This window comes from Amborella trichopoda, chromosome 2, assembly GCF_054954075.1.
Source record: "Amborella trichopoda isolate Santa Cruz 75 chromosome 2, AtrichopodaSantaCruz75HAP2 v2.0, whole genome shotgun sequence".
Taxonomy (NCBI): domain Eukaryota; kingdom Viridiplantae; phylum Streptophyta; class Magnoliopsida; order Amborellales; family Amborellaceae; genus Amborella; species Amborella trichopoda.
This window is the reverse complement of record NC_142337.1, coordinates 2826707-2961518: the sequence shown is the minus strand read 5'-3', so window position 1 is coordinate 2961518 and position 134812 is coordinate 2826707. Positions and strand designations below refer to the sequence as shown.

General features: G+C 33.9%; 11 protein-coding genes and 1 non-coding gene across 19 annotated transcripts; 10 read left to right on the top strand and 2 right to left on the bottom strand.

Moving 5' to 3' along the window:
* Positions 1 to 9858: 9858 nt before the first annotated feature.
* Positions 9859 to 11680, top strand: LOC148783040 (UDP-glycosyltransferase 91C1-like). The gene has a single exon (XM_088857415.1). It carries the CDS (start codon positions 10084 to 10086, stop codon positions 11551 to 11553), a length of 1470 nt encoding a protein of 489 aa, XP_088713541.1. The 5' UTR covers positions 9859 to 10083; the 3' UTR covers positions 11554 to 11680.
* An 11825-nt stretch (positions 11681 to 23505) lies between these two features.
* LOC18427338 (UDP-glycosyltransferase 91C1) lies at positions 23506 to 25506 on the top strand. The gene has a single exon (XM_006836229.4). The coding sequence runs from the start codon at positions 23682 to 23684 to the stop codon at positions 25134 to 25136; it is 1455 nt and encodes a 484-aa protein (XP_006836292.2). The 5' UTR covers positions 23506 to 23681; the 3' UTR covers positions 25137 to 25506.
* Positions 25507 to 33719: 8213 nt separating this feature from the next.
* Positions 33720 to 36068, top strand: LOC18427190 (putative UDP-rhamnose:rhamnosyltransferase 1). The gene has a single exon (XM_006836230.4). The coding sequence runs from the start codon at positions 34272 to 34274 to the stop codon at positions 35676 to 35678; it is 1407 nt and encodes a 468-aa protein (XP_006836293.4). The 5' UTR covers positions 33720 to 34271; the 3' UTR covers positions 35679 to 36068.
* Positions 36069 to 44380: 8312 nt separating this feature from the next.
* LOC18427191 (putative UDP-rhamnose:rhamnosyltransferase 1) lies at positions 44381 to 46130 on the top strand. The gene has a single exon (XM_006836231.4). The coding sequence runs from the start codon at positions 44549 to 44551 to the stop codon at positions 46049 to 46051; it is 1503 nt and encodes a 500-aa protein (XP_006836294.1). The 5' UTR covers positions 44381 to 44548; the 3' UTR covers positions 46052 to 46130.
* A 343-nt stretch (positions 46131 to 46473) lies between these two features.
* On the bottom strand, positions 46474 to 48670 carry LOC18427192 (uncharacterized). 2 transcript variants are annotated; one of them, XM_088857414.1, is made up of 3 exons: positions 48525 to 48669; positions 47880 to 48046; positions 46474 to 47670 (listed from the first exon to the last, which is right to left on the bottom strand). In XM_088857414.1, the coding sequence occupies exon 3, from the start codon at positions 47628 to 47630 to the stop codon at positions 46509 to 46511; it is 1122 nt and encodes a 373-aa protein (XP_088713540.1). In that variant the 5' UTR covers positions 47631 to 47670; positions 47880 to 48046; positions 48525 to 48669; the 3' UTR covers positions 46474 to 46508. The 2 variants fall into 2 exon arrangements, with proteins under 2 accessions (XP_088713540.1, XP_006836295.1); XM_006836232.4 differs by having other exon boundaries at positions 46474 to 48046; positions 48525 to 48670.
* A 3805-nt stretch (positions 48671 to 52475) lies between these two features.
* Positions 52476 to 54993, top strand: CYP703A2 (cytochrome P450, family 703, subfamily A, polypeptide 2). The gene is made up of 2 exons (XM_088857413.1): positions 52476 to 53916; positions 54072 to 54993. The coding sequence occupies exons 1-2, from the start codon at positions 53002 to 53004 to the stop codon at positions 54705 to 54707; spliced, it is 1551 nt and encodes a 516-aa protein (XP_088713539.1). The 5' UTR covers positions 52476 to 53001; the 3' UTR covers positions 54708 to 54993.
* A 3223-nt stretch (positions 54994 to 58216) lies between these two features.
* Positions 58217 to 60691, top strand: LOC18427182 (non-specific lipid-transfer protein A). The gene is made up of 2 exons (XM_006836234.3): positions 58217 to 58685; positions 60438 to 60691. Exons 1-2 carry the CDS (start codon positions 58345 to 58347, stop codon positions 60445 to 60447), a joined length of 351 nt encoding a protein of 116 aa, XP_006836297.3. The 5' UTR covers positions 58217 to 58344; the 3' UTR covers positions 60448 to 60691.
* Positions 60692 to 66032: 5341 nt separating this feature from the next.
* LOC148783038 (non-specific lipid-transfer protein A-like) lies at positions 66033 to 70145 on the top strand. The gene is made up of 2 exons (XM_088857412.1): positions 66033 to 66443; positions 69929 to 70145. Exons 1-2 carry the CDS (start codon positions 66103 to 66105, stop codon positions 69936 to 69938), a joined length of 351 nt encoding a protein of 116 aa, XP_088713538.1. The 5' UTR covers positions 66033 to 66102; the 3' UTR covers positions 69939 to 70145.
* On the bottom strand, positions 69300 to 69510 carry LOC148783039 (small nucleolar RNA U3). The gene has a single exon (XR_016050772.1). It is a non-coding gene; the product is annotated as a small nucleolar RNA U3 (small nucleolar RNA).
* A 5215-nt stretch (positions 70146 to 75360) lies between the features above and the next one.
* Positions 75361 to 77662, top strand: LOC110006671 (non-specific lipid-transfer protein A). Its single transcript, XM_020663034.2, has 2 exons — positions 75361 to 75734; positions 77405 to 77662. The coding sequence occupies exons 1-2, from the start codon at positions 75394 to 75396 to the stop codon at positions 77412 to 77414; spliced, it is 351 nt and encodes a 116-aa protein (XP_020518693.2). The 5' UTR covers positions 75361 to 75393; the 3' UTR covers positions 77415 to 77662.
* Positions 77663 to 85648: 7986 nt separating this feature from the next.
* On the top strand, positions 85649 to 85993 carry LOC110006670 (non-specific lipid-transfer protein A). The gene has a single exon (XM_020663029.2). It carries the CDS (start codon positions 85649 to 85651, stop codon positions 85991 to 85993), a length of 345 nt encoding a protein of 114 aa, XP_020518688.2.
* A 14888-nt stretch (positions 85994 to 100881) lies between these two features.
* On the top strand, positions 100882 to 112605 carry LOC18427178 (F-box protein SKIP19). 7 transcript variants are annotated; one of them, XM_088857409.1, is made up of 5 exons: positions 100955 to 101118; positions 102565 to 102654; positions 106193 to 106798; positions 111199 to 111837; positions 111968 to 112605. In XM_088857409.1, exons 3-4 carry the CDS (start codon positions 106410 to 106412, stop codon positions 111791 to 111793), a joined length of 984 nt encoding a protein of 327 aa, XP_088713535.1. In that variant the 5' UTR covers positions 100955 to 101118; positions 102565 to 102654; positions 106193 to 106409; the 3' UTR covers positions 111794 to 111837; positions 111968 to 112605. The 7 variants fall into 7 exon arrangements, with proteins under 7 accessions (XP_088713536.1, XP_088713537.1, XP_088713535.1 ...); XM_088857407.1 differs by having other exon boundaries at positions 100998 to 101118; positions 106136 to 106798; XM_088857406.1 differs by lacking the exon at positions 102565 to 102654 and having other exon boundaries at positions 106343 to 106798.
* The last annotated feature ends 22207 nt before the right edge of the window (positions 112606 to 134812 follow it).

The window sequence follows — 134812 nt, the reverse complement described above, 5'->3', positions numbered from 1 at the left end:
TTGAAATCCTAACTTTTTTCACAACCGTAATGTTCAAGCTAAGATGATTGATGTAAAGGTCTTGAATTGCAATTTTCGATGTGTTATAAGGTGAGGTGTCATTTCTTTTAACAGAGCCGCAACCCTATCAAACCATTTTCCCATACATGGTTTGTTTTATGGTGTATGTTGTATAATAGACAGTTTTTCAATTCAACCAATGATAGCATATACGTGTACTACCATTATTCAGGGGTAGATATTCATATAATTGACATTATCACTTGAAAGAGGAAGGTAGCTGTCTTTTTCTTCTTCTTTTTTTTTTTGACAATAAAGGTTGGATTTTTATTTTTTGCTATGGAAGCCAACAGTTAGGAAGATAGGCCCCTACTTGTTTTTAAATTAGTTAGTATTTTTTGAAACTATCAATGAAAATGGAAGCCACAACGTGGAACTGAAATATGAGATGTGCTACTACCACAACCTCGGCCCTTTCCCAACCAACAATTAATATTAAAGAGTCATCTCTTACTCCCCCACACATAGGAAGGAGTCGGGCTGACAGGAGTGACAAAACCTACGTAGGATGTTTTTGTGAATATCAACAAATTTAGGGTCTTTTATGCTATGTTCATTTCTTTTTTTTTTGGGGTCATTCAGTAAGGAAGACCAGCCCTTACCTATTTTTTAAATAGTTTAGGAGTTAGTTTTTTAAAATGTTAGTGCGGTGGAGTCCATGAATGGAAACCAAATCGTGATTACTAGGGTTGTGTTGTTAAATTTATCATTTGTGTGGTGTCAAATGTTGGGAAACACATAAATATTTGGATGTGAAAAAGTTAATTGGGTGCTAATTTGGGAGCATCTCACGTTTAGTGGTTACCTATCTTTGTTTTAAATACGATTAGTATGGGCTAATTTGGTTTCCATTTTTTAGTTGTCAATAGTTTAGATCAATGTTGTCATATTCGCTTCGGAGTCTTTTTCGATTTGGTGAGAAAAATGAAGCAACGGTGACGATTCGAGAGAAGATTTTGGTCTATATTTTTTAATTATACATAAATTTGATATTTGTATATAAGATATATACAAATAATAGAAAAAATTAAAAATAAAAAAGAATATAAAATATAAAAAAAATATTTTTATATAGCTATTTCATTACCTACCAAAGCTGACCCAAAGCATACCATAAACATACCCGAAGCAAACCCGAAACTTCCGAATCATCTCGAAGCACTCCATATTGGTTGGTTAAGCAAAGTGTTTCATGGCTAATCTTATGATTAATTTAGTGGCTATGTCATAAAGGGTTTTTTTTTTTTTTTTAGGTAATTTAGTAGGAAAGACGGATTCTTATTCATTATTTTAAATAGCTCAAAAGTTGGTATTTTTAAAGGGATTAATGGAGTGTTGTCGATAAGAATGATGGGGTGACTAAGCTGATGGGGTGCTACCACCTCAACCTCAGCTCCTTTCCATATAGGGTTTTTCTTCTTTGACTAAATGAATGAAGTAACTTTCGTCAAAATAATAATAATAATACTAACTTAAAATTAACAAAAGCAACATGCAAAAACTTGTCTATCCGTGTCTTGAGAAAAGTAGGGGCTCTTGGTGCTTGTATTCCTGGTCCGGACAAAGTGTCTCTCGCAATGGATTCAATCAATGAGGTGTCCTCCGTCTATATCATTCCTTAACTTGGGTGTGACAATTAGGACAGGTGTCGCCTTAGTGGATGTGATGGGTTAAGTTATAAACATATGGTGACACTTAGGACAGGTGTTGCCTCGGTCGATTTGATGGGTTAAGTTTTATATATATATATATATCTATACAAATATATATATATATATAGAAAAATATTGTTCAACGTTTATTGACGAAAATGAAAAAAATAATTTTACTTATTTTCATTACTGTCTAAAGTTCATCACGCAGTCACGATTATCCAGTATTATTTCATTTTTTATTTTTTTTTACAAATCGGAATAACTTGAAATTTAGAGCGTGTATTAATAAAAAATAGATAAATCTTTAAAAATTATATAAAAAATATTTTTACATGAAAAAAATTGACCAAAATACCCCCGAAAGGTGTTAGGGGTATTTTAGTCAATTTATTTTTTACGGATACTTGTTTTTATATTTTTATTAGATACATCTCAGTTAGATGCACATATCTTTCAAAGTTCAGGTCATTCCGATTTGTAGAAAAAAATGAAAAATAAAACACTACCAGACAATCGTGACCGCGTGATGAAATTTGGACAGTGATGAGAGTATGCCAAATCACTATTTATTTTCACTTATAGGCATTGGAAAGACTTCTAGTAGTGTCTGAATTTTAATTTTTTTTTTTTATGAATCCAAATCATTTGAAATTTTTGGCGTGTGCTCATAAAAAGATAGGTGAATATTCTAAAAATATTAAAAAAAATATTTTATATGAAAACAATTGACCAAAATACCCCAATAAAGTTTCGGGGGTATTTTGGTCAATTAGATTTTTTACGGTTATTTTTTTTTATATTTTTATAAGGTGGGCTTTGATGAAAATAATATACACCTAAAATTTCACGTGATTTGAATTTTTAGAAAAAATAATTGAAATTAAAAAACTACCGAATTTCAGTGATGGTTAGATTGGCCCATATTCAATCTGGACCGTTGGCGCATTTAGTATATCTAAGTTAGGCAGCAAACTTTAGCTTATATATATATATATATATATATATATATATATATATATATATAAGTCTTACCAACGCTTATAGGCGAAAAAGAACAGTGATTTTGTCTACTCTCATCACCGTCCAAAGTTCATCGCACGATCACGATTATTTGGTAGTGTTTTATTTTTCATTTTTTTTCTATAAATCGGAACGATTGAAATTTGGAACGTATGTACATTTTAGTGAGGCGTACCTAATAAAAATATAACAAATATAATTTGTGAAAATAAAATTTACCAAAATGTCCCTGAAACATTTCGGGAGTATTTTTGTCATTTTTTTATGTAAAATATTTTTTTGATACTTTTCATAAATTTTCCTATTTTTTATGAACACACGTTCCAAATTTTAGGTTATTCTGATTTGTAAAAAAAAATGAAAAATAAAACACTACTTCCAATGTCTTTCTCACTCAAATTTGTTGCGACCTTTTCTTGGGGAAATTTATCATAAAATACCCCCACAAGATCAATATTTAGAAAGGGTGCAGTTTGTGTAAAGCCGAGGCTATAAACAATCAAATTAGAGCCCACCTTCAAATAGGGTCTAGAAATATGGTTTTATTACTGGAAAGTTTTGTGATAGCCTTAAATTATATTTTCATCTTCAGTTATAAAATTTAAAGATTAAAAAATAGTGTAGATTCACCTTGAAAATTGAAGATCTAAAAATTAGTTACAAGATTCACTATTTTCAAAACTTGAAATCCATTTTTTTCTCATGTCCATGCATCTTGATGTTGAGATGATCAATTTGATGATATTTGGGCATCAAAACAACCTCTTCTAGTGAAAGTTTTGAGGTAGGCTCTAATTTGACTGTTTAGAGCCTAAGCTCTACTATATAGAACTTATATACTTCCCCCCATCCAACCATCCATTTTTAACGGGTGGCTAAAATGGTCCAAATATCAATGTCATGCCTCTACATTATTTTATTTATTATTATTTTTCTACAATACATTTTGATACCAAATTTTGGGCATCTACTCCTCTTTTAAGGGCATCTACTCCTCTTTTAAACTTACACTTGTAAAAAATACAAGATAAATATTTATAATAAAATAACCAAAATATTCATGAATATTTTAGCAGTATTTTGATCATTTTATTTAGTTGAAAATATGCATTAACTATTGTCTTTATATGCTCCACATTGAGATGATGGCTGGTAATAAATTTTTTGTTTATAAAAATAGTAGAAAAAATTAAAAATATAATTCTCTGAGAAGTTGGACATAGATTAAACGATCAATGGCTCACTTGATCTAAATTGGATGGCTGGATGAGGAGAAGCAATTGGGGGCATATACATCTACTGTACAATGGGGGAATTATAGAAACTCCACATATTTTACATTTTATATAGAAGTCCCAACTTTTTTTTTTTTATCATTTTATACTGCCTCCAATTAGGACTGGCTAAACCAAAATTTTGTTATGAGTGAAGGTTGGGTTCGAGCTTCAAGATCCAAAGCATAATTTTTTCTATTGAAGCTCGGTTTAAAGCTTGAAGGTTTGGTCCAACTTTTATTCGAAAAAGTGTATGCCACATTCAAAGGGTTTTGACATTAGAAGTCTAAAACCATCACACAACTGAAGGGTGGGTGGGATCTTCATGTTCTGAAGTCTGAACCCATATGTTTCAAGTAAAAGATGGGTTCGAACTCGAGGGTTCAAACCATAGTTACCGGGAGCTTCAGAATCTCGCTCTGGCGTTCCGAAGCAGGGATCTCGCTCAAAAACCGATCCCAATTTTTTGAGATGTCACTCCAATTTTTACTATTCTTGATCCTATTCACAATGGAGCTCTCTCCTTCTATTTCAGGGATCTCGCTCCCATTCACAATGGATCTCGCTCCCATTCACAACGGAGCTCGCTCCTGTTGATACACGGATCTCGATCCCATTCACCACGGAGTTCGCTCCCTCTTCTTCACCGATAATGTACTTTATAATTCTCAAATGAGTTCCCAAATTTGGATTTATATATATATATAGTTACCTTTATTTTTATGACAATAATTTTTTTAAAATTTTTGAATAAATTTAGTTTACCATTTTATAACTTTCTAAAAAACACTTCTTAAATAAAATTAACATGTAAATATAAAAAATTAATATTTTTAGTAAAATTTATATATAGTTATTTCTATCAAAAAATAACAATGATGCATTTCCCCAATTTAAGCCTAACAGTAACCATATATACTTAGGTTATCCAAATGGAACCCAAATACTAAGCAATATATTTCCAACGTAAAGCTCATTTTCATATCATGTATGCGAATTTGAACAATATTAACATTAATCATTCATAGCATTAGAATACTTTATTTCATACTATAATAATGGGATTTAATTAATCTAGGACATATACGATTGGTTGTGCATGGATCTAGCCGCATGTGTCATTGATAGATAAAACATTTGTGCCTAAATTTAACCAAATTGAGATCGCATTCGTATGAGAACAGGTTGCCGTGCTTAGTTGGTGCACAAAGCCATGTATAATGGAATTGGATTCTTCATACAAGTGGAGTTTTACGATGGGTGCACGGACCATTATTATACGAAATGTGATTCTACAATGAACGGAGCTCAATCCTATCCAAATAGGATCGTAGTATTCTTTAGATGGGAGGGAGACTTAGCATTAAATGAGATCTCGTTCTTGTTGTCGACGGGAGGGCGATCCCATTTTATGTATATCCCGTTCCAGTCAAATAAGGATCTTGATCCATATTTCTCAAGATCTCACTCCTTATTCAAACCGGATCTCGCTCCCTATTCAAAAGGGATCTCATTCTGTAAATACATGGAACATGTTCCATTTAAATAGGGATCTCGATCCCAATGTATCGAGATTTCGCTTCATGTTCAAACGGGATCTCGATCCGTGACTTCTACCCTCACCGGATCTCGTTCCCAGAGATCCGGAGCTTCAGGTAGTCATCAATCCCACACTCTCACTCCCGGAACTGGAACTGTTCCCGCTCCTGCTCCCGCTAACTATGGTCCAAACTAGGTGCGACAAATGGTTTGAAACTATTTATGATCCCAAACTTCACTCATAAGTACAATTCGTTCTAACAAAAAACACGAAGTGAGATTTTAACAATAGAAATTCTTTTTCAGAAGGATCAATCTTTCAATGGGAACATTTCCATAAATTTTCATGTTTCTTTTCATTTCTTTTCTTTCTAAATTTTAGGTTTTCTTTTTTCATTATTAGGGGGGTTTTCCGAAGTCTATTTAGATATTATCTAAAAGAAAAAGTTTATATAAGGTTGCAACCTTAACTTGTAGAGTTAAAGATACACTTTAAAAGTCCATCACAAATGTTTTTTGGATGTTGGAAAACCCTCTATTGATCACTTCGACGTCGAAAAATATGAATATGAAAAGAAAAAAAAATTTCGAGTCTGTGAAATTGTGTATCTTTCAACATATTATCTGAACCATCCCTTTTCAAGATTTTCATATATTAATAGATCTGCTTGATTTGAACCACTTTTAGAGTTTAAAATTTTATAATTAGATACAAAAATGTATTCTTAAGCTATCTTAAGAACTTTTGATATCAAAGTTACATTTATCATAAAATTTTGAGGTACGCCTTAATTGGCTTGTTTAAGATTGCAACCTTGTGCAAACCACACCTTTTTCTAAATGAACTTTTTAAAGGGACCTCCAAATTCAATTTTCATCATGAAGAAAAGCTGGAGAGGTGTTTTCAAACCATTATACAATGGCAGAATATCAATCGAATATTTGGCTGTTCGATGCATCTCTTTATTAAAAAGCAAAGCTGCCTCACCAATAGTTTATTATTTTGATATCCCTTCTTCGATTCTTTTAATTCAACATGTTATCTACTCTTACTATTCTATCACTTCAAGCCCCTCCTTCCCCCTTCACAATCTTCTCTACCACTCAACGTATCTCACTTTCCACAATTATTCAAAATGCATATCACAATCTCCTCATTTCCATTTATAATATGTTAATATGATAAGAAACACCCTATTTCTTGACATATATTTGAGGGATAAGAAATTACCCGGTTTGGATCCAAAACCCAAATTTCGAATCCTATACTTTCTGGAACTGAATATATGGGATCCGGACCTGATTCGACCCATTTTTAGCCCTAAGAGTATTTTTAATACCACAATTTTTTGGGAGGTAACCTCTTTAATTATAATAATAATAATAATGATAATGATGATGATGACGAATTAACGTTCCAACATTGAACAAAGAATATCTAAGTTTTGCAAAGAAAAATTAAGAAGTTAAGGTATCATATAAAATATCCTCACAAGTTGCCCAAGGGAGTAAGTGTAAAATATACTCCCATGGGAGCAAACTGCATATGCTATTTCACTTCTTTTTTAACGTAAATATGCTATATTTTACATTATTAGATGGTTTAGTTGGTTTGATGAAAGGGTGCCGTTTAGTGAGCCCGTTCAATTAAATGATAAATCATCATAATCTACACCAACACTATTTTTTGAGCTACAAAATCATATTTCTTGATTGCATGTAGTAGAGTCATGCGTATTTCCTATGTTATAAACTTAGGAAAAATTACTAAAACCTCCATTGACTCAATTTTCTTAACATCCTCCCCCAACAACTTTTTAAAATAGTAAGAAAAACCTTTTTCTTTTGCACTTTTCCCCAACCGAAAGGTCAAAAAAAAATGTATGATTAGAATACCACTCTCGCTCTTCCTTATACCCATGTTTTCATAGTGCCGGTCCAACACAAAACACTGCCGAACTGGCTTCAGCAGCCTATACTAGATAGACCAGCACAATGAAATCAATGTGCCGGACCGGTGCAGCACATTTTTGTGTTGGACCATACTCATTTTTCCATCCAGTTGTCGGACAGATACTATGAAATCAACGTATTGTACATAGATTCAATTTTTGGTCCGATACCAAAAAAAAAAAAAAAAAAACTAAACATGGATCAAATGGGGGTACTTTTTTAAAAAAGGAGAAGACCTTTTTGAATTTGGTTGGTTGTTGCAGCAGAAAACAATACTGAGGTGATTTCAGTGTTTCAAAAAGTTGTTGGGATGGGATGTTAAGAAAGTCAAGGTTTTAGTAATTTTCAAAATTGTTTTTATCATATTTGGGATATTAGCTTACACCATCCAAAGTTCGGACCAAATCAAGGGCTCGGATCCCAACACTATCTATTTTTTTATGAGTCCATTAAAAATATCCAAAATATTTTGCTTTTTTTTTTCTTCCAAATGATAATAAATAATTTGAAATACTTTTTGATGAAATGAGGTGTTGCAATGCGTCTAACCTGTTCCATGATGACAACAGAAGGTGGACCACATTTCTCCTTAGGTTTGTCACTGTCCAGTTATGTTTCGGGAGATCACATTTTGATCATTTGTTGTGGAAGTTGAATGGTTGAAGTCATTGTTTAAAAAAACATCGAGTCGAACCGGACAAGAATCGCCATGAACGGATCGAATCGACGAAAAAAACGGGAATCATCCGGTTCTAGAGAGAACCGGACGATTCTGTACAGTGACTCGCCGATTCACTGTACGGAATCGGCGGGTCCCGTATGGATTTTTTTTTTTTTTTTGTAATCCATGATAGATTTTTTTGTAGTACTTGATCAATTTTTTTGTAATCCATGATCGAATTGTTTTTTTTTTTTGTAATCCATGATCGAATTGTTTTTTTTTTTTTTTTTGTAACCCATGATAGAATTTTTTGTAATCCATGATCGAATTTTTTGTAATCTATGATCGAAATGTTTGTTTTTTTTTCTTGTAATCCATGATCGAATTTTTTGCTTTTTTTTTTTTTTTTTGTAACCCATGATAGAATTTTTTGTAATCCATGATCGAAATGTTTGTTTTTTTTTCTTGTAATCCATGATCGAATTTTTTGTTTTTGTAACCCATGATAGAATTTTTTGTAATCCATGATCGAATGTTTTGTAATACATGATCGAAATGTTTGTTTTTTTTTTTGTAATCCATGATCGAAATGTTTGTCTTTTTTTTTGTAATCCATGATCGAATTTTTTGTTTTTTGCTTTTTTTGTAACCCATGATAGAGTTTTTTATAATCCATGATTGAATTTTTTGTAATCCATGATTGAATTGTTTTTTTCTTTTTTTGTAATCCACGATTGAATTTTTTGTTTTTTTTTGTTTTTTTTTTTTTTGTAATCCATGATCGAATTTTATGTAATCCATGATCGAATTTTATGTAATCCATGATCGAATTTTTTGTAATCCATGATTGAATTTTTTGAAAATTTGTGATTTTTTTTTTTTAATCCGTAATCGAATTTTTTTTGTAATCCATGATTGAATTTTTTGAAAATTTGTGATTTTTTTTTTTAATCCGTGATCGAATTTTTTTTTGTAATCCATGATAGAATTTTTTGAAAATTTGTGATTTTGTTTTTTAATCCATGATCGATTTTTTTGAAAATGTGTTTTTTTTTTTTTAATCCATATTATTCAAAGAGAAAATGAGAGAGATGATGATTCTGAAGCCACCCTATCCCAGCCATATTATTCACATATCGAGTCCCAACAACAACAGTGTATGTAGGGATGAGCACGACAGTGCAGGTGAGCATGAAAGATGGACAATCTTCGGGGATTTTAGATTGAGAACATAACAAAACACTAACACTCAGGGATTTGGGAATAGTCAGACGCCTGCTAATATCGATGATTCGTTTTTAGATCGAATCAATGAATTGTTAAACGAATTCAATCAATGGCACCAGCGTGACCAAGAAGAACAATAACGTCGTCTATCATTTTGTTTTTAGATCATATGTTACTAATTTTATGCTTTATTGTAGTTCATGTATGTTGATATACTTATTCCATGATAATTATATGTTTATCTTTTTGTGTGATGTAAATTAAATGCTGAATGGCGGTTCATGCAGGGAAAGAACATATCAATATTCAAATATTCATTCAGAAACATGAAAATTTTTAATGGAGTACCCTCATTTCTTATTGAATTCCTAAAAAACAATATTTATAATGAATTTTAATAATTTTTTCAGATTTTTTTTTAAACTTTATTCGGACCGATTCACCCGATTTCAAATCCGGATCGGTTTCTTGGAAGCCCAATCCGAATCACTGATCCGTTTTTTAAGCCATTGGTTGAAGTACAACGCAGCACATTGTTCTTGTGCTCTATTCATCACAATATGCGATAATCACTTTAATAAAATTAAATCACTGTAGAGGGTGGGAAAATGCAGCATCACTCCCCTCTCCTGTGAACATATCTCAGCGCTCCTCAACGGTGGTCCAATTCCACTCTCTCTCTCTCTCTCTCTCTATGGAAGCCCCTTCCAAGCTCCACTTCCTCCTGTTACCCTGGCTCGCCTTCGGCCACATCCTCCCTTTCTTAAATCTCTCGAAATGTCTCGCAGACGCCGGAATCTCCATAACCTTCCTTTGCCCCTCCTCTGCCTTTCCTCGCCTCCCTCCCCTCCACCTCCCCCACCACCTCTCTCTTATCTCTTTCCATCCTTTCTCTCTCCCTTCGATTCCCGGCCTCCCCCCATCTTCCGAGACCACCTTCGACCTCCCTCCCCACCTCCAAACCCATCTCAAAACTGCAGTCGACTCCCTCCAGCCCCTCCTCCAAACCCTCCTCGCCAAACTCTCCCCTAACTTAGTTATCCATGACTACTGTTCGTATTGGCTTCCCAAAATGGCTGCAAAACTCGGCATCCCCTCAGTCTATTTTAGCATCTTCAATGCCTCCAGCCTCTCCTATTTTTCTGTTCCATCTCGATGGAGGGCCGATATCACTCCGAAAGATCTGATGTCGCCACCACCGAGATTCCCACCCTCTGCCCTCCGCCTCCATCCCTTCGAAGCCGAGGCTATGGTCGGGGGATACATTTTTCCGGAGCCCGATATTTCGGCCATTGAACGCTTCATCCAAACGATCTCCAACTCCGACATGGTAATCATTCGGTCGTGCAGTGAGGTAGAGGGGAAGTACATCGAGTTCTTGGAGAAAGAGTTTGACATTTGGAAGCAAGGAAATGGTGGTGATGGCGGAAACGGTAGTTGCAGGAAGTTCTTACCTATAGGGTGCCTTTCTCCTAGGTCAGGAGACAAGGCCCCTATCGATAAAAACACGGTTACAAAATCTTGGGTTGATTGGCTGGATCGACAGCCAAACCAGTCGGTAACCTATGTGGCGTTTGGCACTGAATGCGTGTTGACACCAGCCCAGACACATGCAATTGCATCCGGACTCGAGGAGTCGGGCACCCGCTTCCTCTGGATCAGACGGTTTCCCCCTTATGTTAAGTCCGGGGTTACCGAAGGGCTGCCGGATGGATTCCTGGACCGGGTCCAGGGACGAGGACTTGTGTTTGGGGAGTGGGTCCCACAAACACAGGTCCTAGAGCACCCCGCAGTCGGGGTATTCTTCACGCACGGAGGAGCGAGCTCGTTGGTCGAGGGCCTGGCCTCTGGGCGAAGGCTCGTGTTCCTTCCGATACAGATCGACCAGGGGCTCAATGCCCGGCTCGTGGCCGAGGAATGGAAGGCTGCTGTGGAGGTCCAGAGGACGAGCTTGGAAGATGGAAGCTTCACCGGAAAGTCTGTATGCCAAGCGATACAGAGGGCGGTCTCAGAGGCGGAGGACGTCGAGACATGGCGCAATGCCAAGGACCTCCGGGCCCGCGTCTTCACGAACGTGGAGGCAGAGGAGCAACACTTGACCCACTTCTTCAATCGTGTGGTAATGTTGGCACGTGGGAACGGTGATACCCACAAGAGTGATTAATTAGGAAGGAACACTTCTCGCATCTGTGCATTCATTGTGCTACCACTCTTTGTTGGGTCAATAAGTTGGTCAATATGAATTGAAAGGCATAATAAAAAAGGGTCCAAATTGAATCCACTTATCAATAGATGCTTATGGAATTCCAATAATTGCAATATGTTCATGGAATTTGGAGTAAATTCTATGAAATTGAATTAATAGTGGAATAATGACAAAGGTAACTTCTGACCTCGATTTTAGTTGTAGACATGTTCATTTCGTTGAGGGAGGTGAGGACTTCAAATTTTTAAAGTTAGTCCCAAAATGCCATAATAAACAAAATTAAATAATCAAAGCAAGGCACACATCCAAATCGTGCCAAAAGATGTACTTATATTGCTAGAAACCCATGCAATGGCTTAAAAACTTATGTTTCGGTCATTTTATGAAACCTGGAGTGGAGTTTAAAAAATGGTGTAGATTGAGCAAATCTAAACATATGTGATAATTTTTAAAATAGATGGTCCAGATAATGTGTTCTAAGACATACTATTTTATAAGTTTGAGGTTCTTTTTTTTATTGTTAAGAAATCGAGAACAAGATGATCAATTAGATCTCACGTACCTCTCTCCCATAAACTCTCTCTCACTCTTCCTTAGGGGCCATGCCCCTCTCTCCCTACTCTCTTATTTTCTCTCGCTATTCTCTCTCTCTTTTAAAAAGGACCTTAGGGGGCACGTCCCAACATAAAGAGTATCTCTCTCTCATTATCTAATCTAAAGGTTGAGAAAATTAGGGTTTGAGTATATTATTTTCGAGTTAGGGTTTTGTAGAGATTTAAGGGTGGTTATCTAGTTTGGTCGAAATTAGCTTTTTCGGTTCGAGATTGAAGCTGGACCGTTGATCCCCCACCATTGGATGTGATGACTCGGTGTGGGGTGTAAAAAGCCCGGTTGAGGTAATCTTCGTTATCTTTTATTTTAATTGTTTGTTCTTTTATTTTATATTCTCAAGCACAGTATTAGGTTGTATGAATATCATCAAGTAGTTGAGATTTATTTTATTGATGTGTTATTTAAGTTTTAAAATTTGAAGGTGCGCCATACCTCCACTATTACAGATGCATCTGTACCGTGCATTCGTATGCCAACTGCACCCTATATATAAACAAAAAAAAATTCAAATCATAAAAATAGTACATCTTTTAATATATCTAAATTGTCAATTCTTCAAAAATTTTTAGTTTTTATTGATCTTCTTGATGAATACCATCTTCAAAATTTTAAATTTTATAATTAGGTATAAAAGTAGATTTTTAGGCCATGCAAGAAGTTTTGGTATCCATATCTTTATCAAGATTTAGAGGGGTGCCTTACTTTTAATTGTTTAAAGCTCCCACCTCGAACAAACCACATCCATAATGTAAACAATGTTTCTCGATGAATCTATCCTCATAAATGATTTACTATTTAAGCCGCCCATCATTGATTGTTCCATGTGAAACCATGCTCTATTATATTTCAATTGTCTTTTCTTATCATCTTTAATTTTATACGATATTATGAGATTTGTGCCGATTTGATTTGATATAAAAATGTCCAGTAACTTTCCAACTGAAAGTCTTCCGACTCTGGTCAATGATCCCGAGAGTAGAGGACCTATCTAAGAGTATACTTTAAGACTATTGGAATATCGAGGAAATAACCCACGAACCTTTAAAAAAGGGAAGAGCTTATATAGAGCCGAGGCTCTAAACAATCAAATTTGAGTCTATTCCAAAATTTTATTAGAAGAAGTTGCTTTGATGTCAAAAATATCTTCAAATTTATCATCTCAACATCAAGATGCATAGATATGAGAAAAAAATGGATTGCAAGTTTTGGAAATAGTGTATTTTATGACGTATTTTTTGACCGTCAATTTTCAAGATTTTCAAGTTTGTATAGATATGTCAATCTACACTATTTTTTAAGCTTTAAACTTTATAAATAAATATAAAAATATATTTTAAGGCTATCACAAAAATTTTCAATATTAAAACCATATTTCTCGATACTATTTGAAGGTAGGTTCTAATTTGATTGTTTAGAGCCTAGGCTCTATGCAAACCGCACCTTAAAAAAAGGGAAATCATACATGTGTATACAAGATAAGAGTAATTATGCTCCTATGGGAGCATAGTGTACATATACTCCCTTGATTAGAAGGCTCACTTGCAAGAATTTTTTAACTTGAAATTTGGGATGGCCTAAGAATCACTAGATGATTATTTTCAAAATAAGAAAGGTTAAATTTTGATTATTATGATATGAGATCTCACCCTCTAAAACTTCAACATCTACTGTTCAATCTTGAGCCTTTTCTCTCTCTCATTTTTTTTTTTTTTTTTTAATCCGTGAATAGTGAAATTTGAAAAAAAATTCTATTGAGATTAGTCTATGGATTGAAGAGGTTACATCATCAAAATTTAATATCCTAAAGCTAAACCTTGATTGGGATTTACACGAGGGAGTAAACGGACAATATACTCCTACGGAGCATAATATCTTTTGGCTAAAAGACAATGTTATGAAATTAAATGGGAATCGTCTAATTTTGGACATTCAGAACTAAGTAATTAAAAATTGAATTATTTTTTTGAAAATGGTCTTCTCGAAAATCTGAAGTTGTACCTGGAAAATCCCTTTCAACTGAAAGAGTAAATGTATGCTATACATGCTAAAAGGTAAAAGATTATGGAATTGTATACTATGAGCTCCTAGTCATAGTCATTAGATATCAATTTGGATGGGTTGGGGGCATGTTATGGCTTGAGGCATGTCATGACGTTGAAAATTTTATTTTTTAAGTTTTGAGTCTCATCAATGACACAATTACAACTTAATTTAAAATTTAATGGAAAAGAGTAATTGTCACTTCATTGTACTAAACACAAATGATCTCTTTGTATAATTTTCAATAAATTATGCGCTCAAGTGGGTAATGATTATAAAAAATCCTAACTAGGAGGTTTTGTTGTTAAAAAAAAAATCCTATCTAAGAGGTGAAATTGAATACATCTTAGGACCTATTTGGATGAATCATTTATTGACAAATATGAGCGCCACCTGGTTTTTCAGGAGTTCAAAGGGGAACAGTTAGGTTTGTTTGCTACTAATAGGCACACATCTTGCGTATGGCTTCTTAAATATAAGTAGTGATAATTAAGGGGTTTGGGTCGTGGTGGTAGCATCTCATATCCTAGTTGCTGATTTTCATTCGCACCATTAACACCATCCCACTAATACTTAAAAAAAGCTAACTCTTAATTTACTTGAAAAGCTAACTCCTAATTTACTTGAAAAAATGGATAGGGGCTGTCTTCCTTACTGAATTACCAAAAAAAACAAGAACAAAGAAATTAAGCCTTATCCGTTCCTATTGGCACCATCATGTAAATAGCCACTGAAAATGGTGATAGCCAGCTGCAGGTTTACCATTGATAAAATAGTTCTTTTTATCTTTTAATACTAATGCCAGAATCCCTATAAGCATATGTTAATCAAATATAACCCGTAGCATTATTATTGAAAGGAATAGGTTTATATTAGTTGTCAAACCTAGACTGTAGAAAGATGGCGCATCTCAAAGGTCCACTGAAAAAGGTCATTCCTCTGGGAAACCTTCTACTTCTAATTGATCATCTTGATCTCAATTTCTGGACATGAAAAAAACAAAGGTTTCAAACCTAAAAAATGATACATCTTGGAATGAATTATCTGGATAATCCATTTTTAAAACTTCCGGTTTCATAAGATGACCTAAAAAAAAAGATTTTCAAGCCATTGCATGGGTTTATGGTAATATAACTGCGTATTTCAACACGTTTTGGAAGTGTGCCTTATTTTGATTATTTAAGTTTGTTTGGACATTTTGGGACCAACTCTAAAAATTTAAACTCCTGACCTCCCTCCATCAAATGAACATGCCTTCTACTAGGCCGATGCCTAGTGGTCTAAAGTTCCCTTTGGTATAATTCCTCTATTGAAAAGGAATTTATTCCAAATTCCATAAACATTTTGCAATTTTCAAGGAATATTCGATATTCCATAAGCATCGTTTCTTGACAAATGGATTCAATTTCGACATTTTTGTGATGCCGTTCAATTCACGTTGCAATAATGAAGCAACTTATTGACCCCACAAACCCAACTTATTTATGAGTGAGGTTTGGGATCAGAAGATCCCACCCTCGAGTTGGAACCCATCTTTTACTTAAAAAGAAAAGGGTTCAAAATACGAAAATCCCACCCACCCTTTCACTATGAAGAAAGTTGAAGAAAGTTGTGTGATGGTTTTATAGTTCTAATGTCCAAATCCTTTGAATGCGGCATACACTTTTTCGAATAAAAGTTGGATCCAAACCTTCAAGCTTTAAACCCAGCTTCAATAGAAAAAATTGTGTTTGGAACTTGAAGGCTCTTAACCCAACTTCACTCATAACAAAGTTTTGGTTTAGCCATCCAAATAGGGGAGTTTCTACACTTTCCCCATCCAAATGGGGGAGTTTCTACACTTTTCCCATTGTATAGTGTAAATCGACATATATACGAAAATTTGAAAATCTTGAAAATTGACGGTCAAAAAATATGTTACAAAATACATTATTTTCAAAACTTGAAATCTAATTTTTTTCTTACGTCTATGCTTCTTGATGTCGAGATCACCAATTTGACGATATTTAAACATCAAAACAACATTTCCTCGGGAAACTTTTGAGATAAGCTCAAATTTGATTGTGGCTCTGTATAAATTTTTCCCTAAATTATAAACAAGAGAGAGAGGTGATGTTTACTTATGCCATAGATAATGTATCATTAACGACTGTGTTGATGTAGAGATAATTATAGAAATATAAAAAAGAGAGAGGTGACGTACTTGTATATTATAATAACATAGTCATATGAGAGAGACGCAGGTAAAGTTGATGTAGAATATATATATAGAAAAAGTTTATATAAAGATGCAATCTAATAATGTAAAACTGGATGCACTTCAAAATCTTTTTGAAAAACCCTTTGATTGATCATCTCAACATCGAGATATATGAGCATGAAAAATAAAAATATTTAAAGTTTTAAAAATAGTGCATTTTACAACATATTATCTACATATGTGGCCTTTAAAAGATTTATGAGTTTGTAATGAAAGATATTTACTACAGTGGAACATAAACTTCGTGAGAGTGTGGTCCCTCGAAGACCATACTAAACAAATGATAATTACGGAAAACGGACTGTGTTTGACGATTTCGGCCAATCGGTTGGAAAACCCAATATACCTGGGCATAAAAAAATAAACCGAGAAGGTTTTTTGGGTTAGCTCTTGATGAGGTCAGAGCTTATGTCTAGATGAGTGAGTCGAGGGACTGTATGACCCTTGCGTGTGATGGTAGGCCTACAGAGACGGGGGCCAAAATGTTGGGAAACACACAAATATTTGGATGTGCAAAAGTTAATTGGGTACTAATTTGGGAGTATCTCACGTTTAGTGGTTACCTATCTTTGTTTTAAATACGATTAGTATGGGTTAATTTTTTTTCCATTTCTTAGTTGTCAATAGTTTGGATCAATGGTGTTATATTCGCTTCAGAGACTTTTTCGATTTGGTGAGAAAAATGAAGCAATTCGGTAGCGATTCGGGAGAAGATTTCGGACTTTATTTTTTAATTATAAGTAAATTTGATATTTGTATATAAGATATATACAAATAATGGAATAAATTAAATATAAAAAAAATACAAAATATAAAAAAATACTTTTATATAGCTATTTCATTGCCTGCCAAAGCTGACCCGAAGCATACCATAAACATACCCGAAGCAAACCCGAAACTTCGAAATCAACCCGAAGTGCTCTGAATCTGGTGAAAGAAAGTGATTTTATCTTCGTTTCGCTTCGGTTTCGTGTGGAAAACCGATAAGGCGGATTCGGTCGAAGCATAGTGAACTTGATAAAATTGATTTAAATAAGGATTAGTTAAAGATGTTTGAGGAAAATTTCTTATAGTGAGAGAAAGATCACAAGGATAGGAAGTCCTCAATTAATAGTGAGATCTCTCTCAAGATTGAGTTCATTTTACTGTTTTGTTTTATTCTAAGCGCATTGATGAAGAGAATATTCTCTAGTTAAAGAACTCAATTGGTGGCCTTTGGTTCTCCTTGTGCGTGGTCCCTTTAACATGTGGTATGTGCTTTTGTGTATTGATTTAAGGGAAATTTATCGAAATATATAAAATACTCAATAATTTATCCATTTGCAACTATTTCGACTCAAGACCTAACGTTGGTAAAATGCTAAAATGTTCATCTCTTTTGGAAGTGCAAAATCATGTACAATTTCGTGATCATGGATTAGTGTTTAATGCAAGAAGGTTTCTTGGTTTACAAGTGGTATCAGAGCAAGCAGATTCGACTCGAAGGAAGATTTACCTAAGTGATTAGCAAAAGTATAAATCTACTCACATTGCACTGATATTGAAAAAAGTAGAAATGGAGTAGTTGAATGACATATGCCATATAGCTTTTTTACTAGCCTGTACAAGATCATAGCAAAGATTTTGGCTATAAGGTCGAAGAAAGTCCTTTCATATGTGATAAGCAAGATGCAGTCAGCCTTCAGTCAGGATAGATTAATTATGGATGGTATTCTTATAGGCCAAGAAAACTTACACCCCATAAAGATGGACAATAGTACATTCAATGCATATAATATTTGGTGAGGGTGTATGACAAAACAGACTGGAATTTGCTTCAAAAAACAGTGAAGAAAATGGGGCTTGGGGTAAGGTGGCAAAAAATGGTTCAACAGTTGCTTGTCCGGTGCTCATTTTCTATCTTTTCAGTGGCAATACCAAAGGGTTTCTTTAAGGCAAGTAGATATCCTAGATTGGATACCTAGGATAAGGTATGCTTAGGTACATTCTATCCAATGATGGGCATATGCTTAAAATGAATTAATCATAAGATTAGTCATGGTTTATTCAAAGACTATGATGGAAATACAATTTTGAGTTATTCTAGGCCATGTGGACAAATATCTGCATATGAGGCTGAGCTTTGTGCCTTATTGCAAGATGTGAAATTATTATTTGGATTATATTGCGGCTGTGTGCTTATTGTGGAAGGTAAATACTTGAATGTCATTAGGTGTTGCCTAAGGAGCCGCAAATCCCATGGCAGCTCAGGTCTCTTTGACTTCAATTAGTAGATATCCTTGATATTTCTTAATAGAAAAAAAAGACTCTTACTCTTTTTTTTCAAATAACACAAAAGTTGATATTTTTTAAGATATTAATGAAATGTTGTTAATACAAATAAAAATCACAATGTGGTGAGTAAGCTGATGGGGTGCTACCACCTCAACCTCAGCTCCTTTCCGTAGAGGATTTTTCTTGTTTGACTAAATGGATGAAGTAACTTTCTTCAAAATAATAATAATAATACTAACTTAAAACTAACAAAAGCAACATGCAAAAACTCGTCTATCCGTTTTTTGAAGAAAGTAGGGGCTCTTCGTGCTTGTATTCATGGTCCGGACAAAGTGTCTGTGGCAATGGATTCAATCAATGAGGTGTCCTCCGTCTATATCATTCTTTAACTTTGGGGTGACAATTAGGACAGGTGTCGCTTTAGTGGATCTGATGGGCTAGTTATATACATATGGTGACAATTAGGACAGATGTCGCCTTAGTGGATTTGATGGATTAAGTTTTATATATATACATATATAGAAAAACACTGTCGCCTTAGTGGATCTGATGGCCTAGTTATATACATATGGTAACAATGGGCTAGTTATATACATATGGTGACAATTAGGACAGGTGTCGCTTTGGTGGATTTGATGGATTAAGTTATATATATATATATATATATATATATATATATATATATATATATATATAGAAAAACACTACCCAATATCTACCGACAAAAATGAAGAGCGATTTCAATTACCTCCATCATTATCTAAAATTCATCAAGCAGTCACAATTATCTAGTTCATTTTTCTTTTACAAATCGGAATGATATGAAATTTAGAGCGTGTATTCATCAAAAATAAAGAAATCTTTAAAAATTATAAAAAAGATATTTTACATAATACAATTGACCAAAATACTTTCGAAAAGTGTTAGGGGTATTTTAGTCAATTAATTTTTTACGGATAATTGTTTTTATATTTTTATTAGATGCGTCTCAGTAAGATGTACATACCTTCCAAAGTTCAGGTCATTCCGATTTGTATAAAAAAATGAAAAATAAAACACTACCAGACAATTGTGACCGCACGATGAAATTTGGACGATGATGAGAGTAGGTGAAATCACTATTCATTTTCACCTATAGGCGTTGGAAAGACTTTTCATATATATATATATATATATAGACTATTCATCAAACACAAAAGTCACACAGTATCTCGGCTCTCATTTGGGCATACTACGATCTCATCAAAGGCTAACCCACAAAACCCTCATAGGTTATCCCAGGTACTTTGGGTATTTCCAACTCAGTTCACCTAGCACGTCGAGCTTAATCTGAGTATGGGAAAATTGTATTTGCCTAGTATGGTCCACAAGAGGACCACACTCCCACTTAGTTTATGTTTCACTATACATAATGCTCATACAAGTTCTCATAAGGCCTTTAAAGGTCACATAAACCCAACCGTTTTAACCAGGGTTTGAAAGCTCGACGAGTCGAACCGGACTCCCCCGGGCATACTACGATCTCATCAAAGGCTAACCCACTAAACCCTCATAGGTTATCCCAGGTATTTTGGGTATTTCCAACTCAGTTCGCCTAGCACGTCGAACTTAGTCGGACTATAGGAAAATTGTATTTGCCTAGTATGGTCCACAAGAGGACCACACTCCCACTTAGTTTATGTTTCACTATACACAATGCTCATACAAGTTCTCATAAGGCCTTTAAAGGTCACATAAACCCAACCGTTTTAACCAAGGTTTGAAAACTCGGCGAGTCGAACCGGACTCCTCCGGTTCGACTCGAGAATCGGCAGACCCCGTGCCGGTTCCACTACAATACCGGGAATCGCTCGTGTCTAGAGAGAACCAGGTTATTCCCAATAGTGAATCGTCGAGTCACTATCACAACTCGCCCGGTTCACGTCATGACTCGCCCGGTTCTGCGCAAGCGCATGACGTCATGAGTCACATGGGGTATTTTTGTAAATTTTTGAGTTACAATGGCCACCCATTGTCAAAAACACGTGCTCCATCACAAACCACACTGCTACGTGCGTTTCGCGCGCGACTAGCATTGGTAGCAGAAAACTATTTATTCTTACCAAATTTGTTCTATGGGTTCGATGTGGGACAATTGCGCCAAGGTAATAGCTCAGAAAGAAATATGATATAAGTATTGAGTGTCCTCTTTGTATAAAAGTTAACATTTAACGTGGTGGTTAGAGTGTTTTTTTTGTGCGCTGGCCGTCGCGGGATCAATTCCTACCCAGGTGCCATTATTCCTTCACAAACAAATTAATTTTTTCCTTTTTACAAAATAATTTTTTTTTACAAAAAAAATAAAAGTTTTTAATAAAAAATATATTTTTTGTTAAAAAAAAAATAAGGTTCTTGTCAAAAAAAAAAAAGGTAATACCAAAAAAAAAAAATTTCTTGTCAAAAAATACAAATTTATTGTAAAAAAAATATAAGGTTCTTGTAAAAAAAAAAAAAAAAAAAAAAGGTAATACAACAAAATTTATTTTTCTTGTCAAAAAAATAAAAGTTTATTGTAAAAAATATATAAGATTCTTGTAAAAAAAACAAAAAAAACAAAAAGGTTATACAACAAGTATAACTTGTAAACAAAAAAAAAAAGGTTCTAATTAAAATAAAAAAAAAAAAGTAATACGACAAGTATTTCTTGTAACTAAAATAAATAAAAACTTATTGTCATAAGAAATAAAAGGTTTTTGTCAAAAAAAAGGATCAAAGTTAATACAACAAATATTTATCGTAAAAAAATAAGAGGTTGGATTTGTTATTATTTGTATAATAAAATAATTATAAAATGTAAACCAACAAGTTCAAATTTCAGTATATGATGTTTTTCACCAATGCAAGATTTTAGTGGCCATTTTTTATCGATTAAAACCATTCTTTATTATAGTCCATCTATGATTATATTTCACCCATGATAATTATATGATTTTTCTTTTATGTGATGTAAATTTAATAATCAAAATAAGTTCATACAGAGAAAAAACATCTCAATATTCACATATTGATGAAAAAATGAAAATTAATAATGTAGTACTTCGATTTCTTATTGGATTCCTAAAAAACAACATTTATAATAAATTTTAATATTTTTTTTAGATTTTTTTAAAGCCTAATCCAACCGATTCGGCCGATTCCCGATTCGGATTGTCGATTCACCGATCCGGATAGATTTTAGGGGTGTCCGATCCGGGCCACCGACCAGTTTTTAAAACCACTGGTTTTAACTATAGGAAACCGTTCTATATGCCACTAGGTATAGTGGCTTTATATATGTCACCTCTCTCGCAGCCGTCTAATATGAACGGACGTTAAGATGACCCAATCACCATATCACGCCTAGACCCTATTTTATTTTTAATGTTTTTTACAAAAATCGTATTGGCATAAATTTTAGGCGTCCAATCCTCCCACAGGCTCGCACCTATAAAAATGGCCAAAATACCCCTCAAATTATATGGGGCAGTTCGTTCATTTTATTTTCATGATAATATTGCTGTAATATTTTTTTACGCATGCCCCATTCAGATGATCACACAGTAAATTTCTTGTTCATCAAATTCGTAGAAAAAAAATTTAAAATAAAATACTATGAGCTATTTGTTCTAGATCTAAGGGGCTCACTTGTAACATTATGATTGAAGGTATCCCCAATATTCATTCAGATCCAACGGCTGGGAGAGAATGACATATATAAATTCATTGTGCGTAATGGCATATGAAAGATATCTTTAGCATGTTTTTTACTTCCTCCTCCTTATATCTGCCCCGATCTCAATTGATGCTCACATTTACTAAACGTTTTTGCTTCTCTCTCTCAACTCTACTATAGGAGGCCGTTACAATCATCTCTCTTGCTTGCATTTAGAAAGTTTCCTACATGTGAACTTCACTTGTTCTCTCACTCTTTCACACTATATTTTTATTGTAGCATGCAACTAATACCAACTCTCTCTTGTTTATATTTCTATAAAGTGCCTACATCAACGTCATTTATCTCTCTCTCTCTCAAAATACTTTAGCATACAATTAACATCTCCTCTCACTTGTTTATATTTGTATACTATTCTAAACATCACCTCTGTCTCCCATGATACATTATTTATAGCATACAATTAGCATCGTCTCTCTCTTGTTTTACCTATATGAACTGTTCTACGTCAACTTTTTCTCTGTCTCTCTCCTTTGTTTGTATTTGTATAATTTTCTATACATCAACACCTTCTCTCATGATACATTATTTACAACATACCGTTAACGTCATCTCTCTCTTGTTTGTATTCAGGACTTGTTTATATTCAGGTAAATTATTTCATGCGAACCGGATCGCATTTCTACAATATGCGGGTCCAAAGGTATAAAGCATAAATCTTAAAAATAGATGTAAATAGGTGGATAGTTTATATAATGGTTAAAATCAAATAAATATATAAAATATATGAAAATCTTGGAAATGGATGGTCTAAATAACGTATTGCAATATGCACTATTTTTAGTACTAAATTTTTATTATTTTTGTATATTCATACATCAATGGATCCTGTCAATGTCAAGATGATCAAATGTTACTTCAACATTAAAACAATCTTTTTCCGGTGGAATTTTTAAAGTGCATACGTAATTCCACATTTTAAGGTTACAATCTTGTATAAACATTTTCCTTATTATTACAAAACATTACCTCTCTCTTATTTAAATTTGTATAATTTTCTCTACAATATTTATAGCATACGTCTCTCTATTGTTTATAGTTATAAGAAGTTTCCCCCCCTCCCTCTCTTTGTAGTTCTCATACACACTACTTCCATCTTTCTTTCGGTATACGCCACCCCTCTCTCTCTCTTTTGACAGAGATACACAGATGGAAGCTCCTCCCCCTCCCAAGCAGCACTTCCTTCTCTTCCCTTGGCTTGCCTTCGGTCATATAATCCCCTTCTTCCAACTCGCTAAACGTCTCGCAGATGCTGGAATCTCAGTCACCTTCCTCACTCTTCCCTCTGTCTTTTCCCACCTCCCTCCTCTCCACGTCCCCCACCACCTCTCTCTCATCTCTTTCCACCCTGTCTCTCTCCCTTCAATCCCCGAACTGCCCGAAGCTGCCGCCACCACTTCCGACCTCCCTCCCCACCTCCAAGATCACCTCAAAGCCGCCTTCGATGCCCTCCAACCCCTCTTCCACACCCTCCTCCCCAAGCTCTCTCCAAATTTAGTTATCCATGATTTCACCTCCTATTGGCTCCCTGAAATCGCCACCACGTTTGGAATCCCCACAGTCTTTTTTAGCATATTCAATGCTGCATCATTCGCCTACGCCGCGGTCCCATATCGTGTCAGTGGAACTCCAACTGATTTGACCTCAGCTCCGCCAGATTTCCCCCCCTCCGCTGTTTACTTCCACCCTTTTGAGGCCAAGCAACTACAAAGCCTTTCTACATTTCAAAAGACTGACATCTCCAGCTTTGAGCGCTTTACTAGAACCATTTGTAACTCACATATGGTCATCATCCGCTCATGTTATGAACTTGAGAAGAAGTATATTGACTACTTGGTAAAAGAGTATCTGAATTATTTCAAGGAATGCGGGGGTAGTGGTGTTAAGAAGTTTTTGCCCATTGGGTTCCTTCCCCCTAGGCCAGGGGATGAGGCCCACAGGGACAATGGCACTATGGACAGTGGGAGTTGCCAGAAATTTGTTAAAAAACCTTGGGCTAAATGGTTGGACAAACAACCAGTCAGCTCTGTTACTTATGTGGCCTTCGGAACCGAATGCCTACTAAATCAATCCCAAACAAATGCAGTAGCAATTGGGCTCGAGCAGTCCGGGTTTCGGTTCCTCTGGGTTGGGAGAGCCCCGGTGTCTGGAAAGTTGCCATTGCCAGATGGTTTTCTAGAACGGGTTCAAGGGAGAGGGCTCATAGTCGAGGAATGGGTGCCTCAAGCCCAGATCTTATCTCACCCTTCAATTGGGGTTTTCTTCTCGCACAGTGGGACCAGCTCAGTGATCGAGGGATTGACCACCGGCAAGCGCCTCGTGCTATTGCCTATGATCCTCGACCAAGGCCTCATCGCTAGGCTCGTGGCTGATGAGTGGAGGGCTGCCCTAGAGATCGAGAGGGCCAATCTGGAGGATGGGAGCTTCACTGCAGACTCCGTGTGCCGGGCTGTGCAAAGAGCAGTCTCAGAGGAAGACGATTCCGAGACTTGGCGCAATGCAAAGGATCTACAGGCTCGGATTTTCTGCGACACAGAGTTGGAGATGCATTACTTGAGCAAATTCGTCAATTGCGCCACCAAACTGGTTTGCCCTAAGTCCTAGATCTTGTGCTTCTTCAGGCCTTTTATCAGGAAATCCACGAACAAGAGTGATAAGCTCAAGGGACAATGGCATAAACTGATCCATTGTCCCAATTTGCTGGCATTCTTGATTGATTGAGATTGCGTTTTACATGGGTCTGCTGGTCTAGTGATCCTTCTATTGCTTTGAAATATCAAACTTAGCGCTTTTGTGTTTTGGAATTTAAGTTTTGATTTCATTTTGAGTCACATATAGTTTAGAGATTTTGTACATTTTATAAAGACGCCAGGCCAATTGCATATTTCAAGATAAAAGGCATAAGTTGCAGAAGACATATATAATGGACCACTGGATAAATAAAATATTTTGAAACGTACTATCTAAGATCAAACAGTGAGTGGCTCTCTTGATCAAAATTGGACGGCTGGATTGTAGGGGAAATATAAATCTGCTCTAGGAGAAGTATTTAAACATTTCCCTTCTAATAAAGTTTGATAGTTATTACTTTATAGGTCTTTCCCTTGTAATAAAGTTTGATAGGTATTACTTCATGGGTCCATGTTTAAGGACATGATAATGAGTATCAAAAATTCGAACAAGCAGAGACACCTTGTCTTTCAAAATGGTTGCTATTTTTTGTTCTTAAAGAGAAAAATGTCTGAATATATATTAAGCTACAATGAAAAGTAGGTATACATAGTATTTAACGTTTTGCATACATTAAGCCATAGTCTGTTGTTTGATTCTGGACTTGCTCGAGTCGATTGGTTTTGAAAATTACTCATCTCACCGTTTTCATAATTTTTAAGACTTAATTAAAAATTTGATCGTATCTTCGACTTGCGCGGATCAAACCAAGGGGACCCAATTCAGGATTCCAATGATTTGAGCTCGCGCCGAAATGTGAAGAGGTAGAGGCATGGCAACAATGGAGCTATTTGGTTGTTTAATTTATCTTGTAATTTCTCGGTTACTGTTGAGAGAGCTGTACACAGTTTTTCTTTTGTGCCTTAGGCTTCGTCTTAGTGCTAGACATCATGGGATATGGAGGATATTACTCAATGGAAAAAGTTTATATAAGGTTGCAACCTTAAAATGTAGAATTAAATATGCACATAAAGAATCCTATTGGAAAATGTTGTTTTAATGTTGAAGAACTTTCTAATTGATCATCTTGACATCAAGATGTATGAATATGAAAAATAAAATAAAAAATTTGAGTCCTAAAAATAGTGCATCTCACAACATATTATTTAGAAAGTTTATTTTCAAGATTTCCATATGTTTATAGATCTACTTTATTTTAACACTTTTTGAAGTTTAAAATTTTATAGTTAGAGATAAAAATAAATTTTCAGATAATCCTAACAATTTTTTACACCAAAATTACATGTTATCATAAAATTTAGATTTTAGAGGTGTGCGTTAATTAGATTGTTTAAGGTTGCAACCTTATACAAACCACACCCTTACTTCAAACACTTAAGTTTGTTCCAAACAAGCCAATGTGCCGACAGTCAAATACCTATTTTTTTTGGATGAGAAAGTAGGGAGAGAGCTCCTACTTTTGGTAGGAATTGAGACTAGAACATGACATTGCAAATCGTCAAGCGCTAACCTATTAAGTCCAGCTCTTTTCTTAGAGAGTGTTCTTTAGGGCATTTGTTATTTAACACTTTTTTGAGTTAAGTGAATTTATTTATCGGTAATTCAGCGGTAGGAATTGTTGCTACCTTGCTAATATCAATAGCTAATAAATCACACCCATGATCAATGCAGTGGACTAATTTTGACATGGTTTGTATGAGTCCCCGGACTCATATGTTGTAATGCGCCCTTTTTTGATAATCTATTTTTGAAATAGATTTTGGCCATAATTTTGAAGGAATATATAGTGTCTAATATTAACATTAATATATAAAAATATAAAATAAAAAATGATAATTGTTTAAGGAAATATTTAGACTTTATTATTATTGTATTTGTGGAGGGGTGTGGTTTTCATAAGGTTGCAATTTTAAACAATCCAATTAAGGCGCACCTCCAAAATTGTATCGTACGATGTGATTTGGGTGTCAAAAATTATTATGATTGCCTGAAAATATATTTCCAACTGTAATTATAAAATTTAAACTCTAAAAATAGTTCAAATCAAACAGATCTATAAACATATGAAAATCTCGAAAATGGACTGTTTAGATAATGTGTTGCAGGTGCAGTATTTAGGGGACTCAAAAAATTTATCTTTTTAATATTCATACATCTCAATATCGATTTGATGAACTAAAGGGTTTTTTAACATTAGAAAAACATTTTTCCCATGGAGGTGCAACCTTAAATCCACATTTTAAAGCTGCAATCTTGTATAAACTTTTTCCTGTTTGGAGGAATCATCATTTACATCTATCATTAAGATCTATGGTTTATGCCTAAGGGCACAAATGTAGGAATTCATTCTCGTGCCCATATAATCATTTTTTTGGTTGGGGTCGTGGCAATAGCATTCCCACATCCAGTTACCACATCGTAGTATCCATTCTTACTACTGACACCCCCAATTAACACCTTCAAAATGTAACTCCCCAATCTATTAACCCTTTCAAAATGTAACTCTCCAATCTATAGAAAAAATAGCTAAGGGCCCGTCCTCACTTAATCACCAAAGAAAAAAAAAATCCCAAAATTTGAGATATATGTTTTACCGATGTTACTAAATTTTGTTGAAAGAAGTAGTTAATTCCCAAAATTGGATATGTCCAAACATAAAATAACATAGGGTATGCCACAATCTCTCTCCAACAACCACCCACTAGCACATGCAGCCTGCAAGAAAAAAAGGATTCATATATCACATGTCTACATCACCACTCAAACAAATATTAATTTATCCTGTCTTCCTCACTCAAATTTGTTCCTACCTTTTCTCGGTGAAATTTACCATAAAATGCCGGCAGAAGATCAATGTTTAAGAAAGGGTGTGGTTTCTATAAGGTTGCAACTTTAAATAATCCAATTAAGGCGCACCTCCAAATTTTATCATAACATGAAATTTTGGTGTACAAAATTATTACGATTATCTAAAAATCTATTGTCATATCTAATTATAATATTGTAAACTTCAAAAATGATTACAATCCAGTAGATTTATAAACATGTGAAAATCTTGAAAATGGACGGTTTAGATAATGTGTTTCAAAATGAACTATTTCTTGGGTAAATCAGCTTCTTTCTTTTATATTTATACATCGTGATGTGGAGATGATCAATTAGAGGGTTTTTCAACATTAAAACAACCTTTTTCGATAGAATTTTGAGGCGCATCATTGATTCTACGTTTTAAGGTTGCAACCTTATAAACTTTTTCCTTTAAGAAAAGCGAGCTTTCCATACTTCTTCTGATGTATAAACTTATATACTCCCCCTTGTCAAATTGTCCATTTTGAATAGGCATTTGAGATGGCCCCAATCAAAATGCTATCTCTCTACACTATTTTATATTTTATTATTTTTCTATAATATATTTTGACACCAAATTTCAGGTATTCACTCCTCTCTTAAATTGGCACCTGTAAATAATACAAAACAAATATTTGCAATAAAATACATTGACCAAAATATCTCTGAAAACTTTAGAGGTATTTTGATTATTTTATTTAGTTGAGAATATTTTTTAAATATTTTTTTTTATATGCGCCACATTGAGAAGATGGCTAGTACTAAATTTTATATCCATATAATTTATAAAAAAAATTAAAAATAAAATACTAGAAGATGTCGGAGCTAGATCAAATGATTAGTGGTTCACTTGATCTAAATTGGACTGCTGGATGAGGGGGGATATACATCTACTATACAATAGGGGACGTATAGAAACTCCCCTTATTTTACATTTTATATAGAAGTCAAAACTTCTATTTATTTTATTTTTTTATTTTTTATTTTTTTTTTCATACTGCCTCCAATTTGGACTGGCTAAACCAAAACTTCGTTACGAGTGAAGGTTGGGTCCAGAGCTTCAAGTTCCAAAACACTTTTTATCTTTTGAAGCCGGGTTTAAGACTTGAAAGTTTGGGACCAACTTTTTTTTTTTTTTTTTTGGGTAATTAAGTGGGGAAGACAGTCCCCACCTATTTTTTTCAATAAATTGGGGAATTGCATCAACTTTTATTTGAAAAAGTGTATGCCGCATTTGAAGGGCCAGGACATTAGAAGTTTGAAACCATCACACAATCTGAACCCATTTTGTTCAAGTAAAAGATAGGTTCGAACTTCAGGGTCCAAACCCAGCTTTCGGTGAGATAATAGGTTCGGAACTACTTCTGATCTCAAACTTTACTCATAAATACAATTGCTTCTAACAAAAAAATAAAACAGAAGTTAGCATAGATGTATTTAGATTTTATTTTTATAGTTCATCACCGTTCATGTGAATGTTGGGGAGACCTTCAAATCTGTACATTTCTTTGAGCAAAATCATGAGTCTAGAGCTAAAATATATGTAGAATAGCTAAAGATGTCTCTCACATCTGAAGTCTATTATCTAAAGTAAAAAGTTTATATAAGGTTGCAACCTTAAAATGTAGAATTATAGATGCACCTCAAAAATCCATCACGAAAGGTTTTTTAGATGTTGGAAAACCCTCTAATTGATCATTTCGACATCGAGAAATATGAATAGGAAAAGAAAAAAAGAGTTCGAGAATGCAAAATAGTGTATCTTTCGGTACATTATCTTGACTATCCATTTTCAAGATGTTCATATGTTTATAGATCTACTTGATTTGAACCACTTTTGAAGTTTGAAATTTTATAATTAGAGATGAAAATAAATTCTCAAGCCATCCTACAAACTTTTGATATCAAAATTACGTTTATGATAAAATTTAGAGGTACGCCTTAATTGGATTATTTAAGATTGCAACTTTATACAAACACAACCTTTTATATAAAGGAAATTTTTTTTATAAGGTTGCAACCTTAAAATGTAGAATCACATATGCACCTCAAAAATCCATCGAAAAAGGTTGTTTTAATATTGAAAAACCCCCTAGTTGATCATCTTGATATTGAGATATATGAATATATAAAAAATAAAATAGAATAAAAAAATTTTTGAGTAAAAAAAATAATGCATCTTGTAATATATTATCTAGACCGTTCATTTTTAAGATTTTTATATGTTTATAGATCTACTTAATTTTAACCATTTTTAAAGTTTAAAATTTTATAATTACATATGAAAATAGATTTTGAGATATTTTTAAGAATACTTTTACCAAAATTACATGTTATGATAAAATTTGGATATACGCTTAAATTGGATTGTTTAAAGTTGCAACCTTATAGAAACCACACCCTTATCTAAATGAACTATTTAAAGGGGACCTCCAAATTCAATTTTCATCATGAAGAAAAGCTGAAGAGGCGTTTTCAAACCCATCGTACAATAGCATAATAGCAATCGAATATTTGGCTATTCGATGCCTCTCTTTATTAAAAAGTAAAGGTCCCTCACCAATAATTTATATTCTTTTAATTCAACATCTTATCAACTGTTATTCTATCACTTCAAGCCCCTTCTCCCCCCTTCACAATCTTCTCTACCACTCGACGTATCTCACTTTCCACAATTATTTGTAATGCATACCAAAATCTCCTCATTTCCATATATAATATGTTAAGATACAAGAAATATCTAATAACCACCATATTTCTTGACATACAGGGCCACGAAATTACCCAGTTTGGTTTCGGATCCTATTCGAATTTGGGTATGAACTCAAAATTTAGATTTGATGGGTCAGATTCCAAAATTTGGATCCAAATAGTAATTTAGATTAGATTCGATATAGGTGGATCCAATCTGGATCTAACCCATATATATATATATATATATATATATATATATATATATATATATATATATATATATATATTTTGTAGGGTTCTTGGGAACTCCTAACTTGCAGAACTGAGAATCTCAAATACCGTTATCCCACCCAATATCGTGTACATATTGGTTAACTTCGATGTAGATAAATACAACTATAAATCGAGTGCGAGAAATAAAGCAAACATAAAAATCACGCTACAATAACACACGATTTACATGGTTCACCAAGTAGAGCTACATCCACAGCCTCGGCAACTAGAAATCCACTATCACAATGAAGATTACAGTTTTGGGTTAGAAGAGATAATACCTATCTCTAAACATCAGTAAAAGACCATCACCGATCTTCCCTTTTAAACCCGCTCTCTCGATTGAACAACACCGTCGATCAACATCCTCTTTCCTACGTAATATAAAATGACTGAAATACCCCTAAAAAATGACGCGGATAGTTTGGTCATTTTATATTATTGAAAATAATCTTTGTATATTTTTATATGGTGTGCAATAGTATTAGGTATATACACCCAAAATTTCATATTAATCAGATTCATATAAAAAATTAAAATTAAAATAGTGATATGCATTATGAACCGTATGATGAAAATCTGATGACTCCCATTTCACCTATACACTATTCATTATAGCTGGCCACCTATATATATATATATATATATATATATATATATATGAGTAATGATCCTATAGGACCTTCTCCCACCCATGTGTATAAGACCCCATAGGATCACCATTAAAATTGGCATAGATCTCTAAAAAAGTTACAAATGATCCTATAGGACCCTCCCCTACTCATGTGTGTAGAACCCCAAAAGATCAGCATTAAATTTGGTATGGATCTATAAAAAAGTCAAGTCTCACACCTATGTGATAACTTTTTTAGAGATCCGTGCCAATTTTAATGGCGATCCTTTGGGGTCCTACACACATGGGTGGGAAAGGGTCCTATAGGATCATTACTCATATATATATATATATATATATATATATATATATATATATATATATAGAAGATGCTAAGATGAGCCAACTAGCTCATAGGAAAAAATGAGCCCAACGGCCCAGATTGAATCTGGGTCGATCTGACAATTACAGATGTCAAGTAGTATTTGAATTTTAATTTTTTTTCTACAGGTCCAAATCATTTGAAATTTAGAGCACGCGTACATCAAAAATAGATGAATCTTCGAAAAATATCAAAAAACTATTTTACATGAAATAAAAAAAAAAAAATAGCATCAAAAAGTTTTGGAGGTATTTTGATCAATTATTTTTGCGAATTATTTTTTTATATTTTTATTAGGTGCAACTTTATGAGAAGAACACAAGCCTAAATTTTTGAGTGATTTGGATTTGTAGAAAAACAATTAAAATTCAAATACTACGAAACATCTGTGTTCGTCAGATCGGCTTAGATTCAATCTGGATCGTTGGGCTTATACTATTTCATGAGTTAGTGGGCTCACCCAAGCTTTTGCCTATATATATATATATAGAAAAAGTTTATATAAGCTTTCAACCTAAAAATGTAGTTTTACAGATGCACCTAAAAAGTCCATTGGAAAAGGTTGTTTTAATGCTGGTAAAACCTCTAATTGATCATCTGGACATCAAGACATATGAGATGAAAAAAACAAAATTTGAGTCCTAAAAATAGTGCATCTTGCAATACATTATCTAGATCATCAATTTTCAAGATTGTCAGATGTTTATAGATCTACTTGATTTTAATCATTTTTAGAATATATATATACATATATAACAATTTTTGGATCCTATGTGCATTTTTAGGATTTGGATTCGGATCTGAATATTATGTCTTAATTTGGATCTCATGTAGATTTTTTAGTTCCGAATATTCTTGATCCAGACCTGATTCAACCATTTTCAGCCCTAACATATTATAATGAAAAGATTTCACACTCTTGAGAGAGCATAGTGTTGATTTACTTTCTCTCTGCCTAAAAGTATTTTTAGGACCACAAAGTTTGAAATAATAATAATAATAATAATAGAGTAATGATCTTATGAGACCCTCCCACACTCATGTGTAGGACCTTAAAGGATCACCATTAAACTTGGTACATATCTCTAGAAAAGTTATGATATGGGTGTGGGACTTGTCTTTTCTATATATTTGTGTCAAATTTAATGGTGATCCTTTGAGATCCTATACATATGGGTATGGGAGGGTCTCATAAAATCATTACTCATAATTAATTATAATAGTAATAATAATATTGTTATTGTTGTTATTATTATTACTAATACTATTGCTAGTACAATTAGTATTATTACTATTTAAAACACATTTTATGTGCGTGAAGAAGAATCTTCCAACAGTGAACAAGGACCATCTAATTTTTGGAGAGAAAAATTAAAGAGTTAAAATAAATATCACAAACTACTCTCACTTCAACCCAAATTGTTGCAAATGTTACAAATATGTTAAATAAGGGATGCATAATTGAGCAGTTCTCTTTTGGCGTGGCTGGTGTTTCTATGAGGTGGAGGTGGAGGTGGAGGTGGAGGTGGAGGTGGAGGTGGAGGTGGAGAGAGAGTATAGAGAGAGAGTGACGCATAAGACGAGAGATAGAGGATGGTGAGAGGTAGAGAGCGGGTGAGAGAGAGTGATGAGAGGTGGAGGAGGAGAGAGAAAGAGAGAGAGGAGAGAGAGAAACGTAAAAGATTGCAGAGTTTGAGGGACCCGTACTTCCAGTTGTCAGGGTTGATGTTTTATGTTCAGACCTTTCAAAATATTGGACGGTTGATAAAAGCCACATCCTTAAGTTATTCAAATAAAGATGCAGCCGTATAAAAGCTTTTCCAAAAAAAAAAAACCCTCTCTTGTTTATACTTTTATCATATCCTGCGCATCACTTGTCTCCCATGATACATTATAAATAGCATACAACTGGCACCGTCTGTCTCCTGTTTGTATATATATGGAGTTTTCTGCATCAACTTCACCTCCCTCTCTCTCAATATTATTCTATTATTATAGCATACAAGTAACATCATCTCTCTCTCATATTATCTATTATAAGCATACAAGTAATATCATCTCTCTCTTATTTAAATTTGTATAATTTTCTCTACATTAACATCGTCTCTCTTTCTCTTGTTTGTATTTATATGAAGTTTTACACATCATCCCTCTGGTTCTCTCTCACACACATACTACTTCCATCTTTCTCTAATTTGATACACCACCTCTCTCTCTCTCTCTCGATCGACAATCACAGATGGAAGCTCCTCCCAAACATCACTTCCTTCTCTTCCCTTGGCTTGCCTTGGGCCACATAATCCCCTTCTTCCAACTCGCTAAACGTCTCGCAGATGCTGGAATCTCAGTCACCTTCCTCACTCCTCCCTCTGTCTTCCCCCTCCTCCCTCCTTTCCACCTCTCTCTCATCTCTTTCTACCCTCTCTCTCTACCTGCGGTCCCCGAACTCCCTGAAGCTGGCACCACTTCAGACCTCCCTCCCCACCTCCAAGTCCCCCTCAAAGCCGCCTTTGACTCCCTCCAACCCCTCTTCCACACCCTCCTCCCCAAACTCTCTCCAAACTTAATTATCCATGATTTCACCTCCTATTGGCTCCCTGAAATCGCCACCACGTTTGGCATCCCCACAGTCTATTTTAGCATTTACAATGCTGCCTCTATGGCGTACCTGCACGTCCCCTATCGTGTCACCGGAAAATACTTTCCTCCAACAGCAGCTGGACTCACTTCACCTCCTCCAAAATTCCCCCCCTCCGCAGTCTGTTTCCGCCCTTTCGAGGCCAAGCAACTACAAGGGGGCTATACATTTCCTGCGCCTGACATCTCCGGCCCTGAGCGTATTTTAAGAACCATTTGTAACTCCGATATGGTCATCATCCGCTCGTGTTATGAGCTTGAGAAGAAGTACATTGACTTCATAGAAACAGAGTATCTGAATTATTTCAAGGACGATAAGAAATTTTTGCCCATTGGGTTCCTTCCCCCTAGGCTAGGGGATGAGGCCCAAAGTCGCCAGGAACCTTGGGCTAAATGTGTCGATTGGTTGGACAAACAACCAATCAAGTCTGTTACTTATGTGGCCTTCGGAACTGAATGCCGACTAAATCAAGCCCAAACAAATGCAGTCGCAATTGGGCTCGAGGAGTCCGGTGTCCCCTTCCTCTGGGTTAGGAGAGCCTCCATCCATGGGGCCTCTGAAGAGTTGCCAGATGGTTTTCTGGATCGGGCTCAAGGGAGAGGGCTCATAGTCGAGGAATGGGTGCCTCAAGCCAACATCTTATCTCACCCTTCCATTGGGGTCTTCTTCTCGCACAGTGGGACTAGCTCCGTGATTGAGGGATTGACCACAGGCAAGCGCCTCGTGCTCTTGCCTATGATCATCGACCAAGGCCTCATTGCGAGGCTCGTGGCTGACGAGTGGAGGGCAGCCCTAGAGATTGAGAGGGCCAATCTGGAGGATGGGAGCTTCACTGCAGAGTCCGTGTGCCGTGCTATACAAAGAGCGGTCTCAGAGGAAGATAATTCCGAGACTTGGCACAATGCCAAGGATCTAAAGGCTCGGATTTTTGGCGACACAGAGTTGGAGAAGGATTACTTGCGCAAATTCATCAATTGCGCCACCAAACTAGTATATAGTAAGTCCTAGATAACGTGGATTTCCGATTTCCAGGCCTTTTATCAGGGAATCCATGAACAAGAGTGACAAGCTCAAGGGACAACGGCAAATTGATCCTTGTGGTGGGTTATGTAAATTGATCCATTGTTCCCATTTGCTGGCATCCTTGATTGATGGAGATTGGGTTTTAGATGGGCCAGCTGGTCTAGTGATCCTTTTATAGCTTTGAAACATCAAACTGACCACTATTGGGTTTTGGATTTTAGGTTTTGATTTCATTTTGAGTCACAGGATTGTTCGGAGTTCTTTTATATTTTGTAAGACGCCAGGCTAATTGTATATTTCAGGATAAAAGGCATAAGTTGCAAAAGGCATGTATAATGCACTAATGAATAAATAAATGGATTTTTTTAAATAAAATTTGGTAGTTATTGCTTCATGGGTACATGACCAAGGACATGATAATGAGTATCAAAAATTCGAACAAGCAGACACCGTGTCCTTCAAAATGATTGCTATTTTTTATTCTTAAGAGAAAATGCCTCAATATATATTATACTACAATTAAAGGTACTTATCATGTGCACCCTGTCAAGTCTATGCATGCACCAAATTTTGCTTCAAAATTATTTGTAGAATGAAAATAAAAAATAAAAAGCTATGAACGGTCTAATTAAGATCCGACAATTAAAAACTGCGTTGTGACATTGTGACTCAAGTCATCCCAGCCATCTATTCAGACCTGACAACTGAGACTAAGGGTTACATTTTCTATATATGCGGATGAGGTCACATATAAAGCTCCCTCAATGAGCGAATGCCAACGAAAAATGACATTTTAGTGGAATTGTGCCCGCAGTCAAATCCTTGCTTCTTAAGAAGTGCCCACAGTAAAATATTATTTGTTGGCAATTCAGCAGTAAGATTTGTTGCTACATTGCTAATATCAATAGCTAATTAGTCAAGCACATGATCAACGCAGTTTTCTATATGTGGTAATGCGCCCTTTTTTATTTATCTATTTTTGGGATAGATTTTGGCCATAATTTTGAAGGAATATATAGTTTCTAACATTAACATTAATATATAAGAATATAAAAATTAAAAATGATAATTTTTTAAAGAAATATTTAGACCGTTATTATTATTATTATATTTTTGGAGAGGTATGGTTTGCATAATAATGTTGCAATCTTAAACAATCCAATTGAGGTACCTCCAAAATTTTATGATATGATGAAATTTGGGTGTAAAATATTCTTAGGATCGTTTGAAAATCTATTTCTAAATCTAATTTTAAATTTTAAACTCCTATAATAGTTCAAATCATGTAGACATATAAACATATGAAAATCTTGAAAATGGATGGATTAGATAATGTGTTGCAAGTACAATATTTCGAGGACCCGAAATATTTTTCTTTTTTATATTCATACATCTTGATGTTGGGATGATCAATTAGAGGGCTTTTTAACATTAGAACAATATTTTTTCCGATGGATTTTTGAAGTGCAACCTTAAGTCTACATTTTAAAACTGCAACCTTATATAAACTTTTTCCTTTTTGAGGGATCATCGTTGACATCTATCATTAAGTTCTACGGTTCATGCGTAAGGACACAAATGTAGGAACGTGTTCCCGTGCCCATATAACACTTTTTGGGTCCAATTCCCAAAACTTGTAAGTGTCCAAAGATCAAAGTATAATTGTTTCATATGAGGTGGATCGCATTTCGACATATGTGGTCCAAAAGATGTAAAGCATCCGCATTTCGACATATGTGGTCTAAAAAGTGTAAAACAACCATCTTAAAGATGGATGTAAGTAGGTGTTCCATTTAAAAACAATGAAAACTAATGGCCCCAATGTTTTTTACTAAAATTATTATTTTAAATTTTTAAAATTATTTACTTTTTCATATTAATGATTTCCATGTTAGAGATTACATATCCTTAAAAATTAACTTCTAAAAGCCATCTCAAAAATAGATTTATTAGGACGCTTGCATTTCTACATATTGGAGCTTGGCCGCATAGAAACGGGTCCAAGATAAAATCACATGGGGTATGCGACAATCGCTCTCCAACAACCACCTACTAGCAAACGCAGTCCGCCAAAAAAAAAAACAAGGATTCATATATCACATGTCTACATCACCATTCAAACAAAGGTTTATTTATCCAATGTCTTCCTCACTCAAATTTGTTTCGACCTTTCCTTGGGGAAATTTACCATAAAATGCCTGCCCAAGATCAATATTTAAGAAAGGGTGCTGTTTGTATAGTGCCGAGGCTCTAAACAATCAAATTAGAGCCCACTTGCAAATACTATGAAGAAGTTTGATTTCAATACTGGAAAGTTTTGTAATAGCCTTAAATTATATTTTCATCTTTAGTTATAAAATGTAAAGCTTCAAAAATAGTGTAAATCGAGCAGATATATAAAAACTTCAAAACCTTGAAAATTGACCGTCTAAAAGTTAGTTACAAGATTCACGATTTTCAAAACTTGAAATCCATTTTTTTTCTCATATCCATGCATCTTAATGTCGAGATGATCAATTTGATGATTTTTGAGCATCAAAACAACCTCTTCTAGTGAAAGTTTTGAGTCGGGCTCTAATTTGATTGTTTGAAGCCTAGGCTGTACATAAAGTTTTCCCTTTAAGAAGTGCCCAAGCTTTCCATACTTCTACTATATATAACTTATATACTTCCTCCTATCCAACCGTCCATTTTGAATGGGTGGCTAGGATGGCCCAAATCACAATGTCATGCCTCTACACTATTTTATTTATTATTATTTTTCTATGATACATTTTGACACTAAATTCTGGGTATCCACTCTTCTCTTAAACTCGCACCTGTAAAAAAATACAAAATAAATATTTGCAATAAAATACATTAACCAAAATACCTCCGAAAATTTTAGCACTATTTTGATTATTTTATTTAGTTGAAAATATGCATTAACTATTGTTTTTATATGCGCCACATTGAGATGATGGCTGGTAATAAATTTTGTGTTTATAAAAATTGTAGAAAAAATTTAAAATAAAATTCTCTGAGACATCGAACCTAGATCAAATGATCAATGACTCACTTGATCTAAATTGGATGGCTGGATGGGAGAAAGTACTTAAGGGGAGTATACATCTACTATACAATGGGGAAAGTGTAGAAACTCCCCTATTTGGATGGCTAAACCAAAACTTTGTTATGAGTGAAGGTTGGGTTAAGAGCTTCAAGTTCCAAAACACAATTTTTTCTATTGAAGCGGGGTTTAAAGCTTGAAGGTTTGGATCCAACTTTTATTCGAAAAAGTGTATGCCGCATTCAAAGGATTTGGACATTAGAACTATAAAACCATCGCACAACTTTCTTCATAGTGAAAGGGTGGGTGGGATTTTCGTATTTTGAACCCATTTTTTTTAAGTAAAAGATGGGTTCCAACTCGAGGGTGGGATCTTCGGATCTCAAACCTCACTCATAAATAAGTTGGGTTTGTGGGGTCAATAAGTTGCTTCATTATTGCAACGTGAATTGAACGGCATAACAAAAAGTGTTGAAATTGAATCCATTTGTCAAGAAACGATGCTTATGGAATATCGAATATTCCTTGAAAATTGCAAAATGTTTATGGAATTTGGAATAAATTCCTTTTCAATAGAGGAATTATACCAAAGGGAACTTTAGACCACTAGGCATCGGCCTAGTAGAAGGCATGTTCCTTTGATTGAGGGAGGTGAGGAGTCTAAATTTTTAGAGTTAGTCCCAAAATGTCCAAACAAACTTAAATAATCAAAATAAGGCACACCTCCAAAACGTGTTGAAAGACGTAGTTATATTACCAGAAACCCATGCAATGGCTTGAAAATCTTTTTTTTAGGTCATCTTATGAAACCCGAAGTTTTAAAAATGGATTATCCAGATAATTCATTCCAAGATGTATCATTTTTTAGGTTTGAAACCTTTTTTTTTTCATGTCCAGAAATTGAGATCAAGATGATCAATTAGAAGTAAAAGGTTTCCCAGAGGAATGACCTTTTTCAGTGGACCTTTGAGGTGCGCCATCTTTCTACAGTCTAGGTTTGACAACTAATATAAACCTATTCCTTTCAATAATAATGCTACTGGTTATATTTGATTAACATATGATTATAGGGATTCTGGCATTAGTATTAAAAGATAAAAAGAACTATTTTATCAATGGTAAACCTGCAGCTGGCTATCACCATTTTCAGTGGCTATTTACATGATGGTGCCAATAGGAACGGATAAGGCTTAATTTCTTTGTTCTTGTTTTTTTTGGTAATTCAGTAGGGAAGACAGCCTCTATCCATTTTTTCAAGTAAATTAGGAGTTAGCTTTTCAAGTAAATTAAGAGTTAGCTTTTTTTAAGTATTAGTGGGATGGTGTTAATGGTGCGAATGAAAATCAGCAACTAGGATATGAGATGCTACCACCACGACCCAAACCCCTTAATTATCACTACTTATATTTAAGAAGCCATACGCAAGATGTGTGCCTATTAGTAGCAAACAAACCTAACTGTTCCCCTTTGAACTCCTGAAAAACCAGGTGGCGCTCATATTTGTCAATAAATGATTCATCCAAATAGGTCCTAAGATGTATTCAATTTCACCTCTTAGATAGGATTTTTTTTTTAACAACAAAACCTCCTAGTTAGGATTTTTTATAATCATTACCCACTTGAGCGCATAATTTATTGAAAATTATACAAAGAGATCATTTGTGTTTAGTACAATGAAGTGACAATTACTCTTTTCCATTAAATTTTAAATTAAGTTGTAATTGTGTCATTGATGAGACTCAAAACTTAAAAAATAAAATTTTCAACGTCATGACATGCCTCAAGCCATAACATGCCCCCAACCCATCCAAATTGATATCTAATGACTATGACTAGGAGCTCATAGTATACAATTCCATAATCTTTTACCTTTTAGCATGTATAGCATACATTTACTCTTTCAGTTGAAAGGGATTTTCCAGGTACAACTTCAGATTTTCGAGAAGACCATTTTCAAAAAAATAATTCAATTTTTAATTACTTAGTTCTGAATGTCCAAAATTAGACGATTCCCATTTAATTTCATAACATTGTCTTTTAGCCAAAAGATATTATGCTCCGTAGGAGTATATTGTCCGTTTACTCCCTCGTGTAAATCCCAATCAAGGTTTAGCTTTAGGATATTAAATTTTGATGATGTAACCTCTTCAATCCATAGACTAATCTCAATAGAATTTTTTTTCAAATTTCACTATTCACGGATTAAAAAAAAAAAAAAAAAATGAGAGAGAGAAAAGGCTCAAGATTGAACAGTAGATGTTGAAGTTTTAGAGGGTGAGATCTCATATCATAATAATCAAAATTTAACCTTTCTTATTTTGAAAATAATCATCTAGTGATTCTTAGGCCATCCCAAATTTCAAGTTAAAAAATTCTTGCAAGTGAGCCTTCTAATCAAGGGAGTATATGTACACTATGCTCCCATAGGAGCATAATTACTCCTATCTTGTATACACTTGTATGCTTTCCCTTTTTTTTAAGGTGCGGTTTGCATAGAGCCTAGGCTCTAAACAATCAAATTATAACCTACCTTCAAATAGTATCGAGAAATATGGTTTCAATATTGAAAATTTTTGTGATAGCCTTAAAATATATTTTTATATTTATTTATAAAGTTTAAAGCTTAAAAAATAGTGTAGATTGACATATCTATACAAACTTGAAAATCTTGAAAATTGACGGTCAAAAAATGTGTCATAACATACACTATTTCCAAAACTTGCGATCCTTTTTTTTTCTCATATTTATGCATCTTGATGTTGAGATGATCAATTTGAAGATATTTTTGACATCAAAGCAACTTCTTCTAATAAAATTTTTGGAATAGACTCAAATTTGATTGTTTAGAGCCTCGGCTCTATATAAGCTTTTCCCTTTTTTAAAGGTTGGTGAGGTTATATACTCGAAATTCCAATAGTCTTAAAGTATACTCTTAGATAGGTCCTCTACTCTCGGGATCATTGACCAGAGCCGGAAGACCTTCAGTTGGAAAGTTACTGGACATTTTTATATCAAATCAAATCGGCACAAATCTCATAATATCGTATAAAATTAAAGATGATAAGAAAAGACAATTGAAATATAATAGAGCATGGTTTCACATGGAGCAATCAATGATGGGCGGCTGAAGTATATCATTTATGAGGAAAGATTCATCGAGAAACATTGTTTACATTATGGATGTGGTTTGTTCGAGGTGGGAGCTTTAAACAATTAAAAGTGAGGCACACCTCTAAATCTTGATAAAGATATGGATACCAGAACTTCTTACATGGCCTAAAAATCTACTTTTATACCTAATTATAAAATTTAAAATTTTGAAGATGGTGTTCATCAAGAAGATCAATAAAAACTTAAAATTTTTGAAGAATTGACGATTTAGATATATTAAAAGATGCACTATTTTTATGACTTGAATTATTTTTTGCTTATATATAAGGTGCAGTTGGCATACGGATGCATCCGTAGCAGTAGCGGTACAGATGCATCTGTAATAGTAGAGCTAAGGCGCACCTTCAAATTTTAAAAATTAAATAACACATCAATAAAATAAATCTCAACTACTTGATGACATTCATACAACCTAATACTGTGTTTGAGAATATAAAATAAAAGAACAAACAATTAAAATAAAAGATGTCGGAGATTACCTCAACCGGGCTTTTTACACCCCACACCGAGTCATCACATCCAATGGCGGGGGATCAACGGTCCAGCTTTAATCTCGAACCGAGAAAGCTAATTTCGACCAAACTAGGTAAGCACCCTTAAATCTCTACAAAACCCTAACTCTAAAATAATAGGCTCAAACCCTAATTTTCTCAACCCTTAGATTAGATCATGAGAGAGAGATACTCTTTATGTTGGGGTGTGCCGGTCCTTTTTAGGAGAGAGAGAGTAGAGAGAAAAAATAAGAGAGTAGAGAGAAAGGGGCATAGCCCCTAAGGAAGAGAGAGAGAGAGAGTTTATGGGAGAGAGAGGTACGTGAGATGGGGGGAGAGCACCCCTATTTATAATGAAATTTAGGTCTACGGTTTCTTTAAGGTTTCTCATAGTTTGCCTCTTTCTTGAGATTGAATATGGACCGTTGGTCATGGTGACTTGTGGGGTGAGAGATCTGAGCTATCCATTCCATAGATGGGCTATCAACATTATGGAAGGTGTATAAACCATTATCCACCTTTCTTTAAATCATTTTCCCATCAATATATTTAAATAAATTAAATCTATTAAAGATATAGTGCATACCATAAATTGCATATTCCTTCTCATATTTTCTATAAGAATATTTCAATAATATCAAGTCAAGATATTCCTTCAATAATCAAGATAAGATATGGTCAATATTTCCTAATCATTAGTTAACTACATGCTACAAGATATAGTTACCATATTTAACAAACTTGAAGACAAAGCAACAAGATAAGGTATCCAAAGGTGGGGCATGCCACCCATGTATGGTATGTAGGGCCCCACCTAATATCGACATAGTGGGCCCATGTGCACTACGGGCCCCATGTATTTTTTTTAATAAATATTTTAAAATTTAAATAAAATGAATTTTAAAACATTATAACTTTGTAAATTAATAATTTCATTTTTATAAGTCAAAAAATAAGAAATAAAATATCAAATGACTTACAAAAATTCAAATAATAAATCTAAAACAATTTAATAATAAAATCAACACAATTAAATTAATACGATGGGAAGTGGATCCATATGGTTCAGGAATTCAATCAAAGATCACAGGGTACTCCACCTTCAACTGTAGACTACAGACTACACTTGTTTTATCGAACCGACCCAATATTTCTCATGACCTACGGTCCAAGCAGGGGCTCATTAGCAGGTCACCAAAGTCTGGTCGATGAGCCTAGGAGTCACAATCTCAGTCTGTGGATTATAGGTCCTCCCCTAGAGACAAGAACAACCTGGTACGACTACAGTTCTATGACGCATATGGATATCTCTCGCACATGCATATGCTTCACCCAAAGGTGGATATCTATATTTCCCGAACGATCTATCTATATGCATGTCGTGTGATGGAACATGGATGAGGTTTTGACCCCCGTCTCTATAGGCCTACCATCACACACAACAGTCACACAGTCCCTCGGCTCACGCATCTAGGCATAAGCTCCGAACTCATCAAGAGCTCTCTCATATGACTATATTATTATAATATACAAGTAACATCACCTCTCACTTCTTTATATTTCTATAATTTTCTCTACATCAACACCGTATATAATGATACATTATCTATGGCATAAGCAAACATCACCTCTCTCTCTTGTTTATAAGTTAGGGAAAAGTTTATATAGAGCCGAGGTTGTAATCAATCAAATTTGAGTTTATCTCAAAAGTTTCATTAAAAAATGCTGTTTTGATGTTCAAATTTCTTCAAGTTAATCATGTCGACATCAAGAAGCATAGACATGAAAAAAAAAAAAAGATTTCAAGTTTTGAAAATAGTATATTTTGTAGCATATTTTTAGACCGTCAATTTTCAAGTTTTTTAAGTTTTCATATGCTATTTTTTAAACTTTAAACTTTATAAATAAATATAAAAAAATATTTTAAGCACAAAAATTTTTAATATTATAACCAGATTTTCTGGATATCAAGGTAGGCTCTACTCAAACCGCACCCATTTATATTTATATGTTTTCCAAATCAACTGCTTGCCTTTCTCTCCCTCAATGATTTCCTCTGTTACAGCACGCCATTAAAACCATCTCGTTTCACAAATTTAGAAGTAATATCAACTCCCTCTCTCTCACGGAGACACACATATATTATGGACAACCCTGATAACCGGCGGCACTTCCTCCTCTTCCCTTGGCTGGCCTTTGGCCACATACTCCCCTTCTTCCACCTCGCGAAACGGCTGGCGGATGCCAAAATCTCGGTCACCTTCCTGGCCCCTGCCTCCGTCCTTCCCCGCCTCCCTTCACTCCACCTCCCTCACCACCTTTCCCTCATCTCTTTCCATCCTTTCTCTCTCCCTCACGTTCCCGACCTCCCCCCTGAAGCTGCCACCACCTCCGACCTCCCTCCCCACCTCCAATCCCTCCTGAAATCCTCTCTAGACCTCCTCCAACCCCTCCTCCATTCTATCCTCTCCAAACTCCCCCTTAACTTAGTCATCCAAGACTTTGCTCCATATTGGCTCCCCAAAATAGCTGCCAAATTCGGTGTCCCAACCGCCTACTTCAGCATATTCAATGCAGCCTCAGTGGCGTACTTCATGGTGCCCTCTCGAAGGGTCCCGGAGACCCCTCCTCCTAGTGCTTCTGATCTATCGTCACCACCGTTTGGCTTTCCTTCCTCTTCTCTCTATGTGCAGCGCTATGAAGCTGAGCAGCTCCTATGGATCTACACTTACCCCGAGCCAGATATCTCTGGCATTGATCGCCTCTTACGAACAATCTCCAATTCCAACATGGTAATCGTTCGCTCCTGCTACGAGCTCGAAGGGAAATACTTTGAGTATCTTGAAAAAGAGTTTCAAAGTCATGCTAACCGTGAAAGTTCTGATCGTTTTTATAAGAATATTGGAAATTTGAATTTCTTGCCTGTTGGGTTCCTTTCCCCTAGGCTAGGGGATGAGGCCCCAAGGGATAATAGCACTGGTATCGATGGTGGAAGTAGTGTCGAGAAATCATGGACTGAGTGTCTTGATTGGCTTGATAAGCAGCCTTTCAAGTCAGTGGTCTATGTGGCATTTGGGACCGAATGGACGCTCACTCCTTCGCAAACTCGTGCAGTCGCACTGGGCCTCGAGTCATCAGGCGCCCGCTTCCTCTGGATCAAGAGGACCCCGCGCTATGCTCCCTCAGAGGCTTCTGATGGTTTGCCTGAGGGGTTCGTAGACCGGGTTCACAGGCAGGGACTCGTGTTCAAGGAGTGGGTGCCCCAATCCATGATCTTGGCTCACCCTTCAGTCGGTGTCTTCTTCTCTCACAGCGGGACTAGCTCAGTGATAGAGGGGTTGGCTACGGGGAAGCGTCTCGTGCTATTGCCTTTGGTATTCGACCAAGGGCTCATAGCGAGGCTTGTGGCTAACGAGTGGAAGGCTGCTATAGAGATCGAGGGCCGGAGTTTAGAGGATGGGAACTTCACGAGCGAGTTGATAAACCGAGCGATAGTGAGGGTCGTCATGGAAGCAGAGGACACTGAGACATGGATCAATGCTAAGGACCTTCAGGCCCGAGTGTTCGGAAACATGGAACTCCAAGACAAATACATCAAACTCTTTGTTGATCATGTGGATACATTGGTATGTTGTAAGAAAGAGTGAAAAAAAACCCAAGGGACATTATCCAGGAGTCTTCTTGGACCATGGACATTAATCATTTTTATTCCAGTTTTTTCTCTTAGATTGAATCTTTTGAATAGGCTCTGATTGAAAGCTTCATGCCCAAAACTAGAGAGAGGAAAAAAAAAAAAAAAGGTCAATGCACAGTATGACATAAAACCGGGTTTAAAAACTCGGTGATTCTTACACGGACTAGACAACTTTGCCGGTTCCAAATGAGCCAGACTCAAATGATTGGAGTATCGCTTGAGTCTGTACGAGTTTATAAAAAATCCTGTGAATATTCTTCAAAAAGTAAAGTTTTTTTAAGGGCTAGCCTCTGTGGGAGGACTTGAGACTCGACGATCCTAACCCAGCAGTGGCCAAATCCATGGGCATGTTTCGAGGTTAAAAACACTGATATAGACAAACAATCAAAGCATGTTGATCATACCCTGCATTATACATGTAACCTACTGCCTATATCCATAACAAGAGACTCAAGAGGAATAGAATCAGCTTCCAAACCCCCCTCCATTTGCTCAAAAATATTTCTAGCTTCCCTGTATTTTCCAGCATTAATTAATCCATTCATCAATGTGTTATAGGTCACTAAATCCGGAGAACACCCTTTTTTAGTCATCTGTGACACGATCTGGCAAGCCAAACCTACATTCCCCCTCTTGCACCATGCATTTGCCAAGCTGTTATATGTGACAGCATCCGGCGATAACAACCCGTTATTTTCCAACATTTCGACCAACTCTGATGCCTCTTTAATCCTCCCTTCTCTGCCTAGTCCATTCACCAATATGTTATAAGTCACTATTGAAGCCTTAATTTTCATTTCTTTCATGCTGAGAAATATTTCCCATGCTTTATCTCTCATCCCACCCTTATATAACAGATGAATCATTGTGTTCATGGTGATCTCATCAGGATTTTTCATTTTTAGAAACAGGGCATATGCATCACTTAATTTACCCATCTTTCCAAGCCTATATAACACCTTATTCCAAGTAGAAACACTCATAGAAACACATGAATGCTTAATTTCTTGAATCAAATTTAGTAGTTCTATGGATTTGCCTTCCCTTATAAGTCCCATGATGCAAGCCTTGTAAGTGTTCTCATTGGGTTGAATCCCATTTCCCTTCATCTTTTTAAACAGCTCACATGCCCTCATGCCTTCCCCTAACTTGCTATAGTGGTTAATGATTATGTTGTAGCTGCAAAAATCAGGCTTGCAATCTAGACTCTCCATTCTCTCAAACAATCTCAGCCCTTCATCCACGCGACCGAGGTCCACCCATGCACCAATCACTGTATTATATGTGTACGTATTCGGCAAGACCGTACCTCTGGCCTCCATCATTCTGATGATTTGGATTGCTTCTTCGATTTTATCGGAGACACACAGAGATTTCACCAAGGATGAGTATGAAACCACATCTCTCTCAATTTCTTTCTCCTCCATCTCCTTCCACAGTTGCCACACCATCTCTTCATTCCCACTCCTTGCATACATGTCCATAAGTATATTGTACAAAACACAATCTGGCTTGCAACTATATGTTGGCATTTCATGGAGAAGGCCCCTTGCCTTATTTAGCCTATTAGAGCTGCATAATGCTTGAATTAATATGGTGAAAGATATCACATCAGGCTTACACTGGTAGAGTTTCATGAAGATAAAAAGCTCATAGGCTTCATCTACATAACCTAATCTCCCAAGCTTTTTGATGAATTTGGTGTATATGATCACATTAGGAGAAGGGCTAATCTTAAGTATTTTGGCTATAATTTGTGCTGTTATAGTGGAAGCACCAACCTTTTTGTTCTGGCCGATACACGATTTGGCTGATAACCTCACTGGATTTTTCTTTTCACAATTTGTTTCTCCAACAAGGTGGTATTTGCAGGCCAAGTGATAGCCAAATTTGCATGCCTGAGACATTCAACCGTGCTTGTCGGCTCCGTTTTCATCCAATCATAACCCTGCATCTCATATGTACTATAATAATTTCATTGCATTTTATCGCCTCGTAAATTTCTGTTTTGGTTGAATTTAGATTCAAAATGGGTTGCGAAGAAACCTTTAATATCATGCCAAAATCATAAACTTATAGTCCCTTCTCCAACTTTGAAACATAAAACTATAAGAACAGGGTTATAATTGCTGGAGATTTACATATTTTCCGTCTAATTCCTGAAATAATCGGCATTAATATGGCACTAGGAACTCTTCTTTTCAAGTTTTTATCATAAAACAGAACTCAAATGACCGAAAGAGCAAGGAAGAACTGCTTTGGCCTAGTGGCTTATCTTACAAATTATACTTGTATAGAGCATAAACACATCAATTCTAACGCAAAACCAGTCCTAATATTAAAAAATAACCATCCCAAAAAGTTAAAAATACTAAGAAAATAAACCAAAGTGATCGCTGGGAGGAACAAGAGATCAATGAGGCCACCTGCTATGATTCCTCTTTGTTGTAATTTGGAGATCTTGTTGAAGTGGGTTTAGTGGATATGGCAAGGGGAAATTGAGCTGTATAAACATAAAGGGAACAACTTACAAATTTCTAGTAAATAAACAAATAGTAGGAAAAAAGGATTAAATTTCATTAGTTTTAGTCCACTGGTTCTTTATCAATGGATGTCACCTTATCTCACGCAAGGGACATGAGCCTAAGAAAGGGACAAAGCCGTGAAGGGACAATTTCGAAAACAATATCCTTTGCTCAGGTAAACATGGTAGGAAGGAACTTCCCAAAGGAAAAACTATACTTCGAAACCACTTTTGGGTGAATTCCCAATGTTTTAACGTTGGTGAGATTTGATCTGGATCATGATCATAACTAAGTGGGTGAGGTTTGGACAGGGTTCCCACCTTGCCCACCTTATACTATACAAGTAAAGGCGTGTATCTGAATTTTAAGAAAAAACACGTACAGTTTTGGTGTCAAAATGACTTGAAAAATCATGTCCAACTTTAATTATGAAATTTTAGAATTCAAAAAATAATACTAAATAGCTCCAATTGTTCATTATTTCAATTTTTTTTTTTTTATCAAAATTGAATAGGCCATTAAACCAATAAAGGATTTGGTCCAATCAAAATTGGTTTAAATCACTAATCAGACTAGTTGGACAAGATTTTTGGGGAAAAAAAAAAAAAAAATATTTAAAAAATATAAAATATATTAAAAAATTTCAACTTCATTTAGATAGTTGAACCAGTTACATCATTTAGTTTTGACTAACTAAAGCTGGTCAAACATCAATTTTGACTGTTTTCCAATCAAACCTAATTTTTACTTTGGATACGATTGATCAAGGCCCTACTAGGAAATCCACCCAGTCAGTCGGACTACCAATTTGGTCCGATCATGATAACTATGATTTAACTATGGTCTGTCTTGTCATTGTTGGAAAATGTACTAATAAATTAGGTATTAAAGTGAAACAATGGCTAGTAATGCTGACAATGGAAATAGAACAGCCCCAAGTACTATTATTTGAACCAATGGTTTAAAAAGCGGATCGGTGACCAGGATCGGGCACCTCAAAAACTGATTCGGATCGGTGAATCGGCGATTCGGATCGGGAATCGGCTGAATCGGTCAGATTAAAGCTTCAAAAAAATCCGAAAAAATTATTAAAATTCATTATAAATTTTTTTTTAGGAATCCAATAAAAAATGAGGGCACTACATTATTAACTTTCATTTTTTTTATTAATTTGTAAATATTGAGATGCTCTTTCCCCGTATAAACTTATTTTAACTATTAAATTTGCATCGCATAAAAGAAAATCATAAAATTATCATGGATAAAATATATAATTATATATGGACTATTATAAAGAGTAGACTAATCAATGAAAGAATGGCCATTAAAATCTCGTTTTGGCGAAAAACCCTAATCTGCTAAAAAAACCCAAACTATTACAGCCTAACTAACTATAATCCAAAATTATTACAACATCACTAATTATAATATTATATACTGAAATTATAATTATTAGTTTACATTTTATAATTATTTTATTAGACAAATAATAACAAATTAAAAATATTTTATAATATAATCTAATTTAAAATGTATTATTGACAACTGTAAGAAAAATAGTACATTACATGATTTATAATGTAAAAATTCATAAATAAAATAAAAGATTTGGTTATCAATGTTAAAATTAATAAAATGAGTACAAATTTTGGAAATAACACTTCAATTTTTTAAAAATTTATTTTTTTAGGTTTCTATAATAAATTTAGTAAAAGTGATTGTTAGTAGAAAGATGGAGATTTCAAATAGAATAAACTTTTTATTTTTAATTTTTTTATTCCTTTCATATTATTTGCAAAAATAATTATACCACTATATACAACAAAAATTAACTGTTATATAAAAAATTAATTTTTTTATTTTTCATTTTTTTATGTCTTTTATATTATTTACAAAAATATTTATATTTATACCAACCACTATATACACAACAAAAATATTTATATTTATACTAACCACTATATATACAACAAAAATGCAACATAGACCTAAGGGGATTCGAATACAACAAAAATATTTATATTTATATCAACTACTATATACACAACAAAAATACAACACATGCCCAAGGGGATTCTAATGCAACACATGCCCAAGGGAATTCGACCTTGGGACCTCAAGTAAAAAAACCAAAATTATAACCACCAAGCCATCTAACTACATGTAATTATAAATTGCTGATTAATAGACTATATTTACATTTCGTTTTCATTTAATGATGTTTGGGAATTATCCCACATTGAAAGATGGGTATTTAACTTTGGTATATAAATACTTATGCAATATGAACTATAATATGTGTGCAAAAATACCAAGGCAACCTCACAGGTGCGTTTGGGCACATGTGTACATGTGTGAGTGTACGTGGGGCACCCTCACACGTGCGCTTGGACACATGTGTGCGTGTGCGTGTGTGAGTATGAACCGGGCTGAATCGGATAGAACCGGATGGGAACCAACGGTTCCCAATTTTTGGTTGGAACCGGCACGGGCTGTGCCGGTTCCCGAGTTGAACCCGGGCGAGTCCGGTTCGACTCGTCGTTTTTTAAAACATTGATTTGAACCATTGTTAAAAAAATCGGGAAATTTAATCACTAACCACCAAGTTAGATCGGCCGGTTTCGGTTTTGGGCGGTTTTGGTGATCGACTAGTATTTAAATTTTTTTTCAAAAAATTTATATAAATTCTCAAGAGTAAAGAATTTGGTTTGTAATGCATTTTTTAATATTATTTATATTATGGTAAATATTAAAATTATTTTTGTCATTAATATTCACTTTAATTCAAAAATCAATTCATTAAAATATTTTTTTCATTAATTTTCAACTTCATTTGAATGTGTTTTATTTTAATAATTTTTTATATACTTTTTATATTTTAGTAGATTTTTTTTTTTTGTATCTTTTTTATTTTTCACCAATTTTTTGACTGTCCGAAATTTACCCTGTTAGAACGGTTGAATCGGCCGTTTTACCGGTTAGGCCGATTAAACAGCTTATGGGACCATGTCTAGTTAACCGTTTCGATTCGATTTTGCGAACATTGATTTGAACCTCGGTTTTCTCGTAATTGAAAAATGCAGCGAACATTGATTTGAACCACGTTCGCGTAATTGAAAAATGCATTAATGAAGTGCATTAATGAAGTAGGTGTAAAGCAGGTGTAGGGTACAAAGCTTGCATTAATGAAGTAGGTGTAAAGTAGGTGTAGGGTACAAAGCTATTGTCGGTCATTCCCCCCCCCCCCCCCCCCCCACACTAACTTAGCCAATTTACCCAAAAAAAAAAAAAAAATGGACAGGGTTTATATGAATTACGAGCTTGGCAATAAATATTATTTTAAATATAATTTAATCCTAATTTTTAGAGAATATATAATCTTTAATATGGAGATTATGAATATGAAGAAAAAAGATTAAAAACTAAAAATAATAATTATATTAAAAAGCATTTGAACCGTTAGTTGGGCCACCTGTTTGCATCCATCTTTAAGATGGATGCTTTATACCTCTGGACCGCATACCTCTGGACCGCATAATGTAGAAATGCAGTGCAAACAATTTTCCCAAAAAAAAAGCACTAAATTAGCCTACTTTTTCCCATTGATTTTGGCCTTCTAATTTTCCGGTTGCACACAAAGAAAGTGTTTTCAAGAATTTCATGCACAAAGTATGATAATCACAAACATCGACAAAAAGGGAAAAGGATGTGCTAACTACTCTTAACCTCCAAATGAATAGGTGAACGAGGAATTATCTGCTTTAAAATGGATTACATGTATACTAGTTGCAAAACCATCCTTCTTTGAAGGCCAACGCTTCCTTATAAAGGGAGGAAGACCAAATATAGAGGTGGTGATTGTGAAGTAGGAGGCATTGGTTACAATGATGACATGGTAAATAGGTTCGTATTTATGAATTATGACCTCTTTGAATATCACCTCATAATGGAGATCATGAGTAATTAGTCTTTATTTCATAGACTATTGCATAGACTCACACACACACAGTCCTATGACCTTGCTGAACATCACTGCGACTAGTTTTCATTTCATAGACTCTTGCACAGAGAGAGAGAGAGAGAGAGAGAGAGCTTTTTTATTTCCCTTAGTTTTCAGCACTAGAAACCATGCTTTTGAGGAATTAGTCTTAATTTCATCCTATGACCTTGTTAAACATCACACAGTGGAGATCATTAGTAATTAGTCTTCAATTCCTAGACCTTTGCACCAAGAGAGAAACAAAGAGAGCCTTGTTTAAGATCACTTCACAATGGAGATCATGAGCATTTAGACTTCATTTTATAGACTTTCGTGAGTGCGCGCTCCTGAAAACACAGAGACCCTTTAGATTGGCCTTAGTTTTCAACATAAGGAGCCATGGATTTGAGCATATTGACCATGACCATATTGTCCATCACCTTGGCCTCCATGATCTTAGCCTTGAGGATCCTTCAAAGCTCAAAAGTGAAGATAAGGCTACCCCCAGGCCCTCCTAGGTGGCCCATTGTAGGGAACCTCCTACAACTTGGTCCCTTACCTCACAAGGACTTTGCTTCCTTTTGCTCAAAGTATGGACCCTTGGTCTACTTGAGACTAGGCAATGTGGATTCAATCACAACAAATGACCCTGAAATCATCAAAGAAATTCTCCTCAAACAAGATGATGCATTTGCCTCTAGACCAAAGACACTAGCTGCTATACACTTAGCCTACAACAGTGGAGATGTGGCCCTAGCACCATTTGGGAAGCATTGGAAACACATGAGAAGGATATGCATGGAGCATCTCTTGAGCACCAAGAGATTGGAGTCTTTTCAAGAGCAAAGGAGGCAAGAAGCTCAATTTATGGTCAGCTCTGTGTACAGAGATGCCATGCATGGGAAAACCATCAACTTGAGGGAGGTTTTGGGAGCATTTTCGATGAACAACGTGACCCGGATGATCCTCGGGAAGCAGTATTTCGGGGCAGGGTCAGCCGGACCGGACGAGGCGGCGCAGTTCATGGATACCACACATGAGCTATTTTGGTTGATGGGTGTAATTTATCTAGGGGACTACTTGCCATTTTGGAGATGGTTAGACCCATATAGATGTGAAGAGAAGATGAGAGATGTTGAAAAGAGAATGGATGCATTTCATGTGAGGATCTTAGAGGAGCATAGGAGGAGGACCAAGGTGGTAAAGGAAGGGAGCAAGGATGAAACAATGGATTTTGTGGACATATTGCTATCTTTGCCTGGTGAAGATGGGAAGGAGCACATGGAGGACATTGAGATTAAAGCTCTTGTTCAGGTTTGCTTGCTCTATAGAAGATAAGTGCATCTCTAATGTTATTACCATCTCTATGTCGCTGTTTTAGAAGAAAGGAATCATGTTCGGAGACGATCCGATTCAAATATTTAATTTAAGTTTTTGCTTAATTTGAATATATCTAATTTTCTTCCTAGGATATGATCGCGGCGGCAACGGACACATCTTTGGTGACCAACGAGTGGGCTATGGCAGAGGTGATAAGGAATCCAAGGATATTGAAGAAGTTGCAGGATGAGCTCGACACAGTCGTCGGGAAAGATCGAATGGTTGTCGAATCCGACTTAAATCACCTCCAATTCTTGCGCTGCATAGTGAGAGAAACTTTCCGGATGCACCCGGCCGGCCCTTTCCTGATCCCTCATGAGTCCCTTAGGCCAACCAAGTTAGCAGGATTTGATGTACCAGAGAAGACCAGGATTTTCATCAACGCTTATGCACTGGGGAGGAACCCTAAAATTTGGGACAATGTTGATGAATTCTATCCTGAGAGGCACATGACAGTGGATGGGGGTAGAATTGAGATCAGCCATGGTGCTGATTTCAAAATCCTTCCTTTTAGTGCAGGGAAAAGGAAATGTCCTGGTGCTCCTCTGGGGTTGTGCTTTGTGTTGCTTGGACTAGCACGCCTCTTCCATGCATTTAATTGGTATCCACCAAAGGGAATGAGCGAGAAAGACATAGATGTTAATGAGGTTTATGGCTTGACAATGCCCAAGGCCAACCCCCTCCTTGCCATGGCCAAGCCACGCCTCCCCTCTCATCTATACTAGTCTCTCTCTCTCTCTCTCTCTCTCTCTCTCTCTCTCTCTCTCTCTCTCGTGGTTTGATTTTCTACCAGTTTATCTTGCCTAGTTGAGTGTGATATGTTAGTGTCATATTAGATGTATTCTACACTTTGGGCTTGCTTTTAATTTCATTTTCCAAACTATGAGAACAAGTGTGATATGTTAGTGTCATATTAGATGTATTCTACACTTTGGGCTTGCTTTTAATTTCATTTTCCAAACTATGAGAACAAGTGTGATATGTTAGTGTCATATTAAGATGTATTCTACACTTTGGGCTTGCTTTTAATTTCATTTTCCAAACTATGAGAACAAGTGTTTGGAATGTAACATTCTCTCTCTCTCCGTCAATTGCTTAGGGTTGATGCTTTTTGTAAATAGGGCTGGCAACGGATTGGGTATGGGTCAGTCCCGGCTGGACCCGCTAATATACCCAAATAGTATTCAGGTCCAGGTTTTGGACCCGAACTTGATTCGTTGGGTTCAAAAATTAGATCTATACCCATACATGTCGGGTCTTGGGTCTACCCATTCGGGTCCTGGGTCTGGTCGGGTCCATTTTCACCCTCACTATGAGTTTCTCTTCTTCTTCTTTTGCCCTTTTTTATTACCATTATATACCCATATTATTGGCAACAAGGTCACAATCACTCTCCAGTAGATTTCAAGTTGTCTGATTTGTCATTTAATAGCTAAAGATGACTACGAGTTCTTATTACATACCAAACGAATAGGATTTAAAATAAAGTATTTTATCTCCAACGGTTTACGAGTATGAGTCAAGTCCAAATGGACCCGGACCAGAATAGTGTTCGGGTCCAAGTTTTGGACCCAAACCCGACCCACTAGGTCCAAATACTGGACCCATACTAGAACTCATGTGGGGTATACCCAACGGGTCCCGGGTCGGGTCCAAGTCCATTGCCACCCCTATTAATAAACCATAGCCTTTTTAAATACCCTAATCTTCCTCTGTTCTTGGATGTCCTATCATATCATAACAGATGCAAGTTAGCAATGATTCAAAACTCATACCTCGATTTTCTATCCCACAAATCCGTAACGGATCACCAATTGGTCCGCATTAGCAATCTAGAAACATGTTTAAAAATAAAAAAGTTCAAAAAAGTAAAATGCGGGTTAGAGACCTTAAGAAAACATTAGGTAAGCGTTTGTCAATCTCAAGGCTAATGTAATAGTATATGTCGATCAAATGGTCATAATTGTATTTCATCTTTGAATTTAATTTTGTTTAGAAATATAAATTACTTGAAAATTGGAGTGTCTACTATCGAAAAATAGGTACACCTAATAAAAATATTTTAAAAATAATTCACCAAAAATAAATTGACCAAAGTGCCCCTAAAATATTTAGGGGATATTTTGCTCAATTTATTTTTTGTGAAGTATTTTTTTATATATAGTTTTATTAGGTGTGACTTAATGAAAGAGTGGACATTCCAATTTTAAACTATTTGAATTTGTAGAAAAAATATTAAAATTTAAATATAAAATGTGATCATAACCATCAAATTAACTGTAATTCAATATAGATCATTAGCTGTATACTATTGCATCAGCCTTCAGACATATAAAAGTTACTCCATGGCCGGTATTGATTCATCCACAAAATTAATTCGATCCCAGCTGATCTCCGATCCAAATTGGAGGGCTTTGAAACACTACATGCAACATCTATGATAGTTATGAGAAACATGACGGAATTTTGGAAATTAGTCAGAATAAATCCCTAAAATTTTAATATAATCCATACACTCAAAATGACAGCAATGACTTATCTCGGTCCAATTAACTGGTTGGCGTCAAGTGAACTTTAATGTAGAGAGAGAAGGGCCATACAGTTAATGAATCCACTTCCTTCAACTCCTTAGAGCCGATTGATGGGACAAATGTTGGTTTACTTTTTAAATTTTATTTATTTTGAAAATAAACCGATCCCAACGGAGAGTAATTTACAAATTAAAAAATTCAAAAGGGGAGATACACTTATAACCAATAGATGGGACAATTTTTTATGTCTATTTATTTTGAAAAGAAACTTTGGATCCCAAAGGAGAGTAATTTACAAATTTGTAGATACCCCCTCGAGATTCTGGTAACCTTGATTATGAGTCACTACGACCGCACAGACCTTTCTAAACCATAGTCAGTTTAGATCCAGTTTAATTATCCCATAACCTTCCAAAACATATCTCAAGCCATAGTAAACGCCGAGAGCTTTCAGACAGTCTATAGATCACTCAAATTGGACCTACTGTTGAAAAGTTTGGGCCTCAAAGAAGTCACCCATCAAAATTACCAAAATACCTCTACATTCGACACAGTGCATCGTGCACGTACCCCGCACTGCATAATAGGATACTCATCCCGCAGCCCGATGGGCCCATTACATCTAAGCCAATGATTATATGCTCTTGAAAATTAGCATATTGTATATTACTCTCTCCGGTAAAACCTCGCAAAGAATGTTTTTAGGACCACAAAGTTTTGCGGATCTAACCTCCTCATCCTATGACCAACTTCATAGAGATTAAACATTAAAAATAATATAAAAAACAAATAGATTTTGTGTTTTAAGGGAGCACACTGTCTATTTACTCTCTTGGGTAAAACCAATCTAAAAGTATTTTTAGGACCCAAAGTTTGGGGATTTAACGTCTTAGACCCAAATGTTAAACACAACAAAAAACATTTCCTAGTTGCATTCTCTATGGGTTTGAAAAAAATATTACCTCAAAAGTGAATGGAAACCATCCAATTTTTAAGTGGCGATATTTAAGCATTACAAAAATCAAAATTCAATTTTTTTTTCCATTTTGAACGCAACTATCAAGTGATTTTTAGGTGTTTATGTGTACTTTATACTCCCACGGGAGCATAGTATACGCACTCATATAAAAAAGATCACACGCATTCTACATTGCCCGAAGTAAATATCATCATAAGATGGAATAAAGATTGTCCAAGAGTGTTTAGAAACTCAAAATGTGGACCCTTTTTTTATTTTTTTTTGGGGAAAACTCAAGTGATTACAAAGTGGATATAAGAATTTTAGATTGAGTAAATTCTCTCGGGCGGAATTTTGCATAAGGGAGTAAGTATATAGTGTGCTCCTATACAAATAAGCTATACAATCCATATTCTTTTATGGGTATCAAGGCTTATTATGGCATATCCTACACCCCCAACATGAAATGCCTGTGGCCGCAATTATGACTTTGGAGACCATATTTCATGAAAACATCATAAACATTGAGTTTCACCCCATTATTTCATGAAAACATCATAAACATTTGGCTGTAAAGAGTGAGGACAAAGCAGTTCACACCAGGCACTGCCCCAAAGCTGAAAGCATACCAATTTTAAGGAAATGCCATCCATCAAGACACAATTGAGTTCTCATCACAAATGCCTTTTTCAGGTAACCAAATGCTATATTTAGCCACTCCCAACCAAAGGGGACACCCCCCTATCATACATTTTTGTTAGTTCATATCCCCTATACACTACTATAAATACCCCACCAAGTTTATCATAATAGGATATCACATAGTCCCTCTAGTATCCTACATTGTCTCCCAAAGTTACATATAGAGGAAAAATGATGAAGGGGTTGGTCACATGCCTCTTGGTGCTCCTTGTGGGTCACCAATTGGGCCACCAAGCTCGAGCCATCGACTGCATGGCGGTCACTGAGTCACTCTTACAGTGTGTCACTTATCTGACGGGCACGGCCGATCAGCCGGCTCCCGCCTGTTGTGCCGGAATGAAGCACTTGACCCAAATAGCAGCCACCGTGGTGGATAAGAGGGCAGCATGCGACTGCATCAAGAAAGAGGCGGAAAAATTCCACAACATTAAGGAAGAGGCTGCAACCAAACTCCCCGGTGCATGTGGTGTGACCATCTCAGTGCCGATCTCTCTCAACACCCATTGCAGCAAGTAAACATCCTACTTTGCTATTACTATTATCATCAGCATCAGCATTTTTGTCATCATCATTATCCTAATTTTTTAGATCATTACCGTTAATAAAACAACTAAACAAGTTGCTGTTGCGTTTTACCGCATCCGTTTTCTTGCTTGTCTTCGGTGGTTCGAAAGCAATAAGCAACAGCTATTGCTAAAGCGCAATATGTTTTCTTGCTTGTCTTCGCTGGCTCGAAAGCCTATGTACGTGCCAAGGCCCGTAGTTGTTTTAGTATATCAGTATTCTCTGGATCAACCTAGTAACCTACTGCTTCACCCAGTTGATCAGGATTTTTAAGCACTGATGCCTTTTATAATTTTATTTTATTGAACTCTTACAGATTTGCCCTAGATATCCTCTGTATAATTTTTCGTCCCTTTTAGAGTCTATGGGTTACAACTCTTTTTTAAATTGAACAATTGCCATTTCTAAATATATCTGGGCATCAAATGTGTTAATTAGTATGAAAATCACAGCTAAGACAATTTTTGTACTGGACTCCGAAAAAAAGAAAAAATTTTCCCTATAATATTTAGAGTTGCTCTAAAAATGAAAATTTCATTTGCTTAAATTTCCATTAAGAAAAAATGTATTCAATTTAGAGAAATAAATTGCAAAAAGTACTCTGCTATTAAAACAAAAAAAAAAAAGCCTTGAAGATCAAAAGAAAAAAAAAAAAAAAGCCTTGCCCTAACAGTATTATGCATTTGCGGGAATACTAGATTTTTTTTTTTTTTAATTCCTTGAATATTAGATTGCTAACTTTTTAGTTCCTCAAGAAAGATTTCTATTTAATTATAAATTAAATTTTAATAAACATAAAAGCACAGTTACGTTGATTTTCATATTCGAATCAAAAATAATTTTATTAAGATTTTATTTTCGTAAACCAATGAAAATCAAAATATATTATTCCGTAAAGAATTAAAAAACGAAAGAAAATAGATTTTTCAGTACACAACTAATAAAGTTAACAAATAAAAACCAAAAATAAATAAGTATTCACACAAATAAAAACCAAAAACAAATAAGATTTTTTTGGTAGAAATAAATAAAAGCAAAAAGTACTGTCAGACTGCCACGTGGCCATCTCATCAGCCGATGGCTCGATGAGAGCCCGTGGGGCCCAAAGTCATTCTCTCGCTCCTCGCCTCTTCTCTCTCTCTCCTAAAGTACTTAGTCTCATCTCCTCTCTCTCTCTCTCTCTCTCCACGGTACCCCTCTCTCTCTCTAAATGCATAAGTGAGCCGTAACTCTGCATAAAATAAATCTGTAACCTTGAGTTTTGAATTTGAATTCCAACTGATCGTAATCAATGAAAATCATCACCCTTTGCAATGTTCAAAAAAAAAAAAAAAATCTTCACCTTTTGTGTATGATATTAACCATGGTTATCAAGACTAGATCGAACCAGTGATACCTGGGTTGATCTAGTCGAAAATAAAATTTACTTTAATAAAAAATTGATCAAAACAAATGTTAAGCGGTTTTGGCCTATTGGACTATATGCAGTTTCTTTTTGTTCGTCCAGCCAAATAAAATTTTTGAATAACTTTTTTAATATATTATATATTTTCTTTTTATCTTAAATTTCAGTCAAACTTGTTCAAGCAGTGATTAGACTAGTTTCAACTAGATAACAATGAACTATGTTAGCTCTTCCTTTTAGCATCTTCCTTCTATTATTTACCTAATTTTGTCATATGTTTTTGTGGTTCTTGCAGGATCAACTAATGTGGGACAATAATATTAAATAAAGAGAGGAGCACCGTTGCCCCTCTCAGTAATTTTAGAAGAGGAGGAGGAAGAAGACGCTACTACCTCTATATAGTTTTGTGCGTTTGTGGATTGGAAGAGTTTTCTATGTCTTGTAGGCTACTAGTGAGGGACCACCTTGAAAAGGGTATTTGGTAATCAGTTGTAGTATTCAATGATCTATATGAGATTAATAAAATTGGCATCAATGAGTTTGGAGTAATGGCATTTCGTAGTCATGAGCCGGTCCATAAGAATGGCGTGGTTATCTTTGTTCTGGATTGGTCCCCTAGAAAGCCATGGTCATGACAGTACTAAAGAGGAAAATGTTAATTGGGTGATGTGTTATTTAACCAAAAAATGGAAATGCTTTATTTGGAAATTAGAGAGAGGAGAGAGACATAGCTATTTCGGGTGGCTGGTGAGACGGGATGATCACAATATTCTAATATTTTTTAAATTACGCTATTAATCCTAATACTATTTTTCTTTTCATCCACTTCTATAGTAAGAAAGCAATTTTTAAAACTAACGCCCGCAATATAAATTTTGAAATTTAATATAGTTTTTCTCTCTAAAAATTTAAAATTGAGATAGTTTATCTCTCTAAAACTTGAAATCTCATATAGTTTCTCTCTTTAAAAATTATGAAGGAGTGTCTACAAAGAGACCATCTACTTTTTTTTTTATAAGAAAGTCACAATCAATCTTGCTGCTAAAATTTCAAAATGGGTGGTTGTAAGAGTGTCATTAAATAGACACAAAGTTATATATATATATATATATATATATATATATATATATATATATATATATATATTCTTAGACTTCTTGATTTACTCAAAGCTATCTAATTTTACATATAATGAGTGAGAATAGTTGTGACTTCCTTGTAATAAAGATAAATGGTCCCTTTGTATACACTCCCAAATTTTGACATAGTTTCTCTTTCTGAAAATCTAAAATTTTAGGTAGGTTCTCTCTCTAAAAATTTGATAAAATTTCTCTCTAAAACTTTTGAGAGACTCCTGTTATAAAAAAGTTTAGATAATTTCTCTCTCTAAAACTTGAAATTTGATATGGTTTCTTTTTCTAACAATTTTAATATAGTTTCTCTTGAAAAATTTCAAATTTCAAGTTTCTAGAAAGAGTAACTATATTAAATATATGGAGGGTGTTTTCATATTAAAAATACTACTTTTTTACTTAGGATGGTGGATACAAAAATAAATGATATCAAAGTTAGAGATATGATTTGAAAAGTTTTGGGGGTGGGCATGCCCCAAAAGTGTAATTCATCGACAAACTACAAACTTAGTAAATAAATTGATTTGAGCTCAAAAAATTGGAGCAAAAGTCAGGACCAAAAATATGGATTACAAATTAAGAAAACAAATCATTCAAATTTCGAATTTGACCAAAAAATACCATAAAAAAAATTTAGATATGTATAGGTAGCTTTAAAAAGTGACAAATTTACAATTACTAGGGGGAATACAATAAAGTCATCGAATAATATGTTTTATATCATGAATGGGCAGCATTGAGGTCTTGGTTGACAATGTTTTTGTCTAAGTTTTCATTGAACACAACAGCATGATATACTTATTTCATTGTCACCGCACAAAGCACAAAAATTCAAGATTTAAAATCAACGAAGAGAAAGAGAAAATTTAAGAAAGTTAAAAAGTGAGCACTAAAATAAGGAAGAAGTCATTTAAATGTTTTTGAAATTAGGTAAAATTCGCATTTATATATGTTTCATCAAGCAAATGTGATTTTTTTTAAGATCTTTGAAAAACCTCAAAAACAATTAACTGCAACTCAAAAAATTATCGATTTTTACATGACTAATTCACGCTAGAGAGATAATATCAATTGGAATCATCCAAGCTGACTCGAAACTGAGAGATCACGAGATATGACTATGACCGCAGTGACTGACCCCAGTTTAGAAAAAATCAATCGGTTCAATATAGTGAATCACGTAATTTTTTTTGTAAAAGATATATACAAAGACCTTTATCAATTAATTTCCTATTTCCACCTTTTTTTTTTTAAAACGAATTTTGAAAGCAAGCTTTCTTTGCTTTTTCTACAACATAAAACTTATATACTTCCCCCTATATAACGTCCATTCTGAATGGAGGGCTAAGATTGCTCCAATTACAATATCATGTCTCTATTATTTTATTTTTAAATTTTTTTCTATAAATTGTTTGACGCCAAATTTTAGACGACCAATCCTCTATTAAACTCCCACTAGCAAATATTATAAAAACAATATTTTCAATAAAATAAAATAATCAAAATACCCCTGAAAGATTCAAGGGGTATTTTGGTCATTATATTTAATCGAACAATTATTTTTAATATTTTTAATAGGTGTGCCCCAATGAGAAGGTGATACAGACCAATTTTTATAGTCATACAATTTGTATACAAAAAGCTAAAAATAAAATACTTTGAGACGTCAAATCTAATATCAAACGATGAGTGGCTTTCTTGATCAAAATTGGATGGCTGGATGGTAGGATAAGCATAGATCTTCTGTATTGTAGGGGAAGAATAGAAACATTTTTCTCTTTTGAAATCGTCTGATATTCATGTGATCAACTACTGTGTTGTTCTTTTTTTGCCCTAACAGCTCATATGCCACATTTTAATGCATTTGAGGCTCATTTTGAGTCATTTCACACCCCGAAAAAAAAAAAATGAATTCAACTATAGATCTACAAAATTTAAAGCTTCATTTTCGAATCAATGCCAAAAACATCAATTCCTATTTTTAATGTTGAAGTCTGATCTCTCATATTTGGAGTTTTGATCACAATAACTATAAGTTTTAAAAAATTTCATCAAGTATATATACTAGAGAAATGTTTCTATACTTCTTCCTACAACATAGAAGATCTATACTTCCCCTACCATCTAACCATCCAATTTTGATCAAGTGAGCCGCTCTCCACTTGATCTTAAATCTGATGATTCAGAGTATTTTACTTTTAATTTTTTTATACAAATTGTATGAATATAAAATTTGGTACTTTTCATTTTCTCATTAGGGCGCACCAATAAATAATATTTTAATAAAATATAATAACCAACATACCCCTCGAAACTTTCAAGAGTACTTTGGTCATTTTATTTTTCCGGGAATATTATGTTAATATTTTTTACAAGTGCATGTTTAATAGAGGATTAGAATAAAAAATTTAGTGTGAAAATAATTTACATAAAAAATATTAAAAATAAAATAGTGTAGAGATATGACATTGTGATTAGGGCAATCTTAGCCCTCCATTCAGAGTGGACGATTGGATAAAAAGAACTATATAAGTTTTATATTATAGGGGAAACATAGAAACCTTGTCCTATATATTAATAGATTTCCTCACTGTCTAAAAATATATATATGTTTTTTAAAAATTAAGGAATATTTTAACAAAATGCATCTAAAAGATGAATTATTTAACACTTTACCTATTTAGTTATATTTAATTTCAAAAAAATGCACATTATCATGAGTTGGAATTGTTGAAAATTGGTAAAATGCTAAATATTTGATATGCTAGGTATATTATGATAAATTTTTCAAAAATCAATGATGATAGTTGTTATATTATTTTGAGCTGGCTTGCCGCAAATCGGTAAGTGCACTTGGATCGCCAATTAACCCTACCGACTTCTTTTTTACAAGGAGAAAGTCAATGCGAGTTGCCAAAACTTATATTATTGAAGAACGACCGGTGTTGGCAAAATCGAATTGGAATGGTTGACCGGACATGGGTTCGGAAGCGATTAGTTTGGCCAAATCGGTAAACCGACTGATTCAACCGTTATAACCTAGCAAGTTCTGAACGATAAAAAAAAGTGTTGAAAACAATAAAAAAGTTACAAAAAAAATCTACTAAACTATGAAAAGCATATAAAGGATGTGATTAAAACAAAACACACTCAATTGAAGTTGAAAATTAATGGAAAAAAATAGATTTTAATGAATCGATTTGTGCCTAGGAGTATTTTAAATGTTTTTTAAAAAGATGGGAAAATATAAAAGTGAGTATCAATGACCAAAATTTTTTTTAATCTTTACTAAAATAGTATTAAAGAATACTAAAATAGTGTTAAAAAAATCGACTTAAAGAAAATGAAGAAAAAATTAAGTTATATAATATAGGCTTTTCTTTTTATCAATTAAGTAGTAAATGGTGTATTGGTTAGTGGGTCTGATAAAAAAAGACTTCTTAAAGAGAAGATCTAGTTCGATTCCAATGGGCAAGTAATTTTAAAGAAAAACTTCTTAAAGAGAAGATCTAGTTCGATTCCAATGGGCAAGTAATTTTAAAGAAAACACACTGGCGGGCAAGATTCAAACCATGATTCATATAAAACTTAGTCATCAAAGCTAACCAATAAATCATTCTAATGTATTTGATATAAATTTGAAGTAGTATTTTATTTAAAATTTAAAATATCGGTTGATCACTAAAACCGCTCAAAATCGAAACTGGCCAGTTCCGATCTAGCCTCAAATGTGGCCAATTCTGATCGAACCGGACGATTAGCAGCTAGATTGGCCGGTTTTGCGAATACTGAGAACGACACACTTCATAAACCTATAGAAGTTATGATACTGAAACCCCTCAATGGATCATCTCTGCTTTGAGAAGTATAGATATGGGAAAAAGAATTGATTTCGAAAATGGTGTATATTGTAGCGCATTATCTGGATGGTCCTTTTTAAAAATTTCAAGCGTCTTAATTGTTTAATGTATATTTTTATACTATTATAAGGCCTTTTGGCATTGGAACTGCATCTTAGAGCAAAGTTTAGAAATGTGTCTTTCACTAAGGTGACGTCTAAATAATCAAAGTATGGTGCACATTTAAATAGTGTTGAAAGATGTTGTTTCAGCATTGAAAATCTTTGGGATGGCTTGAAAATCTATTTTCATCTCCGATTATAAAATTTAAAGCTTTAAAAATAGTGTAGATCGACCATATCTAAGAACAATTGAAAATATTGAAATTGGGCAGGCCAAAAAATGCATTATAAGATGCCCTAATTCCGAGATTTAAATCCATTTTTTCTCATGTCCATACACCTTGAAGTTGAGATGATCGATTTGAGAATTTTAGGGCCTTGAAACAACCTCTTCTAGTGAATTTTTGATGTGAGCCTTAATTTCATTATTTAGGGGCCCCGCCCTTACACAAACTTTTTCCTTTTTAAAATGCTAGTCCATACTTCATCGTTCACACGCTAATTAATTTAGCACATACGTGCAAATGTTACATACATACACCGAGTGAGAGAGAGATGGCCACTATTAATTGAAAGAGCTGAAGGCATACCAATTTTAAGGAAATGCCATCCATCAAGAGAGACAATCGAGTTGCCATCACAAATGCCTTTTTCAGGTAACCAAACGCCTTTTTCAGGTAACCAAATGCCTATATTTAGCCACACCCAAACCACCCCCTATCATACATTTTTGTTAGCTCGTATCCCCTAGACACTCCTATAAATACCCCCTCCCCCCCTCCCTCTCTCCAATCAAGCCACCAAGTTCATCTTACTCGGATATCACAGTCTCTCTAGTACCCTACATCGTGTCCCAAAGTTACATAATGATGAAGGGTTTGGTCACATGCCTCTTGGTCCTCCTTGTGGCTCACCAATTGGGACACCAGGCTCGAGCCATCGACTGCACGTCTGTCACTGAGTCACTCGTACAGTGTGTCACTTATCTAACGGGCGTGGCCGATCAGCCTGCTGCTGCCTGTTGTGCCGGAATGAAGCATCTGACCCAGATTGCGGCCACCGTGGCTGATAAGAGGGCAGCATGCGACTGCATCAAGAAAGAGGCAGAAAGGTTCCACAACATTAAGGAAGAGGCTGCAACCAAACTCCCCGGTGCATGTGGTGTGACTATCTCAGTGCCAATCTCTCCCAACACCGATTGCAGCAAGTAAATTCCATTCTTTGTTATTACCATTATTATCAACGTCAATATTTTTGTCGTCGTCATCATCATCCTAATATAGTAGATCATCACCTTTATGAAAACAACTAAATGAGCTATTTTTATTTTATTTAGGAGAGATATATTTTAATATAATAGAATGGCATATCATAATTCATATACCCGTTCTCAAATAGTTTGGAAAAAGCTCTAATGACGGTGATGGTGATAAATAAAACCCATTTTGCATCATATTTACTGGGATTCCTTGGTTCGGACCGAAGAAGCAATGTGATTCAATGAGAGATTATCTTACCTTGTACATCAATCGCCATCACTATCACCCCCAGTTGCTCAAATTGGTCTTAGATGGGGCATTTTTTGGAATATGTATTGAAAAAACAAAATCTTATACAAGGGGATTGATCCCTTGAAATACTTGCCAACAACGTTCATTGTAGTTATTGTTTCCAAAAAAAGACTCATTGCAATAAGAGTCGATAACTATCTCACTATCAAGAGTGAGGGTACTTTGGTAATTATTATTGACACACTTAGGTACTTTAATATATACCATTTAAATACACCTTCTCATTTGGAGGCTCTATTATCTATCACTTCGGTAACTTTTCTTGTACAAAGAAACCATGAGGCAAATAATCTACATTAACATTTCCTTATAAAATTTTGAACCCTAGCTAAGTTCACCAACTTATATTGAGCTTTAGAATAGTGGCTTGAGCTTGGCATGGCCTTTTTATTTTTCCTGTGCAAAACCAAGCGTATAATTATTTATCTTGTGCTTGTTTCAAGAAAATAACTGACAACCTCCAATAAGACTTTAAATCACTTATGAAGTTAAAAGACCATGTAACTTACTATTTTTCCCTTTAATTGATTAAAATATGGGAAAGGTTTCTATACTTCTCCTACATTATAGAAAATCTATGCTTCCCCTATACCATCAAGCCATCCAATTTTGATCAAGTGAACTACTCACCATTTGATCTAAATCCGACGCTTTAGAGTGTTTTATTTTTAAGTTTTATTATAGTAATTGAATGAATATGAAATTTGGTATGTTGTGTCATCTTCTCATTGGGGCGCACCTAAAAAAAATACTAAAAAGAATTTTTGATAAAATATAATAACCAAAATACCCCTTGAATATTTTAGGGGTATTTTAGTCATTTTATTTTATTGGGAATATTTTTATTTTTATTTTTTACAAGTGCAAGTGTAAGAGAGGATTGGATGCCCAAATTTTGGTGTCAAAGTATTTTGTAGAAAAAATTAAAAATCAAATAGTGTAGAGTTGTGACATTGTGATTAGAACCATCTTAGTCGTCCATTCAAAATAGAAGGTTGGACAAAGGGAAGTATATAAGTTTTATGCAGTAGGAGAAGCATAGAAAGGTTGCCCTTAAAATATATGTCATATGATAAGTTTTAGCAAAGTTTTTTTATGGATGTCTACCTAACACAACCCAACCTTTTTACCTGGGCATAGAAAAGTTTAAGGCCATCATCCTTATTAGACAATGACCAAAATATATGTACAATTGAAAATTAACTCCTCGATGTGCTAACAAAAAAAAAACTCTTCTAAGTACTTATCCCTCTAATATTTATGATAAAGAATTGATAATCTAGGCCAATCGGATGGGAATTGACATGATTCCTTGTTGAAACCAGGAATTGGTTCAATTTAGTGGGACTCCTCTAGTTTTATCAAAGATAGGGAGATTTATCAAGGAACTAGGCGAATCCGGATTGATCAAATCACCGTGTTCCTACATAACTTAATTCTTTAATATTATAATTTTAAAGTTATTTTGAAAATATGAAAATGGCATATTAATATTCTCTGAATGAGCCCAGTAGCCTACTGCTTCACCCAGTTGATCAGGATTTTTAAGCACTAATACCTTTTATAAATTTATTTTATTAAACCATTACAATTTTGCCCTAGATATCCTTCATATAATTTCGTCCATGTGCCTCTTGTATTTCAGAGTCTATGGGTTACCACTCATTTTTAATTTGGAGAATGGCAATTTCCAAATATATGTGGCCATCAAATGTGTTAACTAGTATGAAAATCACAACTAAGACAATTTTTGTACTGGACTCGGAAAAAAAGAAGAAATTGTCCATATAACACTAGATTTGCTCTAAAAATGAAATTTTGAGTTGCTTATAATTCCTTAACAGAAATGTATTCAATTTAGCAAAATAAATTATACACCGCTAGTTTTTCACAGTTATGTTATTCAAACAAAAGAATAATTTTATTCAATTTTGATTTTCGAAAGCCAATAAAAGGAAAATATATTATTGTGTAAACAATTAAAAAACTAAAGAAAAATGACTTTTCAATACATAAATAATAAAGTAGACAACTTAAAAAAGGAAAATTATTGTGTGCAGGTTGAACCGTATTTCTACTTATGCAATAAAAAAGTGTATAGCATCCATCTTTTAAGATGGATGCAAGTAGGTGTTCCATTAAAAACAATGGAAAGCTGTCTAAATATTTTTTTACTAGAATTATTTAAAATGGAAAGCTGTCTAAATATTTTTTATTAGAATTATTATTTTAAAATTTTAAAATCTATTTACTTTTTCATATTCATGATCTCCGTTAGAGATTAAGAACTGCACTAGAATTATTATTTTAAAATTTTAAAATCTATTTATTTTTTCATATTCATGATCTCTGTTAGAGATTAAGAACTGCACTAGAATTATTATTTTTAATTTTTAAAATTAATAACTTCAAAAAAATTTGATTTTTTGGTCTGTCAGACTGTCATATTCATGATCTCCATTAAGAAAATAAGAACCACAAAAGGTCTTTTGGGTCTGTCAGACGGCCAGATGGCCATCTTCATCAGCCCGTTGTTGGTTGTGAGAGCGATCACCGAGGGCTGATGAAGCCCCTGCAGTGCCAGCATTCACACTTTAGCCACGTGGCAATTATGTCATCTTCCAAATTGTTGTGCGTGTCTCCATTGTGTCAATGGAAACGGATGTACAACCACTAAAACAGATCCCGTTCAAGTGAGCTCTTGGCCTTGAGTTTTGCATTTGAACTCTTGATTAATCGTAATCATTGAAAATCATTCTCCTTTGTATATGGTATTAACCATAGTTATCGCGACCGACCGGGGTCATTCATACTTTTGCTGGTCTAGTCAAAAATAAATATTATTTTTATTTTAAAAATAATAATCAATCAAAATTAATGTTCAATAGTTCTGGCCAAATTCGACCGGCTGTTCATCCAGCCAAATAAAATTTCTAAATACCTTTTTTTTTATATCAATCATTTAAATTTTTTTATATTTTAAAATTTAGTCAAACTTGTTTCGACTGGACCAGTCTCTTGGCCCGATCATAATAACAATGAACTATGATAGCTCTTCCTTTTTAGTATCTTTCTTCTATTATTTCCCTAATGTTTTCATATGTTTCTGTCGACCTTGCAGGATCAACTAAGATGTGGCACAATATTACTGAATAAAGAGAGGACCACCGTTGCCCCCACAATAATTTTAGAAGAGGATGAAGACGCTGCTATCTCCATATTTTTGGTGTTTGTGGATTGTAAGAGAGTTCTACGCCTCGTAGGCTACTCGTGAGGGACCACCTTGAAAAGGGTATTTGGTCCTGTTTGCACTAAGTTGTAGTAGTAAATGATCTATATGAGGCTTAATAAAATTAGCATCAGTGAGTTTGGAGTAATGGCATATCGTAGTCTTGAGCAGGTCCAAAAAAATGGCGTTGTTATCCGTGTTCTAGATTGAGATTACTAGTATCATGCACATGTCATGACAATAGACATAGTATTGCAATTTGAATAAATTGAAAAAATGTATCCACGGTAACTATACAATGGAATTCATAGAAATAAAATTACTTTTGATCTTAAAATGAAAGATAATAGTTGCTCAGACATATTTACACAGAGAGAGAAAGACTTGCTAATTATGATCAACTAATTAAGAGAGAGAGAGAGAGAGCACCCACTCATAACTAATTCACGCTAGAAAGAGAGAATATCAAATAGAATCACCCAAGCTGACTCGAAACTGAGAGGTCACCAAATATGACTATGAATGCAGTGACTCGCTCCAGGTAAGAAAAAAAATCAATCGGTTCACTACTGTGAATCCGGTCATTCTTTGTAAAATGAAAAGTATGCAAAGAACTTTATTATTCAATTTACTATTTTTGTCTTTTTTTTTCTTTTTTTTTAAAGAACAATTGTTTCATGCAGGCTGGACCACATTTGTAAAATATGCGGTCTTGAAGTATAAAACATCCATCTTAAAGATAGATGCAAATAGGTGGTCCATCTAAAACTAATTGAAACAAACGGTCCAAATATTTTTTTAATAGATATTCTTATTTTTAGCTTTCAAAATTTATTTATTTTTTCATATTCATGATCTCTATGTTAAATATTATATATTATCTAAAAATTACAATTGAATTACATTTCAAAAATTAATTACTAAGGGGGCCCACATTTCTACATGTGCGGGCTTGGGCACATGCTAACCGCGTCTTATTCGTGGGATCTGACTACTGTGTTGTTCTTTCTCGCCCTAAAATTTCATATACCACATTTTAATGCATTTGAGGCTCATTTTGAGTCATTTCACTCCTTAAAAGGACCTGGTGGATTCAACTATAGATATAAAAAATCTGAAGCTCCATTTTTTCAATCGAATCCCCATTTGCAAAGAAAACATGAGTTCCTAAAATGGGGTTTTTAATTTTGAAGTCCGATCTCTCATATTTGGAGTTTTGATCCAATAACTGCAAGTTTTCAAATTTTCCATCTTAAGTATTTATACTAATAGATTTCCTCATATACCCTTTGTTATGGTATAAAAAATTTTATTTCGAGTCACAAAAATGGTGTATATTGTAACGCATTATCTGGACTTTCTTTTCCAAAATTTTCGAAGTGTTTTGATTGTTTAGTGTATATTTTCATACCATTGTAAGGCTTTCTGGTACAAGAATTGCATCTTTGAGTATAGTTAAGAGGTGTGTCTTTCATAAAAGTTGATGCAATATATAAACATTGCATTTTTCAGCACAGTTTGAAGGTGTGCCTTACTTTGATTATTTAATGTTGGTGCTTTATACAAACCAAAACCATTTTTAAAAGGTATAGTTTGTATAAGACTGAGACCCTAAACAATCAAAGTAAGGCAAACCTTTAAATAGTGTCGAAATATGTTGTTTTACTATTGAAAATATTTGAGATCTTGAAAAATTATTTTCATCTCTAATTATGCAATTTAAAATTTTTAAAATAGTGTAGATCGAGCAAATTTATGAACATTTGAAAATCTTCAACATTGACCGTTCAAAAAATACATTACAAGATGCACTAATTCCAAGACTTAAAATCCAGCTTTTCTCATATCGATATTGTTGTGTGCGGAAGCTTTAAACCCGACTGGTTATTTTTGACAAATAAAGTACAAAAAAAAAAAAAAAACAACAACCAAGAAAACAAAGCAAGAAAGAAATAACAGAAAAAGAGAATACTAGATTTTACGTGTTTCATCATAGATGTGACTACATCTATTGGCACGGCAAACTGAAATTTAGTATACCAATAAAAGTTACATCATAGATATTGAGATATAAACTCTCTAACCCTCAACAAAACACAGTCGAGCAAAACCACTCCCCCGACAGATACCACATGTCATTATTCTTCTCTTTACTTCTGGTAACTATTACCGACAATAACAGATAGAAATACGCGAGCAACGAGAAAATGACTTTCTCTCTAACTAAAAAGGGAAACCACCCGAGCAACAAGAAATTGACTTTCTCTTTAACTAAAAGGAGAAATCACCCAAAATCTTCATGACAACCAAATCTCTACAAAAAACCCGACTTTCAATCTTCAGGAGTCTAAAGAAGGCACATCACAATGTTTCTCTCCATAATAAGCTCTTTCTCTGTAAGGGGAGGCCCCTACCTCTATCGCTAGAGGAAGCCACCTTTCTCATATGGTGACCCAAATAAAGTATACAAATTCTTTGTTCTTTCATATATATATATATATATATATATATATATAAAAGGTTAGAAATCCACACTAAATAAAAAACTTCCTATAAATGTTATATATATATATATTAAAAACCAAAAGATATATACAAAAGTTTTAGTTTTTTTTGGATTTCTATTTCCTTTAAGAAATTTATTAATATCAAACTCAATTTCACACAATATAAGATTTTCTTATGTGGGTCATTTTGGATATCACCAAATCTAATAGATGCATCTTGAGGTCATGATGATCAATTTGAGAATATTTGGGTATCAAAACAACCTCTTCAAGTAAATTTTTGATGTGTAGCTTAATTTGATTGTTTAGGAGCTCAGCCTTAGATAAACTTTTTCCTTTAAAAATACTAATCACATAATTCACACGCTAATTAATTTAGCACATCTGTTCAAATGTGCTACAAACACATACACAAAGAGAGAGATGAAAAAGCAATATACATAGTTCATCCGGATCGGGGAGTGAGAGAGAAAGGATCATTGCACCTCTAAACTTAAGCTCGGGGTGGCAATTGGGTTATGTCGATTTGCGAATCCAATAGGTCGAATCGACACGTCTCTGGTAGTCAACCCAAATTGGATTTGGTGGGTTGGATACATGTCCAAACTGCCCTAGAACCTGAGTCTTCTTAGACCTTGTCAGTTTCAGGTCAAGGTGTACTTAAATATATACATTTGCAACATTTTATATTAAAAAGTATTTTAACATTATTTATATATTATAAAATATTTAATTAATTTTATTTTTCTTACATCTAGATCTGGACCTAGCCCACCTTATAAAGCTTAAAATGTTTGAATAAAGTTTGGGAACGAACCTTAAATCGTTCTCCAAAGATAATAATTTTATAAAAACTTTAATGTAATTTTCCGGTCTATTAACCGAGTTCCGAGTTGGGGATCAACGGATTGGGTTGGTGCATGTCCCAGTTGGACTTAGGGGATTCCAAATAGAGCAGCTAATCTTTGAAACACCGATTTTTTACAGCATAATGTATGCTAAATATTTCCTCTCAAAACCTATTTCATAATACTTTTTGCACAGAAATTAACCTATTTCATACAGAAATTAACCTATTTCATGACCATTTTTACTTTTTGCACAGAAATTATGACATATGAGGAAATAACAATATTGGATTTCAAAAGATTTTATATTCTTGTAGGAGCATATTATCCATTTACTCCTTCGGGCAAAATCCAAACTAGAAGTAATTTCAAGATTCTAAGTTTTGGGGGTGTAACCTCTTCAACACATAAACCAATCTCAAAAGAGAAAATCCAAATCACTCTCTATGCACTTAAAACAAAATAACATCTTAAGATTGAACAGAGAATATCCAATTTTTTTTAATGTAGATCCAAGTATCAGAAAACTTCAAATTCAATTTTTTTTTTCTTTTGAAAATAATCATCTAGTGATTCTTAAGTAACTCCCAAAATTTTCAGTTCAAAGAATACTGTATGGGTTTGAAAAAAATTTAGGGGTTTCATCTAGTGATTCAAATAAATTGAAAAATTTTCAATTTTTTCTCACAAAATAATCATCTTAGGGGTTTCATCTATCGCATTCTCAATGGGTTTAAAAAAATATTACCTCAAAATTCAATAGAGACTATCCAATTTTTTAATGATGACATCTAAGCATTACTAAACTGAAAATTCAATTTTTTCCTTTATGAACACAACTATCTCGTGGATTTTAGGTTTTATCCAAATTTTGGTATAAAATGTCCTCCCAAGTAGGTGTTTTACCCGAGGAAGTATGTGTAGGGCACTGCATACTATACGCTCGAGGTCGGGTCTACCCGTTAGGTCCAGGGCTTGATTGGGTCTATACCACATTGTAACCATGAGCTTCTGTTTTTTCTTTTTCTTTTATGCCCTTTTTGTAACCATCATATACTGGCAACATTTAGAGTATTGCACAACATTTATGAATACACATATATACCCATATTCTTTTTTGTTTTATGTATTAATTGGAACTTCCTAAGAAACAAACGTATTGGTAACATTTATGAATAAATACCTACATATACGAATATTGTCCGGGTCCCTTTCAGGTCCAAAATTTGGACCTATACCCGTCGGGTCTTTGGGTCTAGTCAGCTCCATTGCCACCCCTACTCAAGTGATTATAAAGTGGGTATAAGAATTATAGATTGAGTAAATCCTCTCAAGTAAATTTTTGCGTAAGGGAGTAAGTATATAGTGTGCTCCTATACGAATAAGCTATACAAGCCATATTCTTTTATGGGCATCAGGGCTTATTATGGATATCCTACACCGCCAACATAAAATGCCCGTGGCCCCAATTATGACTTGGTTAGAGAGAGACCATATTTCATGAAAACATCATAAACATTGAGAGAGAGAAAGAAAGATCACAGTTTAGTGAAACATCATAAACATTGAGAGAAAGAGAGAGAGAGAGAGAGACCATATTTCATGAAAACATCATAAACATTGAGAGAGGGAGAGAGTTTCACCCCATTATTTTATGAAATATCATAAACATTTGGCTGGAAAGAGTGAGGACAAAGCAGTTCACACCAGCCACTGCCCCAAAGCTGAAAGCATACCAATTTTAAGGAAATGCCATGCATCAAGACACAATTGAGTTCTCATCACAAATGCCTTTTTCAGGTAACCAAATGCTATATTTAGCCACTCTCAACCAAAGGGGAAACCCCCCTATCATACATTTTTGTTAGTTCATATCCCCTATACATTACTATAAATACCTCCCTCACTCTCTCCAACAAAGCCACCAAGTTTATCTTAATAGGATATCACATAGTCCCTCTAGTACCCTATATTTTGTCACAAAGTTACATATAGAAGAAAAATGATGAAGGGGTTGGTCACATGCCTCTTGGTCCTCGTTGTGGCTTACCAATTGGGACACCAGGCTCGAGCCATCGACTGCACGGCGGTCACTGAGTCACTCGTACAGTGTGTCACTTATTTGACGGGTGCGGCCGATCAGCCGGCTGCCGCCTGTTGTTCAGGAATGAAGCACCTGACCCAAATAGCGGCCACCGTGGCCGATAAGAGGGCAGCATGCGACTGCATCAAGAAAGAGGCAGAAAGATTCCACAACATTAAGGAAGAGGCTGCAACCAAACTCCCCGGTGCATGTGGTGTGACTATCTCAGTGCCAATCTCTCCCAACACCGATTGCAGCAAGTAAATTCCATATCTTTAATCCTAGGTCCTCAGAATGATCATGACTACTATTACTACAATCGATATCATTATCACCATCATCATCATTATCCCTATCGAAAAATCATCGCTGCTTATCATCGTCATCATCGCCACCACCACCATTACAACAACACCTTTCTCAGATTATATTTTAAATGTCCATTTTTGAAAGACTTCTTTGTACTTTGTACCTTTTTTGAAGAATTATTCTTGCATTGATCTAGGAGAAAAGCCAAAGTTCATTTTAAAAAAAAATATCTAGAAAACCTTTCAAATACTGGGAATAATCATATAGGCAAACTCGTTACAGGTTCAATGTAACAAGAGTTAAAAGACGGTTGGATGCCATCAAGCTTTGAGCAGTGAGGATACTGTGTTATTACCAATTGATACTAACTCACATCTTGAAGTTCGAAAATTTGAAGGGATCTGATTGTTTTAGAGCTTTTTCTTAGTGGGTCTGTGATGAGGATAAAATTGGTATTAAGAAAGATACGAGTCAAACATAGTTATGGGTTTAAAAAAGGGAGGGCATTTAATATATCGGTAATATTCGAGATTTTAAAAATAAAAAAATAAGGCAAATTCGGAAAGCAATATTAGGACGGATGGATAACAAAATAAGGTTTAGGAATAAGGTTTTAGGAAGGAAAACGTAAGCAAAACAAAATCTTATGTTTCCTTCTCTCCCTCTCTCTTCTCTCTCTCTTATGTTCCCTGCGTCACTGCTCACTCTCACTCCTAATTGCCCCTGCTCTCTCCCTCCTCTCTGTTTCCTTGCTCTCTCTCTCTCTCTCTCAAATGCATAAGTGAGTCATAAGTCTACATGCAACAAATCTTTAGCCTTGAGTTTTGAATTTGAACTCCTACTAATCGTAATCGTTGCAAATCTTCACTCTTTCTATATAATTTTTTTTTTTTTTTTTTTTTGACAATAACCTTTTGTATATGATATTAACCATAGTTATCATAACCGGTGGTTATATCATCGATTGAGGCCTTGATTAGTTTGGTCGAAAATTAAAATTCAATTTGATAAAAAATCGGTCAAAACTAATACTTAGTTTTTCTAGCCGATTTGACTTAACCGGTTTTTTCTAGTTCATCCATTGAAATAAAGTATCTAAATTCTGTTTTTAATATATTCTATAATTTATTTATATCTTAAAATTGTCCAACTTGTTCAACTAGTGATTAGAACGGTTTTTACTATACCAGGTTCGCGAGTGGCCTGATCATGATAATAATGAACTATGTTAATTATTCCTTTTAGGACTTCCTTTCTATTAAGGACCCGGTTTCTATGTGGCCATGCCCACATATATAGAAATGCGGTCCTATTAATAAATCTATTTTTTATATAAATTTTTTTGACTTGATTTTTAAGGACATATAATATCTAACATGGAGATCATGAATACGAAAAAAAAAGAGTAGATTTTAAAAACTAGAAATAATAAATCTAGTAAAAAAACATTTTAACAGTTAGTTTTCATTGTTTTAGATGGAGCACCTACTTGCATCCATCTTTAAGATAGATGCTTTATATTTTTTGGACCACATATGTAGTCATGCGGTCCAGCCTGCGTGAAACAATTTTCCTTTTATTATTTCCCTAATTTTGTCATATATTTCTGTGGTCCTTGCAGGATCAACTAAGATGTGGCACAATATTACTAAATAAAGAGAGGACCACCGTTGCCCCCACAATAATTTTAGAAGAGGATGAAGACGCTGCTATCTCCATATTTTTGTGTGTTTGTGGATTGTAAGAGAGTTCTACGTTCTCGTAGGCTACTCGTGAGGGACCACCTTGAAAAGGGTATTTGGTCCTCTTTGCAATAAGTTGTAGTAGTAAATGATCTATATGAGGCTTAATAAAATTAGCTTCAATGAGTTTGGAGTAATGGTATTTCGCAGTCTTGAGCAGATCCATGAGATGGCGCTGTTATTTTTGTTCTTGATTAAGATTTTACTAAAAGGAATTTGCTTTATTGGTCCCTTAGAATGCCATGGTCGAGAGTATTAAAAAAAATTGGGTGATGTTTTATTTAATAAAAGAATGGAAATGCTTTATTTGGAGATCTGTGAGAGAGAGAGAGAGCTGGCTATTTCGTGAGAATGGATGATCACAATGGTGTTTTATTTGTCAGCGTGCTTCTTGTAAATATTTTTTAAATCACACCATTAACTTTAATACTATTTTTTCTTTACATCTAACTTGTAATATTTTAAGACGAAAATAGTCCCCTTGTGTAAACTTTGAAATTTGAGATATTTTTCTCACTAAACTTGAAATCTGATGTAGTTTCTCTCTTTAAAAATTTTGATATAGTTTCTCTCTCTCTCAAGTTTTTAAACATGATATAGATTCTTTCTTTAAAAGTTTTTGAGAAAGTTCATTTTTCTAAAACTTGAAATTTGATAGACTTTTTGTCTAAAAAATTTAAGATTCTCTCTCTAAAGATTTTGAAACAATTTCTCTATCTAAAACTTGAAATTTTATATGGTTTCTCTCTCTAAAAATTTTTAGGTAGTATATTTTATTGAATATACGGAGGGCCTTTTTACCTTAAAAAGACTACTCTCTTACTTGTGTAGTAGATGTAAAAAAAATAATATTGAAATTATTGGTGTGATTTGAAAAGTTTATGGGGTGAGCATGGCTAGAAAGTATAATCTCGGGAGCCATCTATAATTTTCCCTAAAAAAAAATGAGGGAGAGAGAGCGAGGTGGCCTATGTGCATCACCGATGAGATTTGGTTTATACCAGTAAGGTTTAGAATAACAATCTATCAACAAAAGTTCTTATACACTAGTATATACCAGTAAGTTTTAGAATAACAATATATCCACAAAAATTAGTAAGAAATTGATCTTAGTTCAAGAAATTGCAGCAAAAGCAAAAGCCAAAATGTGAATTACAAATTAAGCAAAAAGTTGAATATTTCAAATTTGACCAAAAAAATACCATGAAAAAAATTAAATATGTAGCTTTAAAAAGTCGCAAATTTACCGTTATTGTAGGGGATACAATAAAGTCATTAAATGATATTTTTATATCATGACTCTCGCATCATTGAGGCCTTGGTCGCAAATTTTTTGTCCAAATTTTTGTTAAGTAGAACAAAGGGATTGCTAGTGATTACTAGTACCACTATAAGCAAAACTTAAATATTCGATCCCATCTTGTAATAAAATTACTCACTTTATTTTTCTCTTTTTTATACCCTTACAATTCGTCAAGTGCTAACCAATTAAGCTCAGGATCTTTTCTTTCATGCTTTCATTTTTTAAAAAAATGTGACTTTCTGTTAGGTTACTCTTTAGCTTTCCAATTATTTGGGAGAATACATTTGTTTAGGAGAATTTTTTTATTCGATTATGTTGGTCTTCCAGTAAAATTTTATAGGTAGGAGCCTGTCTTCCCCACAGAAATACCCACAAAACAAAAATCATGTTGGTAATTTTTTTTTGTCATACGCTTTTCTAAGGGAATACAATTTTTCTTGAATGCTTTATTGAAATTTTTTATGGAATGTTTTGTTAAAGGATGCAGTTGGCATACGGATGCATCCTTAGGTGTAGAGGTAAGGTGCACCTTCAAAGTATATAATTTTGATGTAAAATGTTATTAGGATTATTTCAAAATCTATTTTCATATCTAATTATAAAATTTTAAATTTAAAAAATGGTTAAAATCAAGTAGAACCTATAAATATATGAAAATATTGAAAATGAACTGTGTAGATAATATGTTGTAAAATGCAGTATTTCTGAGACTTGAAATCTTTTTATTTTTCATAGTTGTACATGTCGATGTCGAGATGATCAATCAAAGGGTTTTTCAACATTAAAACTACCTTTTCTAATGGGTTTTTGAGGTGCATCCGTAGTTCTACATTATAAGGTTGCATCCCTATAAAAACTTTTCCCTTTGTTAAATCAAGAATATGATTTAATCGATGATTGTACCTGTAATATCTTTGTTAATTACTAATAAAACATATGTGTGCTCGTCTTTCCCGCTGATTGACGCACACAAAAAATAATAATAATAATAATCTTGATTCAATCTCACTTCTTATATGCTTATCAAAGCAAAAATTCAAAGATTTCAAATCAACCAAGAAAACAGAAAATTCAAAAAAGTTTAAAAAAAGAAGACTTAAATGTTTTTGAAATTAGGTAAATTCGCATTTATATGTTCCGTCAAAAAGTTGTGATTTTTTAAGATCTTTAAAAACTCAAAAAATTTATCGTATTTTAAAAAATGATAGATTTTTTTTAAACTTGTGCTTGAATTGAAGATCAACTAATTAAGACAGAGAGCACCTACACAACTAATTCACCCCAGAGAGAGAATATCAATCGGAATCACCCAAGCTGACTCGAAACTGAAAGGTCACCGGATATGACTTTGAACACAGTGACTCGCCCTTGTTTAGAAAACATCAATCGATTCACTACAGTGGATCAAGTAATTTTTTGTAAAAGTAAAAGTATACAAAGACCTTTGCCAAACAATTTCTTATTTTTGACTTTTTTTTCTAAATTATTCTGATATTCGTGTGATCAACTACGGTCTTTATCAAACAATTCCTATTTTTTACCTTTTTTTTTTTTTTTTTCTGAATTCGTCTGATATTCATGTGATCGACTATTTTTGTTGCTCTTTTTCGTCCTAAAGTTCATATGCCACATTTTAACGCATTCGAAGCTCATCTTGAGTCATTTCACTCCTAACAAAAAACTAAAAAATCAAAAACAACCTTGAATTTAGCTCTAGATATACAAAATTTGAAGCTCCATTTTTTGAATTGATGCTCCATTTTGAAGAAAACATCAGTTCCTAAAATTAGGTTTTTAATTTTGAAGTCTGAACTCTCATATTTGGAGTTTTGATCCCAAAAACGGCAAGTTTTCAAAATTCTCATCTAAGTATAAATACTAATAAATTTCCTCACTAACTTAAAAAATATATATGTTTTCTAAAAATGAAGAAAAACGTTTAAAAAATGCACGTAAAAGATGAATTATTCAACGTTTTACCTATATCTTTATATTTGATTTCCAAAAATGCAAATGATCAGAGTTGCAATAATTAAAAATGGGTAAAATGCAAAATAGTTGATATGCTATGTATATTTTGATATTTTCAAAAATCAATGTCAAAATAGTTGATATGCTCTGTATATTTTGATAAATTTTTCAAAAATCAATGATGATATGGCTTTCACATTATTTTGAGCAACTCGCCCCAAACTGGCAACCACACCCGAAGCGCCCATTAACGCCACCAACTCCTGTTTGAAAAGGAAAAAGTGTATATAAGGTGCCAAGGCTTATATTATTGAAGAACAGGGCACTTCATAAACCTACAGAAAAATCTGTTATGATACTGAAACCTTGCAAAGGACTTTGACATATATGGATATAAAAAAAAGATTTCAAATCATGAAAATAATATATATTGTAATGCATTATGTGGATTGTCCTTTCCAAAATTTTCGAACTGTATTGATTGTTTAATATATACTTTCATGCCATAATAAGGCTTTTTGGTACTTGAACTATATCTTTGAGCATAGTTTTGAGGCACGTTTTTCATAATGGTTAATGCCTCATACAAATTTTGAGTTGTTGAGCACAATTTGAACCCAAAGTCATTGTTTCCCTTTTCTATCATTCCAAAAGAATAATTGATTGAGTTGTTAGCAGATAATCTAAGGAAGCCATTGCAATTGCCGGAAAGACTAGTCCTATTAAAGGCACAAAAATAGAGGGTAAGTTGAAATATGTCATTAATGGGCGGCTCGTTTTAATATTTTATTGTACATATCTCTTTCTACCATTTTGTATTGTACCTACCATGGATTGTTGTGTCTATCATGTTCCCCAATCCCAAGGGAGATCTTGAGACACCCATGAAATGGAATAAAATTTATAGACTTCTTTATTTTTATTTTAAAAATGACAATTTTGATTGTGATTGATTTTAAAAGTGCGAATTATTTTGATTGTTTAATGTTAGCGCCTTATACAAACTGAACCCATTTTCAAAATACTAATCCGCACTTCATTGTTCACACACAAATTAATTTAATGCATACGTGCAAATGTTACACAGATAGAGAGAGAGAGAGTCACTATTACTTTACAAAGCAATATACATAGTTCATGCAGATCGGTGAGACAGAGAGAGAGAACACCTTTGCACCCCTAATCCTAAGCTTAGGGTGGCAATTGGGTCAGGTCGATTTGCCAATATGATGGGTTGAATCGACATGTGTTTGGTTCTAAACCCAAATTGGATTTGGTGGGTTGAATCGGCCTAGGTCAGGTTTGGGTTGGGTCCATCTTGGACCTTGCCGGGTTTGGGTCAAGGTCTACCCGACCTATACTAAATATATACATATGCAACATTGTTTATCTATAATAAATTTTAGTTTTTTTACATCTAGATCTGGATCCGGCCTACCTTATAAAGTTTAAAATGTTTGAATAAAGTTTGGGAACCTTAAATCATTCTCTAAAGACAATAGTTTTATAAAATAGAAAATTCAGTGTAATTTTCGGGTCTATTTAAGTGCATTCTGAGTTGGGGATCAACAGGCAGGCAGCAGCTCGAGAGGCAACAGTAGCCCGGGCTGCCGCCTTTCCCAATTCAACTCGGGCAGTTCCAAGTAGAACAGCAAATCTTTGAAACATCCATTTTTTACCGCTTAATGTATATTAAATATTTCCTCTAAAAACCTATTCCATATTCATTTTTACTTTTTGTATAGAGATTATGAGATAGGAAGAAGTTAAAAATGCCAAAAGATTTTATACTCTCGTCGGAGCATATTATCCATTTACTCCCTAGGATAAAATCCAGACTAGGAGAATTTAAAGATTCTAAATTTTGGGGATGTAACCTCTTCAACTTATAGACCAACTTCGGAAAAAGAAAATTCCAAATCACACTCTCTACCCATGTCACAACTTTTCTAGAGATTTTAGTGAAAATTTAATGGTGATCCTTTGGGGTCCAACTCACATGGATATGAGAAGGTATCATAGTGTCATTACTATATATATATATATATATATATATATATTAATTTTGTAGTCTATTTTTTTTTAAAAAAATTACTTTTGTGGGGCAATTTTGTAAATATTACTATAAGACAAAATGTACTTTTGTCATCTCCATAAGGGGTAAAGTAAAAATTTTAACTAAATGATATGGGCATCCTACACATAAAGTTTCAGGACACTAACTTCCAAAATGTCATTGTATTTTTGTAAAAATTTCAAATTTGCTCTTGCTTGATAGTAAAGTTATCTATTTAAATAGTTTTTTTAATAAAAAATAATGATTTCTTTGATAAATACACCCATCACAACCCCTTCTAACTTGAACCGTCCAAAGTTCATCGTGCGGTCACGATTGTCCGGTAGTGTTTCATTTTTCATTTTTTTTTTTTACAAATCGGAATGACCTAAAATTTGGAGCGGATATTCATAAAAAAAAGGTGAATCTTCAAAAATTATAAAAAAAATATTTTATATGAAAATATTGACCAAAATACCCTCAAAAAGTTTTAGAGGTATTTTGGTCTATTTAATTTTCACGGATAATGTTTTTATATTTTTATTAGATGCGCCTCAGTAAGATGTACATACCCTTAAAATTTCAGGTCATTCCGATTTGTAAAAAAAAATAAAAAATAAAATACTACCAGACAATCGTGACCCTACGATGAAATTTGGACGGTGATGAGGGCAGGCAAAATCACTATTCATTTTCGCCTATAGGCGTCAGAAAGATTTTTACTATATATATATATATATATATATAAACTTCACTACCCTTCAAATTACAAAAGTTCAAGATATAGAGAGTTGTGAAGGGTGGATTTATTAATTTTGTAGTCTATTTTTTAAAAAAAATTACTTTTGTAGGGCAATTTTGTAAATATTACTACAAGACAAAATATACTTTTGTCATCTCCATAAAGTGTAAAGTTGAAATTTTAACTAAATGATATGGGCACCCTACACATACAGTTTTAGGACACTAACTTCCAAAATGGCATTGTATTTTTGTGAAAATTTCAAATTTGCTCTTGCTTGATGGGAAAGTTACCTATTTAAATAGTTTTTTAATAAAAAATAATGATTTTTTTGATAAATACACCCATCACAACCCCTTACAACTTGAACCTTTGTATTTTGAGGGGTTGTTAACTCTAGACAAACCCATATATATATATATATATATATATATATATATATATATATATATATATATAGGAAAAATATCATATTATCATCTATTTTTAACTTCTATATCTCATCAAACCCAAGAATTAAAAATATTACTTGTAAGCAAAATGAATCCATCGTTTATATCTTCCAACCCCTAAACCCTTTTAACTATGCATTATTGACCTCAACAACTTATGAAATGACTTTATATATATATATATATATATATATATATATATATATATATATATATATATATATATATATAACTCCATTTCTCTCTCACATCATCGTCTCTCTCTCTCAAAATTCTATCTCTCTAAAACCCAAACTCCATCTCTCTCCTTAAAACTCAAACTCCATATCTTTCTCTCTCTAAAGCTTTATTTCTCTCTAAAACTCAAACTCTATATCTCTTTTTCTAAAACTCCATCTCTCTGTCACACATAAGAAGGTGTGCTCGTGTTTGAGCTCAAGCTAAACCCCTTGGCTGGTAAACTTATCGAGAAGCGAAGAGAGAGAGATGGAGTTTTAGTGAGAAAGATGAAGTTTAAATAAGGTGTCATTTTAGCATTTGTTTGAGTAAAAAATTTATAGTCAAAATGGTCCACACAGTTGTAAGATAGTAAAGATGAAGACATTTTGCTTACAAGTAATATTTTCATTTCGTGGGTCTCATGAGATATGAAAGTTAAAAATAGGGAATAAGAAGATATTTTCCCATATATATATAAAAGCAATGATTTCAAGCAACGGTTGCATCATACTGTAATGCAACGACACTTCTAAGAAACCATGTTTGTACTATTTGTATAACCCAAAATTTGGTACACACAATCTCTTCATCTCCATTATCGATCCAAAAAAAAAAATTAATTAATTAATTTGAACCCTAGATATGGTCAAAATGAGTCCCTTCCAAGATCTTAGTTTTTATAAACTCAAAATCATTTTTTTATTTTTTAACATTGTTCATCTAATGATAATAAAGTCATGCAAAAAAGATAGGAAATGAAAAAATCATTCTATGGCCTAGATCTAAGTATCTTACCAAAATGAACGGCCTACGTTAATTGGGCTAAATAAATACTTTTTAGGTATTTTTTTCATTTTTTTTTTTTTTGCGATTGTTCATTAGAATGAAAAGATTGTATATTTCAAATTTTAGATCAAACAAATGGCCATAACATGATTTTTGAAAATTATTGTATTATATATATATATATATATATATATATATATATATATATATATATATATATATTAAGACCGAATAGAGACTCTCCTCTTATTTCGAAGGTGAGACCTAAGCGATAGAAAACTTTATGAAATCTTTTCATAAAGATCTCACGTAGGCCACTGCCCCAAAGCTAAAGCATTCCAATTTTAGAAATGTCATCCATCAAGAGAAAAGAAGTCTTATCACAAATACCTTTTTCATATAACTAAATGCTATTTTTAGGTACACCCAAATAAAGTGACCCTCCAATCAAGCATCTTTCTTGGCTCAAGTCCCACTATCACTTCTATAAATACCCCTCCTCACTTCACTGCCTTTCCACCCGCACTCTCTACTGCTATTCTCATTCTCACATGGTCTTTAGCTTGCCTTAAAGAGGTAACATATAGAGGAAAAATGATGAAGGGGTTGGTCACATGCCTCTTGGTCCTCCTTGTGGCTCACCAATTGGGACACCAGGCTCGAGCCATCGACTGCACGGCGGTCACTGAGTCACTCGTACAGTGTGTCACTTATCTGACGGGTGCGACCGATCAGCCGGCTGCCGCCTGTTGTGTAGGGATGAAGCACCTGACCCAAATAGCGGCCACTGTAGCCGACAAGAGGGCAGCATGCGACTGCATTAGGAAAGAGGAGGAAAGATTCCACAACATTAAGGAAGAGGCTGCAATCAAACTCCCCGGTGCATGTGGTGTGACTATCTCAGTGCCAATCTCACCCAACACCGATTGCAGCAAGTAAATTCTGCATCCATACTTTTTGATAAAGTATAAATTCCATATCTATACACCTAAGTTCTCCATGATCATGGCTACTATTACCACAATCAATATCACTCTGTACATTATCATCATTATTCCTATCGTAAACATCATAGTTGCTTGTCATCACCACCACCACCGTTATGACAGCACCTTTCTCAAATCATTTTTGAAATATTCATTTTGAAGGACTTGTTTGTACTTTCCACTTTGTTTTTTGTTCTTTTTTAAAGAATTATTTTCGCATTGCTCTAGGAGGGCCAAAGTTGATTTTTAAAACAAAAAATTCAAGAAAACCTTTCAAATACATGTACAGGCTCAATGTAATAAGAGTTAAAGAAAGTTGGATCCCATCAAGGGTGTAGGGTTACTGTGTTATTACCTAGGCTCATACATGTACAGGCTCAATGTAATAAGAGTTAAAGAAAGTTGGATCCCATCAAGCTTTGAGGTGTGGGGTTACTGTGTTATTACCTATTGGTACCAACTCAAATCTTGAAGTTCCAAAGTTCGATAGGGCTGTCAGTGTTTTAGACCTTACCCCAACTCGAAATATTCGTACAACCAACATTTTTATCTCTGTGTAACATGGATATGCATATCTATAGTCTTTAAATAGTATACAAACGTTTCATCTTTGCGAAGAAATTTTATAATTGATATTTTTGAGACGTATCTTTCGTCAAATATGATTTTCTACTTGAGAAGAAGATTATCAAATTGATATTTTTAACTCTCTTATTTGTTTCGAATAAGATGCGGGACTAAATCCTAATCTTATCTTTCGCTCTCTCTAAGGACTAGATCTCCTTCTTAGTGCTCTCTCTCTATAACTCGCTCTCTCATCATTTGCTCTATCTCTCACTCTAACGATTCGATCTCTTATCTTTGCGCTCTCTCACACAATCTAAGGATTCGATCTCTCTCTCTCTCAAGATCCGAGTGTCAAGAACGATCTTTCCCTATCCCGATTTGGAGATTTAGATTTACATGCATCCTTCTTTCTCTCTTCAATGGGCTTTTGGAAAAGGAAAAAGTTTATATAAAGTTGCAAATTTATTTTTATTTTTTGGACAAAGATTCAAAGATTTTATTGTTGAGTAGGGAGATATATTATATTATTCGAAACAACAAGAGAAGATAAAAGAGCCCCACTTTTCGTCAAAGAATCCGTCAGTGCATTAGCTTCCCTAAAACATGGACAAATGAAACAGAGATTGTTTCAACGAAATCCATGACTTGCTGCAAAAGGCCACGAAGTTCCTAGGGTAAGTGTTCCTTTTTACACCATTTAACAATATTTAAGGAGTCCCATCCACATACACAAGAACAACCTAGAAATTTATCAACTAACATTTCAACCCCACACAGCAAGGCACTAAGCTTAGTTGTTCTAACTCCAATCGGTCCAGCGAAGGAAAAAGTAGAAAAATAATATTGGCAGCAGAGTCACGTACCACCCTACCAATACCTACAATACCTAGATTCCCCAATGAACCGCTATCAAATTTTCACTCTAGGCAATCACCAGGAGGCGCCATCCAAAACTTCTTAACCTTGTACCTTGTCTCCCCAATAGAAAAAGCTACCAAGATTAGCCCTTACATCTACCTTAAAGATATTCTTTCCTTCTTTGTGTAGAGAAATTGAATTCCAAATAGAGAGTTTGATAGTCTTTAATATAAGGTTGCAACCTTAAAATGTAGAATCACAGATGCACCTCAAAAATCTATAGGAAATATTTTTTTAATGTTGAAAAAACCCTCTAATCAATCATCTCAATGTTGAGATGTATGAATAAGAAAAAAAAAAGTTTTTGAGTCCCAAAAATAGTGCATCTTGCATCACATTATATAGACCGTCCATTTTCAAGATTTTCATATATTTATAGATCTACTTGATTTTAACCATTTTTGGAATTTAAAATTTTCTATTTAGATATGAAAATGGATTTTAAGATAATACTAAGAATTTTTTACAATAAAATTACATGTTATGATAAAATTTTAAGGTGCGCCTTAATTGGATTGTTTAAGGTTGCAACCTTATAGAAACCGCACCCCTTGGAAAATGCATATGTGCTTCTCACTTGCGTTTTTTATTTAATCGTTTTTTTTTTTTCTCATTTTTATTTAATGGTTTCCACTTTCTTTCTCTTTTTGAAAAAAAATGAAACATGCTTTCTCTCTCTATTAAGTAGTTTTCCGAAAAGGTAACGTATATAAAGAGACTATTTACTTTTAGTACAAGGAGATCACAACCATTTTCATCCATCAAATTTCCAATCAAATGGTTGTAAATGCACTTGTGGCTAAACTCAAAGCCCCAAAAAAATTTCTTGAACTTCATGACATATCTCAAACCATCCAATTTAACATCTAATTGTTAGGATTAATTGTAACCTCCTTGTAATAAAGATAAATTGTCTCATAGTATACAATCCCTTGTGAAAAATGCAAATGCATCTCTCTCTATTTTAATTTGTCCTTTTGAGCAATTGTCTACACACGAGGTATCTTGATTCTAAGCTTTGGATTCATCAAGTAAATGCCAACACCCTATTGGGATGTTGAGGGCATGTTTGGATGACTTGTTATCACTAATATTTCATCTTTTCATTTAAGTTAATAGTGATAATGATATATATATGTTATTAGGCAGTGTCCCCTATAAAGTTATTTGAGATAGACTTTCTTCAAATAATTTGGTGGAAATCACATGCTTGTAACTAGAAATAGCTAAATATACTTAGAACTTCCTCAAAGAGTCAAATAACTAAACAATATTTTATATAATATATGATACTTACTGAACAGCTAACAAGATAATATTATCAAAAATATACTTAAATCTTAGATAAGATAGTATATTTCAAATAATATTAACTATCATCTAATCTGGCATTACAATATTGCATTATATTCTGTCGATTAGTATTTTCTATTTAATTAAATGGGATTTTGTATTGTAAGACCATACATATTTCCTATGGAGGTCACAATCACACTCTTCAGTCATCGGATATCACAATAGCTTGGGGTACCTCACAAAGTTAAAAAAAACTTACTCTGGACTTTGTACTCAATAATAGGTGAACCCTCAGCCACATGATTTCACATCCAACTGTTAAAATGATATGACCTCATTGAATCAAAATAAATGATATGCTATACATTTTTATTAAATAACCATGTGATTATATATTTATTTATTCCTTGCAGGATCAACTAAATTAGGGAAAATTTGGAAAAATAAAGGAGGAGCATTGTTGCATTCCAATACAATAAGAGAGGGAAGAAGTGGAAGGGATGGTTACTATCTATCTCTATATTTTTGTAGTGTTTTGGGTTGTAAGAGAGAGTTCTACGCCTCGTAAGCTCCTCGTGAAGGCTTATCCTGAAAAAGGGTAATTTAGTCATATTTATAATAAATTGCAATGGTGAACAATCGATATCATGCTCAATAAACTTAAAAATTTGTCATCTAGAATTTATGGCTTTTTTTTCTTTCTTTTTTTTTTTTTTCTTTTCTGTTTGGCGTTAGACAAGCCTCTTAGATTGAGATTAACAATTTATTGCTCTACAAAGAGACTCTGCTTGTCTCGAGATGCTTTACTAGAGAGAGAGAGAGAGAGAGAGAGAGAGAGAGAGAGAGAGAGAGAGAGAGAGAGAGAGAGAGAGAGAGAGAGAGAGAGAGAGAGAGAGAGAGAGAGAGAGAGAGAGAGAGAGAGAGAGAGAGATTGTCAATTTTTTGTTTTAGATAGAAATTAAAGAGATTGTGCTCAAAAGCAACATACTTTAGGGTAGTTTATTTGGTTAGGTTCAACCACCAACGCGTTGGGGTCTGGTCCAATTTAAATCAATTCGATCTAAAACAATTAGATCACCGGTGTACCAGTTGGATTAGATTTAATATATATATATATAAGAAAACTAATTATAAGTTTAAAAATATGAAATACATTGGAAATAAGTTTCCCAAATTTGTTTGGCTAGTCGAACGAATCAAAATCAGATGGTCCGACCAATCAAACATTGTGTTTGACTGGTTGACCAAAAGTAGATTTTCGTTTTTGACTGGACAAGTCAAGGCAGTGGTCAAAACTTCGACCAAACGTCCAATCCAATCTTGATAATTATTGTTAGGAGTATTCGAGAGAGATGGCTATTGTGGATCATGAAGGCAAAAAATAGCTATTGCTTGTTGGATGACCTATGTGTATAGGACCCCAAAGGATCACCATTAAGTTTGGCACGGATCTATAGAAAAGTCAAGTCCCACACCCATGTGATAACTTTTCTAGAGTTCTATGCCAACTTTAATGGTGATCTTTTGGGGTCCTACATATATGGGTGGGGGAGGGTCTTATAGGATCATTACTCATATATATATATATATATATATATATATATATATTATGCGTTACCAACTTATAAATATATAATTTCAATGTATGAAATCATAATAATAGTCTAAAAAACTATTTTTACCCCTAATACGAAATTTGAAGCTCTAAAAATTAGTGTAGATCGAGCAAATTTATAAACAACTAAAAATCTTGCAAAAAGATGGTTTAAATAGTGTTTTAACAAGCTTCATAATGTTGAGGACCTGAAATCAATTTTTCAGACCCATACATTTAGAGTTCGAGATGATTGAAAGGTTTTCCAACTACGTAAATATCATATTTTCAAAAAAATTATTGAGGTACACTCTACTTTTAAAATACAAAATTGATTCCTTGTGGAAACTCTTCAGTCTAGTTGATACAAGGAGTAATTGAGAGAGAGAGAGAGATAGAGAGAGAGAGAAAGGGAGAGATGGTAACTAAAAATCACCAGTGCGGTAAACAAGTTCATGGCTTCATGCAACCAACCACAAACAATTTGAAACTCATATTTGTTGTTGATTTGAGTCGTCCGAATTGGTAATCTAGTTGCAATTTAAAACAAAAAAAGATTAAAGAGAATAAGGTACATAAATTCCTACGAAATATGTGTGTTTTGATTATTTAGATACAAAAACATGTAAAATAACGTCAATACGAGAGGCTAATGTCTATTCCCGTTTTCGGAACGAATTCACCTAGCCACCCACCACATCTGATTCCAAGCAATGATTCTCATCCAGATTGGGCTTGTGAAAATCTTGGTTATTTCGAATAAGACCAGTTTTGGAATGGTATATTTCCTAGCCCAATTCTTGCTAACCACCCAACGTTTTTTGTTTTCTTTTTTGTTTTTTTTTTTAAAGCTGGCTTAATGTTTTCTTAGGTACCCTTAAATCCCCACCACATAAACCCTTATTTCAATTTTTATTTTATTTTAATTATTTTTTAATATTATTTTGGATCACTGATTCATACCAATCCAGATTGTCAACCCGACACTAATGTGTGCTATGTTGAAAACCTAGTGATTTCTGATATGAATTGGGGATCAGAATAGAAGGTCAGGACTGAAGTGGTTTTGAGATGGTATGGGTCTGTCATGACCCCGCCCCCTACCGACTCCCCAGCACGAAGCCTGCAGGGTATGGGGTCGGACACGGAAGTCGAATCAAAGTCGATATCGAACAAGTACTCAACAACTCGAAAATGAATTCTAATAACCACCCAACCAAAAAGATTTGAGCATTCACTAGGAACAAAGATAAGCATAAATATTTCCATAATAAACATGAATTAAAAAAGACATCATGACCATACCGAGTCCCATACACCCTATACACAGAAACAAAAAAAAATATAAAACTCAGATCATAACATAATTACAAGGCAAAGCCAAACTGTCATAAAAATATACAAGTCTAACGTCTCGACAGGGTCGACATCCAGCATGACAGTCTCTTGGCGCAAGCTCTCTATCAATGTTCATTAACTGGTGAAAGTAAGGGATGAGCTTACTTACATGATGAAAGTAATGGATGAGCTTCATAACCCAGTAAGTGGAAACTTGATGTCATGATTTCATACATATACCAATTCATTCATGTCACCTATAGCATACTTCATTTTACAAGTCTTACCATTGGTGTAAGCATTTATCACAATTGACATTTAACCATCCTGGATCTAACTTATTAAAATGTAATCAAGTGCTAATGAAAACCGATATAGCATAATTCGTGATATATATATATATATATATATATATATAAACAAAAAATTGAGGCATAATGATCGATCAAAGCATTTCAGCATAAAATCCATCAAACACCTCATCATCAATCAATCACAACAAAAGAAGTCATGCAGTAGAAGCACGAACCTCGGATCCAAGGTTAAAACTTCTACCTTACCAGCTTCCGTTCGAGGTGTGGCACCTCACTCATACACATGGTTCCCAGTGCGCTTTGAGGCTTTTGAGAGGTACATGCCTTGCAAGACACTACTCCTTACGCTCACTTGGCCAGGAGTTTGCATTATCTGGGTGTTAATTGTTAGCTTATGGATATCTATATTGATATACATCATTATGAATACATATCAGCACGGATATGTATCTGTATGATTATATATCTTTTAATTAAGTTTCTCTTGATTATGATAACATTAGTTAGTAATTATCTATAACTGTTGGTATTTATCCATACGTTAGCACTAATCACTATAAATGGGGGAGCAACCACCCAACCATCTCCTCCCCCTACTCCCGTCGTAGCATGGGGAGTCAAGGAGGTTCACGTGCACCTCACTGATGTCAATCATAGCTATGCAATACGCTCAAAGCGTGTCAAGAAATTACATATCACATCATGCACACCTCACTGGTATCAATCATGGCCATGTAATACACCCAAAGCATGCCAAGAATTACAAATAATCACAAGAGACATCATCATATTATATTATCATGCTTATCAATTCAAGATACATTATCATGTCAGTAGCATATCATATATCAATGTAATAAATATCACTATGTCATATCATCATTCTTATCAAATCAAAAGACATTACCATGTTAGTAGCACGTCATATATCAATATAATAAACATCACTATGTCATATCATTATGCTTATCAATTCAAGAGACATTATTTTGTCAGTAGCATGTCATATATAAATGTAATAAACATCACTATGCTATATCATAATACTTATCAATTCAAGAGACATTACCATATCAGTAGCTTGTCATATAGCAATGTAATAAACATTACTATGTCATATCATCATACTTATCTACTCAATAGACATTATCATGTCAATAACATGCTACATATAAATGTAATAGATATCACTATGTTATTTTATTATTCTTATCAATTCAAGAGATAATATCATGTCAATACCATGCTACATATCAATGTAATAGACATCACTATGTCATTTTATCATGTTTATCAATTCAAGAGGCATTATCATGTCAATAACATGCTATATAACAATGTAATAGACATCACTATATCAATTTCTGGTTTTCAAGAATGAACATTGTCCACTTTTAGGGGCACATTATTAAATTTAAAGCTCATTTAAACCTGTAACCAATTTCTTGACAATTTAAACTCATAACCAAACAACTTTCTTATAGGAAGTATCCTCAAATATTAGACTAAAGTTTATCAAACTATTTGATTTTCCCGGATAAAATTTCTTCTCTGTGCTGCAAAAAATACAGGGTGACCCCCTATTAGAAAAATGATCATAACTTTCAAACCATAAAAAATTTTATCATGAGTCCAAAACCAATTTTAAACTATACTCATTTATCTAGTATTAAAAAATAGTTTCATTTCATTCTAGTGAGGTTTGTTTAGTCAAAAACCTCACGTAAAAACATGTAATTTCCCTAAAAATTCTAATTCTCAGATCTTCCATGTTCTAACAAATGGTGGATGACTCCTAAAACATGTAAGGCATTGTTATGGGACTTAGTTCAGGTTAAAGGGCACTCTAACGTACAGGCTATCACCAATAATCATGCTCTCCAACAAGGTAAAAGATGTTCTAATAACTCATTTCAAACCCTCAAGAATTCTGTAAATTTCCAACATACACACACAACAACCCTTCACATAGCACGGGCAAAGTACCAACATAACTTACCCCAATATGCATTATATTCAAAAGAAAACAAACCCAAAAATCTCCAATTTCTAGTACCCCAAACTTATTAAATTTCAATTACTTGAGTCATGGATTTTACCCCCAAATTTACTACATGGGCCAATATAAACAAGATCATATTTTCTATACTAATTACATGAAATTTTCTATCATTCTAAACATGTTAGTTTGCATGAAATAAAAAATACAAGATTCCTCTTACCGTTTGGATCCACAAGGTGGCACGGCTAAAGCTTGGGTCTTGAATTCTTGCATAAGGGGCTTCAGCCGATTAGAGGTGGTGAAGGTGAGAAGTGAGGGAGCTGACGGTGGTGAGGGCTCAAGGTATGGGGTATGAGGGTTTAAAGGTTAAGGGAGAAGAAGAAGAACAAGAGGGAAAGAGGGCATGTGAGGGGGTGAAGGGGTAAGAGAGAGAGTGAAACGTAATTTATGAGTAAATGGGGGGTATATATATATAAGTGTGGGGGTGGAAGCATGCATGTGCCATATGGCACTCATGTAATCATGCATGATGAGAGAGAATGCATGCATGACGAACTCAATGATGGGGGTGGAAGCATACATCTGCCACATGTCCCTCAAGTAATCATACATGAAGAAAGAGAGGTCATGCATGAGCATGCATGCGGAACACAATGATGAGGGTAGAAGCATGCATAAAGAGAGAGAGAGAGAGAGAGAGAGAGAGAGAGAGCATGTGAGATGAGAGATGTGTGTAATCATTGTGTGGAGAGCATGTATGATGTAATCATGTGCATTGGGATGTATGAGTTTTTATGGGGATTCGTAGACATAAGAGTGTGTATGCATGCATGGGGATACATGCACGGCGAGTTGGGATGTGCACGAAAAAATAATCGGGGTACTGATCGTGACTTTCTTATGGTAGCTTGGATTGCAACGATTTTCGTATCATCAAAAACCTCACGATTCCTACAAAAATATGATACCACTCAAAACACCAGATAGAGGTTAATCAACAAATCGAAAAATAAATCTAAGTTAAGCATTACTATGAAACGATTCAAGATGTAAATATAATCAACGACCGGAACGTCTTGGACCTACTAGACAGCTTCCCCTAAACCAAACCCACCCCCAACCCCCTGCCACGGGAACGTATTTCTTTTCTTTTCATGCTTGTTTAATGTTTTATTAGATCCCCACCCCATAAACCCTTATTTTACTATTTATTTTATTTTATTTATCTTAATATTTTTTCAATCACCAATTTGGACCTGATCTGGATCGTAGATCCAACAATCCGACATGGATTTGTAGGCGAATGATCCACCCCACCGATCTGCATTTTAAAACATTGGATCTTTAGGTGTACGCCCACCCTACTGATCCATGTTTTAAAACATTGAACAAAATATTTTTCATTGCTTCAGACTTGATAAAAGATGGAGCCGTATGATTTGAATTCAAACTCAATTCAACATCCCAAGAGTGCAATTCATTCAAACTAATTACGGGTAAGCTGATCAAGCCTACCCGGTCATCCAATGGATTGAATCGAATGGGGGTGGGTTCAAGGCCAGTTTGTAGACCAAGCAAGTTGGGTTAGGGTCCAAACGTTTGGACGTACCTATATGCTCAAGTCGAGTCCAAGCTAGATACAGACTTGAACTGACCCGGAATATAATATATTTAATTATATCTTTATATTTTAAATATATATAATATTTTTTATAGTGTTTTTATTTTGATCCATACCCGCTCAGATCTGGGTAGGCTTAGGGTTGACCCTCAGATTTTGCTTGGTCAAGCAACTAAATACATATTACCATACTATTCAAAAAACTATACACGCATGACCTTAAGAATGTTTTGAAAAACAGCCCATTTAGCTAGCTCGGCCTATTTTCGATCTTGTTTAGCGGTTCTCTGGTTTTCCCTATATTAAAAAGGATTAATAACAGTAGGAACCATATACATTATTGGAAAAGGCCGGTGAAAGCAAGCAAAATAAGAGATATAAATCAAAAGAAAGTTCCAATCCCTATGATTCGAGGCTCAAAGTATTTGCTATTACTAGACTATAGTTACCCCTTATTTATATGAATGATTATCCATCTAAGCTCTCTAGGTAATTTCATCCTCAAGATACAAAGGAGCAGAAAATTTACTCTATGCCACCAATAAAAGGCACAATTATTACGAGATCTATAGCACTAAAGTTGCCTTTTTTCTAAAAAGAGAATGCTCTCAAATTCACTTTTCAACATTAGGAAAAACTTGATACAAGGGAGGAACCCGTCATTAGATTAATATAAAATATCATATCCTCTAATAGTCAGAGCTGGGGCACATTGATAATATATCTCATGATCCACTGGTGTAGGCAAGGGCACAAAATTACAAGTTTTTATTGGTCTAGCAATTTTATTTTATTTTTTTAACTCTAACTTAAGTTTCATCAAAAGGAGCGAAAGTTCAGAGTTACAGAGTTTTACAAAAATAGTAACAAAACAAAAGAAGAAGGGGAGAGAAAGGAGGAAGAAGAAGGATCAAATGACAGGGATGAGAGAGGTTAAGGGAGAAGTCTTGTTAAGGCATCGCTGCGTCATTTTTCTCTCGATTGACATTGCAAAATAAGAGCTCATTACCTAGGGTGGCTAACAGAATTTCATCCATGATGGCGGTCTATTGCCACTAAGGATATTTGCACCAATTGATCACATTAGCTGAATCACCATCGACAATAACTTTGGAATGGTTGTCGGTGAGCCTAATCACCCCTTCTTTTACTGCTTGAAACTCGGCTTCATTGATGTCGTAGAACAACAGACTACCACTATAAGTGAAAATGGTCTCTCCATGGTGGTTTCTCAAAATAACCCCAAAGCTTGCCTCCTGAACATTTGGTCGAACACTTCCATCAAAGTTCATTTTGAGCCACCCAAGGGTTGGTGGGAGCCAACAAGCAAACCTTTTAACCTTTTTATAGTTATGTTTCAAGATTTCGAAGAAATTGGAGTAGAACACTTCTTTAGAGTAGCACTTAAGGTTATGAGTGTCTGAGCCCATTAGATAGTCCCTCGAAGTACTTGAATCCTTATACACTCTATCTCTTGGGATTTACGTTCAAAGACTCTAGAGTTCCTCTCTTTTCAGATAAACTAGAGTATAGAAGCAACTAGAGACCTCCATAAATAAATGCCCATCAAAGGGAAGGAGGGGTGTAGAATTTGGGCAAAGAATTTCTAGATTTTCTATGGTTCTGCCGCTTAGAAATCGAAGCTACCCAATTCCAAATAGAGCTGGCAAATGGGCAGTGGAGGAGTAGGTGTCTGTTATCCAACTCACAGAAGATACAAACGCGTAGTCCCACAAGTGGTTGTCTTTTGCCCAATTACTGGAATAGGTGATTGTTGTCTTCCACCCAATTATCAGAACACGTGTAATCCCACTAGTGGCTTTGCTCATAGCACGCTAAATAGCAAGCGCCCATGCACCCCAGTAAGCACGCAATTCACACACTTCTTGTACTCCACATATGCAGGATATTGTAATATTTAAGCATTTATTTGTTTAATCTCTTCATTTTGGGATAAATAGCCTACTACTTCTTTCTACAAATAAGACATAATGCATTTCCCAAAACACTATAATATAAAGGAAAACATTTATGTAAGGTTGAGACCCTCAACAATCAATTAAAAGGCACTTCAAAAATTCACTAGAAGCACAATTTAGATCATCTTGACCTTGAGATACATGGACATAAAAAAAAAAAGGACTTCAAGTTCTGGAAATAGTGCATCTTGTACTTCATTATATATATTGTCAATTTTCAAGATTTTGATTTGTTCATAGATTTGTTTGATCTAGACTATTTTTTTGAAGCTTTAAATTTTATAATTAGAAATGAAAATAAATTTTCAGGCCATTATAAAGATTTTCAATATTGAAACATCTATCGATACTATTTGAATGTGCACCTTACATTGATTGTTAGGGCCTCAACTTTATATAAACTGCACTCTAATATAAAAGAGATATTATTTTGAAACAACACATGGTATTTTCCATAGCAAAATACAATAGTCTAGGTGTGCTTTATACCCAAATTCCTACACACTAGTTTCGAGCTGGCTTGGCCAATTTTGAGTTGGTTCGCTAGTTTTTTATTAGGAACCCCAAATATCTTACACAATAATTAAGGGGATTAAAATAACCTAATTAAATTGAGAGAACTTTTTTTTTAACTTGCATACTTCTTTAAAAAAGAATTTCAAAAATACTGAAATTGCCACTATTTGAATATTGTAAATCGTCACTAAGTGAGGGCATTTCAATAATTTGAATCACTCGAAATAAACATAATACTCCCATTATTTGGTGGAATGCCTCTATTTGTCCAAAAATCCCAATTCTGAATAATAGTAATCTAGATATTTTAAAGATACTTTCTAAAAGGCATTCGAGTGAAAAAAAAAAAAAGGTCCGTCTAATTATGGGATATTAAAAAAATAAAAAACTTTATATTATCTATCAATCTTATAGTATTGAAGGTGCACCTCTAAATGATCTCAAGGCTAAGTGGTCAGGGTAGTGGGGGGCCATAATATGACGTTTCGAGTTTCATTCCTATCATAAGTAGATAATCCCATCACCATTGATCTACCAAAAAAAGAAACCCAGTAAGGTGCAACTTAAAAATTCTCTAGAATAAAATATTCCGATTTTAGAAATCCCTCTAATTAATTATTTCAACTTTGAGATATATGGATATAAAGAAAAATAAAATTTCAAATCCTAAAACTAGTGCACCTTGTAACAAGTTATTTAAACCGTCAATTTTTCAACATTTTTATGTGTTTATAGAACTGCTCGATTAGTACTATTTTTAAAATTTTAAATTTTATACCTTGAGATGAAAAAATATATTTTTGAGTCATTGCAATTTTTCTTACACCAAAATTATATATCTAAAAGAAATTCATAGGTGCACTTTACTTGTACATGTACAATCTAAATATCACCCCTAAAAAAAAAAGGGAATGTTTCTATGGGACCCCACCTACATAGAAAAGATAAGTGATTGTTACTTTCCAGCTGTCGGATCTAAAGAAACCGTTGGGATAACACAATTAAAATATCACTAATTTGAAAACAAACTTGGCAACTGACTCTCTCAAGTTGCCCTTCCCTTATCCATCGCACCTATCACACGCCTCATGCTCTCTCTCTCCATATCTCTCACGCCTTACTATCTTTCTAATCTCGTTATCTTTCTCTAACCCTTGCATTCCTCACCCGCAAACCCTAACCCTCTCTAGCGATTTCTATCTCTAGCAAAAAAGAGAGCAAGAGGAAGAAAGGAGAGCAGTAGCCGCACAACCATTATATCAAAACATAAATAAATGAAAGCTAGACCAATAGAACTTTATTCATTTGATTTTTTGATCCGTCAAAAAAAAAAACAAAAAGCATAAAACATTATGAACACAAATATTAACTAAAATCAAAATATTCAGATTCCCAAAAAAAAAAATTTCTTAATTAACCAAATCGATTAATATTATTTTGTTTTTGATGAACAAACCACAAGCACCAATTACCCCAAAACAATTTCATAATCAACCAAGTCAATTGATATTATTGTGTTTTTAATGAACAAACCACAAGCACCAATTACCCAAAAAAAAAAACTTTCTTAACTAACAAAATAACTAACAAACCACACCCCAAACCACAACACAAATTGAAGCAAATATTGACATAACATTAAGGAACCACAATGCCAATTGAAATTTTGCCTTTTGATGAACAAACCATAACCCAAATTCAAACAAATATTGACAAAACAAATATTCACAAAACAAGAAGGAACCACAACCCAAATTGAAACAATATCTCTGAAGCTTCGGTCGCACTGTTTCCATCTGCAACATTGAGCAGTAGACCACCCCCCTCTCTCTCAAAACTAGCAATTCGCTCCATTTGCAAACCTAGCTCTCCATTATTGAAACGACAGTAGTCCACCCAGCTCTCTCAAAACTAGAGATGCCATCCATTTGCCAATGTAACCTTCCATTATTGAAGTGGCAGTAGTCCACCCCATCTCTCTCAAAACTAGTGATAATTAGCAATGCCTTCCATTTGCAAACTTAACCCTCCATTATTGAAGCGATTGAGAGAGAGAGACTTGCATTGAAGTGATAGATAAAGGGTTAGGGTTCCTGCGGCTTCCTTCCATTTGACAAAGGGTAGGGTTCTTGAGGTTTTCTTTTATTTGACAAAGGGTTAGGTTCCTGCAGCTTCCTTCCATTATTAGAAGAGCAAGAAACTATTAACAGAGGTTAGGGTTACTATGGGTAAGAACAGAGGCTTGGGGTTACTGCAGGCAGAGAGAGACAATGAGAAAGAGAGAGAGTATGGTGTGAGACTTGCACACCCGAAAAGAAAAGGGGAGGCGTACGGACTGAGAGATGGTTCCTAAGTTTAGACATAATTTTGTGACATTGAGACAGGTGTTTTCGTAGTCAAGATGGTTCCTAAGTTTAGACATAATTTTGTGACATTGAGACAGGTGTTTTCGTAGTCATGCTTTTAGATCGGATGGCTAAAAGTAACAACCACATTTTTTTTTTTTGTGGGTGGGGTCACATATAAAGTTGCCCCAAAAAAAAAAGAATCCATCTAAATATGGGATATATTTGGCGCACCCTTGCTAAAGACTTTTGACTTCTTTTAATATTTCGGTTCTCCTTGCCTTATTCATTTAGGCCGTGTTTGATAACCGGAAGTTAGTTATCTAAAGATGGAACTTACTTATTACTATCGATGTTTTATGTTTTATGTTTGATAAAAAAATACAAGATATTTAAAGAAATTCTTTGTACTGTAGCTCTTCCCACTTCTACTCTTTAAAAAAATTCCGTGGAAAACCATGAAACTTAAAAAATGAACTTCATCCTCGACCTCTTGCTTCTTTAGCACCCTCACGCCACTGCATTCAATGCCTCCGCCTCCTCCATGCCTCCACCTCTGCCTCCTCCGCATCTGCTCCTCCTCATCAGGTACTCTCTCTCTCTCTCTCTCTCTCTCTCTCTCTCTAACCCCTCTTCTTCTTTCTCCCTTTGTCTCTAACCCCTCTTCCTCTCTCTCCCTCTCCCTCTCTCTTTAACCCCTCTTCATCGGGTACTTTTTTTTTCCCTTAAAAATTTCCCCTAAAACCAAAAAATTTCATTATTGGGCATTTTAGGGATTCTTTTGTGGACAATAAAACATTGAAAATTATTAGAATCATTAGTTTTGGGTGTGCTTCATCTTGCAGGGTTTCAAAGATTAAATCATAAATGAGAAAAGATGCATCTTCTGATTTTTAAAGTTATGTTTAGTGATATGGTAGAATACTTTTCTGGTTTTCTTTTATTGGGCATTTTAGGGCTTCTTTCGTGGACAATAAAACCATAATGTTGAAAATTATTAGAATCATTGGTTTTGGAGTGTGTTTTATCTTGCAGGGTTTCAAAGAGTTAATTGATATAATATATTGTATTTTCTGATTTTCTTTTCATTATCTCTATCTCTTTTATTTTCTTTTGCTTTTTCTGTTTTTTTGTTGAGTTCTGAAAATAGAGTACCAGTTTGAGAGTTATTAGAGTTTTAATGCTATGAATGAGTCTTGAACTTCTAGGATTGTAAGGACAGGGGACTGTTAGTAATAAAATAATGCATTTTATTCACATTTTTTTTTCCCCTAATGAGTACCAACATATTAAATTTCAAGAAGAATTTGTGAATGAAATGTAGTCTAAATTGGGTTTTTCTACTGTTGTCTATGAGAACACCTTCTTAATGATGAATAGATGCCTAAGAGGTCTTGCTTTTTTCAGATTATTTTTTTTTTCCAGATATTTTATGAATGGATGTCTATGAGATTGTTTTCTTATGAAAATGTAGATTTTCAGATGAAATTGTTAATCTTTCTTTGGATATTTTGAATGGATGCCTAAGCAGTCTTGCTTTTCAATCTCTTGCTAGATGCACTAAATATGCAATTTTTTAATTGTGTGAATGGATTCTTTCTAATTACTGCATCGATGGACATTAAAGTTCACCATAATCGGATTTGGATTTTTTTGTATTGTGAAATCCTTCTCAACATGAAAATGTAGTCCTTTAGATGAAAATGTAGTGCTTTTTTGTTTTTTTTTTTCAAATTGTTGGTGAGTATATGTCCAATATCTGTCTTTTTTCTTTCTTACTAGATGGGTCAAAGGTGTAATTTGAATATGTCCAAGATCTGTCTTTTTACTTTATTGTTAGATGGGTATAAGTGATTCTGTTCATCACAATCTATATCATATGTTTTGCTCTAGGTTTTTTTTTTGTTAAATTTTGGTGTATTTGATTTGCAATTGACAACTGAATGAATGGATAGTTCATAGTGTGAGATTTATTGAAGTATTTGTTTTAAATTTTTTAGGCAGTTTTTCATTTACTCTCTGTTGTCATTTTAGGGCTTGAATGATTGTTGTGGGAAATATGTGCTCTACATTTTGTAATTTTCACCATCACTTGCTAATCTTCCAGCATCTTATCAAATATAGGTACTTAAACTTCTTTAACATTCCAGCAGGTTATGAAATACATAAACCTATAACTTCTTGCAGTAACCTCTTTCGAAGAACTTCCAATTTACAATTTATAATTGGAAAAAGTTTATATAAGGTTGCAACCTTATAATGTAGAACCATGAATGCACCTCAAAAATCGAGATGTATGACTATGAAAATTAAAAAGATTTTAAGTCTCAGAAATAGTATCTTACAACATATTATTTACACCGTCCATTTTCAAGATTTTCATATGTTTATATATTGACTTGGTTTTAACTATTTTTTAAATTTAAAATTTTATAAGTAGATATAAAAATAGATTTTGAGATAATCTCCAGAATAATTTACATCAAAATTATATATTATAATAAAATTTGAAGGTGCTTTGTAGTAGGATTGTTTACTGTTGCAACCGTATGGAAACCACACCATTTATAATTTAACTTCTAGTTATGAGAGAGAGAGTGATGGTAACATCTTTTACTTTTATTATTAAAAGAGAAAGTTTATAGGGAAATTATCTCCATAGCCATTATTTTTAAGTTTCATTTCTTGATAAACTCAATGTTTTAAAAGATATCTGGTAACCTCCTAGCCACTTTAAACCTATTTTTTAACCTAAACAAATGTGGGAGAGATATGCTATTTCTAAAACCAATCATTTCTCTCTCTTCCCTTATGTACCTCAAACTTCTTTCTTTCTCTCTCTTCCTACGTCCCTCACTCTCTCTCTCTCCTCTTATGTTTCTCCAAACACGTCTCTCTCTCCTCCGGTAACCTATCACTTCTATGAAACCCTTCTCTCTCTCTCTCTCTCTCTTTCTCTCTCTAGAAGTTTGGGAAGATGGCTTTTAGAAAAGGGTACGGTTTGTATAGAGCCTAGACTCGAAACAATCAAATTAGAGCCTACCTTCAAATAGTATCGAGAAATGTGGTTTTAATATTGAAAATATTTGTAATAGCCTTAAAATATCTTTTTATATTTATTTATAAAGTTTAAAGCGTTAAAAAATAGTGTAGATCGACAGATCTATGAAAACTTTAAAATCTTGATAATTGACAGTCCAAAAATGTGTTACAAAATACACTATTTTCAAAACTTGAAATCTATTTTTTTTCTCATGTCCACGCTTCTTGATGTCGAGATGATCAATTTAAAGATATTTGAGCATCAAAACAAACTCTTCTAATGAAATTTTTGAGGTAAGCGCAAATTTGATTGTTTAGAGCAATGGTTTAAAAAACGGATCGGTGACCACCTAGATCGGGTACTTCAAAAACTGATCCGGATCAGCGAATCGGAGATCCGGATCGGGAATCAGCTGAATCGGTCAGATTAAAGCTTCAAAAAAATCCGAAAAAATTATTAAAATTCATTATAAATGTCGTTTTTTAGGAATCCAATAAGAAATGAGGGTACTACATTATTAACTTTCATTTTTTTTATCAATTTGTGAATATTGAGATGCTCTTTCCCTGTATAAACTTAAGTATTAAATTCACATCACATAAAAGAAAAATCATAGAATTATCATGGATAAAATATATAATTATAAATGGGCTATAATAAAGAGTAGACTAAATCAATGAAAGAATGGCCATTAAAATCTCCTTTTGGTGAAAAACCCTAATCCGCTACGAAAATCCAAATTATTACAGCCTAACTAACTATAATCCAAAATTATTACAACCTAACTAATTATAATATTATATACTGAAATTATAATTAATAATTTATATTTTATAATTATTTTATTAGATAAATAATAACAAATTAAAAATATTTTATAATATTATCTAATTTAAAATGTATTATTGACAACTGTAAGAAAAATAGTACATTATACGATTTATAATATAAAAATTAGTAAATAAAATAAAAGATTTGGTTATCAATATAAAAATTAATAAAATGCATACAAATTTTGGAAATAACACTTTTATTTATTATATGTCCAAGGGGAAACAAAAATTAGCTCAAGAAGGGATAAATTTTTATATGGCCCAAGGAGGGATTCGAACTTGAGAAGTCAAAGCAAATAACATTAGTGATAACCATCGTCCCTCCTTAGCATATATGTTTAAAATTGCCTATTACTAGCATATATTTGCATGCTGTTTTCATTTAGAGAATATTTGGAAATTATCCCACGTCGAAGGATGAGTATTCAAATATGCTATATAAATAACTATGTAATTGGAAGATAAACCCAAGTGTGAAAACACTAGGGCATATGTGCACATACACGCGTGCATGTGCGTGTTGCACGTGTGGCACATGTGGGAGTGGTGTGTGTCCACACGTGTGGGAGTGGTGTGTGTCGCACATGTGATGCGTACACACATGTGAAAGTGTTTTTGATGCCTGAACCGGTGCACGTGTGCATGTGCGTGCGACACATGTGGGAGTGGTATGTGTCGCATGTGTGGCACATATGGGAGTGGTGTGTATCGTACGTGTGGCACATGTGGGAGTGGTGTGTGTCTCACGTATGATGCGTACACACGTGTGAAAGTGTTTTTGATACCTAAACCGGCTGGAACTAGTGCACATGTGCATGTGCGTGCCGCACGTATGGCACGTGCGACACATGTGGGAGTGGTGTGTGTCGCACGTGTGGCACATGTGGGAGTGGTGTGTGTCGCACGTGTGATGCGTACACATGTGTGAAAGTGTTTTTGAGGCCTGAATCGGCTAGAACCGGTGCACGCGTGCATGTGCGTGTTGCATGCATGGCACGTGTGGGAGTGTGTGTGGCACGTGTGGGAGTGTCTACCGCTCGTGTCACACGTGCAGGAGTGGTGCGTGTTGCACGCGATGCGTACACGTGAAGATGCTTTTGAGGCTAGAACTAGGAGGGAACCGAACAGAACCGGGTGGGAACCAGCTGTTCTGCTCTAGAACGGGGCGGTTTTCGGTTTTGTGTTGGAACTGGCACGGGTTGTGCCGATTCCCAAGTCGAACGGGGGGAGTCCGGTTCGACTCATCGATTTTTAAATTATTGGTTTAGAGCATCAGCTCTATATAAACATTTCCCTTTAGAAAATGTATGTCTTTTTAGATTTGTTTGGCCTAACAAACATGTTTAAATTAGCTGAGGGGCTTAGAAAAAATAAAATATAAAATTTTTATGCTTCAAGATATCTTTTAAAACCTTAAGTCTATTGATAAATTAAACTTAAAAATAGAAAGTATGGAGATATTTTCTCAAGTTTATATAACGTTGCAATCTTATAATGTAGAACTACATATGCATCTCAAAAATCCATTGGAAAATTTTGTTTTAATGTTAAATAGTGCATCCTGCAACACATTATTTAGACTGTTTATTTTCAAGATTTTCACATGTTTATAGATCTATTTGATTTTAATCATATTTATAATTTAAAATTTTATAATTAGATATGAAAATAGATTTTCAAACAATTTTACAAATTTTTAACACAAAAATTACATGTTGTTACGATAAAGTTTGGAGGTGCACCTGAATGAGATTATTAACGTTGCAACAAAACCGCACGTTATTAGAAAGAGTGCGTGGAGCCAGAAAAGCCATTTAACACGAATTGATCATTATCGCACACGTGATTCTTTACCGCAATATCAAATTGGTCTACCGTCCAGATGAAGCATTACCTTCCCATCAAAGGCATCAACGCCGTGCATTTACCTGCTCAGGTGTAACAGTAATCCTATATTTGACCGTCATTTCACTTCGCTTCAAAAAAACGTATCTTCACTCAAAATGGATGATCACATGGCCTCTGAAAACCCTAGAAAAGAAGAATTGGGAAAAGAAGAGAGACAAAACCCTAAAAATGGAGGAGGAAAAGAAGAGAGGGACTGGTCTGAGATGCCATGTGACCTCCTGGTTAGGGTTTTTCAGTTGCTAGAAACGCAGGATGTGTTCTATAAAGCTCAGAGGGTTTGCTCCTCATGGCGAAAGGCCACCTTCGACTCTTCTCTGTGGCGATCGCTCAGCCTCTTGGCGTGGAGCGTCTGGGAGGAGGACCATGACTGGGACGAGATGGAGCTCGCAGCGAAGCGCCTGGTCGATAGGAGTTGCAGCCAGTTAGTGGACTTCTCAGTGCAGAAATTTGGAACCGATGCACTCTTGCTACATGTTGCTGAGAGGTTAGGGTTTCTGCCATTTTGCGAGTTTTCATGGTTTTGGTTGTGATGCTTTGATGTGTGTTTGGTGTTTCAATTTTTTCTATGTTTTTGGAAGGCTTGGATTTGGATTTGCATTTAAAGATTTTCTTTCGGTGGAGAAGATGGAGTTTTACTCTAATTTATTTTCTGATTCTTCTTATTTATTTTTCAAATGCTCTGTTTTCCTTTTTCTTTCTTTGATTGCCATGGGGCTGGGGTTTCTATTTCTGTAGTTTCATTCCTTTTCGTTTCAACTTTTCAAAGTTGAAAGAATCCTCATTTATGCTTTGCAATTTTATGCAGTGATGTAGGTTTCATGTTATTTTCTTCCTTTGAAGCGTTTTATATTTGTAAATGGAGTGTCTCTGAATTTCAAGGATCCTATTTTATGGGTTTTTCCATATAATATTTTTGGGTCTACAGAGAGGGAACTGTTACCTCAATCCGTATTCCTAACAATCTGATGAATGTAGGACTTGATGCGGTGCCTGTGTTTTGTTTTTTCATTTTTTGTGTATCTTGAACTTGATGGAAATGCTAGCGTCTTTGGACGTAACGGAATTTCATTGACATGTTAGAGGTTTTCCTTTGGGGCCAATTGAAGTCCTAGGTGTCATGGGTTGTGAACTAACTTCTATAATGTTAGGCTTATTATTTCATGGCTTTTCTCTCATGTATTATTGTGTGCATTTCTACTTTTGTTCCTAGTCAGGGTTATTGTCTCTGCCTTGCTTCAAAGGTGATTCCTGCAGAATATTTTAATTCAAAAGTCGATGTCATGTTTAATAGAGCAGAATTGCAGACCAGGATTTGTGTACTCGACCCCAATTAGTTGGGAAAAGGCTTTGACGATGATGTCATGTTTAATGGCGACGTAGTGACTTCATTGCAATATATTTTATGGAGCATCAAATATTAAATTCGTATTAATTCGTTGGTATTTTCTGCAACATATTTGAAGCTCTATATTGCAAAATATAGCAAGGGTAAATGGAGGCTCTAAGGTTGTCCTTGCTATCGCTTCTTCTCTTACAGGACACACTCCAAGGAACACTGTGATGCTCATGTTAATTTTTTTAAGGGTTGGTATTGCATCCACATACTGTGGATGCTTAAAAGGTGCACAAGCACCTTTTAGTGGTTCAGATTGAACCATTCTCCTCCGAGGGTCATTAATGAATATCGTTTTATTTTATTTTATTTTTATTTAAAAATTATTTTAATCTGAAATTTTGATTTTAGGTTCATTTTTATAAGTAAGATTAAATAAAATTAATTAAAAAATATATTTGGAATAAAAATATTGACCAAAATAAATTTAGAGGTATTTAGGTATTTTTTATTTAAAATATTTTAATCTTTTTTTATTTAGTTTTATTTATAGAATACACCTACACTCCAAAATTCAGATAAGTATCTTATTTAAAAAAAAATTAAAAATAAAATACAAGACTAATTTTGGCCATATGAGATCTCAACCATTGGAATGGTGATTGTGCACCCTTCCACCCATCCACACGATGTGGATGGGATAGTTCTCCTGTTTTATGAGACTTACCACTCTATCCTTGAAGGAATATATCTTGTTCAGGGGTTCAATAGGCTACAACATGATTTTACTGTAGTGTCTTTATGGTTGGACTTATTTTTCCTTGAATCAGAAATTTAAGTGGTAACATAGACCTTTCTGCGATTTTGTTTTCTAAGTTATGGAGGACTCTAAGTTGGATAAAGCTAACAAGATCTTTCTTTTTGAGACCTCCACGTGATATGTCCCGTCCTTTGGTGGGGATTCCAGTTATATTTTTCTAGCTAGGATTTAAATTTTAGATTGTCTTACAAATTTTTTGTTTTTAACGAAAGATACTTCCTATTGATCATATACCTTCTAATGTTTTTCCAGAATTTCCTATTTTTCAAAATGAAAATAGAAAATTTTTCCTCTGAACTTTCTATCTTGCATGAGCACAAGAGACACATATATATACCCATGAGCATCCTGAACTGTTCATTGATATACTGTGGACATGGGTACAGGATCAGATTTCATTTTCTTCCTCTCGCTCTCTCTATCTATCTATCTCTCTTTTTGGGTGATTTAACATGTGGAAGTATCCAACATGGATAGGACACCCAGTTTTTAAGTATTTTCCATAACACTTTGCTATGCTTGGCATGGAGGACAACCAATCTATTGGTATTCTACCCTTCTTATAATTGACAATGGCATTTGGCTGACAATACTTTATTTTCGGTATCACAATCCTTAACATATACCCATTTAGTGGGATTCCCTTTATTGGTAAAGGTGATTTCTCCATAAGGTGATATCCACTTTATCGGTTTCACAAGCCTTTGCATACACTGATTAAGTAGCATTGACTTTTTTTTTTAATCTAAGACATTGTGAACCGAGCTAGTGGTAGCAAGTCATGCAAGAACTTCAGATCAGTTTTTAAAACCTTGCCCAGTCTGACTTGGACTCAGCAACCTGCCGAGTTCAGAAGGCTCCCTACTTGTTGGGGGCTCATACGGTGCATTTCTCGGCCAAGTTGCTATAGTAGCTTTGGGCGAGTTCAGCAGACATAGGTCCACAAAAAATTGTCTAAGCCAGATACTTCTCCGATATAAAAGGAGAAAGGGGGAAGGGGGAGAGGGGAATCTGACCCTCCTTTCTTCCATTTTCTTCACCATTTGAGCTGGCACCTCTCTCACATATTACCCATATGTATATTTTTCCATTCTTTATCGAATCAAAACATCAGAATCAGCAAATTTAAATTTTTTTTGAAAATTTCGGGTTTGCTGGAATTTATTTTGAAACCAAGGTTTGACTGAAGTTTTGCTTGTTTTTGCCATCCCTAGCTTATTCTACCCTGATAATTTGTCATATATCTTTTTCTTTGTGTTCTCTATTGAATCCAGATTAGATTTCCAAAAAACTCAAAACCTCGGATTTCAATATTTTGAGATGGGGTTTGGCCAAACATTTCAAGAGCTTGGACTAAATTTTCACTTTATATATAATTCCTCTTAGTTTTTATATTTTCTATTTCTATTTGTTCCTGAATTAATGGGATTTTAAAAGCCTTTTGGGGGAATTATTCCAGGGATCGGTGAGTGCACTCGGGATTCACTAAGCCGGCGTGCTCTGTGCACTCCCCAATTTCCTAGAGCGAGTCCTGGTTATCGAGCACTGCTTTAGACATCGAAACTAAAGCACATATAGTATCTTGTTCTTTGACCGTCTTTGAAGAGATTTACATTCATATTGCCCCACATTGCCAACCAAAATTCACAAAGTAATTCAGATTGGTGATTTTACCCCAGAGTCTCTATCTAGTCTGCAAAAAATGCAAAGCTTGAAGCTCAAACTGAACCATGAAAAACTAGTCAACTGTTAAAAGCATTTTGGCATCTATGAACCAATTTGCAAATTGCAATCATTTTACCATGTTTTATAGTGTGGACGGCAAATTTCAGACGGACTATGAGGAGGTGTTTTCTTCTGTGGGAAAGATGAATCTATTATCTTTTCTGAAAAGTTTTTGGTGTCAGTCGACTCATGCATGCGCTCCTGTTTTCAAGGGTTTTGAAGCCTGAAACACACCTTAAATCATTGTGAATCTACTTCCACTTCAAATAATTTGGTGGTCTAATAACAATGTAGATTATAGATCCTTGAAAAACTCAAATAAATTGTCCAAAAAGAAAAGATACAAGACGAAACATTTTGAGGGTCCCTTTTTTTTTTTTACTTTCCAGATTCATTGTCATGATAGTCAAGAATTCGACATGATACACTTGTGAAGTTTTGGATCCTCAATGTACTCCGAGATGGATTTTAGGAGGAGGGACGCACTAGAATAGGTGTGTCTGGGGATGATCCTAAGCCCTACACATTGTTTGGATTTGCGAATATAAGTCCATATGGAATGTGGATAGCTATTCTCTTGGCATAAACTCTCTCATAAGTGAATATTTTATCAGATGGATGCCATGTATCTCTTCATCATGACTCTTTCTTTTTGATAGATAACCTTTTATGAGGACTCTCGGAGTGAGTGCGAAATTTTGATACCTCTAACTAGTCGCTTCAGAGTTGTTTCTCGACAATTTTAGCCATCTATTCTATGCACTGTTTAGATATATAAAGACACCCAGATCCTATTTATTACAAAACCTAATCTACTGTTTGTTGTTTCTGTCCGATCTACTGCTAAGCAGCACCTTGTTTACGTGGATTAATACGTACATATATATTTAATAGATCAATTCTATTTTGTTAAATATGACACACACAATCTGAACCATAGAACAGCCCATCAAACCAGAGAAGTGCACCAATAATTCCAACTGCTAACACCACGACCCCATTTCAGGGCCCCAATGTTGAAGAGACTACATCTTAACCTATGCTACAAGATCACTGAGCCTGCCTTCATGGAAGCCATTGGAAAATTCCCTCACCTAGAGGAGCTCAACATATCCAACTGCCGCCTCCTCTCTGAGCTATCTATCACGGCCGCTGGTTTTAATTGTCCCCGTCTCTCATGCCTTTTCGCAAGCTCCCTTGCTTCGTGCTGCCTTGACCTTACCATCGAGAGCAACGCTGAAGCAGTAGCCATTGCTTCCTCAATGCCTATGCTTAAACACCTTGACATATCAGGTAACCCACTATCAGATGAGGGCCTGAAACAAATTCTTGACAATTGCACTAAGCTTGAGACCCTTGATTTACGTCGGTGCTTTAATCTTGCGCTCGGGTCTGAGATATTGGAAAGGTGCATGAGTGGTGGGATTGCTAGGGTTTGTTACCCTGAGGACTATGAAGTGGAGAGCTCGTGGTCTTATGAAGATGAGTATCCACCCGAGTTCTTTGATGATGTTGATGGGTCGTATGATGGCGAGGATTACGAATTCTCAGATGCAGAGTGGATGTCGTATGGGGATCCTATGTGGGAAGATGCCTTCTGATCTCTCTCTCTCTCTCCAAATGAGTATTTAAGTGGGGAGTCATTGTAAGATGCCTCTCTCCCTCTCTCTCTCTCTCTCTCTCTCTCTCTCTCAAATGGAATGAGGTAGGGTTTCTCTTGGCTTTGACAGTGTATATAGAGCTGTTAATCATCAGCTACATATTGGTTGTTTCAGATCACCTTGTCTATCCAACAGCTGTGTAGCCAGCACCTCACCAGTAGAATCCAAACTCCATTGCACAATAATTTGGATCTTGAAAACATGGAGTTGGCTCACCAGCGTATGCTATCTGCAAATCAGTGCACAATTGAATATCTTGTTTTCTTCTACAACCTTTCAGGTAAGCTCTAGAATATCTTGTATACAATCTTCTAAAGTGCCAAGCTTGAGTAACTCCTAGTGGGCCAAGCCATTTTTTATAGCTTGATGGATCAAGTGGAGCAGAGCGGAGCGAACTCTAGCTTGACAGCTCATTTATTAATCAAGCCGAGCTCAAACCCAGGGAAGTGTGCTTTGAGCTGCAATAGAATTTGTTTAATATGTATATAGCTTGTTTCTATATGTTGAATGTGTCTGGTTTATATGTAAACCGGAAGGGTACCTAGATTATATATCATGTGCTCTCCTTGTTTAGGGCTTTGGGTTTGAGCACAAGCTTTCGTTGATCAATTCAAGCTCAAAGTTGGGTGATTTAAGCTTCAATCAAGCAGTTTCTGATTTTCCTAGTTAAAGTTGGAATCAGACTCACTTGTGGGCTTGGACCGAATCATATTAGATGATGTTTTAAAGTAATGAAAGTGGTTGTTGTATGATACAAGGATCCTTATCCTTCTTCAAATATTTTAGATTTTGTTTACATTTTTTATAAAGGGGAAATTTATCCAGATACCTGTGAGAGATGAACTATTTAGCATTCCCTATTTAACATTCCACTCATTTTTTTATTTAATTATAAAACACCTATTAAGGGATGTATGACTATGAGCTAGAATAGTTGCAGATGGGTAAAATGCTGAATGGTCCGTCTTTCATAGATATTTTGGTAAATTTCCCTTAAAAATTTGAAGAAGCTTGAACATGTCGGTTGACTCCTTGATTTAACCGGTTCGACTTGGAGCTGGTGGGTTATCTATCCAACCCAAGTTTTTGAGATTTTTTTTTCTGAAACATGTAGGTAAATCAAGCTCGAACATGTCAGTTTCCATGTTTGTAGTTCCATGTTTGTATTATTACTGAAAAAGATTTATAAGGTGGTGATTACCTTGTAGAGGTAGTAAGGTTGCAGGAATTTATATTATCTATTTTAATTGGACATTGTAGATTTTGCATTGTCTTATACTGCTTTTGGCACTTTTGAAAAAGATGTATCAAATGGTGTAGAATATTGTACGTCTAAAAGGTTAATGGCTTGTATAAACCTCACCCTTCTATTAATTAGTCATAATAGCTTGTAATCCCATTGGGTACTTGTAACTATAACAATAAAGAGGGAATTTTGAGAAGGTAATGAGAATCCGAATGAATGGTCAGGATGCAAAAACTCAGCAGTGCAAAGATTCATTGAATATGTAAAAGGGTGAGGTTTGTGTAAGGTATAAATATTTGAAGGGTGAGGTTTTGTATAAGGTGTCAACCTTATACTATTGAAGTAATGCGTACCTTAAAACTTTTGCTGAAATGGTAGTTTTCATCCCACAACCCACAAAGCCTTGTGATGATATGAAAATCTATTGTTATTCTCAATTATGAAATTTAAAATTTTAGCAAAGGCGACAATCAAGCAGATCTATAAAAACATAAAAATATTGAAAATGGATGGTCCATATAATGTGTTAGAAGATTAACTATTTTTAAGACTAGAAAGCCCTTGCTTTTTCACCTCTATGAATCTTGAGGTTAAGAGGATTGATTTGAGGATTTTTCTGGATAATAACAACAGTCTCTTGTGAGTTTTTTAGGTGCATTTTACTCATATGGTATAAGGTTGACACCTTATATAAACTTTTTCCATGTAAAGGATATCATTCAGTCCCTTTATTGAAAAATGATCTGTTCGTTTCAAATCTTGTTTACCTTTCTTTATTACAAATTTCGATGTCTTTCGGTCCCTTGAACAAAAAAACATCTCTCTGTCCCCAATGGTGTTTCCTTTGTTTCGAATTTTGACTAAATATGGGTAGGTTTGTTGTTTTTGGGACGATTCTTATTTCACGAAGGGCTTATTGCATATTCTATACATGATACATGGTCTAATTGTGTTTTTATTCAGATGCATTCCCTTACAAAAGTCCATGTTAGGGATGGATTTAATATTTGAAACACATTCTAAGAAACTTTAAATGTATTTATGCTATAGAAGCTTGATTTTATAGCTCAAAAATTAGTACGGATTTGATGATTTGAGGTGAATTAAAAACAAGTTTTAAAATGTTTCATTTTTTTTTGTTTTTCATATTCATGATTGTGGTTGTTGAGATTATGCAATATCCCATCTTTAAGATGGACTAATGTTAAAAGGATACGACATTTGAACAAGTTCTTTTGCTGATGCACCTGAAGCTCATGAGTATGTATCACCAATACATTAGAAAAAGAAAATCAATGTGCAAATATCTCCAATACATGAAAAAAGAATGGGCTCATAAAAGTATAATATTTTTAAAAAGCAATGTGACTATATTATCAATACATGGGGTCATGGTTGTCCCTGCATGAACGGCATTTTCAACTGCATATTTACCTAGCAAGTTGGAGTAACGCGGGCGAGTTTGAGCTACTACCGAGTTTTATATCTCTGCTTTAAGCAACACGTTCAAGTTTTTATTCAATCATTTATCATGATCAAATACTACAACTTATAGTTCAAAATTTGAGCAATACAATTACTTATTTCTGTATTTGAGGGGTAATGCAGCTGATATTCATGGGGTCACGACGTTTTTCTTAAAAACGAAAACTTAATATCCTTGCTTTAGAACAACATCAAATTAGGATCATGGGGTCACGACGTTTTTCTTAAAAACGAAAACTTAATATCCTTGCTTTAGAACAACATCAAATTAGGATTTTTAAACATCTGAAGATCAAAATTTGGTTGCTACAAATTTTATTTTTATTTTTTGTTAATTTTTTTTTTAGAGTTTAGGTAGAATTTTATTTTTATTTATTAGAATTAATTATTAGAAATAGGATAGTTTGATTGAAGTTTTCTTTTTTAGGAAAAGTGTTTTTGGCTTAAATTTTGAAAGAGTTCGTTTTCTTCAATATTGGAAGGATGAGTAGGTTTTTGGTACGAGTTGGGATAGAAGGTCACGTTTAGGAAAGTTTATCTCTTGTATTAGTTGGGAGTAAATTTTTAGGAAATATATTTTCTTTCCCTTTATCTTTAGTTTTTAGGAAAGTTATTTTGTTTCTTATTTTACAAGGACTGTTATCTTTTTGGGTTGGGTTGAAACTCGGGAAGATAATGAGTCATGGTTGCGTAAAAGATGAAGTAGAGAGTTTTAGTTATCTTTTAAGAAGTTGGATGGAAGAATATAGAAAGAATCTAGAGATAATTTATTTTGGTAAATTACTATATTTTGTTTTTAGTTGTGAGATATATTAGGGGTATTTTGAATGTCATATGAGATGGTGACTTAAATGTATAAAAGTGGGAGGCACGCACCATGTAATAGAGATTGAATTTTATGGAATAAAGAAAGTGTTTTTTGGATAGAGAGAGGCCTTTTTGTGGGTGTTGTTTTTTCTTTAGTGTTTATGGGTCCGTACCGAAATACTCGTATCCGCGTGTTTTGTTTTTTCTTTTTGTGATTTCCTTCATGAACTTTATTTCTCTCTCTTAAACACAATTATTTTTGCTGGTGTTGTTTGCCGGTAAATTTTACATTGTCAAGTAGTATCAAAGCTTAGTCGATTCTTGTGGATCATGGTGTTTCATCGATTGGCGTCATGACTCATGGACAAGGTCTATAGCCGAGCATCGGGACTCAACCCATCTAGCAAAAATAAAACCTCCGAGCTCTCCATGAGATAGATATCAAAGGTTTGAAAAGGCAAGTAGAACAACTGACTCCGTATTTGATACAAAAACTAGCTTCGAAACACTATGATAATGGTAGTGAGTCGAACTCTATTTTCGAGAACATATTTCATACCTACACTCTGAGTTGGGAGTCTCATGGTCATGAGACTGATTTATTTCCTTATGATCAGGAATTTGATCTACCTAAGTTTGATGAACAACCAGTAGAAGATAAAGAACATGTTGTTTTTTATATTCAATTGCAATCATCATCTTGGATGTATCCTCGAGGGTTTCATAATTTCAATGCACCGTCGTGTCTTGATCAATGCATTAACCCACAGGCTGCAGGATCATTTTTCAATATTTAGGTTGAAGGTCGTAGGATCGTTTTTCAATATCCCTTTTGAAGAAGGCGGTGGGACTACAACAATTTTTATTTTGGTGCATTTTAAAACTCGAGTACGAATTTTCTCCAACCAAGGGAAAATGATACAGATGAAGGTCTGGTTGCTACAAATTTTAATTTTATTTTTTGTTAATTTTATTTTTAGAGCTTGGGTAGAATTTTTATTTTTTTTATTAGGATTAATTATTAAAAATAAGATTTTTTTTATTTAGTTTGATCAAAGTTTTTTTTAGGAAATACTTGTTTGCCTTAAATTTTGAAAGAGTTCGTTTTCTCCCATATTGGAAGGATGTATTAGTTGGGGTCCTAGGTGTTATCTTTAGGTTTTAGGAAATATATTTTGTTTCCCTTTATCTTTAGTTTAGGAAATATATTCTGTTGTCTATTTTAAAGGGAGTGTTATCTTTTTGGGTTGGGTTGAAACTCAGGAGCATAATGAGTCACGTAGGCGTAAAAGATGAAGTTGGGAGTTGTAGTTATCTTTTAGGAAATTGGATGGAAGAATATAGAAAAAATCTAGATATAGATTTATTTTGGTTAAGCATCATATTTTGTTTTTAGTAATGAGATATATTAGGGGTTATCTTTGGATACTAGCGTGAGATGGTGATTGAAATGTATAAAAGAGAGAGGCACGCACCATATAATGGAGATTGAATATTATGGAATAAAGAAAGTATTTCTTGTAGAGAGAGAAGCATCTTTGTGGGTGTTGTTTTTTCTCTTTTGTTTATAGACATATGTCGGGATACTTGTATCCGCATGTTTTGTTGTTTCTTTTTGTGATTTCCTTCATGATTTTTCTTTCTCTCTCTGAAACAAAGTTATTTTTGCATGTGTTGTTTGCTGGTAAATTTTATACTTCGTCAACATCCCATTCAACCATCTAAATAGGGGTGGCAACGGCTTGGGGTGAGTCCGAACGGACTTGGACCCGACTGGACTTTGGACCTGAACCCAGATCCGACTAGGCCCGACTCAAAAATAAAATAAAAATGTATATTTAAAAATATTTAATTATTATATTAAATATACATATATTATTTAAATATTATAATTAAGAATATATAGTTATACTTACTTAAAAGGTGCCTTTGTATAAGACCGAGGCTCTAAACAATCAAAGTAAAGTGCACCTTCAATTAGTGTCGAGAAATGTGGTTTCAATACAAAAAAACTTGTGATAGACTTAAAAGATATTTTCATCTCTAACTATAAAATTTAAAGCATAAAAAATGGTGTAGATCAGGCAGATGTATGAAAACCTTAAATCCTTGAAAATTTACCGTCCAAAAATGCATTAAAAGATGCACTATTTCCAAAGCGTGAAATCCATTTTTTTTCTCATTTTCATGCATCTTGAGCTAGAAAGAATTAATTTAAGAATACTTTTGCATCAAAACAACCTCTTCTAGCGAAATTTTTGAGGTCCGTCCTAATTTGTTTGTTTTGAGCCTTGCACTTATATAAATGTTTTACTTACTTAAATACTAATAAAATACTATGTATTAAATATTATTTAAATAATAATACTATTCAAGTTGGATCCACATGGACCCGGACCAGAATAATATTCGGGTCCAATTTTTTTAATGATAACGTTAAACTTCCATTAATCAAAGGTGAAAAAGTAAACAAGGTGTACAAACAAAGATAAATAAAATCATTGAAAAGAAGTGACCAACAAAGAAGGAGCATGAACTCCTCCTTTGGCAAGGGCATCGGCATTTGCATTCACCTCCATGTAACAGTGTTGAACATTGGGCGTGGAGCATGACAAAATATCCCAAATATAATAAAAAATAGTACTTAATCTCTAAAGAATGTGTGCCTCTCTCTTGCTCCAAGCAATGATGGTTGCCGAATCCCGTTCGATAATCTTGCCTCCTTCCAAAGTAGATATCAATTTCAAACATTCTCGTGCTTTCGTCTCATTTGTTGTTGTGATGCCACAAAGACCCAAATAAGAAAAAATAATATGGCCTAAATTATTTCAAATGATTCCTCCAAAGCATGTTGCCCCAAGATTGCCAAAAGAACATCCATCAAAATTAAGTTTGAAGGAATTCACATGTGATGATTTCCAAACAACTGTACTACGAGTATTCGGGTCCAATATTTTGACCTGGACCCTACCCAATCCGCTGGGTCCAATTTTTGGACCTATACCTGGACCCAGGTCGGGTCCAGTCATCACAACTCGGGTCCATTGCCACCCTTATATCCAAGGGTAAGTTATGCGTTATATGGTTTCTGAACTCTATAGAGTCAAGAAAGGGGCTACGTCGTGGTGGTAGCATCCCCATACCCAGTTACCACACCCTCAATTAACACCTTCAAAATGTAATTCTCTAATATATTGAAAAAAGGGGTAGGGATCTGTCTTTCCCACTGAATTACATAAAAAATAAATAAATAAATAACCAAAAACTAAAAAAAAAAAAAACTTTATAGAATCATAGAAAAGGGGCTGGTGTGGTGGTGGTAGCATCCCCACACCCAATTACCACATCGTGGTATCCATTCTTACCGCTAACCTCTCCAATTAATACTTTCAAAATGTAACTTCCTTATCAATTGAAATTTTCAAAATGTAACTTCCTTATCAATTGAAAAAATAGGTAGGTACCAAAAAAAAAAAAAAAAAACTGTATAGAGTATTAGAGAAATGCTAATTAGGAGCTTAGGAATGGTTCCTCAAGAGCCACTGTTTTGCACAACCTTAAAGAGAAGTCCATTGGTCCATCCATTTGAAGAAAAGATTCCCTTAAGTGATGATAACTCAGATATTAGTAGCTATTGTTGACTAGCTTTAGAAAATTGAACCCCACAAAAAGGCAATATTGTGCCCTACTACTTTGGACTTTCGAAATGTTAAGCCTGGCGAATGGTGCCACAACCCCTACTAAGTGTTCCTCAAGGACACGGTTTTTACGAGTCCGCTTACTCATATATAGATATGCGCCCTCTCTCCATAATCTACTTTTGAGATAGATTTTGTACTTAACTTTTTGGGAAAATATAATCTTTAACACGGAGAGCATTAGTATGTTAAAAAATATAATAAAATTTAACTATAATCAAATTTCAAGAATAAATTTAGACGAGCAATTTTATTTTTATGTAGGACTAAACATTTTCCACATACATCCTTAGTAGGGATGTGTGATGAACTTAGAATTGCGTCTTCATGCATAAAGCACTTTTCCTTATATAGGAAGACGTTTATGTAGAGCCGAGGCTCTAAACACTCAAATTAGAGTGCACTTCAAAAATTTCACTAGAAGAGGTTGTTTTGATGCCTAAATATTCTCAAACTGATCATCTCGACATCAAGATGCATGGGCATGAGAAAAAAATGGATTTTAAGTTTTAGAAATAGTGCATTTCATAACGCATTTTGAGACTGTCAATTTTCAAGATTTTTAAATTTTCATAGATCTACTCTTGATCTACACTATCTTTTAAGCTTTAAATTTTATAATTTAAGATAAAAATATATTTTAACGCTACCACAATGACTTTTAGTATTTAAACCACATTTCTCTACTCTATTTGAAGATGGGCTCTGTTTTAATTGTTTAGAGCCTCGGCTCTATACAAACCACACCCATATCTATATGACATAAAGCCATCATGAGGCTGCATCAATGTCCGAAAACGATAGAAGACAAGGACTACGAGGAATCTAATTCAATCATGGACAACATGTAATCGTGGCATGTGAGCATGGAAGGTGCATTAAATGAATCAAGTACATAAAATATAAAGGAAATTTTATCAGCACTCAAGAGAAATGAATTATTTAATATTTTACTTATATTTTTTATTTTAATTTTATAAAGTATATAAAAATACATGTTCTCGGGAGTTTAAACTGTTGAGATGTTAAATAGCTGATGAATTGAATGTATTCGGATAAATTACCTTAAGGTAGATAGAACCATTGTGTTTAAATTCGTCAAGTAGACTCGAAAACGAGTCACTTGAACCTGAAAGGGCTGTGTGTGCGAGTGAAAAATCTTGAAAGTTGCGAGTCTCACCAATTCTTGAGTTTTATTTGTTAAACTTCTTAGGACTCAATTGGATCAAACCCAAACTCGGCCACACCGACCTGCATAACAACCCTATCGAGTACAGACTTAATGAACGAAATCAATAACATGGTCCTAGAAGTATAGAACGAGGACCATTATCTACCTTGCCGTAATTTATCATAATACCATGAGGTAATTTCTCATAATACCTTGAGGTAGATAGACCATTTTGATAAATTACCTTAAGAAGCATGGACATGAGAAAAAATGGATTTCAAGTTTTGAAAATATTATATTTTGTAATGCATATTTTGACCATTAATTTTCAAGATTTTCAAGTTTTCATAGATCTGTTGTTCTACACTATTTTTTAAGCTTTAAACTTTATAAATAAAGATGAAATTGTATTTTAAAGCTATCACAAAGATTTCCAATATTGTACCATATTTCTCAACACTATTTAAAGGTAGGCTCTAATTTGATTGCTTAGAGCCTAGACTCTTGTACAAATTACACCTATATCTAAAAGGAAAAAGTTTATATAAAGATGAAACTTTATAATGTAGAATATGGATGCACCTAAAAAATCTTTCAAAAAAGGTAGTTTTAATGTTGAAAAACCCTTTGATTGATCATCTGGACATTGAGATGTATGACCATGAAAAATAAAAAGAACATAAGTCTCATAAATAGTGCATTTTACAATATATTATCTACACCGTCTATTTTCAAGATTTTCATATGTTTATGGATCTACTTGATTTTAACCATTTTTTAAATTTAAAATTTTATAATTAGATATAAAAATATATTTTGAAATAATAATCTTAAAAATATTTTACATCAAAATTATATACCATGATAAAATTTGCAGGTGCACCTTACCTCTGCAGCTACGGATGCATTGGAATGCCAACTGCACCCCACCTAAAATGCACCATTCTTTCATGTTACTTTTTTTTTTGTACACGAGGTTTGACTGTGTGATAGAGTTCATACACTTGAAAAGACAACCTAGACTATGCTGCATATCACCATGGCATACTAGCATGGCATGTGCCCCTAAAGTGAGCAACGCGCAAACAACATTTTGAACATAATTAATAACACTGGTCTGGTCTAGTCTAGCTTGGTCTAGTCTAGAGTAAACCAAACCGGTCAAAACCAGTACTTGATGAGTTCTAGCTTACCCGATTAGTTGGTTTCGACCGGCATGACCATCCAAACAAAGTGGGCTAACCTTTTTTTCAATATGTTATACATTTTTAAGCTATTTTATATATTTTTTCTTAACATTTTAAAGGAAAATTTTATATAAGGTTGTAACCTTAAAATGTAGAACTAAAGATGCACCTAAAAAATCTATCGAAAATGGTTGTTTTAATCTTGATAAACCTTGTGATTGATCATCTCGACATCTAGATGTATGACAATAAAAAATAAAAAGATTTTGAGTCTCAAAAATAGTGCATCTTACAACATATTATCTACACCGTCCATTTTCAAGATTTTCATATGTTTATAGATCTACTTGATTTTAACCATTGTTGAAATTTAAAATTTTATAATTAGATATAAAAATAGATTTTGAGATAATCCTAAAAACATTTTACATCAAAATTATATATTATGATAAAATTTAAAAATACACCTTAATTGGATTGTTTAAGGTAGCAACCTTATGGAAAGCACACCCTATTTTAAATCCACTCAAGGCAGTTCAACTAGCCGTACTATCTTTGACTGAACCAAACCCTTTATTAGTGTAATGGCCAATCCCATCCTGATAAATTTGTTTGTGCCTAATAGCCATATGGGTCACAAGTAATGTCTTAAAATTGAGTATTTGAGCTATATGAAGGCCCATAGCACAGCCTTTAGACAAGTTAGATTAAATCCATCAAACTCTTATGGGTTTTATATATTATATTTTCTTACTATTTTCAATTTCTTATTATTCAAAATTAAAATTACTATCTTTTTTTTTTTGGGGGGATTAATTCTCAAACTGGAGAATCAGTCAGGTTTGCCAATCCAAATCACTTGCTACTTGATCCAAACCGAATTTCCGTAAGGCCAGTGTGCCAGCCAATCCGATTATTGAAACACTGGTATCGTGTGTTTAATTCCTAATCCATAAAATTCCTAACTTTCAACAACTGTATAATCAATACATGGACTGCTAGTCTCCATCCACTCTTTGCGCAAACATGTCGGATGAAGCTTTCGACCTTTTTCTCTTTGATCGAATGGTTCCGGTCAAATGGATCACATTTTTCAATGGAAATTAAATTTTGATAGCTGACATATAACCCATCCCATTTCAAAATTTACCAAAATAAGTCAAAATTTTCATTCTAACTTGGATAAAAGATTAAGTTCCCTAATTTGTTTTGGATCCGGTTTCTATGCGGCCAAGCCCGCGTATGTAGAAATGCGGGCCTATTAATAAATCTATTTTTTAGATGGATTTTTGCACTTAATTTTTAAGAACATGTAATCTCTAACGTGGATATCATGAATATGAATAAATAAATAAATTTTTAAAACTAAAACTAATAATTCTAGTAAAAAAATATTTAGACCGTTAGTTTCCATTGTTTTTTAGATGGAACACCTACTTGCATCTATCTTTAAGATGGATGCTTTACACTTTCTAGACCGCATATATAGTCATGCGGTCTAGCCCGCATGAAACAATTTTCCATTTGTTTTTAGAGTGAAATCCTCCTGAATTTGTTTACTTTTGTGTAGACCACATAATTTCCCTTGCGTTATTATAACACATCTTCAACATTTCTATTATAAGCTTCAAGCAAATTATTTCTCATGAAATTTACTAGAAATAATAATAAAAATCTAATGAACTATTTAGTTAGGAAAATTTTATAGGCTTCCCCTATAGCATAGAAGTTATATCCTCTCTCTACCATCCAGCCGTTCAATTTTGATCAAGAGAGTCACTCACCGTTTGATCTTAGATCCCCCGTATCAAAGTATTTTATTTTTAGTTTTTTTTTATACAAATTGCATGAATATAAAATTTGGTACGTGTCATCTTCTCATTGGGGCACATCTATAAAAAATATTAACAATAATTTTTTGATAAAATATAATGACCAAAATACCCCTTAAATATTTTAGGGGTATTTTGGTCATTTTATTTTATTGAAAATATTTTTTTATATTTTCACTAGGAAGAGTTTTATAGAGGAATGGAAGTACAGAATTTGGTGTCACAATAGTTTATAGAAAAAAATTAAAAAATAAAATAGTGTAGAGACGTGACATTATGATTGAGGCAATTTTAGCCCTCCATTCAGAATGGACGGTTGAATAAGGGGGAGGATAGAACTTCTATGCTGTATTGGAAGAATAGAAAACTTGCCCTTTAGTATTTTATCCATTTTCAACTATTCCAACTCATGATCACGTGTACTTTGTTTGGATCATTGAAATCGAATCTAAAGAAATGGATAAAATATTAAATAGCTCATCTCTCTTATGCATTATGACAAATTTTCCTTATTTCTTTGGAGCATTCCTTTTCAAGACATAAGTTATCACTAAGAGTAACCAAACACGAGAAATAGCACAAAATTTTTTTAATCTTTTGTTTCCTTTAGCATGAACCCAAACCATACCCAGACATGGTACCTCACCCATTTACCACCCTTATAGCCCAAATTCTAAATAGGCATACGATGCAGTTTTTATAAGATCTAGGTCTTATGAAAAAAAAAGTAAAGCCTCACCTCTAAATATGGTACAGAAAACATTTTGGGCATGGGAAATCTTTAAGACCTCTTTCAAAATTTGTTTTCATCTCCGATTATAAAATTTGTAATTAAAAAATGATACAGAGCTTATCGATTTGTGAATAAAGTAGATGGTTTAGAGAACGTGTTATAAAGTATGCTATTTTTAATATTAAAAGTCTTTTTTTTTTTTTTTAAGAACCGTAATGATCGAGTTTCATATGATAGATTTGAAGCTTTTCCAAACCCCAAAATTTTAATATTCCACAAGTTTTGAAGTGACCTTATTTTTTTTTCGATAAAGCAACCTTCCCTCATTTCAACCATAAGAACACAAAACATGCTAACAAAGACCAAATTTCGTTTCTTATGTTTTGGCACCGAAATATCGCCCGTTTCGGTTTTCTCGATGCAATTCCATTTAAGCATGATTCTTAGCCCTATAGCTGAGCCCAAGGTTTTAATGTTCTTTCCCCCTTTTGCAAAACCCTAACCATGCTTAGGGTTTTATAGGGATCACGAGGCTCCTCAGACCGTCGTAAATGCAATAATTTTAAGTTTAAACTTTGAAAACAAAAATTAATGTTGAGGCTTTAAATGTTTTGTTATTTAAAGAAGGATTCAGACAATCTTCCCCGTAAAACACATTAAATGAAATAATTCAATCACAAGATTATTATGAGATGCCAACCGTGTTAGTAACGTGAGGGTTAAGCTTCCTCTTTACGAGGAAAGAGAGAGAGAGAGAGTTGGCTACTGAGAGAGGCAATAGCTCATAGCTTAGGATGACGAAAATTATGAAGACATCAAATTTGAATTCAATATGATGGATAGAAAAAAGACAAAAAAAATTAAAATATATTTTATCTTCTCAAAATATTAAATGGTAAGATATGAAATATATGAAATTGTTTTAAATATAAAAATAAAATAGGATTTATTTCTAAATTTTTCAATTTTATATAAAGTGTCAATTTTATAGAGCAGAAGTAAGGTGTATTTCAAAAATCCACTGGAAAAAGCGTATTTGCACTAAAAAGGTCTCCAATTGATCATCTCGACCATGATATATTTGGATACGAAGGAAAAATGGATTTCAAGTCTTAAAAGTGATACATTTTATAGCACATAATTTAGACCATCTATTTCCAATATTTTTTAACATTTATCGATCTACTTGATTTGCAACATCTTTATAACTTAAAATTTTGTAATCAGGGATGGAAATACATTTCTAGGTCCTTGTAAAGTTCTCATCTTTAGAGTTACATCATTCAATAAAGTTTAAAGATATACCTTGCTTTGATTTTAAAAATTGGAAAAATATATAATGAGACTATTTACTTTTGGTACAAAGTGGTCACAATTAGTATTGACCATTAATTGTGAAATTCGATAGCTGCAATTATTCCATTGACTAAACTCAAATTTTAAAAAAAAAATTTGAGCTTTATAACAAACCGAAGATATCAAATGTCACATGGGATAAATACTTGTACCCTCCTTGTACCAAAGGTTAAGATTCCCATTGTATACGATCCCTAAAAAATATATGACTAATTTGAGCAGAATTCACTTCCTTGAATTATGCCTCTTCCTATTCATTTTTTTCAATGATTAAATAATGATTTGATAATCCCATAAGTTGTTTAAAGTTTTTAACTAAATTTTAAATTTTACAATTTTTTTAATATTTTGTAATTTTACTAGATCGGCTGACTTGGCTAACCAATCCGCCAATCCAACTCGAAATCAGTCGGATTCGAATGACCGTAGATATTTTAAACCACTAAAGTGACTATTCAACAATAAAAAAAACAAAATATAAGAAATACAATGATAAAAGTAGCAGTGACTATGAGCTAGTGAGAGGGGAGAGACAATCATGGTGCGAATGCTAGTGTGAGAAGAGCATTGAGGGGTGGCAGTAACTGTAGGAGTTTTTTTTTGGTTTGGAGGGAAAAATAAGCAATTTGGTGCTCCGATTATTTTGGCGGAAGACTTCAGATTTTTGTTTTAATCTAATATATATATATATATATATATATATATATATATATATATATATATATATATATATATATATATATATATAATGAAAATAATTTAAAATTAAAAACTAACAAAATACTTTGAGAAAATTACGTTAATATCTGTTATAATATGCATTATTACATATCCACGTTTTAGTTTCTGTTATTATCAGGATGTTCGTTTTTTCCCTTTCATAACGAATTTTTTAAAAAATATGACTTTATCCTTTTTCAGGTATTGAACAACCGAATTCAAAAAAAATATCGGTTGTTTAACAACTGAAAACGGCAATAGGGCGCTTAAGCTTCATGCTCTGGTTTCGGTTACTCAACAACCGAAATTAGAGTTTTCGGTTGTTAAAAAACCGAAAATTTGATTTCGGTTTTTCAACAATCGAAATTTTGTGGATTTTGATTTTTGATTAACCGAAATAATCGCGCCAATAATTCCCACCTTTTAGTGTAAGAAACTTTTTTTTATATAAAGTTGGGGAAAAAAAGCCAAATACATTATCATATGTGGATCATACCCTTTTTACTTTTCCTCAATACAATATCCCACGAGATTGGCTCACGGTTATGATTGGTACCGTTCTTACTCTTGGCTTATGTTATTGATTATTTTTTGTTAATTTTGTCACAATTAATATAATATTATATTTTTATATTTGTAATTTTTATGTATTGTTGATTAATAAATAATATTTGTTAAAATATTGTTGAAGTTGTTTCTTTGTATGGTTATTTGTCGTTTGTATAAATATTTATTGTTTGTATTATGTTGATACATTGTATTTATTGTTTTGGTTAAATAATGTTCAACTTGTTGGTTTGTGTTAATATTTGTTGTTTATTTGGTGTTCGTTTGAGTATTTGTTATTTTTGTTGTTTTTTTATTATTTGTCTTTTCATAGTAGTACACTATTTCAATTTGTTATGTAATACTCACATTTTATGAACCCTAAAGTAGTTAGAAATATCCAAATTTTTTGTATTTTTTATTGTATCGATTTATTGTAACACAAATTTTGTTATTCATTTAATACACTAGCATTGACGATGGTTACTGAGGGAGTGCAACTAGTATTCCGAAATTGTGATTTCGGTTGTTCAACAACCGAGATTCTACCAATATCAGTTCTTCAACAACTGAATTGTTGACTGCGAAAATCCAAGGACCTTCTGGAATTCACAGTCAACAACTGAAATTAGCAAAATTTTGGTTGTTCAAAACTTGAAACCACAATTTCGGTTGGTGAACAAACAAAATTGTGCCAATTTCGCCAATTTCGTTTGTTCAACAATCGAATTGGTGACTGCAAAAATCCAAGGACCTTATGGAATTCGCAGTCACAATTTCAGTTGTTCAACAACCGAAATTGTGATTTCGAATTTTTAACAACCAAAAAATTTCGGTTGTTCAACAACCAAATTGTTGATTGTGAAAATCCGAGGACCTTCTGGAATTCGCAGTCACAATTTCGGTTATTTAACAACCGAAATTGTGATTTCGGTTTTTGAAGAACCAATATTGGAAGAATTTCGACTGTTCAACAACCGAATTGTTGACTGCGAAAATCCCGAGACCTTCTGGAATTCGCAGTCACAATTTCAGTTGTTCAACAACCAAAATTGTGATTTCGGCTTTTGAACAACCAAAATTCTTCCAATTTTGGGTGTCGAACAACCGAAATTGTGACTGCGAATAAATATATTTTAAAGCTATCACAAAGATTTGCAATATTAAAACCACATTTCCCTACATTGTTTGAAGGTAGGCTCTAATTTGATTGTTTAGAGCCTAGGCTCTATACAAACTGCGCCCATAAATATATTATGGTCAAAGGATTAAGTCAAGCAGTTATACTTGGAGTCCCATTTCTTACACTTCTATATCCTTTAACAATAGACCAAACAGGAATATCCTCGAATTATCAAAATGTACCAATACACTTCGATTTTATTCATAAACCAAAATTAAAAGAAATTAATAATGTTAAAAGTCAGTTACAAAATAAAGAAAAATTTCTTTGTACTTTAAAACAAGAAATTAAATATAAGTATATAGAAGAACAAATACAGGATCCTTTGATCCGACAAAAGATTCAATCAATTCAAAAACAAATAGAAACTTCTATATGCAGTGAGCATTCCAATGCTTTTTGGGAAAGCTTAATATGTTTAATATGTTGATCTATAGATTTAGAAAAGATTAGTACATCATCAATATAAACTATCATGAACTGATAGTAAGTATTAAAAACATCATTCATTATTTTCTGAAATTCTAATGGAGCATTTTTCAAACCAAATGGCATTACATTCCATTCATATTGTCCAAATGGTACATTAAATGCTGTTTTATATTTATCTTGCTCTTGAATTTGTATTTGCCAATATCCAGACTTCATATCGAATTTGGAAAAGATACAAGCATTGGCTACTCTTTCTAATAAATCTTTTTTATTGGGTATAGGATATCTAATCCATCTTAGAACTTTATTAAGGGGTTTATAATTTATGACTAGTCGAAAAACTCCTCGTTCTTTTTCAGCATTTTTATTTACATAAAAAGCTGCACAACTCCAAGGTGAAGAGCTTGGTCGTATTAACTTTTTTATTTGGAGTTCACTAATTTCTTTTCTACACATATCTAATAAAGTAGTATTCATTTGTATTGGTCTAGCTTTTGTAGGTATCAGAGCCAAACAGTAAAAATAAAAAACTGTTAGACTAAAATGTTACAATATTACTGTGGAAACCTACTTAAATTTACATCTAAGAAAGTTGGTCCGAAAGTTAAGGCAAGAGACGAAAGGATAAGTCTATGCAAAGTACCCGCCAAGGCCAGGAAGAGCTGCTTAGGGGAACACGCTGGACCTTTGGTCGTCCAAATTGTCATTGTCCGCAACCTACAGATGGCAAATTTAACTAGGAATCTTAAAGGTAAAAATGTAACTCAACCTCAGACATTAAGGGTCAAAAATAAAGAACAGATTATCATTAATGATATTGAAGATCATATTCAAAATTGGAATATTCTTAAGGTACCAATAACAGATATTTATCAAAAAGGATCATTCAAATTTAAATTAGGTTATGCTATAAAAACAGTAGAAGAAAGTCTATTTGTAACTCAGAACCAAGAAGACTTTCAACTATTGTCAAGAAAAATTATTGAAAAACATAAAGAAAATAATTATAAATATTTACACATTGGCTTAATTCAAATAGCTATTAAACCTTTAACCCGACTAGGGTTAAACACTTCTGTGCTTGTATGCCTAAGAGATACAAGATACAATATATTCGCAGATTCACTCCTAGGTATGGTTGAATCCAGCTTATGTAGTGGACCAATATATTTTAATTGTTTTCTAAATTTTTCTGTTTCTTTAACCGATCCAAATATCCTAGATATATTATCTATCAATCTAAAAACTCATGGATTTAATATGATGCATGATTCTCAAAACTTAGCAATAGTATACAGAATATATTATAAGGTGATGAATACTCTCTGTCCTAATATTATGCAAGTTGATAAAAAAGATCAAACTATATTATTTCAAACAAATATTGAAAAATCACATACAATAGTACCTAAAACAGTTAATTGGTCAGATATTATTTTACCTCAGTCTTAGGCATTACAACATGTAAATCAACCCCAAGAAATACCTAGAAATAATATTCCAAACCAAATAATTGAACATCCAGATGGAAATATTGAAATAAAATTCCAACAATCTAGAGGAAAATATGACATAGATATTAATAGAAAGAGAAATAAAAAACCAATAATACCTGCAAGAAAATCATGTCATACTACTCCAGATGTTATCATACTTCCTTCCTCTTCTCAACCAATACCATCTTCAGACTTCCAATTACAGGGAGTAAGAAGAACTGCTGATCACCTAGTTCTTCCAACATATATTCCTGAACCGAATATAGAAGAATTTCAAATACTTACACTACAAATAGAAGATGATATAGAAAAAGAAATAAACATGAATAATACATATATTGTTGAATATATAGCAGCATATTTAGCCGCTAAAATAGAAAGAAAAAAGAAGAAAGTTAATACTGATTATATTAAAAAAGATTATCTTTCTGAAGAAAATCAAAATATTAGAAATTGGTATCTTCAAACCTTTCAACCAAGACTCATTGAATTAATGCATAAAAAATACAACAAGTTTCTCAAAAAAGAAACAGAAACAAAATGATTTTTTATATGGTTAAGAGAAATATGTATTCAATATAAAATCAATATTCCCTCCTTTGATAATCTTCAAACATTAAAAGAAAAAACATATAGTAGTACAGATGGTAGTACCACAGCTAGTACACACCCTCCTGAGAAAAGTATAATACTCAAAGGAGTAACTCCATCAAGTAAAGGAGAACCACCACAATCATTATATGATATAATTGCCACACCATATAAAGTTTTACCCAAAGAACTAGGGAAAAAACAAGAACTTATTCCTCATATTGTGGAACAAAATAATTATACAAATCTCTATATGCAGTCTTTAGGAAAACAGGCAGAACGAATAGAAAGACTCGTTTCAAAAAAAGTAACTCCTTCTCTTCCTAAGGCAGTTCTGTTTAAACCACCTCCCGAATTAAATAAAAATAAATTCCATATAGGTGAAAATAATAAAACTTTAATGAATTAGTTGATAGCTAAATTATCTCAATTAGACATAAAAGGAATTCCTTCTCTCAAAATCAGTATTCCTACAACAACTATTCTTAGTCCAATATCAGAATCCTCAGATAGAGGAAAGTCCAAAATACCAGAGCATGAAACAATGATGCTCCAAGAAGAAATAGAACCAATCATAGAAGATACTATCCAAAACCAAGAAAATGTTTTTATGGATACTACACCTATTGATATAAATAGAATAGCTTATGGGAAAAATTGGAGACCCATTACAGCTCTTCCATATCATAAAAGACCTACACCTGTTGATGTCCAACTTGAAGAAGATGCTATACAACATGTTGTGTCATACTCAAGAAGATCAATAGTGAATTGGACAATAGATGGATTATCTGAACTAAAAATATTAGATGTTATGAGACACATGACAATGTTTGCTTCTGCAAACAAAATGGCAGGCAACCAGACCAAGAGGTTGCTAAGGCAATAGTCAATGGATTCACTGGCTGGTTAAGAGGATGGTGGGATTTCTATGTCGATGATGAAACCAAAAATAGAATCCTCACTAATACAAGACAATGGACCGCCAGGAACGAACAAAATCAAGAAATAATTTATACTGAAAGTGATGCAATAAATACTTTAATATATACCATTACACTTCACTTTATAGGAAGCACAGCATTATTAGCAGCAAGATCGGAAGATCTGCTATCTAACCTCCGCTGTCCTACATTATCCCATTATAAATGGTATAAGGATGTATTTTTCTCAAGATTATTAATAAGAGAAGATTGTCAATTAGACCACTGGAAAGAGAAATTCATTGCTGGTCTACCCTATTTATTTGCAGAAAAAGTCAAAGATAGACTTAGAAAGAAACATAATGGAATCATAGTATATTCAACCTATACACTTGGAGAACTCTCAGCAGAAATATGTACTGAAGGATTAGCTTTATGTACTGATCTCAAACTCAAAAGATAATCAGATAAACAACAAATTACCAAGCGTAAAGAACTTGGTGATTTCTGTGAACAATTTGGATATTATCTTGATAGGAAAAATATGCCTGAAAAATTATATAAGAAAAAGAAAAAATATAAAAAAGACAAGTATAAATCCAAAACAAATAAGATACATAAACAATATAAAAAGTCTAAAAGAAAATTTATAAATAAATTCTCTCCCAATATAAAAAATAAAAAGAAACTTCCAGCATGTTATAAATGTGGAAAGGTTGGTCATTATAAACACCAATGTAAATTAAAAAAGAAAATAGAATCATTACATTTAGATGATTCAACTAAATCAAATTATATAATATCATCAATTATGATTCTACATCTTCCAATTCCACTGAATCACATATAGAAAATATTCAAGATGATGATCTGTTATGGACTGAATCATCTAATTCTTCCAATTTTTCATCAGACACAGAATCATCTAATTCAATGAAAGACACTACTTGTAGTTGTCCTATACTTACACATAATCTTCATATGCTTACTCAAGAAGATAATTTAATATTAGATATTATTGATAAAATTACATATCCAGAAGAAAAAAGTTCTGTAATCACAAAATTTATTACAATAACAAAAACAAAAGCAAAAACACCTCCAATTAATAAAACACCTGATGAATACAATTTTGCTTCTATTATGAAAAGAGTAAATGAACAACATACTTCTCAACAAAAAGAGCCTTCGATTTCAGACGTAAAGCAAGAAATCAAAGAAATTAAAAAAGAAGTCTCTCAATTAAAAAATAGAATCAAAACTTTAGAATTACAATAATTATCTCAACCAGAGACGGATACAGATGAAATAGAATTCAATCAACTCATGACATATGAGCCAAAACCACCAGAAGATATACCCGAAACTTCAGAGGCCAAACCTCATCTGGTAACAATTCCTTCTGTTAATTTAATAGACAAAATAATTATTCAAAAATGGTTTGTTCAAGTCAAAATAATTGTAGCAAAGGATTATAGCTTTGAAACTTCAGCCTTAATAGATTCAGGTGCTGACCTGAATTGTATCAATGAAGGCTTAGTACCTTCCAAATATTTTGATAAAACAACTCAAATATTAAATACTGCAGACGGTAGTAGACTATTTATCAATTATAAATTATCTAATGCTTTTGTCTGTAATAACCGTCAATGTATTAATATACCATTTATTATGGTCAAAGGATTAAGTCAAGCAGTTATACTTGGAGTCTCATTTCTTACACTTCTATATCCTTTAACAATAGACCAAACAGGAAGATCCTCGAATTATCAAAATGTACCAATACACTTCGATTTTATTCATAAACCAAAATTAAAGGAAATTAATAATGTTAAAAGTCAGTTACAGAATAAAGAAAAATTTCTTTGTACTTTAAAACAAGAAATTAAATATAAGTATATAGAAGAACAAATACAGGATCCTTTGATCCAACAAAAGATTCAATTAATTCAAAAACAAATAGAAACTTCTATATGCAGTGAGCATCCCAATGCTTTTTGGGAAAGAAAAAAGCACAGTATTAGTCTACCATATGAACAAGGATTTGATGAAAAACAAATACCTACAAAAGCTAGACCAATACAAATGAATACTACTTTATTAGATATGTGTAGAAAAGAAATTAGTGAACTCCAAATAAAAAAGTTAATACGACCAAGCTCTTCACCTTGGAGTTGTACAGCTTTTTATGTAAATAAAAATGCTGAAAAAGAAGAGGAGTTCTTCGACTAGTCATAAATTATAAACCCCTTAATAAAGTTCTAAGATGGATTAGATATCTTATACCCAATAAAAAAGATTTATTAGATAAAGTAGCCAATGCTTGTATCTTTTCCAAATTCGATATAATGAATGATGTTTTTAATATTTATTATCAGTTCATGATAGTTTATATTGATGATGTACTAATCTTTTCTGAATCTATAGATCAACATATTAAACATATTAATACTTTTATCAATGCAGTCCAGAATGCTGGATTAGTTGTATCGGCAAAAAAGATAACTTTATTTAAAACCAATATTAGGTTTTTAGGACATATGATTCACCATGGCATAATTATCCCCATAGATAGATCCATACAGTTTGCTGATAAATTCCCTGATCAAATATTTGACAAAAAAGAACTTCAGAGATTCTTAGGATGTTTAAACTATGTAAGTGATTTCTATCCTAATCTTGCAATAGATGCGAAACCTTTACATGATAGATTAAAAATGAATCCTCCACCTTGGACCAATATTCATACTAAAACAGTTCAACTAATTAAACAAAAGGTCAAAACACTTGTTTGCCTTTCTCTTCCTCATCCTACTGCTTTTAAGATCATAGAATGTGATGCCTCCGAGCTAGGATTGGGTGGTATTCTCAAGCAACGCATTGATAATCAGGAACAACTACTCAGGTATACCTCGAAAGCGTGGAACCCAACCCAGAAAAACTATTCTATGGTGAAAAAAGAATTATTAGCCATTATTCATTGTGTTACAAAATTTCAAAGTGATATTCTCAATCAACAATTTCTTATACGCACTGACTGCAAAGCAGCCAAAGATATTCTGCAAAAAGATGTTCAAAATCTTGTTTCCAAACAAATATTTGCTCGCTGGCAGGCTATACTGTCCGCCTTTGATTTCACTATTGAACACCTTCCCGGGTCTTCCAATTCTCTTCCTGATTTCCTTACCTGTGAATTTTTGCAGGGGGGGCAACACTGACGCCAACGACGAAGAATCACAGCTGTCACTTGCAATACAGCTTTTCGAAGCTAATAGAAATAATATTACTCTCTCACCTTCACCTAATTCCATGGGTTCTCATAGCAATTCTCGCAACGACAAACGCCCATTGAATATAATACCTTTCGAAGGTGAATTCCCGCCTTTGGCAACCCTTTCACCTTCAAATTCTCCTATTCACCAAATAACTTACCCTGATGCTAATACTTCTACACCTATATATTCTCAAGCACAATCCAAATCCAATGCAAGGCCTAATCTACCCAAATCCTCATACATTGAAAGAGCCTACCTTATGGACATCACCATTGATG

Excerpts from the sequence above, each read along its gene's own strand:
- LOC18427182 (XM_006836234.3), top strand. The coding sequence starts at position 58,345 with ATGATGAAGGGGTTGGTCACATGCCTCTTGGTGCTCCTTGTGGGTCAC.
- LOC148783038 (XM_088857412.1), top strand. The coding sequence starts at position 66,103 with ATGATGAAGGGTTTGGTCACATGCCTCTTGGTCCTCCTTGTGGCTCAC.
- LOC18427192 (XM_006836232.4), bottom strand. The coding sequence starts at position 48,005 with ATGTCTCAGGCATGCAAATTTGGCTATCACTTGGCCTGCAAATACCAC.
- LOC110006671 (XM_020663034.2), top strand. The coding sequence starts at position 75,394 with ATGATGAAGGGGTTGGTCACATGCCTCTTGGTCCTCGTTGTGGCTTAC.
- LOC110006670 (XM_020663029.2), top strand. The coding sequence starts at position 85,649 with ATGATGAAGGGGTTGGTCACATGCCTCTTGGTCCTCCTTGTGGCTCAC.
- LOC148783040 (XM_088857415.1), top strand. The coding sequence starts at position 10,084 with ATGGAAGCCCCTTCCAAGCTCCACTTCCTCCTGTTACCCTGGCTCGCC.
- LOC18427190 (XM_006836230.4), top strand. The coding sequence starts at position 34,272 with ATGGAAGCTCCTCCCAAACATCACTTCCTTCTCTTCCCTTGGCTTGCC.
- LOC18427338 (XM_006836229.4), top strand. The coding sequence starts at position 23,682 with ATGGAAGCTCCTCCCCCTCCCAAGCAGCACTTCCTTCTCTTCCCTTGG.
- CYP703A2 (XM_088857413.1), top strand. The coding sequence starts at position 53,002 with ATGGATTTGAGCATATTGACCATGACCATATTGTCCATCACCTTGGCC. Across the intron at positions 53,917-54,071 it reads AGATTAAAGCTCTTGTTCAG|GATATGATCGCGGCGGCAAC; the intron begins GTTTGCTTGCTC and ends TTTTCTTCCTAG.
- LOC18427191 (XM_006836231.4), top strand. The coding sequence starts at position 44,549 with ATGGACAACCCTGATAACCGGCGGCACTTCCTCCTCTTCCCTTGGCTG.
- LOC18427178 (XM_088857406.1), top strand. The coding sequence starts at position 101,075 with ATGCCTCCACCTCTGCCTCCTCCGCATCTGCTCCTCCTCATCAG. Across the intron at positions 101,119-106,342 it reads CATCTGCTCCTCCTCATCAG|GTGTAACAGTAATCCTATAT; the intron begins GTACTCTCTCTC and ends TTACCTGCTCAG. Across the intron at positions 106,799-111,198 it reads TTGCTACATGTTGCTGAGAG|GGCCCCAATGTTGAAGAGAC; the intron begins GTTAGGGTTTCT and ends ACCCCATTTCAG.